General features: G+C 33.6%; 4 protein-coding genes across 4 annotated transcripts; 1 reads left to right on the forward strand and 3 right to left on the reverse strand.

The window, feature by feature from the left end:
* Nucleotides 1-9,207: 9,207 nt before the first annotated feature.
* Nucleotides 9,208-29,405, reverse strand: LOC145313381 (MAM and LDL-receptor class A domain-containing protein 1-like). Its single transcript, XM_080152744.1, has 25 exons — nt 29,318-29,405; nt 28,681-28,773; nt 28,280-28,386; nt 27,793-27,920; nt 27,560-27,650; nt 24,291-24,356; nt 21,962-22,013; nt 20,347-20,433; nt 18,435-18,524; nt 17,816-17,937; nt 17,571-17,636; nt 17,268-17,371; nt 16,690-16,742; nt 16,100-16,195; nt 15,432-15,556; nt 15,164-15,250; nt 14,635-14,775; nt 14,141-14,243; nt 13,923-13,998; nt 13,054-13,145; nt 12,671-12,789; nt 12,253-12,375; nt 11,639-11,765; nt 10,185-10,290; nt 9,208-9,787 (listed from the first exon to the last, which is right to left on the reverse strand). Exons 1-25 carry the CDS (start codon nt 29,402-29,404, stop codon nt 9,741-9,743), a joined length of 2,388 nt encoding a protein of 795 aa, XP_080008870.1. The 5' UTR covers nt 29,405; the 3' UTR covers nt 9,208-9,740.
* Nucleotides 29,406-37,294: 7,889 nt separating this feature from the next.
* LOC145313383 (microtubule-associated protein 1 light chain 3 beta-like) lies at nt 37,295-60,505 on the forward strand. Its single transcript, XM_080152746.1, has 7 exons — nt 37,295-37,369; nt 37,862-37,919; nt 55,646-55,692; nt 57,576-57,660; nt 58,482-58,511; nt 58,958-59,025; nt 60,215-60,505. The coding sequence occupies exons 1-7, from the start codon at nt 37,323-37,325 to the stop codon at nt 60,291-60,293; spliced, it is 414 nt and encodes a 137-aa protein (XP_080008872.1). The 5' UTR covers nt 37,295-37,322; the 3' UTR covers nt 60,294-60,505.
* Nucleotides 60,506-79,424, reverse strand: LOC145313382 (uncharacterized). Its single transcript, XM_080152745.1, has 16 exons — nt 79,366-79,424; nt 78,367-78,466; nt 78,072-78,157; nt 77,813-77,867; nt 70,135-70,201; nt 69,308-69,980; nt 68,903-69,039; nt 68,347-68,416; nt 67,706-67,857; nt 67,151-67,233; nt 66,544-66,678; nt 66,197-66,292; nt 65,536-65,766; nt 62,239-62,328; nt 61,511-61,598; nt 60,506-61,243 (listed from the first exon to the last, which is right to left on the reverse strand). Exons 1-16 carry the CDS (start codon nt 79,422-79,424, stop codon nt 60,981-60,983), a joined length of 2,385 nt encoding a protein of 794 aa, XP_080008871.1. The 3' UTR covers nt 60,506-60,980.
* Nucleotides 79,425-84,262: 4,838 nt separating this feature from the next.
* On the reverse strand, nt 84,263-94,374 carry LOC145314115 (uncharacterized). The gene is made up of 7 exons (XM_080153905.1): nt 94,294-94,374; nt 91,956-92,014; nt 86,740-86,788; nt 85,339-85,417; nt 84,685-84,790; nt 84,542-84,576; nt 84,263-84,289 (listed from the first exon to the last, which is right to left on the reverse strand). Exons 2-7 carry the CDS (start codon nt 91,978-91,980, stop codon nt 84,263-84,265), a joined length of 321 nt encoding a protein of 106 aa, XP_080010031.1. The 5' UTR covers nt 91,981-92,014; nt 94,294-94,374.
* Between the last annotated feature and the right edge of the window lie 21,754 nt (nt 94,375-116,128).

Raw genomic sequence — 116,128 nt, forward strand, 5'->3', positions numbered from 1 at the left:
ATTTGATCCAAACTAAAACATCTAAATTTCCAAAAAGAATGATCGCAGATGATGAGTTTTAGAACAGATGTTCAGTGGTCATAAAAAAGGAGAAAGAATGGTAGACAATTACCGATAGAGACAGACTTACGGATCAAGCCAATTATATACTGGAGGCTCATTTGTATAGGTAACCTTCACTAATTATATCAACGGTCTAATTTCTATAGGATCTGAGAAAATAACGTTACCAAAAAAATCAAAATAGACGGACAGGCAAATTGAATTATAAAGAAGTAAATAATAAGAACAAGTAAAAACACTTGAATATAAATACAATTTGACTGTGTTGACTAAAACAATTTCTCTGCCCAAGAAAATGTGTTGTAGAAGTTACATAATACAAATTTTGAAAATAAATCATGAGAAATACGACATTTTAGTTCTTAAAAATAGTATAAAAAGAATAGGTTGTTTGTATGTTTGCTTCAAGATAATCCAAAAATCTTGATACCCTCATTGACACACAGAAAACTGTCCCGAATTTGTATTAATTTTGAGGAACAAGACTCCAGTGACGTCATATTTTTCTTTCCCGAAAAAGGGAAGGGGGGAAGAAAATCTCTTCAATAGAGATGGGGGAAACCCCCTTTTCTCCCATCTCTTTTTTCTTCCCCCCTTCCCTTTTTTTCTTTCCCCCTTCCCTTTTTCGGGAAAGAAAAATATGAAGTAACTGGAGTCTTGTTCCTAAAAATTAATACAAATTCGGGACAGTTTTCGGGTATAGTCCTTTCCATGACATCGCTCCATATGGGGCGATGATTTTAATTGATCGCCTCTTATGACAAGGGGCGATGTATTGGCTCCTTGAAAGGAGCGATTTAATAGCCCCTTATAACAAGAGGCGATGTTATGACTCCTTGAAAGGAGCGATTTGATAGCCCCTTGCCCTAAGAGGCGATTAAATGATCCTTTATCGCTCCATAATCGCTCCTTCTAAAGAGGTAATGATATGTCCTCTTATCCCAAGGGGCTATTTAATAAAATATCGCCTCTTCATGGCCCCTTCACGATTTTATATATATATCTGAGTTCCTTGATGGCCCCTACATCGCTCCTTCATCTCTCCTTCTTGAAATTTATATTACATTGTACTTACTTTGATGGCCCCTACATCGCTCCTCCATCGCCCCTTCATCGCTCCTACATCGCTCCTTCATCTCTCCATCTTGAAATTTATACTACATTGTACTTTGATGGCCCCTACATCGCTCCTCCATCGCCCCTTCATCGCTCCTACATCGCTCCTTCATCTCTCCTTCTTGAAATTTTTATTACATGGTACTTTGATGGCCCCTACATCGCTCCTCCATCGCTCCTCCATCGCCCCTTCATCGCTCCTACATCGCTCCTTCATCTCTCCTTCTTGAAATTTACATTACATTGTACTTTGATGGCCCCTACATCGCTCCTCCATCGCCCCTTCATCGCTCCTCCATCGCCCCTACATCGCTCCTTCATCTCTCCTTCTTGAAATTTACATTACATTGTACTTTGATGGCCCCTACATCGCTCCTCCATCGCCCCTTCATCGCTCCTCCATCGCCCCTACATCGCTCCTCCATCGCCCCGTACATCGCTCCTTCATCGCCCCTTCATCGCTCCTACATCGCTCCTTCATCTCTCCTTCTTGAAATTTATATTACATTGTACTTTGATGGCCCCTACATCGCTCCTCCATCGCCCCTTCATCGCTCCTACATCGCCCCTACATCGCTCCTTCATCTCTCCTTCTTGAAATTTATATTACATTGTACTTTGATGACCCCTACATCGCTCCTCCATCGCCCCTACATCGCTCCTACATCGCCCCTACATCGCTCCTTCATCTCTCCTTCTTGAAATTTATATTACATTGTACTTACTTTGATGGCCCCTACATCGCTCCTCCATCGCCCCTACATCGCTCCTCCATCGCCCCTTCATCGCTCCTACATCGCCCCTACATCGCTCCTTCATCTCTCCTTCTTGAAATTTATATTACATTGTACTTTGATGACCCCTACATCGCTCCTCCATCGCCCCTACATCGCTCCTACATCGCCCCTACATCGCTCCTTCATCTCTCCTTCTTGAAATTTATATTACATTGTACTTTGATGGCCCCTACATCGCTCCTCCATCGCCCCTTCATCGCTCCTACATCGCCCCTACATCGCTCCTTCATCTCTCCTTCTTGAAATTTATATTACATTGTACTTTGATGGCCCCTACATCGCTCCTCCATCGCCCCTTCATCGCTCCTCCATCGCCCCTACATCGCTCCTTCATCTCTCCTTCTTGAAATTTATATTACATTGTACTTTGATGACCCCTACATCGCTCCTCCATCGCCCCTACATCGCTCCTACATCACCCCTTCATTGCTCCTCCATCGCCCCTTCATCGCTCCTACATCGCCCCTTCATCGCTCCTACATCGCCCCTACATCGCTCCTTCATCTCTCCTTCTTATAATTTATATTACATTGTACTTACTTTGATGGCCCCTACATCGCTCCTCCATCGCCCCTACATCGCTCCTACATCGCCCCTACATCGCCCCTACATCGCTCCTTCATCTCTCCTTCTTGAAATTTATATTACATTGTACTTTGATGGCCCCTACATCGCTCCTCCATCGCCCCTTCATCGCTCCTACATCGCCCCTACATCGCTCCTTCATCTCTCCTTCTTGAAATTTATATTACATTGTACTTACTTTGATGGCCCCTACATCGCTCCTCCATCGCCCCTTCATCGCTCCTACATCGCCCCTACATCGCTCCTCCATCGCCCCTTCATCGCTCCTACATCGCCCCTACATCGCTCCTCCATCGCCCCTACATCGCTCCTCCATCGCCCCTACATCGCTCCTCCATCGCCCCTACATCGCTCCTACATCGCCCCTATATCGCTCCTACATCGCCCCTACATCGCTCCTTCATCTCTCCTTCTTGAAATTTATATTACATTGTACTTTGATGGCCCCTACATCGCTCCTCCATCGCCCCTTCATCGCTCCTTCTCCAAATTTATATTACATTGTACTTTTATGGCCCCTACATCCCCTACATCGCTCCTCCATCGCCCCTTCATTGCTCCTCCAAATTTATATTACATTCCACTTAGATGACCCCTACATTGCCACTCAATCACCTCTCCATCGCCCCTCCATTGCTCCATCTCCAAATTTTTATTACATTGCAACTTGATGGCCCCTACATCGCTCCTCCATCACCCCTACATCGCTCCTTCTTCAAATTTCCATTTTAATGGTTTGTTAAGTAGTTAATATTTATTTTAGTTAGGTATATTTAAATCACTTCTTGGGGTTAGATTTTAAGGGATTTAATTTAGAATATCTACTTTACAACTAGGGTATTGCGTCAAAATCAACCACAAATTTAATGTTTTATAAGCAGGAGAGATCCAGTCAATTATATGAAATTTGGTATTTAATTATGTAAAAATAATAGTTATTTAAAGTCCACAAGATATTTAAAAGAAAAACAGTAAATTTTATTTTATTTACAAATTATGTTTATTCAAAGTAAAATTAGCAAAAAGAAAAATATTAAGTTGTCTATGGTCATAGAAATTAATCTAAAAATCGATGTATTATTTGTCTATGAAGTGTACACTTCGTTTAATTGTCGGGTCGGGTCGGCCGCTGCTAGCAGCTAGGAACTAAACTTTGAAGTAAACGTAAATTATAATCTGTGAAAAATCAACAAAAAACAACATAAATTAAAAAAAGTATTTTATTTTAAAATGTAATAAGAGAGGGTTCCGTAAAGGTTATGTGTTTTAAGTTAAAAACAGTAGTAGAACAATAAAAATTTATGTTAACTTTTTAAAAAAGATTTGTCTATAGTGATATCAATAAGAAATACACATAATTAGTGAATATTATCGTTCTACTACTATTTTTAAGCCTTAAAACAGACATCTTTACGGATTTTACCAAAAACCTACCCCTCTCATTAAAAATTTTGAAGTAAAGTGTATCAAAAACTTATATCTCCTAAAAGAATAAAGATCTATATATATATCTATTTCAGAATTGATAGTGAATTAGATGGTTACTCCAGAGGTGGATACTTAAAAACATTAAAAATACTTGAAGGCACGTTCAACGACTCAGTCTTCGACGACTCAAGGTTAGATTTTTACCTCTTCTTAAAAGTACTTGTAAGACCTCTTCAAGTGTCTTTAGAAAGGTTTAGTGATTTAGTATAATTCATCGTAATTTGCGTATTTTTGCGTTTAAATAACCCCTCCCTCCTTCCCTCCTCCCCTCTTCTTTTAAACATGAGTTAAGGTAACAAATATATATTTATTTTATTTGGTCGATTTTTCTTATATCATTTTTTTAGCTAAAATTTACTTTAAAATCTACTTTTTGTTATAGTTTTAAACTAAGGTTATCAACTAAGAACTTGCATTTTACATACATTTTTCAGTTCATTTTTGTTGTTTCTTTTTCTTAAAAAATAGAAAAAAATTCAAATGAAGTTCTAAAAAGTATATTTTTCTATCATTTTAGGCCATCTTGGACAACGAGCAAAGGAATCCATGTTGATGTTTGTGTCAATAGATAGATAGATAGATAGATAGATAGATAGATAGATAGATAGATAGATAGATAGATAGATAGATAGATAGATAGATAGATAGATAGATAGATAGATAGATAGATAGATAGATAGATAGATAGATAGATAGATAGATAGATAGATAGATAGATAGATAGATAGATAGATAGATAGATAGATAGATAGATAGATAGATAGATAGATAGATAGATAGATAGATAGATAGATAGATAGATAGATAGATAGATAGATAGATAGATAGATAGATAGATAGATAGATAGATAGATAGATAGATATATAGATAGATAGATATATAGATAGATATATAGATAGATAGATAGATAAATAGATAAATAGATAGATAGATAGATTGATAGATTGATAGATTGATAGATGGATAGACAGACAGATGGATAGATGGATAGATGGATAGACGGATAGATGGATAGATGAATAGATGGATAGATGGATAGACAGACAGACAGATAGACAGACAGACAGACAGACAGACAGATAGATAGATGGATAGACAGACAGATGGATAGAAGGATAGATGGATAGATGGATAGATGGATAGATGGATAGACAGACAGACAGATAGACAGACAGACAGACAGACAGACAGATAGATAGATGGATAGACAGACAAATGGATAGAAGGATAGATGGATAGATGGATAGATGGATAGATGGATAGATGGATAGATGAATAGATGAATAGATGAATAGATGAATAGATGAATAGATGGATAGATGGATAGACAGACTGACATTCTACCTTGTATTATAGCAGCTTCTCCTTGTATCTATGACCTCTATTTTAAATTGCAATGTTAGATTACTCATTTGAATAGATTACTTAATAAATATATTAAAAAAATATATTGAGTTTTTTATTTTGTTTTTTTTTATGTTTTTTTTCAGATAAGGTAAAATGATGTTTTATTTGTAGAAGGGGCATTGTAGGGGCCATATAAATATATTAAAAATATATTAAGTTTTTATTTTGTTTTCTTCTTAGTTACCATCTATGTATTGCAATGTATTGCAAATTTAAGGAAGGAGGGATGTAGGGGCGATGGAGGAGTGATGTAGGGGATATCAAGTTGCAATGTAATATAAATTTGGAGAAGGAGCAATGGAGTGGCGATGAAGGGGCGAAGTAGGGGCCATCAAAGTGCAATGTAATACTAATTTGGAGAAGGAGCGATGTAGGGGCCATCAAAGTACAAAGTAATATAAATTTGGAAAAGGATCGATGTAGGAGCCATCAAAGTAGAATGTAATATAAATTTGGAAAAGGAGCGATGTATGGGCCAGCAAAGTAAGTACAATGTAATATAAATTTCAAGAAGGAGAGATTTAGGGGCGATGAAGGAGCGATGTAGGGGCCATCAAAGTACAATGTAATATAAATTTCAAGAAGGAGAGATGAAGGAAAAATGTAGGGGCGATGAAGGAGCGATAAAGGGGCGATGGAGGAGCGATGTAGGGGCCATCAAAGTACAATGTAATATAAATTTCAAGAAGGAGAGATGAAGGAGCGATGTAGGGGCGATGGAGGAGCGATGTAGGGGCCATCAAAGTATGTACAATGTAATATAAATTTCAAGAAGGAGAGATGAAGGAGCGATGGAGGAGCGATGTAGGGGCCATCAAAGTACAATGTAATATAAATTTCAAGAAGGAGAGATGAAGGAGCGATGTAGGAGCGATGTAGGGGCGATGGAGGAGCGATGTAGGGGCCATCAAAGTAAGTACAATGTAATATAAATTTCAAGAAGGAGAGATGAAGGAGCGATGGAGGAGCGATGTAGGGGCCATCAAAGTAAGTACAATGTAATATAAATTTCAAGAAGGAGAGATGAAGGAGCGATGTAGGGGCGATGTAGGAGCGATATAGGGGCGATGGAGGAGCGATGTAGGGGCGATGGAGGAGCGATGTAGGGGCGATGGAGGAGCGATGTAGGGGCGATGGAGGAGCGATGTAGGGGCCATCAAAGTAAGTACAATGTAATATAAATTTCAAGAAGGAGAGATGAAGGAGCGATGTAGGGGCGATGTAGGAGCGATATAGGGGCGATGGAGGAGCGATGTAGGGGCCATCAAAGTAAGTACAATGTAATATAAATTTCAAGAAGGAGAGATGAAGGAGCGATGTAGGGGCGATGTAGGAGCGATATAGGGGCGATGGAGGAGCGATGTAGGGGCAATGGAGGAGCGATGTAGGGGCGATGGAGGAGCGATGTAGGGGCGATGGAGGAGCGATGTAGGGGCCATCAAAGTAAGTACAATGTAATATAAATTTCAAGAAGGAGAGATGAAGGAGCGATGTAGGGGCGATATAGGAGCGATATAGGGGCGATGTAGGGGCGTTGTAGGAGCGATGAAGGGGCGATGGAGGAGCGATGTAGGGGCCATCAAAGTACAATGTAATATAAATTTCAAGAAGGAGAGATGAAGGAGCGATGTAGGGGCGATGTAGGAGCGATGGAGGAGCGATGTAGGGGCGATGGAGGAGCAATGAAGGGGCGATGGAGGAGCGATGTAGGGGCCATCAAAGTAAGTACAATGTAATATAAATTTCAAGAAGGAAAGATGAAGGAGCGATGTAGGGGCGATGTAGGAGCGATATAGGGGCAATGGAGGAGCGATGTAGGGGCCATCAAAGTAAGTACAATGTAATATAAATTTCAAGAAGGAGAGATGAAGGAGCAATGTAGGGGCGATATAGGAGCGATATAGGGGCGATGTAGGGGCGTTGTAGGAGCGATGAAGGGGCGATGGAGGAGCGATGTAGGGGCCATCAAAGTACAATGTAATATAAATTTCAAGAAGGAGAGATGAAGGAGCGATGTAGGGGCGATGTAGGAGCGATGGAGGAGCGATGTAGGGGCGATGGAGGAGCAATGAAGGGGCGATGGAGGAGCGATGTAGGGGCCATCAAAGTAAGTACAATGTAATATAAATTTCAAGAAGGAAAGATGAAGGAGCGATGTAGGGGCGATGTAGGAGCGATATAGGGGCAATGGAGGAGCGATGTAGGGGCCATCAAAGTAAGTACAATGTAATATAAATTTCAAGAAGGAGAGATGAAGGAGCGATGTAGGGGCGATGTAGGAGCGATATAGGAGCGATGTAGGGGCGATGGAGGAGCGATGTAAGGGGATGGAGGAGCGATGTAGGGGCCATGGAGGAGCGATGTAGGGGCGATGGAGGAGCGATGTAGGGGCGATGGAGGAGCGATGAAGGGGCGATGGAGGAGCGATGTAAGGGCCATCAAAGTAAGTACAATGTAATATAAATTTCAAGAAGGAGAGATGAAGGAGCGATGTAGGGGCCATGGAGGAGCGATGTAGGGGCGATGGAGGAGCGATGTAGGGGCCATCAAAGTACAATGTAATATAAATATCAAGAAGGAGAGATGAAGGAGCGATGTAAGGGGATGGAGGAGCGATGTAGGGGCCATGGAGGAGCGATGTAGGGGCGATGGAGGAGCGATGTAGGGGCGATGGAGGAGCGATGCAGGGGCGATGGAGGAGCGATGTAAGGGCCATCAAAGTAAGTACAATGTAATATAAATTTCAAGAAGGAGAGATGAAGGAGCGATGTAGGGGCCATGGAGGAGCGATGTAGGGGCGATGGAGGAGCGATGTAGGGGCCATCAAAGTACAATGTAATATAAATATCAAGAAGGAGAGATGAAGGAGCGATGTAGGGGCGATGTAGGAGCGATGAAGGGGCGATGGAGGAGCGATGTAGGGGCCATCAAAGTACAATGTAATATAAATTTCAAGAAGGAGAGATGAAGGAGCGATGTAGGGGCGATGTAGGAGCGATGAAGGGGCCATGGAGGAGCGATGTAGGGGCCATCAAAGTACAATGTAATATAAATTTCAAGAAGGAGAGATGAAGGAGCGATGTAGGGGCGATGGAGGAGCGATGAAGGGGCGATGGAGGAGCGATGTAGGGGCCATCAAAGTACAATGTAATATAAATTTCAAGAAGGAGAGATGAAGGAGCGATGTAGGGGCGATGTATGAGCGATGTAGGGGCGATGGAGGAGCGATGTAGGGGCCATCAAAGTACAATGTAATATAAAATTCAAGAATTAGAGATGAAGGAGCGATGTAGGGGCGATGTAGGGGCGATGTAGGGGCCATCAAAGTACAATTTAATATAAATTTCAAGAAGGAGAGATGAAGGAGCGATGTAGGGGCGATGAAGGAGCGATGAAGGGGCACTGGAGGTAAAGGACTATGGAGGGGCGATGGAGAGGCTATGAAGGAGCCATCATGGGGCTATAGTATAGCCTCTTATCATAAGAGGCGATATTAACGCCCCTTCAAAGGAGCTATTAAGAGGCCATGAAGGAGCTATAGCATAGCCTCTTATCATAAGAGGCGATATGAACGCTCCTTAAAAGGGGCTATCACATCGCTCCATATGATAAGAGGCTATGCTATAGCTCCTTGAAGGAGCTATAGAAAATCATCGCCCCATATGGAGCGATGTCATGGAAAGGACTATACCCCAGTTTTCTGTCTGTCCCCTCATTGTACATTTATTTAAATCAAAAGATGCAATAGTAAAAAGTATCATTTATTTGATATAATAAGAAATATAATAATCAAAAAAGAAAGACATATTTTTACAATATACAACTACATTGAAAACAAAATACAATTATTTAGATATTATACAGATATTTAATTGATAATTATAAGAAAAGTTATTCAAAACTTCAGAATGCGACATTACTTTTGAATAAAAAGGTTTTCTTTAAATTGAAAGTTGTAAAATGTACAATAACAATATAAGAGGGGTCAAATCCAATAAAATGTCATAGGATAGCCCGAGAGGTAGGGTTTCATTCATATGTCTTATTTTTTTTTCTTTATACCTATGTAATGTAAGGAAACCCTAACTCCTAGCCTAAGAAAGTTTACGAGATTTGGCCCATTAAAATTTCATGATAGGATTGGAAAAATTCCACTTTGATGAATAATAATTGTGCTTAGTGCATTTGTACTATATAAGACTTTGGTAAAATTTCATAGGTTAATATTATTCAAGATATAGAAAATTGTTTAAAATTACATATAAAGAAATACATCATATGTTTTAACTTCTGGGCAGTTTCTTGCTAGGATCTGCAGTCTCTGGTCGAGCTAAAATGGTTTTAAGGTAAAATAAAGAAATTAAACAATAACAAAACATTAGCGAAAATATAATTAATGGCAGCAGAGAAAATTATATTTCTTCTGTGTTAGTTATAAAGTATAGAATATTTTCAAATCTTTCTTATATAGTAGAAGAGAAATATTTTTTTTCTGTATAGTTTCCTTCTCCACAGAAAGTTATTGACGGACGGATGGACCAAGTTAGTTATAAAGTAAATGGTTCTTTGGAAACCTTGAAAAGAAATTTTTGAAATTTATCTTTAACAAAAAACGTTGAAATGTAATATTAACAATTACAGACAGAAAGATAAAAAATTAACAGACATACAGTCGGACAGAAAGACACTAACACTTATAGAGAATGTTCGCTACTAAAAATACTTACTATTGCAATTTGCTTTATTAAGAGTGATCTGATCAATTGCAAAGCCTCCATTACTGGCTTGTCCAACTATGTACAGTCTCATGTTTTTTCTTCCGTCCACGGACACCTGAGTAAAATTCAATTAAATGGTTAATTTAATTTTGTAAAAATGATCAAATGAAAAGTTTGTATCCCAATTAAGTACTCATAAGGCATGTATCATATCAAAGATAGATGGATGATTATTACTGAGAAATGACACCATAACTGCAATTTATTTTGGCTTAATTACTCAATTTTTTTGCTATTGTGGCCATTGCAGATGTAGCTCATTATAGGGCCTTAAAAAATGACTACAATACAAATTACCAATGGTGGCAATAATAGACCAATACACAGACTAAATTGCAGGACAGTATACATATTAACTGACCAATGGTAGGCCAGTATGATGTCATTTTTATAGGCCCTTTAAAAAGCTTTATTGCAGATTTGTAAAATTTTGCTAATGTGGTATTTTCGGAATCATTCATTTACTGTCATAAAAGTTTTGCGGACATGATTTATAAGTATTGTACCTGAGCCAACTCCCAGTCAGGTCTGGCGGTATCCAGTTCAGCGGCATTCAGCTCCCAGATTTATAAATATTGTACCTGAGCTACCTCCCAGTCAGGTCTAGCGGTATCCAGTTCAGCGGCATTCAGCTCACAGATTTATAAATATTGTACCTGAGCCACCTCCCAGTCAGGTCTAGCGGTATCCAGTTCAGCGGCATTCAGCTCACAGATATATAAATATTGTTCCTGAGCCACCTCCCAGTCAGGTCTGGCGGTATCCAGTTCAGCGGCATTCAGCTCACAGATATATAAATATTGTACCTGAGACACCTCCAGTCAGGTCTGGCGGTATCCAGTTCAGCAGCATTCAGCTCCCAGATTTATAAATATTGTACCTGAGCCACCTCCCAGTCAGGTCTGGCGGTATCCAGTTCAGCGGCATTCAGCTCCCAGATTTATAAATATTGTACCTGAGCTACCTCCAGTCAGGTCTGGCGGTATCCAGTTCAGCGGCATTCAGCTCACAGATTTATAAATTTTGTACCTGAGCCACCTCCAGTCAGGTCTGGCGGTATCCAGTTCAGCAGCATTCAGCTCCCAGATTTATAAATATTGTACCTGAGCCACCTCCCAGTCAGGTCTGGCGGTATCCAGTTCAGCGGCATTCAGCTCCCAGATTTATAAATATTGTACCTGAGCCACCTCCCAGTCAGGTCTGGCGGTATCTAGTTCAGCAGCATTCAGCTCCTAGATTTATAAATATTGTACCTGAGCCACCTCCCAGTCAGGTCTGGCGGTATCTAGTTCAGCAGCATTCAGCTCCTAGATTTATAAATATTGTACCTGAGCCACCTCCCAGTCAGGTCTGGCGGTATCTAGTTCAGCAGCATTCAGCTCCTAGATTTATAAATTTTGTACCTGAGCCACCTCCCAGTCAGGTCTGGCGGTATCTAGTTCAGCGGCATTTAACTCCCAGATTGGTTGTTCTGCACTCTCATCAATCTTCTCGTTGATAGCATCCTCACTGAGTTTATCTGCATCTTTCCTACAATTAATCCTTGCATGAAAGTAACAGGATGCTTGTCTTTGTATCTGTAGCTTAATATTTCTCTAATTTGTGGAGATTCTTATAGGTCCAGGGAAGGTGTGTAGTTACTTACGGAGAGGGTACCTTTACCTCACAAGAGAAATCGCCCCTGGAAAAAATACTTCTGTCAAAAATATTTTGTACTTTTCCTTTTAAAACTAAAATTTAAGTTGAGAGTTGATTACCTACCCCTCCCTTTTATCTCAAGTGCCCCTTGCGTGTTCAGGGGTCAATATGTTTGCTAGGCATGTTAGATTGTAAATATATATTAAATTTTGAATCTTCAACATCAAATTCAGGAAAATTATTATCTTCAACATTAAATTTAGGTAAATCTGATCTTTAGAAATATCCTGACCCTATAGCAATTTAAAATTGTCTAACTATAATAAATTTGGATTATTCTATAATATTTCCTTTTTAGTACAAAAAAAAATTTTCTTACTTGTAAACTTTAAGAGTGGTAGATTCCCCAGCACCAAAAGCTGCAAACCAGAAAGAGAAGCAGAGCTTGTCCCCACCCCCAACACTCTTTATTTCAGGGGATACCAGGCGTACCTTGTCAGTTCTATAAAGTATTAGAATATTCAGATGTGTTAAGAATTGTATATTGCTAATATGATAGAATATTTTGAATGCATTCTTGTGCAACTATACTTACCTTAAACTTTCATCTGAAATCAATATGAATTAAGCTTCTCTGTAAAAAAAAGTATAAGCCAGAATAATTTTAACCTTAGTTAAACTTGTTATCTATTTTGTAATTAATCATAATCACACATAAAGTAATTGTGCTCCATTTTACCATCGCATATTATGACCCATTCTTGGCCAATAAAAAAAGATATTACTGCAACACTAACCTGCTACCAGAGTTGAAAATATCAAAGTAAGCATAGCCAATAGGAGCCCCATAGGTTTTATCTGGAAGATTTGCTGGACGCTTCGTTAAGGTGGCCATTCTCCAATCAAAGCTTTCGCCCTTTAAAACAGTATTATATCTCAATCTTTATATAATTGACAAGGATGAAAAATATTTACTTTTAGTTTAGTAATAAAGTCCAGTAAAAAATTGCTTCAATCATCAAGAAAAACCACCCTAAGACTAAAAATAGTCCAAACCACCTTAAAAGCTGTCTGAAGCTTCTTACTAGAAGAACTAAGTCAGTTTAGTAGCTACTAAAATCTTAAGTTTCAGACAAAAAACCTTACTACTTTGTATCGTAGATTACTACTAAATACTTACATTAGAGGTATTTCTCCAACCGCAAGAATCTCTATCAAATGTACACTCTCCCGTTACAATCTCTGCAGAGGCTGGTAGGTTAGCACATTCACCTGGAGAAAATTAATTTAATTTTAATGATTAGTTAAACTTTTGCCCTTAGCATTTAGTTGATCTAAAGGGTAAGAACGGGACAGAAAAAATCTAAAATCATCCTAAGACTTACATATAAAAGATAGCCTAAAACCATCCCGGGAGCTTTGTGAAGCTTTCATAAAAAGATAAACGAAATCACTTCAATGTTTTTTTTAATTCTTTAATCTAAAGCTTGAGATAAAAAGACCTTACAACTTTATAGAATGGGATAGGTTGAGCTCATTAACTTAAATCATTAAATGATTCATAAACTATTCACTTGGAGTATCATTTATCCAATTTGATGAGCTAGCTTAATTGGATTAACACATAAAAGTAACACAATGTAAAAATATCCAACCATAGTGTTTGAATATGTAAAAGTTTTGTAAGCCAGGTATAATTAAACAATTGAATATATACAGGGTGTTTTTTTTAATAGGACAAAAGTATATAAACCACTTGCCATTGACAGAAATTAATAATCTATATCTTAATTTCTTCATTGGGTTGGGGCAATTTGTATAAGAAAAAAATACTTGGTGGTTTTCAACAAATTATGCCTTAAAAACCGGTTTTTCCAAAGTACCTATTTTTGGAAGACTTTTGGATCATGACCAATTTAATGGGTGTGCTAAAATGCGTATATTTTTAAAATTCAAATTGCGCGGCTTGTGTTAATAGAAATTCCATCTTAGGTTTTGAGGTTTTTTTTTTGTGTCTGATTAACTATATTAATCTTTAAAAAATCTTACCTTCAAAAATAGTAACATCATCAACTGCGATAAATCCACTGGCCCTATTGTTACCCCAAACTCCTTCAACGATAACCTAGAAGAAAAAATATTAAAGTCAGCATTAAATGGTAGAAATCTAGATGGCCAATTTTGTTTTAACCAAAGATATTTATGGGCAAAAAGATTAAAATATTTAAATAGAAAACTAAATAATTAAAGTGTATATTAGTGTAAACCTGGAAGTCCGTCTCAGTGGTGATCTGTGCCTGTCCATAAGCCCATGAAGGACCATGTCCATTATGTAAACGCCAAACAGGAGTCATCAAGAGGTTGTCATCACTAGAATATCAGTAATTAAATTCATGGTGTTGAAAACTACTAAATAACTATATTGATTGATTAATCTGCTCATATTCTGTAAAGAAAACAAGCTCAATCAAATTCATTTGTTGGTTTACAAAACATAGGTACTTTTACTAAACCCAAATTGGTTGGTATGAACTATTAGTATTCATATCAAACTTCCAATCATTATAATTTATGCTACAGAACGGTTAAGTTTTTATCGTAATTGGAGATGCGCACCAATTTGTGATTCGATGTCTTTTTGCTTTCATATTATAAATATTTTGTAGTTCTGTCTTAAAACATCAAAGAATTTTTTAAAACTACTTTACCATCCTTGTTTATTGGGGAATTTAAATGACTCATTAATCAAGTATTTACTTACCCATCAATAGTTCTGGTCCAGATGGCCAGTTTCCCTAAGTTAGGTCCTACGGTGTCCACAATTGGTTCATACATAAAGTACCAGAAGGACATACATTTGGCTGTTCGGCTTCCATTCAGTTGACGGCTTACCAGGAATGCTCTGAAAATGAAACGATAAGCATAGAGGAAGAAGAAAAGATGTAAAAAAAACGTTAAGGTTAGGTAAGAATTTAGGATTTAATTATTAATTAAGCAGTTTTAAAGATTCCGCAGAGTTTCAAAAAAAGTTGTTGAAACACAGAAATGAGATTATAGATTGGCTACGAAATCAATAAAAAAAACCTGGATTAGAACTGGTTACCAGTTATACTGACAAATATTGCATAGCATCGTATTACAGACAATTTTCCACGAATATTAAAGTAAAAATTATAAAATTAATACAAGTTATGTTTGCCTGGGCCTTCAGTTTTGGTTTAATCTTAACATTTTTCATTTTAACATCCGCGAAAGCTGTCTATTATCAAATACCAAAATTGGAAGCATACCTGTCTCCTGCCTGCTGGACATTTTCCCTGGAGAGCTGCATGTAGAATCCAATATCTGAACCTGTAGTGTGATCTGTCAAGGGGAACCTGACAAACAAAATTCTATGTTTACAAATATATTTTTAAAATTGTTCAGTTCATCTAAATAGAATTTTTAAAATTCCTTGTTGTTGTAAATGTCTAAAAAAGTATTCACAAATTATGTCTGTCCTTAAAGATCCCGCTTATCGCTGGACTTATTGAATTATCAATTTGAGTATTTATTTACCTGTTACCATCAGTTGGAGTAGATCTATCCCAATTCAACTCATCAACTCCCTCGCGTCTCTCCGGATTATTCCAGCCACATTCATCATCCTCAAAGGCACAATCACCTGGCCCAGGAGCAGCAACCTGATTATTTATTGACTTAAAAATTTAGTGTGGCATCGATTAATAACAAATTGAAATAAAAATAATATTACAATCCTATTGAATGAAGAAGTAAGATTTATTTTGTCTGTAACTTAAGATTTTGATAACTGCTGAACCGATTGAGTTCTCAATTTTAGGAAAGCATCAGTTTGGTCCCAAAATGGTTTTAGTCTATTTTTTTCTAAAGATTTATAAAGATATTTTCCTAACCGACCCTATTCATTCAACTACAGAGCTCCTAAAAGCTAAGGATAGAACAATTCGTATAAAAAGCTCTAATAAACTATTAGTATTTTCAGCTTTTGCAACGGCCATAAAATTATGTAGATATTATAGTAATATAATTTTTTTCTATGCTGAAATGCAAATCTATCTATCTATTTCTTTGTAGAATCCTACAATTGAATGAGAATAAAACCGTAAGTCGAATGAAGTTTTTTTAAAAACCAGTGAAAGCTTTATCAATTATGAATTATTTTACCTATTAATCATTATTTATTAATCAATAAAATGTTATTTTACCTGTGGGGCTGTTGGACAAACTCCAGGAGTAATAGAAATATCATCAATAGCAATATTACCAAGACTGTTCCTACCAACTACGCCTTCAAACACAATCTGAATAATGTAGTGTTAGTTATCTGTAAAAATAAGTCTTTCAGGGGATCTTTAGGGGCTTCAGCTATTTTTTCCCCATAGGAAAACTCATTTCCAATGAGCTATTGACCTCCCTCTTATAGGTCCAATATTTTTCCTTACTAATATGGAGAGTCCTTTCCCTAAAAGTGCCTAGTTGATTACTCAAACCTCAACCACACCTTATTTTAAAAATCAATTTAGAATAAGAGAAGTAGCTTTTGTTTTTTAGGAAATGTTAGAGCCCCCGTAGTGGTTAGTTATAGGAATAAACTAAACTCCCCTTAAATTCAATTTTATTGAAATATGTGGAGGGGGGCTGTTATAGACCCTTTTGAGATCTTACAGAACAGATATAAATATAAGAACTTTTCAATATAAACATTTTGTGAAACATATAGATTTTTTGAATGACTTCAAGTTACTATTAGTGTTAAATTACGCATTATTTATTTTTGATTTATCAAAACTCCAACCTTAAAAGGTTCAATGGATGAAATAGGTGCTTGACCCATGTACCAGTTATTTCCTGAAACAAACAATAAAAATTATTTCAACAAATGTAAAACATTTCAACAATTTTGTTCTGTAATTTGAAAAATGTTAATCATTTACTTTTATTATAAAACATTTATTTTTAATTGACAGAGTCATTTATAATGTAACAAAGTATATATTTCTGTATAACTTACAATTTTATATTTTGAAAACTATGTATGGACGTCTAAGCACTTTTTAAGGTAAATGAAAGGTTTCAAAGGTTAGAGGTGGTTAATCTAATGTATTTTATTTTTTTCTGAGGATGACAAAATAGGGGGTTCAAAGTTTACACCTATTTACCATCCCCCCCCCCCCCCCTCCCATTGGACGTCTATACATAGTATACAAAACCTTTTTGTGTTTGTTTTTAGACAGAGAGAAGTTGAAATGAAAGAGTTTTAGGATAAAAAGGACATTTCTTAAAGTTACTCTTAAAGATATTCCAGATATATTTGCATTTTTTTACCAGTGCAAATTTCGCCGTTTGCTAATAATCCAGGTATAAAAAGTTTACCTGCATCTCCAGTAAGTGACCAGACCTTCCTGTCTCCAGAGTTGGAGCCTCGGATGTAAACATTCAGTGCTCCAATACCATTACCAAACATATGGGTCCAGAATCTAAAAATTCACTTATGGTATTATGAGAATACATGAAAAGTATATTTTGGAAGATTTTTGGTTTATTCAACAAAGGCTTGACTATAATACAATATGTCTTTCCTTATATCAAAACAATTTTTTTTGGTTTTTATAACTTTATATGTAAAAAGTCGACAATAATATTTCTATATATAAAAATGAAATATAAAATATTGACCTGAGACAAAGTGGTTCTTCATCCCCCTTGTCAGTGGCCTGCATTTGTACGCTTGAAAGTCTTGCCCTAGAAAAATCAATTTAAAATCATGATAAAAAAAATAAAAATTTTTTAAAAATATTTAAATGCCAAATAAAGTTGTAAAAAAATTAACTATTCTTTTCAAAAGAAGGAGAGGGTCGGTTTCTGTGCTTGACAAGGTACTTTGAGGGAAACCGCGATACTTTTTCTCTAGAACGTTTTACCTATCTCCAGGTTTCCTTGGATACCCAGCATCTATGTAAGCAAATGCTCCAGTGATTCTGTTGGTAGAGAAGCTGGAGTGATCTCTTTGTGGCCCGGTGTTGGGGTTGTTACTGCCACGCCCCTAGAAAGATAAAAACATTTGAGACTGACAGTTGCTGACTATGTGCTTGTTTGTTTTCAAAAATAACAAAAGTGTAAGTATTAAATATCACAAACAGACATAAAACCTCGAGTAAAAGCCAAATGGTATTACCTAGGTATTGAAAAAAAACGACTTATATGAGAATTCAAAATGATAACAAATTTCTTAAACAAATAAGCTTTAATGACCTATAAAAAATTTGGGGTTTCTGTTTAGTATACAATTAGTGGCTCCGGCCCTAAGGATAAGACTTGAGGGAAAGGAAAGGGGGTAAGTCTACTCTCAATTTTTTTATTTTAGTAAAAAGAAAGAAACAGATTTTTTTTGGTGGAGGATTCTTAAACTATCCTGAAACTATATGAAGCTTTACTGTAAAGAAGAACTTTGTCGAACCAGCGGCGGTTAGCGTTATCTTAAGCTATAGATACACATATAGAATGATCCTGTTAGTTTTACAAAAGGATTATATTTCTTACCACTTGCCAGCTAAACTCTCCTTCAGGTTCATTCTTGAAATTGCACAGACCAGAATCAAAGGTACAGTGACCACCACATTCATCTCCAGACTAAATGAAAAAAAAGTGATTGTACTATTTATTTATTGTGTAAAATAATCACGAAAATGTTCGTTCGCTGTATTTAAGACTGTATTTTAAACACAAAACACTAAAATCAGATTCCGGAGGAATCGAACCCAAACATACTAAGGGATATACATCCCTTATATCTCAAAAAACCAAAATCAGATTCCGTAGGAATCGCATATGACTCGTATTTATATACATAAGGATTCTCTGTATCCTTTCTCAAGAATAAAAATTCAGATTCCGTAGGAATCGAAACCATTGTCACCCTACTCCTTGTTCACCTAGGTGCTTACCTAGGTTTTTCATTCTTATCGTTTTTTATTTTTATCTTTGTTTATTTGTTTTTCCGTTTGGATTCCGGGGTTGGACCGCCGTTGTCGGAATATTTACCATTGCCCTGAAATTATTGGTGTGAAATTATCCTTAGACACGGACAGAATTTCACACTAAAATCAAACAATTTGTTATACAGGAACCAGTCAGGACAGGGTTGCCAAGGGATCACAACAGGAATAGCGACTTCTCACGAAGGCTTCGGTTCCCTAATTGTTCCGAACTTACGCTTGGAGGAGTTGCAACTAATAGTAGGAGGATGTCTGAATCACGCAGCAAGATATCGTATTTATCTATTGTTAAGATTTGTATTTGCACATATAACATTGTATCGGCTTGGCAAGCGTCAAAGTACACCAGTGGCTCCACAACCCTTAAAGGGTTATGCCAACTATCTGGTACAATGTTGCATGGAATTTTTCTTGTAAAATGATATTGTATTCTATATGAACTTGGCTTGGCAACTAGGTGGAGACGAAGTTCGGCCAATTCCATGCTAGGTACCTAAATAATTGTTATTATGCAGTTCGTTATACTATTTTTTGTCCAAACTCGAAACCAATAGAACCAAACCAGAAGAACCAAACCAATCAAAGCATAGTAACCTTTAAAATGCCATATATCAAATAAAAATATGTTGTACCTATGAGGAAAATAAATCTTATCTAATCTTATCTTATCTTATCTTAAGGTTATTTCCTTGCAAATTTTACAAATTTCATCATAGTTTTCTGTCTCTGAGGAGGTTCTCTTTACGTCCTCAATAGAGCTTATTGATTCATTGAAGGTTATCTATGTTAATGATTACAATATTTAAATTTATTTTTTTATGTAAAATTTTGTTAGCTTTTGGTGGCTTCGCTTCTTTGGGTTAGAATTGTCCTTTCCATATGAAAGTAATCATCTGCTTTTGAAAATTTTAATTAATATTTTTTTTAGATGCTTAATGTTTTAACAGTTTCGTTTAACGATAAAACCTAAATTTCTAAACAAACAAGGATGACAATATCCATAAAAGCGAAGCTCTAAAACGAAAATTAAGTCTTGTAGAGTAAAAAAAGTGAATATACAAAATAAAAATATATAAGTTTTGACAAAATTATGTTTAAGGACTTACTGTTATTTTTAGGAAATGCTTCGCTTATAATATTGTACTTTATTGTAATATGAATTAGCACTCCAAAAATCAGATCAATCGGAGAATACATAACAAAAAATTGTTGTTAAAAAAGATAAGAAATCAACATGTTCAAAATGGACGATTGGTAACGATTGTAGAGTTGCTACGCTTTCTAAGTCGTACCGAACTACTACAGGAATCATTATGCAAAGTTTGAGATTAATAGGACAATTCTAACATGCCTAAATTAACGAAAAAAGCTATCCGTTACGTACGGACGGACGTTCAGACCTACCCTAATTATAGAAAAGCATCGTTTTTAAAAAATATTTTGTAATAAAAGACTACCTTGAATTGAATATCATCAACAGCAATATAACCTCTGTATCTTCTTGCCTGGTTACTCTCGGACACAGGGATAGCTTCAATTATCAGCTAAATTAAAAAACATAATATTGAACTTAATATGCAAAACTAAAAAGTTCAATACTTTTAATCCTAAGCAGTTTGGTACATAGCTAGCTTACACATTGTAAGTTAGATAAAAACGTAGGCACAAAAACTTTGTTTACTTTTATTGAATTTTAATTTGTTGGTGACAATCTAGTAATGTCCAAACGGTTAAACCATTAACTTTTAATCTACAACAGGGTAATTTTGATAATCATCATTGGGAATGTATATCAATTTATCAATAGCATCATCCATTGTATTAGCCCTTAGAATTCTCCAAATTTTTTATATTTCTTACTGCTTTTATAATTTACCCTTTTGGCGTAACTTTATGAATTGTACATTTAAATTATTCAAAGAGGGCTTCAATTTTCATTTCCTGTTTAAGAAGAATAATTCTTGCCGGCCTATAAAGCATAAAACATAAAAAGTTGAGAAAGAAATATATGGAGGCCATTTACTGGGAAAGTAACCCTATTAATTATGTACAAGTATACAACTTTTACATACTTTAATATGTATACATACAAGAGTTGATTTAATTAACTTTTTTTATATGCAAAAAAATATACATTCATTTAGATTTCATATTTGATTAATTCTTTTTTAAAATCTTATAATGACTTTAATGTTTTTTTTTATAAATTTAAATATAAAAAAACTTTTTAAAAATCTTTTAAAAATTACTGCTGGTGTTCATTAGGCATCATTTTAATATTCTTTAATAATTTCTCTTTCATTTACTCCCTGCAGTAAAATCTTAAGAAAATGAAAAATATAAATTTGATTTGAAGATGAGATTAGATGGATATATATCCAGGGATCTAAAGGGATAAGACAATAGCTGATCAATTGATATAAATACACAATGATGGTACACAAAATTACCCTTTCTGTAGATAACAATTAGTGCTTGAATCGTTAGAACATCTAACTTAATGAACCAATCAATTAAAATTAGATAAAAGTCGACCAAAGTTTTTGAGCCAACGCATAAGAAAACGTTTTATTTTATAAAACTTTTGGGCCCAAGGTCTCCTCCCTCCCTGAATTTATCAGACAGAGTTGATTACAAGAATTGAATTAGAATACACAGGAAGAAGAAACATGAATTAGAAAATAGAAGATTTCTAATTTCTATTTGCATTTGCATTTTTGATTTAGAAAGATGTGGAAGGGACGTGGGGGGGGGGGGGTATATTATAAACTATTGATCTATCGCTCTATTTCTGGGGGGAAAAAATATTAGGCATAAACAAAATATTTCTTTCTGCAATCATCTTAGAAAGAAATAAAAATCTTGTTATGGTAGCACCTTTTTAAAGACAACTTAATATTCCAACCCTTTCATGATGTCCGATTTAAAAATTTTCAAAGTTGCGAGTCCAAGTTACATTTGCATCTAAAAGCTATTGATTATTTGTACATGAGAATTGGGGAGGGGGGGGGGGGGGCATTGGTTTTTACTTTGTTGTTCTACCCCTCAATCACAAAATACATTAATACTTACAGAATGATTTGCCGGAAAAGTGTACAGAACTTTGGCCTCTTTCCATTTTCCCCTAAAAAATGAGTTTATTTAAAGGACACATAATTTAATATTAAAAAAATTAAAACTTTTTGTTACTTCATTTTCTTTGTAGAACAATTTTGCATTTTCCTCCGGTTTCGCTCATTTTTCCTCAATTAAGAATATGGATCAAAAACACATTTCTAGAAAGGGACTTGAAAAGCCATTTTGACAAACTTATAATTGATCAAAGTTTTTTTTTTTTCATTTGGAAATATAGAATATACCCATATTATGCATATTGTAAATACTCCATAGAAAAATAATAATATTGAATAGAAAATAACTTATTTTTTAGTGTATATTATTTAGTGCAAATAAGCTAAACCCAAAAGACGTTATCAGTCATACTGCAAGTTATTACACTTTATACTCTTATATTTTTTAGATTTAAGTAATTAAACTCTTTAATTGCTTGTTCTTTATCCGAAAAACTTAACATTAGAGTAACACCTGTTTCTATTTTTTCTTATATTTTAAAAAAACAAGGATGACAACATCCGTAAAAGCGAAACTTGACAAATTTTAACAGCAGACAAACATAGTTTTTCAACGCAATTAATATTAAACATTAATTGAAGTTTGGGGTATAGTCCCTTTCGTTGAAAAATAATGATTACCGAGTCACGCTTTCTCTGTTACAGGAATCATTATGACAAATTTAAAATCGATAGGATGATTCTAACAAGCCTAAATTAACAATAACAGCTATCTGTTACATACATACGAACCTATCTTAATTATTGAAAAGCTTCGTTAAAAATATTAAACAACTTTAGGTGAGGCAAATAATATTGAATGAGTTATTTATTTTCAATCTTAAAAATTGTTAAAATTTTATTTAATATAATGTAATTGCACAGTACAATGAAAATCATTTTTCTCCCACTCAGTTCAAGATAAATATTTTTATAATTGCACAAAAAGAGAAATCTCCTGAGAAAAAAAACAAGGATGACAACATCCATAAATGGGAAGCTCTAAAACGGTAGGACAAACGAACATTAACAGTTGTAGAGTGTCAGAGCTGAATAATCAGAATATAAATAAGTTGAAACTAAATTTTAAATACATTTGTTGAAAAACTGCTTAAATATAGGATAATGTTTAAGGACATACTTACATTTTTAGGACTTAATTATAGAGATGCGTCGCTTATAACATTGTGCTTTGTTGTCTAAAAAATCAGTATACCAAAAGTCAGACCAATCGAATAATTATACCACTTAAAAATCAACATGTTTAAATGGACGTATGGATATTCTGGTAACGATTATAGAGTTGCTACGCTTTCTAAATCGTGCCTAACTACTACAGGAATCACCCTGCAAAGTTTGAAATCGATAGGACAATTCCAAAATACCTAAATTAACGAAAAGGGCTAACCGTTACGGACTGACGGACGGACGCTAATTATAGAAAAGCTTCGCTTTTAATAAGTGAAGTGAATTGCAGGGGGGGGGGGTTGAAGGGGATGCATTTATGCGCACATCAGTGCCAATTATTGATGAAAATAGGTATTGAAGTTGAGAGTTAACAAACTATATTCAGATTGCCAGCTAGAGAATAAACTTTGCGGATTGGATATCTTTTCTTGGCACTTTCCTTATTAGTATAGCATACCTACACAGTTATTTATCATAAAATCATGGTTTGATAATCTAAAACTCAATTAGATGAATTTAAAATCTAATTTTCAGTTAGGAATCTCATGAAATTACAATTTGATATTATAATAAATAATTATCCCAAAATCTATTAAAGCAAATGCCAGATTTCTTTGTGATGCAATTAATTGGAGATCCAATAAAAATAATATTTTTGGTATATTTAGTGTGAAATTAAAGAAACGTCACATTTATCTGTAATACAAAGTAGAATGGTGTCTGTCCGTCCGTCCGGCAGCACCAGAAATAATTCTTTTTTTTTTAAATTACCTCTTGTGGCAAGCCCCTAGGGGCGAAGCCGCTAATTGTAAATATAGTAGACTTAAATTAACTACCGCCACCCATGCGCCCCCCCCCCCCAAAAAAAAAGAAATATTACAAATATATATACCACAAAGTCTCCTCCCTTCCAATTTTTTTCTTTTTTAATTGAAAAAAGTAAAATTAAAAATGCCAGATAACTACACCTCAAAGTCAAATATTTTTTTTTGGTAATTGTTGTTAAAGGTTTTAAAAAGGTCAACCTGACTGTAACAATATAAACATTTTAGAATTATACCTAATAATATCTCCTTACTGACTTTACTATTGAGTTTTATTACCTTGTATTATCCAACAAGCTCTCTAGAACGACATCGTTGTTAAAACTAACTTCGCCATTGATTTCACTAAAAATAATTACTAAATTAATATCTTGAAAAAAAAGACTTCATTTTTTATTTCATTTATTGATTATAACATACTTAATCCTAAAAATCTTAAAAAAGATACTTGTAAATATAAGATTTAAATGGGATCAGTATTTATTGGTTTAGACATTCAAAAGTACCAATCATAATCAGTGTAAATTTGGTGTGGTTCTGTGTGATTGTGTGTGTAGGTATAGTTATTTTTGTGTGGATATGAATGTGTGTCTGTTTGGTATTTTTGTGTAAGTGTTTAAAAGTATTTGTGTGGTCTGTGAGTATGTGTGTGTGTAATTGTGTAGGTGTTTTGTGTGGGTCTGTGTGTGTAGGTATTTATTTGTGGATGTGGGTGGGTGTGCCAGTAATTATGTGGGTCTGTGTAGGTATTTCTTCGTGAATGTGTGTCTGTGTGTTTAGGTATTTTTGTGTAGGTGACTTGAGTGTTTTTGTGTAGGCCTGTTTGTGTGTGTAAAGGTATTTTATTTTTTTTTTGTGGGTGTATGTATGTAAAGGTATTTTTGTGTAAAATTGTGTGTATGTTTGTAGGTATTTTTGTGTGGGTGTGTGCGCTAATGATAATATTTTGTGTGAGTGTGAGTAGGTATTTATGTGTGTGTGTAGGTGGGTGTGAATACGATTGCATTCTTTCCTTGCAATCTAATCTCAGATTAGAACATGGTCTTGCGTAACATTTCTCAAGGGGGGAGAAAAATGGAAAAATTTTGCAAAACTTTTTTCATTAACAATGTTAGCATCTATCATAAACTAAAAAATATTTATTTGGGATCCTCTCTTTTGCTATCTGTTGGGGAAAGGTACATTAAAAGTTTTATTATTTATTCCTATCTTGTTAAGAAACAAAGGCCATAAAAGTCACAATTAAATAGGAAACCGAACCTTTACCTAAACATTTTATTCATAAATAGACTAAATATTTGTTGGTATTATTCTAGCATTAAAAAAACACGATATACAAAATTTCAGTCTATTTTAAAGGTTGATAAAAATAAATCAAAGAAAATATAAATTTCCTTATAGTTGTCAATAGTTAGTGTTAGGAGACAGAAATTGGGGGGGGGGGGGGGTGGAGTAGAAGTACCATCCCCCCCCCCCCACCATAATTTCTTACACTTAATTAAACAATTTAATACTCACCCCCCCCCCCCACCCAGTGGCGTGCGGTAGGGGGTGTCATAAGTCCCCTTAAAATTAATTTTTTTATCCACTTAAAGTTTTACGCCGTACACGGCAATGCTCCCCCATTACAACTTTTTTAAATTTTATATTTCAGGGGTGTGAAAATATTCTATCAAACCCTTAGAAACTAATGTATTTATTATGTGAATGAGACTAACAAGTTATAAAAAGTTATGATAACTGAAAGAAAAGAAAATAAAGAGTGGATGTGAAAACTTTGAGAGATAATATTTTCATTCCTCGATATTATATTTATACAATTCAGAAAGTACATATCAATTCTTACATTAATTTTGTAGCAAAGCTACTTTAGAACAACCAATGTATGTACGTCTGCTTTCCGTCTTTGTGTAAAATGGATTTCTCTCGTCTATTAAATAAGATAGACTTCTAAAATTTTAAAATGGGATTTACTCATCTTTTACATGAAATAGGCTTCTGAAATTTTTAAAGTGTGTAACTACTTTTCTCGTATTCATTCGAATCCGGTGGATAGGAACCGGTTCTCATCCATACGAAAAAACTATGTCTAGCATCGTATTATATCAGCTTTCTACGAATATAAAAATGTACAATCATAAGATTAAAACCAGCTTTTTTTTAGCCCGTGCCTACGGCACCTAGGGGCTAAAAAACTGGTTTTAATCTTATAATTGTACATTCTATATCCGCGGAAAGCCGTTTATAATACGATGCGAGAAATAACTATTCTACAACTTACTTTATTTGTCTAACTAGGTATATTTGTTTTAATTTCTATGCTTTCTTTTTTAATGTTTTTTCGCTTATTCATTCGAAACCGGTGGATTAAAACCGGTTTTCATCAATACGAAAAAACTATGTGTAGCATAGTATTATATCCAGTATTATATAAATATGTACAATAATAAGATAAAAACCAGTTTTTTAATCTTATAATTGTACATTTTATATCCGCGGAAAGCTGTTTATAATACGATGCGAGAATTAACTAATCTTTAGTTTTATGAAAAGATTTGACATTTCAGTTAATATGTTTTTCTTGCAGAAAACAATTACAAAACTATCTTCTATTTCATTTTAGTCTTATTTGAATTGAATATATTTACACAAGTTTTGTTCGAAAAAGTACCAGTATTTTTAAATATATAGAATAAGTGTGAAAAACAAATCATGTGAGAATTTGGAGTATGTTTGTTATAAATATCTTAAATAGTTTTTTTTATGAATGCAATTATTATGCTACTTATATACTTGATTCGCCCGCGACTGTGGCTCAACACTTAGCGCATTCGCTCGTCGTCGGGAAGGTGATAGGTTCGAATCTCGGGCCGTCACCGCGTAATAACTAAAGACGTTAAAAATGGTTCCTACTGCTGTTATGCCAGATGCGTGACATAAATAGTTAGAGTAGGGAGGAATGCCTTGGCCCAAAACAGGGGCAACTCGTTACCATGCACAGTTGGGACTTCTCAGACAAAGGTCGTGCATCACAGAGAGTTAGTTGGATGTTACTTAACCTAATATCCTTGGGTGTTTGGACATAGAAGGGTGCGTAACAGTCATCCTTAGTTCTCCTGTATTGCTGGACCAGGACCTGGACAGTACATCAAGTTGACTGCAATCCCGCCCGTACGAGGTAATTAAAGGTATATACTTGATTGTTAACAACTAAAGTTCTGTATCAAATTCTTTGTTTACATAACTTTTATCTGAAAGTCCTATCTGAACATGCTTGTAAGTCTACCTGAGGTGAATTCTTTAAAAAACTTTTGCCCCACTAGAATCAGTTTTTTATCACTAAAATTTTAGTGAGGCAAAATTATCCCCTCTAAACTTTTAGTTTGCCTCACTAATTTTAGTGGGGCAAAAGTTTTTTTTTAAAATTCACCTTTGATTGATGTTAAAATCTTGTCATAAAATAACACTTTAAAAGTCTTTTTTATGAGATGACTGATTCAGATTCAAACCCAACACCAATAAAAGCGGACGAGAAAAAAATATCTTACTTGGAATCGGATGGGTGTAGAAGAATTCTGAGCCTGTCCGCAGAAAGTCCGGAAATTGAAAAGCTGAAGCTTACACAATGACCCTTAGAACCTAAAATTTGAGTGAATAATAAAAATCTTGTACATATATTTCTCAATGAATATAGAATTTGTGGACATTATGTCAGGGAAAATTTTGTCGGAGATTTAGGTCGATACTATAGTCCTCATTTATTTACTAAAATATTATTCACCTGTGCTTGTCATAACCGGGCTTTGAATCATCGCTGACACCGTGTTCTCACCCTCAACTGTGTGGGGCAGGGTTGAGGTCTCAAAGAAAATATATCCTCCTTCCAGGTTTTTGTTATTGCTGTCAGACCTTAAAATGAATAAGTTTGAATAAGCTTCTCTGAAAAGTTTAACTAAATTATACATTAAAATATAATTTTAACAATATTTTAAAAGCTTCTAAGAGATTTCGGTGATTTCCCTTATAGTTCTTCGCGAGCACAGATCCTTCAAGCCCCTTAAATATTCTATGAATTTATGGGGGTAGGAGATCTTACGCCTAAATCCTGCCCTTACCCTAGGGGGCTATCTTGTACTCAATATAACCCAACCTGAACAGACTTAAAGTATAAAACAAACACACATTTTCAATTTGTGTTGATTATAAGGAGGAAGGTTTCTGTGCTCGATAAGGCACTTTGAGGGAAACAATCGAAAAATAAATCATACCTGGGACCTCCAATCCAGAAAGCATCCGAGCCTTTGCTGGCCAACCATTTGAGTACTGTTGTATTATCCAGGTTCTTCCATCCACACATGCCAACTTCATCTCCAGACTTTAGCAAATAAATTGTAAGTTAATTTTCTAAAAACATACCTACATATAGAACAGATCTTACAATTATTACCCGCATCGATTCGTACTAGAGACGTTATAAGCGTACCTACTGCTACTATATTTGGCACTTGAAACTAATGGCAAGAGCAAGGAGAATACCTTGCACATAAATAGGCGCAGATCACATATATATAGACCTAGAATTTCCAGACAATGGTCGTATAGTAAAGTGCTGTTGTCTATTGGAAGTTTATAAGTTGAAAAAATGTCCTAGAATAGTAATTAATCTTACCTGAAAATCACAGTTGGCAGAGTTAGAATCTGTTGGTCGAGGTCCTAAACTTGAGAGCTGACGCTTCTCTCTTGATTGTAAATCCACACTAACCTTTGGATTTTAAAATATGAATGTTAAACTTTTCTTACAATAGCTATTTTTAGTAATTAGGAAGATGATTAAAGTCTCTGAACGAACAGATTATGACGTCATACGATAAAATAACCAATGAGAGGCAAGCATAAATTTTATGATTGGTCAATTACAGTGTATACTGCCCTCTCATCGGCTATTCTATCGTATGACGTCATAATCTGTTGAGGGACTTCAATCATCTGAATTAGTTACAGAAAAGCCATTTTAAGGTAAGCTTAATGAGTTAATGTTTATCAAAGTTAAGATAACTCTTTAAAGGGAATAGGATATCGAATGGTTTCGTAGGGGCTAGGGCTTTGGGTACAGCTTGGGGTAAAATTCCAATGAAACTATTATAATGATGAGCAATCGCTCCATCATTTAATTCCTTGGGATGTAAATATTCATTTATGCTAAATTTTCTTTTGGTTATTTTCCTAAAATATAATTATAATCCCAAACTGACTGTCAAAACAAAACAAAAAAGTAGATTTATTTCTTGAGGCAAGTTATTAAATACCTGTTTTTCTAAGTTATCAATTCTATTTGGTAGAGCTAACAATTTAGAAAACATCAACACAGATATTAACAAATATCTCACAATCATTTTGTCTGAAATATTAATCACATTTTTTTCAATTTGATATACAACTTTTTACAAAGTTTATGTGTATTTTACAAGCTTAAGATCTCTTAAACCGCCTGGATCTACTCCTCAGGGAATATAGATACTGGTCCAGCGGTGGTTTTAAGATTTTTTTTAGCGTTGGCATGTTGATGATGTAAACACCCCTCCCCTTCCCAAAAAAACATACCCTTTGCAAATCTTGATGGTAAAAAACAAATACAAAAAAACATTATATTTGAATTAATAATTTAAGCCCCAATGTTGAGTAAGCACTTAATGTAAAATTATTGTTTTCAAACCTTCACAATTTACCAGACAAACAATTTTTCAACAAAATTTATTGATTTTTCTTGTCATAAAACACTTCACTGTAAAAAGTTTATTTTAAACCACGACATTTAAATTTTTTCTAAGGAAATTTTTATTCTTCATTTTATCAAAAAATCTTTTAAACATCCTGATAAAAATTTATAAAACCTAAACTTGTATAAAATTAATTGTATACCTACTTTTTTATTTGTAAAAGTTCTGGGCTCTCATGTGCTTGTAATTTTATAAATACTTTCAGTTCAATGAACTTGAGTCTGGATAAATTAAAAACCTATTTGGAAACTTTGCTTTTAAGTACTTTCCTTTACAGAGTAGAACAAAGGTCTGTTATTAACATTTTCTTAACTTTTATGTAGCATAAACTTTAGTAATAATATCAGTTTTAAATTTTATTTCATGATACTTTTAAATAAAAAATAATAAGAATAAATATTTAAAACACAAAAAGCGGAGATATTCAATTTTTAAAAATTATTCAATTCTTAATGGAATAGCAAGCTTGGTACTAAAATTAATACTACAAAAAGCAAATGAAAGAAAATGTAAATCCAATAAAAGTTAAATAACTTTCATTTATTGTAGAATCGTAATGTAAACATAAGTGTGAAAACAATTATTATTACACGCCTGACCTAGACCTCATTTCAATATAAATTATATGTACATAAATTTTAGAGAAAGGGGAATTCTAAATCCAATTTAGCAGACACATATAAATCCTTATTAACATAATATATGCATTACAAATTTAGTCCTTAAACACAATTTATATTCAAACAGAGTGAAATGTGTAATTTAAGATTGTTTTAACACGTAATAAAGGAAAAACTTGCGAATTAAATTGACACCTTTTTGAAATATTATCCTTAGAGTTGCAAAAACATCAAAAATATATACAGGGTGCGCCACATAAATCCGGACTTTTTCTTATTTTTAAAAAAATGAACATAAAATCGTCAATTTTAAAGATTTTATTGAATTTTAAAAACTGGGAAGCAAACTAGCTATATGACTATTAGATTATTCAATAAAATCGCCGCCAGCCTCAATCACCGCCTCTACCCGCCCCCTGAACCGCCCCCAGACCCTGGTCACCATGTCCCTGTCCAAGCTGGCGAAGTTCTCCTTCATAGTGGCAATGAGGGAGGTCTTTGTGGTATGGGCGCGTCTATTGGTTCATGCTTTAATGGCGCTCTAGGCCCAAAAGTCAATTGGATGAAGATCGGGGCTGCTGGGAGGCCATATCTCCTTAGGGACGTGAGTAACTGCAGGATCAAAATTCACCCATCTTTCAAGCTACTCTTCGACACGGCGGCTCTCATTTGGGCCACAATTAAGCTAGAACAACGTTCAATACTTTTTAGGAAATGGCATGAAGATTAAGCTAGGGTTATCATCGCAACACATAGTCTAAAACGAGTTTTAAGGTTACAAATGGGCCCATGTAGTCGAGAACCGAGAAATTTTCATGAATTTTCACGATTTTTGACGTTTTTGACATCTCAAAATCTGCCACGTTTCACTTTGATGGCGTACTACGGCCAAGCCATTTCAGATAGAGAGCTCTAGTCTTTTCTAGTGTCTTACTTGTGTATCTAACAGTATCCCCAGCAAGTTGCATAACTCTACCTCACCTACAGATGGGCTGAGGTCACATTTAGTGGGCCCTAGTCAAGAATCCAGTGTAAGCTATCTGCGCGTTTCGATTCTGCCATGTTGAACATAAGCGCTGCCAGCTCGGAGAACACGTCCTCCATCGTCTAAAAATTTGTATGGGCAAAAAGGTAATTACCCAAGCTTTTTATAGTGTGGTCAAACGTCATGATTGGTCAAGTAGTTTTGGTGCTATGGCCGTTTGAAAAAAGTCCGGATTTATGTGGCGCACCCTGTATATAATTTATGCACAATATGTGTTTGTTTGACTTTTACAAAGTGTTTGATGATATATTTGATTTTCCATCATTACATTTAACGATGGATGTAGAATATACGTGGATATTATAACAGGAGACAAGTTGTCGTCAATTTAAGTTGCTATATCCCCTCGCATCTATTGGTTTGGCCAGTAGGAGGAAAGATAAAGAGGATGAGGTAAATGAGGGGGATGGGGGATATCATTTTTTTTAGCCCACCACAGAGTTCACTTTTTTATAGAACATAAAAATCTGGTGTAAGATCCAAGTATTTATAAATCCATTAATTCAACTCATTAAGTTTTATGTTGAAACTTCTAATGCATATTCTATATATGAAGCAAAATATCTCGGATATGCCAATAAGCTTGTGCCTTTCAGGGAATGTGGACGCACGAAATATTTTTACATTTTCTAGAAAAAATGACTTATCAAATATACAATCCTTAGAGACTATGGGCGAAAAATTACAAAACTTCAAGAAGCTTAAGACAAAAAAGCCTTTTTTTATAAAGAAACTAGCGGCTACGCCCAAGTATCTAGGAGCTCTATATTCAAATATGTAAAAAAAAAAGGGACAGAAAATAGAAGAAACCCATACCTAGGCTTAAATCTATTGGTAAAATAACCTAAAACTATCCTGGGACCTATGGGAAGCTTCCCTTAATGGGTTCAGTAGTTATTGATATCTTAATCTTAAGACAAAAAAACCTTACTACTTTTCCAAAAGGATAATTCAACCAGTAATTTAAATTATAACCAGTAAAATGTTTCTATGTTCTATGTTTTTTTTTTATAAAAAAATAAAATGTTGCTTTAAATAAGTTGTTGTGGTCGTGGAACGTTATGCCTTACTGAAACTTAGCGTCTCGTGTTTTTAGTAATTCTTTCGAAAAAAACATATAAATATATTTTCAAAATATTTTTGTACGAGAAAACATTTATAGTTAAAATTCTCATTTTGTGAGAAAGAGTTAGAACATAGATTTTTATTGATTTTATGAGTATAAATACCCCTGTTATAATGTCAATGCTTTCTCTGTTTGGTGAAGTTAATATCTTTACAAAACCATTTTATTCAACTTTTTTAACACTTTTTAAGTATATTTCCATAAGAGATTATAAAAATGGCCAAGAAAAAAAGTTTCTTTTAACCAAATTTGAAAGATTTTATGTGTAATTTTGTAAATTTCTTAATATTATATTCCCTATGAAGTATTTAGAATGTCAATGTGTCGTCTAAGCTCCAACTTGAAATATGAATATCTTTTTTTTGGTTAAGCTAATTTTCCATTATGAATCCCAATCTTATCATTTCTTTGATGTCTGTAGACAAAAGAACCGACGGACCGACACTTCCAATTTTTTTTCAATCCGCAGACAACTGTCAATAAATGATGTCATAATCATATAATACTGCTACTTTTGAAGCTACTGTATAATTCCAAACAAATAAGCTATTTATATTAAAGATTGATTCTAAAAATTATTCTAAATTAAGATAACTATTAAGCTTTTCTCTATAACTTCTTTTGTCAAAAAAGAAAAATGAACCTTTAAAACCTTACTTGATAGTTAAAAGCATATAGCTAGATTATATATATTTGTATATGTATATATTTTAGCGAGGAAAGGAGTGAAAAGTAGGTCAACCAATTCTCCATTAATTTCATTTATGAAAAACTGCTTTCAACACCCCACTCCCCCTTCTGTTATGCCCCATACCTTCCCCTTACCTTCCTGTCTGGACAAATACTCCGGTAAAAATCAGGGATCTAAAGGGATTAGTCAACGGCCAATAAATGGATGTACATCTCATTCCCCAATGATGATACACAAAACTACAAATAGTTGTTGAAACGTTTGGTCACTCAATTAATGAACCAACTTAATCAAAATTCAAAGTCCCCAAAGTTGATGAACCAAAGAAAACATTGTTATTATAAAACTTTGGGGACAAGTGCAATATATAACCAATGTTCCCTCCCTCCCTGGATAAAAACACTGATGAATACTTGGACGTATTTACTAAGCGTAAATTATTTATTTCCCCCGAATAATGAGTATATTCTTTTTACACTAATTATGGCGGAAGTACTTTTTTTGTTGGTTTCAAATTTCAATTTAGATTCAATTTATTTATAATTTCGGTATTTCAGGAATTTCATGGAAATTCATTAATAAAGGCAAACCTTCCCATCAATTTATCTGCCCGAACTACCGATGTTCAAATGGGTAATTTAGTAAGTTTAGTTAAGTAAGCTTTAGCAAATTACTACGGCCATAGCCTCCAGGTGCCACTATGATCTGACTAAGAATTCAATTATTAAGTCATTATAAAGTGGAGAAAAAAAAGAAAAACCAAAACGAGTAATGTATTAATTGTCACTTAAAACTTACATAAAACTATTAATTTGTATTAGAACAGAAAAAACAGACATAATAAGGGACATGCATAGATGTCCAAGGGGGGGGGGGTAATGGGGCGATTACCCCCCCCCCCCCATTTAAATTTACCCCTACCCTGGGGGGGCCGTAGGCACCCCCAACCATTTAGGAGGGGGTATTAAATACCCCCCCAAAATAAAAAATCTCTAATAAAAAAAAATTTTGCGCGCTTCGCGCGCATTTTTAATACTATATATTTAATAAAATTTAAATTACCCCCCCAAAAAAATTTTACCCCTGGGGTAAATTTTTGGGGGGGGGGGGGGGGTAAACTAAATTTACCCCTGCCAACAGATTTCAGGGGGGGGGGGTAATTACCCCCCCCTAGATATACCACACTTTTCTGGGATCTTGCTGAGTCAAGTATCAACTGTTGGGAATATCAAAGGATGACTCCATGCAAAATTTGAGCCGGATCCGGCCAAAACCGGCCGTGAATTTTATGAAAAACCGGTTTTTTCCGGTTCTTAGGGGGTATCTGTAAATCGATTCAGCTGGAGCAAAACCAGTTAGAGGTACAAAAAATTTTACTTCACATGAAATTTAGCCAATGCAATTGCCTACAAAAATGTACTTCATCATCAACTTGATTGGACAACTCTTACCTCTCCTAAATGTCCATTAAAACCTCGGAAACGGCAAAAATCGCCAAAAATCACGCCTTCGGCGGCAAATAACGGCTAAACGGTAAGCCGGAGGCGAATGAAACATAAATAAAGAAATGTCTGCCTCAAAAAGTTGTTGAACATCAAAGAGATGCTTAAAGTCTCTAAAACGACTCCTTCCCCTCCTTTAAGGGGAAAAACTGAAAAAACGTGATTTTCAAAAGTATGCCCACTTTGTGGGTGTGGGGGGCACTGAACCTGTCACCCCAGGGTCACCAAATATAAAGTCTAGGCGGCCCACAATGCTGAATTTTCACCAAGTGAAAGTCTTGTGTCATTATCTCTTATAAGAAAAAAGTTATTAATTAATTAAAATTTCAAATTGTGATATTTTGATGGATTTCTTTGATGAAATGACAGGCCGGTCAATTTTTAGGCCATTTTTTGCGGTTTTTGGGCCGTCACGCCCAAACGGTTTGAGATAATCTCACGGGACCTTTTGCCCAACCTAAGTCTGGTTATTTGTAAGGTCTAAGAAAAAAAAATCCCGGATTGGATGAAGCACGACGTCGCTGCATGCCGTCAAAAATTGCTGGTCGGCTCATTTTGCCCCCTCAAACCCTCACCTCGTGCCATTTTTCTGTGTAAAGATTATAATTATGATCTTTTGCGTAAGTCTGTTTTTTTTTCCTAGACCTCACAAATAACCAGACTTAGGTTGGGCAAAAGGTCCCGTGAGATTATCTCAAACCGTTTGGGCATGACGGCCCAAAAACCGCAAAAAAATGGCCTAAAAATTGACCGGCCTGTCATTTCATCAAATCCGGCTCAAATTTTGCATGGAGTCATCCTTTGATATTCCCAACAGTTGATACTTGACTCAGCAAGATCCCAGAAAAGTGTGGTATATCTAGGGGGGGGTAATTACCCCCCCCCCCTGAAATCTGTTGGCAGGGGTAAATTTAGTTTACCCCCCCCCCCAAAAATTTTACCCCCGGGGTAAAAATTGTGAGGGGGGCAATTTTACCCCCCCCCCTTAAAAAATTTTTACCCCCCCCCCAAAAAAAAGCTTGGACGCCCCTGGGGACATGTATGACATATAGAGTAGCATCGCACAAGTGACAAAATTTGTGTTTTAAAAATTTTTCAAAAAGTTTATTTTATTAGTAATAATCTGAATATAATTCTTTATTTCTACTTTTCTTGTATGGTTATTGTATGTACTACATAAATCCTCAGGGACAAACAAATGGAAGATAAATTAGTCTTCACCTCATCTCAAAGTTCAACTATTAAGTTTCTGCTTTTTGTAGCTTGAAATATACTGTAAATATTCAGATTGATTCTGTTTGATTTCCCCCCTAGGTTATATAATTCTATAAATTTAACATTACAAGCTAACGTAGAAAAGAAAGTAATAATAATGATTAATCTTTCACACAAAGAGCATCAATAATTTGGTTTATAATACAAAGAGTTCATAGAAATTATTAATTTTCAAAAGTTCACAAAAATTAAAATAATTATAAATAATGACAAAAAACAATATTAAAACTTATTTGATATTTTGTCTATCTACTTCTTTAGAAGATTTACATAAAATGTATACTTGTATAACAGATATAATATAACATGAAATTGTGAGGGAATAATCCATCCGACCATGTTAGTGGTTACAAATTGTACATATTTTGTTAAAAAATGACAGTTTTTTTCAATTTAATGTGAAGCATATGACAAAATAATGGTTGAATTTCTTAAAAAATAAAATTATATCCAACGTTGTTTACCTCCTAAGATTTCCTTCTTTGATTTGACGGATTATGGGGCTAATTTGACCATCTAGATCTACTATATCTATTACATGTATAAATAATACAAACCAAATGAAATCAGCTGATGTAATTGGTAAACACCATTATTTTGAAGAATATTATTTTTTCTGCTTAAACTAGAAAAGAGTGATTATAGTTACTTTAAATTGGTTTAGGAAAATTGAGTAGGGAATTTTAATATTGTAATTTATTACATGAAAATCTTTGTATTTACGTTTTATTGTGTTTGATCTCATTTATTAAAAAAAGAAGCTTTGCTTTAATTATGGTCGTTTCGTCTGGCCGTCCATATAACGGATAGCTCTTGTTAATCTATACATATCGATTTCAAACTTTGAATTTCTGTAAATGTTAATTACTCTATTTAGATAGCATAGTAACTATATCATTGTTACAAGAAATTCAGTGCGTTCATTTAAAACATGCTATTTTTTCACTTATTTGACAGTCTCTTTCTGTGTTGCATGATTAAATTACCCAATAAATCAAATTTTTTGAATAATGATTTATATTACAACAAGGTACAATATAAGCAAAACATCTCTATAATAGAGTCCTAAACATGTGTAGGTATGTTCTTAAACAGCATCCTGTATTTAAGCAATGTTGCAACAAATTTATAAACAATCCATAAATTTATATTTTGCAGAAGTTCTGACACTCTAGAACTGTTAATGCTCGTTTGTCAGACGTTCAGATATTAGAGCTTCGCTTTTATGTATCGTTGTCATCCTTGATATTTCAGAATTTATGAGATCTAGTTAAAATGGAGGATCATCAAGAACCTTTAATCGACAACAATGACAACAAAAGGTAATTTGGGTAAATTTGTTATTTTGAAGAAGCAAGTTTTCAGAAACATACTTTACATTTTTACGGACCACGGAAATAATACAATACTATTGTATAAAGTAATAAATATTTTTGTTTGTTTAATTATAAAGATCTCGCTGACTGCTGAACTGATTTAATTCTCCACATTAGGGAAGGCGCGCATAGATCTAGGACTTGATGATATTATGGTATTTCATTTTTAAATTTAGGTCTTATGAACTTTTTCTACATATACAGAGCCCTTGGATGGCTGGGGGCGCAGCCACTAGACATAAGTATAAAGCAATTACTGTTTAGATTAGAACATGGAAGCACCACTAACAGACCTATTCAGTCTTAAGTAATATAGAGTAGATTCTCATTGGTTTTTGGAATTTTTGAGTACGGACAAATGTATATACATACATGATAACACATTAAAACATTCTTTACCCTGAAAATGAGATGTTCATTGTCTTAAAATTGTTTCAGGAAATCATTCAAAGCAAGTAGAAGTTTGAGCACCCGTATTGCTGAAGTTGAGAGTATCAGGAAATAATTAAATCCATATTAACTATTAAAAAGCAATTGACCTAGATTCCACACCAACCTAATGATGAATCATATGTGTCATTAACTTTATTAAAAACCCTCTCTGACTGGACTTTTTCTATAGCTGGAAATTTGGAGCTTTACTTTACACAAATAATACCTACGTAATACGTATATTTCGATTTTTCCTGACACCCATCAAACTAAATATACAAGTACACAGGGTACAATGGCTAGTATAGAAAAGATTGTATGTCAAGTCAATCTGGATGCACTTGTCGCTTATTTGTATAAAAACACACACAGACTATATATAAACCAAAAGGGTCGTTTTATAATTATAAGGACATAACAAATAGTTTAGCTTGGGTAACTGCAGCTCTTGAATATTTGATTCTTTGGGACGTGAACGTTCTTGTTCGTCTGTTAAACGTCTTTTTTTATATAGTAGATCTTTTATGCCTTTTTCAGATTTTAACGGTCAATTACAGATTTTTTTTTTGCCTCAAAGTGTAAAATGTTGATTTGTTATTAATGCATTGATAGACAATAGACATATTCTGTAAAAAGAGTGTAAACTACTCAAACACTGGTAAAAGCAAGACAATTGACGTAGTTTTATTTATTTATTATTTATGTTCTAAATAATATAGGAAGTATACTTAATACACTGCTAAGCTTTTAATTTTGATTGATTGTATAAAATAATTACTATCTACATAAATAGTTTCTGAACTTTGAATCAATATAAATGATTCTTTTATGCCATTTTAAATGTTAAATAATTCCTATCTAGAATTTTTTTTCAAACCTTTCATTGACACAGCTATAAATTAGTCCATTTTTGCCTTCTTAATTAAACTAACGATATGACAATAAATATGTAGGAAAATTATATTTGAGGGTGATGTACTATCATAATGTAACAAAATATTATTAAAATTTTATTTCTTGACTCAAAGAGAACGAGAGAAAATTTGAAAATTCACATTTAGAATTCATTTCTTTTGAAGATTTGTTCATGTATGCATGTTAGTGCGTATGTGTGAGTGGGTGTTAGTGTGTGTGTGTGTATGTGTCTGTTTGTGAGTGGCTGTTAGTGTGTGTGTGTTGTTGACGGGATGATGCCTGAATAAATATGAATAAATAGAGGAATATATTTCATTCTCTCAACTGTCCTTTCTTCTTCAGCTCTTTCTTCAACATATTTTAAAATTCATAAATGCATTAAATTTGAACAAAATTGAATTGCAGTGAATGTTTCTTTTTTTCTAAAGCCTCTTGAAATGTGTTCATTTAATATTCATATTCCATTTTAAGTTTTTTTTGTTGCAAAACTACTCTACATGTTTTATGCATTAGTTTGATAATGTTGGCTTGTACTATTGGCTAAGCCTTGCTAACCAATTAAATAAACGCACAAAACCTAGCCATAAAGACATAGACGTCTAAGCTTTGGGGTGTTTACCACCCTCAAAGTTTAAAAACCAGCTAATTAACCCCCTAAAATATTTTTAAAAATACATTAGATTACCACCCTCAAACCTTTACAACCCTCATATTACCCCCCTAAAAAAAAAGCTTGGACGTCCCTGCATTTAGACAAGATAGGGGTCAAGAGAAGGAAGAGTAAAATACTAATGCTTTGTTTCTAAAAAAAATTTAAGGGCAACTGTAAAAACAAATACTAAAAGGTTAAAGGGATTATTTGATTTACAGGCCCATTGGTGATAAACATAAATGATAATTATTCCTTCTGCAAATAAAAATCATGCACTGAAAGTTTGAACCAACAAATGAAGAATAACTAAAATTACTTTAAAATTTTTCACCAACAAATTAAAGAACATTTTATAATATTATTTACTGTATAATGTCCTCTCCCTCACAGAAAACTTGACATAATCGTTCTTGTTTCATTCAAAATGTTAATAGCTGCTTTTTATAGAAGGCTCTGAATTTTTTTTGTGGGGGGGGGGGAATTGATTTTTTGGGGGGGCGATTTCTCTTAAGAGGGTGGTGGTACCCTCCCACAAAATAGTTATAAACCTTCCTTGGACCTATAAGAAGCTACCCTGTAAATGAGAATCATATCGGTTCAGCGGTTGGCAAAATCCTTCGGTACAAACAGTCAGAAAAACTTTTTACTTTATTATAAGAAAAACTGCAAACAAGTTTTTTTTCTTACTTTAAATAGTTTAAATCTGAATTAGTATTTAAAATCTTATCTATCATTTCTTTGAAAATCTGTTAAAACTTCTTTCTAAATTTTCCTCAATCCGTCTCTGGAACTAGTGTATGTCAAATCAATCAAAAATTTTGATAAAATGATGTCCAAATTTGATGTATTCAAATCCATGTAATTTTACACTAGATTCAACACTATATACATGGGGAAAATTTGAAAAATTTCCTAAATATCTCAGTTTTGGGTCCTATAACCTACCTCTCAATATGTATTAACACAAAAGGTACACCGACAAACGTCCTACTACGAAAAACGTACTAATGCGGCAAACATCCTAATCCGACAAACCTCCTAAACGACAAACGTCCTAAGCGACAAACCTCCTAAACGACAAACCTCCAAATGCGACATCTCCTAAAAGTGATATCAAATTTATTGAAGTGTGAGGTAAGGGTCGATTTCTTAAATTTAAGGTTGTATCTGGTTCAAACAATGCCGTTGGGTAGCCAACACCGACTTTGGGAAAACTGTCGGACGGATTTTTAAATTTCACCCTGTGGACAAAGTTATTCAAGAAATAAATTTCGGTTTTAAATTTCGTCCTTGTGTGTTTTATCGCCATCTTGGATTGGATTTTTACATTGTTTTACTGTTAGTACGTAAATTTTGGAAGATTTAAAAAAAAATTTAGGAGGTTTTACTTAAGATATGTCGCATTAGGAGGTTTGTCGCATTAGGACGTTTGTCCCTTTAGGAGGTTTGTCCTTAAGGACGTTTGTCGCATTAGGACGTTTGTCCCTTTAGGATGTTTGTCGGTGTACCACACAAAAGAATTATTGATCTCGTTATCTTACTATCTAGTACATCTTAGAAACATCCTAAATTATAATAATTCAAATAAAAATGTTCCGTAAGTAACAAAATTTGTAAAAAAAAACTAATATTTTTTTGCTAAACAACTTTTATTAATTTCATAAATTTCTTAATCCTATTGTAGGTATTAAGTTTTTTCAGTGTTTTTTGTGTGTAAAGCTTTATATTTCAATAACTACTAAACTCATTGAGTTCTCCTTTCTTAAGAAAGATTCACATAGGCCCCTGGATGGTTTCTACCCACTTCTTATCTCTTTGAATACAAAGCCCCGGAATCTCAGGGGTGCAACTTCTAGTTAAGAATGAGTTATGTAAACTCTTGGAATTAATGTCTATTAACGATTTTGTTAATCTGTTTACAATTGAAAAGTCACGCAAGAGGAAGAACAATGAAAGCTTTCTAAATTGACCATTAAAGGGAAATTGGTTTTTATATGCTGTATCACCACAAGGGCAATACCTATTAACTAAAATAAAAAGTATAGATTAGATTAGATAAAAACAGGGGCTTTTCCAACATTTATGGATATTGTTTAGAAATTGGATAGAATATTGGAGGTGTGGGTTTACACGCCATACAGGAAAGGTTAAGTAAGAACATGGGCGCTGAATTGATTTTTACATAATAGATTTATCACACTAGATAATAAATCAGACCCAAAAGCCTGCATAACATAGAGTATGGGCTCTTTTTATAGTACAAAATTGTAAAATTAATAAAATAAATATTTGGTTGGATAGTTCAAAAACTGTTCAAAAGACTTGAAAATCGTACTTTTGAAACTATTCTATGAAAATAGCTGGCTTTTTTTCTCACAAAAACAGCATGATGACTAGTTTAGTGATGTCTAATAGTTTGATATTTTTTGTAATACGAAATTATATATGTTTGATGGCAGACTTTAACTTCTGCTTGAAATCATTTGTCTAAAATGCACTTCATGCAACTATCCCTTTCCGATTTCTAAAGCAGACAATTATTAGAAAATTATTTTTTTTAGATAAAAGAACTCATAAAAACATTTTTATGGAAAAATTTAAGAATGCTCTCAACACCGAATGATTTTGGTTATATCCAATTCTTGATTGCCTCTTGATAACTGTAGTATACTTTTGCTTTTATTTTTTTGTGACTTTAACTTTATGGTTAAAGGTAATATTTAAACCCTATGATACAATTTTTGCTTCTAATTCTGTCCTAACACATTTAAACATGTTTAAAGATTGAACTAAATAGGAAAAACTAAATAAAAGATGCATTGATCCAAATATTATCTTTTAATTAAAAATATATCCTTTAATTTAAAGTTTGCATTTTCATCTAAAATTATGGAATTCTTTTCTTTTATAATTTGTTCTCAAATTACAAATGCATCGATATCTCTGTTGATTGGATGTTAACAAGTTTTTTTGGGGCATTTTCCTTAGGATTACGCAAAAGTTTGAAACTCAACCCCTTTCCTTATTTTGCGAGGTTATTTTTTTATTTTGTTTGTATATGTGGTATCCGCCGAGGATCAATGGCAGACACCGGAGTTCAATTAGATTACGGCAGTGTGACAGACGTGGACACCTTACTATAGAGAAGCTACGCTTCTCTAGCTTTCACTAGATAATGATCAACATCTACTTTCAGTTGTCACTTTATTGAAGGGTTAAGAGATACTGGAGTTATATACAACAAACAATAATTACATGGATAGGAATAAATAATCATAACATAAAAGCATAAATAATACATATACAATGGTCAGTTTGGGCAATAATGATTCCCCCATCCCTGGAAAGGGTGGGGGAGAATTAAGAATACAGTTAACCATAATAAACATGACAGATTCAAATCATTAATTCTAAGCGTAGGGAGGGGGTCACTAGACCCCTTCCCCAGGACTCGGGGGAGGGCCATTGACCCTCCACCGAACCCCAGATCAGGGGTGCCATAGACATGGCTCACGGTTGCCGAATACCACAACTCTCCCCTCGGAAGGCTGGGAGATGGTTTCCCTACCAGACTTCCGACAGTGGTTGAGGCCTTCGGCCCGCTCCTTAGGGCTAAAATATATACAAACGATAATGATTCAATGGAATCCTAGTGGTGAGTATCTTCTTAGGGTTGATGGGCTCCCAATGTGGGATAGAAGGCAGAGGCTGACTTGGGTTGGATCCGTTGGTCAGCGCCGGCAGGCATCAGGTTTGCTGGTGGCACAGTTGTTGCTGGAACGGTCAGCAGTGGGGCCTGCGGGTTGTTGTTGGCAGCGGCTGGGGCACTGGCTGCCAGATTGATTGTCTGAGCAGCGGCCTGTCCTCCTGAGGGGCTGCGGGGTCTGCCAGAGGGCGGTCCTGGCCTACCTGGGCGGTCATGCCCGCTGTCCGTTGATTTCATAGACACCATTTCCTCGGCTGCTTCCCTGCCGATGGGAATGGCATCCCAGTCCACTGAAAAGTCCCGGGACTTGGCATGGTTGAGCCTGGCTCTAGCCATCGCCTTCTTATACAAGGCTGGGTGGTACAGGAACACTTGTGATATCGCATTCAGGGCTGCCCGGACTCCTCCTTGTGCTGCTGCCAGAGAAATGATGGTTAGGTCCCCCAGCAGTTTGAGGATCAGCAGCAGCAAGCACAGGATGGCGGCGCCATCTCCCCACTCGTGGATGGCTTGTCTAAATCCTGCCCAGACATCCAGGGCTGCCTCTCCTTCCTCCGCCAGTCGGTCAATGTTGTAGGACACTATCCCATGGTCTCCTGTGGCCGAACAGCTGCCTTGCTGAACGCAGGAGCCATAGGATAGGCCGGTCAGCATGGCACTCTTGTATGCTGGGAACGCCAGCAGTTGTTGCCAGTCGTTCAACTCAGCCTGTGAATACAAACCACCTGAACTGAAGTCATCTAAGGGGTCTGTCAACAACTGCTTAGGCGTATCCAGCGGGGGTGGCCTCTTCTTGGGAGCAGGGGTTAACTCTATCCAGCCTTCCTCCGCGTGCACAGTCAGGGGGTAGGTGGAGGAACAGGGAATCTTGGTGGCGTGCTCACTGTATACCCGCGTCACAGCGTCTACAAAACCTGTGGGCTCCACTGGCACTTTGTCCCAACACTCCTTGTGTTCGCGGACAACATACTTGTGCCTTTGGCAGGTCAGCTGCAGCAGGATGTCTCCCCTCAGTACCGAGAACGTGCTCCCCTGGACACGCACCGGGTGGGCCGGATCTAGTTGCTGGAGCTTCCAGCAGTTGGCCGCTACTTCTTCTGCTGCAGTGCTTCTCATGCGTGTTTCCAGGGTAAATCCAATATAACCTGCATGGATCTGTGCTTGAAGGGGAACGTCAACATCCCTGGCCGACACTCGGGGCAGCGCAGCCGCGGCTGGGTCAGCTGCCACAAACAACGCTGGATGGTTGGTGGCATGGGCCTCGAAGTCGCAGTTCACAATTGAAGTGGGGCTGGTCATGTTGATGAAAAACTGGGCCTGATGGTCAACCAGATATGCATCCCTCACCAGGCTGGGCTGGAGGCTGCGGATCAGCCTCAAGGGGCAATCTCTTCCCAGGTGGTCCCACACGTAGGTTGCTTCCCCAGTGATACAGGACAGCTCAGAATGGGGACAATCGAGGGTCAGGTGGTCAGACTGGGACTCCACTCGTCCATCCTCCACCACATAGGTCTCCTCCTTGACCAGCAGCCGCCGCTCCTGGAGCACTAATTCATTGCGGTAGAGCTGGCCCTCAAAGTGGACGTCCTCCCCCTCGCAACCCACCCCCTCGGGGCTGTTGACGAGGGCGCCCACCATATCAATGGTGAAGAACAGGGGGTGGTTCAGCTGGAACGTCAGTGGCTGGGTCTTGCCTGGCAACGTGTATACTCGGTTCCTGGCCAGGTCTCGGCACGCTTCTGGGTCTATCTTGGTTGGCCTCATGAGGGTGGGGACCGAGGTCACCTTGAGGTGACCCCATACCCCACACCTGAATGTCCACTGGGACACGGTGAGCTGACAGCTGAACCCAGTGGTTTCCCTCACCTTGACTTGCTGCAGGACGTGGATGTCATGGCCCAGGGGCACCTCCTGGTGTAGGGGCTCCGTGTCACACATCTTTTCTTTATTGTAAGACGTGACATGGGTGGGGTTGGCACAGTCCCACCCCACCAGGACGTAGCTGGTTGTAGGCCACACGGCTGCCAGCAGGAGGCCCCACAGGACCATCCACCAATGGGAGAGGCTTCCAGGTAACCATCTTCCTCGTGCACGCGGCTGGGGATCTCCGGCTCTGGTCACGGCTGCTTCTTGGGGCTGGACACGGCTGGGCTGCTCCTGGCTAGACACAAATTTCCATTGAGCGTTATCTGTATGCGGCCGAGGCACCCCGATACCCTCCCCAATGACAGACTGGCAAGCGACTGGCACTTGCCTGGGTGTCGGCTCCCCTAGCCCTAAATGCTCCCTTCCCTGGTCCAAGGCATGCCCAGTGGCATGGGGCTGAAGTGCATGTGGCACGGGCTCGCCCTTACTCAATGCCCTCCCCTGCCCTAGGAACTCAGGTGCATGTGGCACAGGCAAGTCCTTATTTTCCCAATTTTCAATCTCCCCAGCCTCAAGTGCAGGGGGCACAGGCAAGGCTGGGTGTTTACAAGGTTTTGGATTCAATACATTTAACAAATTCAACTTATCCTGATGGTGAGCCGCTGGGTTCCCTTGGCTGGTAGAGGGCTCTGGATGGCATGTAGCTGGACTCTCCCTGCAGGCTGGTGGCGCTGGCTGGCATGTAGCTGGGCTCTCCCTGCAGGCTGGTGGCGCTGGCTGGCTGGGGGTGACGGGTGTCACCCCTTCCTCTGGGACCGCTGGCTCGTTCCAGGACTCAGGTCTCTCGGTGGCGGCGACGGTTGTCGCCCCAGACATCAGGTTGGAGGCTGGCTCGTTCCAGGATCCAGGTATCTCGGTGGCGGCGACGGTTGTCGCCCCAGGCACAAGGTGGGAGGCACTGGATAGCACCCCCCCATCATCCCAGGTGGCGACGCCGGGTGGCGTCCCATACATCGATGCAGAGGTGCTGGCTAGCACCTCCTGCCTCTCTCGTTCAGCGGCTGCCAGGGCCTCCCCATACACCGTCTCAGGGACGCTGGGCAGCGCCCCTCCACTCTTGCTGGGTAGGCTCAGTCGGGCAGGTTCCATCACGTTGAGGCTGAAAGGCTGGGGCCTCAGCACCTCTGGCTCGGCTATGTTGTTGGGCTGTATCAGCTCTGGCCCCAGATGGTTAAGACTGAAGCCTAGGCCAACCCGGTTGGGCTCAGCCGCGCCGCCCAGTACGTTGATCCTAGCTGGGACAGTCCCGAACTGCGGCATCCCATCGGCTCGGTCCGCAGCTCTGGGGGCGACTGCTTGCGGTGGTGGTGCTGGGGGCGCGCTCCCTTCCATATGGGCCACTCTGCTGGGCTTCCCTGGAGGGGCACCTTTGTCGGCGGTGCGCCTGCGGCTGGCTACCTGGGCCCAGTCAGCTCTACACTCGGCCGCCGTGTGACCGTCATAGTGGCAACGCTCACACTTGGCAGAACGGTCACGGCGTGGCTGGGTGCGCCTCTCCTCTAGGCTAACTTCCACAGGCGTTGGACAGTCTCGAGCTCGGTGGCCTCTCCCCTGGCAGCGGTAGCAGCGGCCTGGAACCTTGTCATCTGGAGCGACCTTCCCCATCTGGTGGAGACCCGGAGCCAAGGAGCCAATCTCCATTGGCTCCGACTCGTCATATTGGGGCAACTGGATGCAGGCAGATCCAGTCAGCCCGTCGGTCGAGTCCACTAAGCACACACCTTCCTTCAGCTGCTTAGTAACCATGGTCACGGTGAACATGGCCTTGCGAGTGTACTCAGGTACACTCGCAATTTCATGGTTCATCATGAGGCGTTTTACATTGGCGTTACGAATTCCACGGTTTAATTCGTCCACCAACAATTCAAGATCCTCATGATTGTAGGCGTCCCTATACAAGGCGCACTTTGTTGATATGTACGCCTGTATAGGTTCTGTCGAGTGTTGCTTGTAATCCCTAAACGCTTGTTTAAGCGTTTGGGATTCAAAAGCAGGGCGAAATAGCAATTCACACTCGGTCTTGACCTGTTCGTAGGTCAAGGCTTGGCCTGCCTCGCCAAACAGATGGGACGCCATTTCCGCCGCTTGCCCTACCAATGACAGTAGTAGGGCGTTGCGGCGGTTGAGGGAATCATGAGGTGGCACGCGGTAAGCCGCCCATGACATCTCCAGTCGGCGGATATGTGCCGACCAGGACTGCTTGGGCGGCCCTCTAAACTCCGGCAGATTGCTCAGCATCAGCTTGCGGTACTCGGCTGGGGCCGGCTGAGGGTCATCCTGGAGCCATCCTGGGGCTTGGTCACCTCCTGGGACTTGATGCTGGTCCATTGGGTCAACGGTGAAACGGCGGGCACAAAGTTATACAGGACTACAATGAATGGGTTGTCACTTGAGGCTTCCTAGCCTAACAGCCAACACTGTTTGTATCACTAGGTTGGGAGTTTTAGTTGCAAAGATATAACTTAGCTGTACTTATCAATAGTTAGGTGTTGAGGTAGATAGATGTTGAGGGTCTGAACTGCTGTCAAGAACTGATTGGGTTTTCCCTTATCACACTAGAGCTAGGAGGAAAGAAACTTGCAATTCTTTATTTGCTAAAAATACCCCTGTTAGATGCTATGGAGTAGCTCCGCTCTGGTGTGAAAGTGTGTGTGTGTGTGTGTGTGTGTGTGTGTGTGCGTGGAATCTTCTGTCCTTGTAACGCGCGTTCGCGCCGTCAAATCCGCGCACACGGGGAAAACGCGCTCTCACCCCTCAGCTCGCTCCCTCATTGGTCCGCTTCGTCCGTTGGATTTATGATGTTTTCCGCACTTTGTTGCGCTACCCGTGAATGGCGCTCTGTGTATCCGATCGCTAGCTCCACACTACAGACGGACTTAGTCTAGTGTGGGTAGGAAGGGGGAAGCGCGTGAGGGGACGGGGGTAACTCCGTCCGTTCCCACTGTGAGGGAGGGGGGTAACTGTGTGCTGGTGTAATGGGGCCTTTGCTTCTTAATCTTAGGCTTATCTGTTATATAACCCTGATTGTATTTGCCTTCAAATGGAGAGGGGCCCCCTCCCCTTCCCTTGGAATAAGGGGTGTATTGTTTTTGTGCTGTGGGCTTGAGATTGTTTTGATTATATTACATCTAGCTTTTATTGCTGTCCTTATCACAATTGCATAACAGATTTGTTGACCAACTCTGTTCTATTTTTAGCTGTTATCACAATACACAGTAATCCAAGCCTGTTCTATTCTTAGATTTATCACAACACAACAATTTGTTTGCCAAGCTTTGCTCATAAATCTATTGTTTGGCCATCACATTAGGGTGGTAATCCCTGCAAATGTGATATAATATCTGTCTTCTAGATGGGTGGCTGCGTTGTAGCTTCTCAGGATACTCGGGGTTGACGTAGTTTTTTCTCTGTTCTGGTGCACTACACCCGTATGTTAGCTCGCAGCTTGCAGCTATGTGGCATGTTTCAGCCTATCGGCGGCAGGGAATGTCCCGTCCTGCTAGCGCCACTGGTTCGGATCCTGCTATTTCTTGCAGTAAAGTTGGCCTATTTTCAGCCGTCTACACGTATTTGGCTTGTTTCAGCCGGTCCGCAGGCCTGTTTCAGCCCTTTTGGCGCTCAATTCTCCGTTAGATATCAGCGCTGCTCGCGGTTATTCGTCAGATTTCGCTGTTTTGCTTCCACAACTGCCGGATGCAGAGTTAAACTTTGCTGTCCAGGGTGGGTAATTCAGGTTGCTTGCGTCAGTTTTGCCAGATTCACTGCTGGGAGTACCTTAGCCTCAGATGCGCGTCTGCTCTACACTTGTGGTTCGCCGTAATCTCACACAGCTGTCACCAAAGTTGTGGTATCCGCCGAGGATCAATGGCAGACACCGGAGTTCAATTAGATTACGGCAGTGTGACAGACGTGGACACCTTACTATAGAGAAGCTACGCTTCTCTAGCTTTCACTAGATAATGATCAACATCTACTTTCAGTTGTCACTTTATTGAAGGGTTAAGAGATACTGGAGTTATATACAACAAACAATAATTACATGGATAGGAATAAATAATCATAACATAAAAGCATAAATAATACATATACAATGGTCAGTTTGGGCAATAATGATTCCCCCATCCCTGGAAAGGGTGGGGGAGAATTAAGAATACAGTTAACCATAATAAACATGACAGATTCAAATCATTAATTCTAAGCGTAGGGAGGGGGTCACTCGACCCCTTCCCCAGGACTCGGGGGAGGGCCATTGACCCTCCACCGAACCCCAGATCAGGGGTGCCATAGACATGGCTCACGGTTGCCGAATACCACATATACACTTTTTTAAATAGATCATATACAAAATATTAGAGGAAAAAACTAGAGTGTCGGGAATATTAACACAGCCAAGTAGCAGAAAACAATTTACCAGCAGACGAAAAAGGCCCTTGGAGAAGGAGTCAGATATTTATCTGTATGGATCATGGAAAGAAAACAAAGTCATTCCTAATTAGGACAGAAGTCACTGGAAATTGGTCTAAGGAAGGCTACTTATGTCCTTCATCTAACAAAATCTAACTTAAGGGAGGTGACTTATGTCCTTTGTCTGACAAATTCTTACATTAGGAAGGCTGCTTATGTCCTTCATGTTGCAAAACTTAGCTTTTCTGTCCTTCACATAGCAAAACCTTACTAAACATAGCTTTTCTGTCCTTTACATAGCTAATTCTTGCAAAACATAGCAAATTCTTACAAAAAATAGCAAATTCTTGCAAAACATAGCAAATTCTGGCAAAACATAGCAAATTCTTGCAAAACATAGCAAATTCTTGCAAAACATAGCAAATTCTTGCAAAACATAGCAAATTCTTGGAAAACTTAGCTTTTCTGTCCTTCACATAGCTAATTCTTGCAAAACATAGCAAATTCTTGGAAAACTTAGCTTTTCTGTCCTTTACATAGCTAATTCTTGCAAAACATAGCAAATTCTTACAAAACATAGCAAATTCTTGCAAAACATAGCAAATTCTGGCAAAACATTGCAAATTCTTGGAAAACTTAGCTTTTCTGTCCTTCACATAGCTAATTCTTGCAAAACATAGCAAAATCTTACAAAACATAGCAAATTCTTGCAAAACATAGCAAATTCTGGCAAAACATAGCAAATTCTTGCAAAACATAGCAAATTCTTGCAAAACATAGCAAATTCTTGCAAAACATAGCAAATTCTTGCAAAACATAGCAAATTCTTGGAACACTTAGCTTTTCTGTCCTTCACATAGCTAATTCTTGCAAAACATAGCAAATTCTTAGAAAACTTAGCTTTTCTGTCCTTCACATAGCTAATTCTTGCAAAACATAGCAAATTCTTACAAAACATAGCAAATTCTTGCAAAACATTGCAAATTCTTGGAAAACTTAGCTTTTCTGTCCTTCACATAGCTAATTCTTGCAAAACATAGCAAAATCTTACAAAACATAGCAAAATCTTACAAAACATAGCAAATTCTTGCAAAACATAGCAAATTCTTGCAAAACATAGCAAATTCTGGCAAAACATAGCAAATTCTTGCAAAACATAGCAAATTCTTGCAAAACACAGCAAATTCTTGCAAAACATAGCAAATTCTTGGAAAACTTAGCATTTCTGTCCTTCACATAGCAAATTCTTGCAAAACATAGCATTTCTGTCCTTTCAATTTATGAGATCTTAAGCTACAGACAGAAAAACATTGCTTTTTTGTTTTCAATAAACCAGGATATCATAACACTAATGGAGTAACAATGTTGTTTGCAAAGTACAGTTGAAGCTTTCTGCCTGCCCTTGTACTATGTGTATTAGTGTCTGTGTATGTTCTCACAGCTTTAGTGGCCAGGTGGAAATATTGAGAGCCAAAATTATCAATTTAAAATTTAGAAATGTTGATTCCCTACAAAAATGTAGTCTCTTGATTTTTTTACTAGGCTCATTACATATTTTTTTGTATTTTTTAGAATATATATTTTTTTTTGGCCACCTACATTATTATCATTTCTCCCCTTTCCTGACTGTTACCCTCTCTCTAACTGGCTATCTATCTATCAAACTTATTTCATAATCCTTTACACTAGCCAACACATAAAATATTAGACCAAAAAGTATTTAATATGAATCTAATATTTCTACATATTTATTTTTGATTATTATATCAAACTATTTTTTTCTTCATAAAATATACCTATACAATTATAAATGCTTATATAAAAGAAATTGCCCAAGAAAAAAAAAATTAACTAACCCTCCCCAAAGATAAAAATTAGGTTTCTTTTTAAATAAAGTTGGACATTTGTATTTGATGAAAAGTACACACCTCTCTACATAGAGCATAGGCATATTAGTGTCATAGCTGTTAGTCTAATCTAATGCAATTCTCCATTTATCTGGTACAAACTCTAAAGATGGTTGACAACTTCATTTTCAGCGGTTCAAATAAATCAGCTGATAAATTATGTAATGATTGCAAGGGCTTACTTTGAATTTTTAGGAAAGCGGATAGAAAGTTAGATTTTTTTCTCCCCATAAATATTTAGAATTTTTTTATTTTTGTAATACAAAATAAAACTAATTTACCATTCCATGAAAAATCATCCCTGAAAAAAATACTTGGTTTAATTATTAGAGTAAACTGTTGTTTAATCTTTTATCTTTATACTAGCGGCTACGCCCCCTGAGGCCTCTAGTGGCACTTTGAATGTTTTTTTTTATTTAAAATATCTAATTACAGAAATAGTTGGTTTATGTTTTGTTCAAGTCTCTTTTTCGGGAGGGGTAATTTTTTTTAGGGGCGATTTCTCCTGAGAGGGTTGTGGTACCCTCCCCCAAAATAGTTATAAACCTTCCCGGGACTTATGAGAAGCTACCCTGTTAAGGAGAACCTGATCGGTTCAGCGGTAAGCGAGATCCTTCGGTACAAACACACAAACATACAAACACACACAGAGAAACACACAGACAAACACACAGACTGTTACTTTAGTATAAGGATAAACCCAGGGAGGGAAAGTACATTAGACTTTAAATAAGTAAAGTATTGAAAGGGGTATTTTAAATTAATTATACTGGGAATGTACACAAATTTACCGGCCATTATCCCTAGAGATCCCTGAGACTTCTGTTCAAAACGAAGCTTTTCTATAATTAGGTTGGATCTTTCTATATGTAACAGTTACCTCTTTTCGTAAATTTAGACATAATATAATTGTCTTATCAATTTCAAACTTTGCATGATGATTCCTATAACAGACCCTACTGATTTTAGAGCTACGCTTTTATGGATGTTGTCATCCTTGTTTAATTTTGTTTATACTTATACATGTTTGTATATAAATAATTTAAATTTAGATTATTCTAGATATAGAGTAGACATTGGTCTGTTTATTACACGTTAGTCCCCAAAGTTTTATAATAACGTTTTCTTATTCGTAAATTAACCAACTTTTGGAACGTTGATTTTTGAATTGGTTGGTTAGTTTAGTTACGTGTTTAAATGTTCAACCACTAATTTTGATCTCAGAAAGGATAATTTTGTGCATCATCATTGGGGATGTATACCAATTTTCGGCCATTTTCTTTCCCTTTAGATCCCTAATTAGATCATAAGATTATTCGGGAATAGTCCCTTTTGTGGCAACGCTTTAAGGGGCGATTCGTCGTATTTTTAAAATGGCGTTTTAGAGGTTATTTAGGTTAGGTTAAGTTATATTGGGTTAGGTGATTGCCCCACAGGATATATTATCTCCAATAATTTTATGATTCATCGTTCAGGAATATACGACGCATCGTATTATACTTAGCTTTCCGCGGCCATAAAAATGTACATTTATAAGATTAAAACTAGATTTTTAAAATAGGTTGTAATATTATGCTTTTTATAATTTTTCAGTATTGCTGAGAACCGGTTCTAATCCACTGCATATTGCTAGCAGACAATATTTAAATAATAGTAATTTATAATCGACGCAATTTATGTAATAGTACATTATTTATTAGCAAGAGGAAAGGGGGGAACGTTTAATTAAAACAGTGGAAAAAAAACATTGTAAAATAAAAAAAAATCAAATCAAAATTCTATATTTTCAATAATAGAAAAATGAGGAATAGTCCCTTTTGTGGCAACACCCCTTAAGGGGCGATTCGTCTTATATATTTTAAATGGCTTTTGATGGGTTATTTTAGTTTAGGTTGGGTTATATTGGTTAGTGATTGAAAAAAATAAAGAATCGCCCCTTAAGGAGCGTTGTCAGGAAAGGGACTATACCCCAAAAATTATTTTAAATTAAACTACTCCTTAAGATCTACCAATTGGAACTGTCACATGAAATATAATTAATCTTCTTAAATATATGACATAAATTCTTTAATTCAATGCTAGGACAATGGATTTAAATTTATCTTCCTCAGTGTTCCAGTTACATGAAATTGTGGAATAAAGATTTAATTTTATTGGTTATTTTAAATAAACACTGAATAAGATAATATAAAAATGTACTCTTTAAACCTTATTTACTATTGTTAGGTTAGTTCTTATCTCCTGTTAGATAGAAGTTTAAACAGTACATTACTTTCTGCCTTCTATACTGTTATGAAATTCCTAGGTGGCCAAAAAAATATATTTAAAAAAATAAAAAAAAAATATGTAATGAGCCTAGTAAAAAAATCAAGAGACAGAATCTACATTTCTAAATTTAAATTGATAATTTTGGCCCTCAATATTTCCACCTGGCCACTAAAGCTGTGAGAACATACACAGACACTAATACACATAGTACAAGGGCAGACAGAAAGCCTCAACTGTACTTTGCAAACAACATTGTTACTCCATTAGTGTTATGATATCCTGGTTTATTGAAAACAAAAAAGCAATGTTTTTCTGTCTGTAGCTTAAGATCTCATAAATTGAAAGGACAGAAATGCAATGTTTTGCAAGAATTTGCTATGTGAAGGACAGAAATGCTAAGTTTTCCAAGAATTTGCTATGTTTTGTAAGAATTTGCTATGTTTTGCCAGAATTTGCTATGTTTTGCAAGAATTTGCTATGTTTTGTAAGATTTTGCTATGTGAAGGACAGAAAAGCTAAGTTATCCAAGAATTTGCTATGTTTTGCAAGAATTAGCTATGTGAAGGACAGAAAAGCTAAGTTTTCCAAGAATTTGCTATGTTTTGCAAGAATTTGCTATGTTTTGCAAGAATTTGCTATGTTTTGCAAGAATTTGCTATGTTTTGTAAGAATTTGCTATGTTTTGCAAGAATTAGCTATGTGAAGGACAGAAAAGCTAAGTTTTCCAAGAATTTGCTATGTTTTGCAAGAATTAGCTATGTGTAGGACAGAAAAGCTAAGTTTTCCAAGAATTTGCTATGTTTTGCAAGAATTTGCTATGTTTTGCAAGAATTTGCTATGTTTTGCCAGAATTTGCTATGTTTTGCAAGAATTTGCTATGTTTTGTAAGAATTTGCTATGTTTTGCAAGAATTAGCTATGTGAAGGACAGAAAAGCTAAGTTTTCCAAGAATTTGCTATGTTTTGCAAGAATTTGGTATGTTTTGCAAGAATTTGCTATGTGAAGGACAGAAATGCTATGTTTTGCAAGAATTTGCAATGTTTTGCAAGAATTTGCAATGTTTTGCAAGAATTTGCTATGTTTTGCAAGAATTTGCTATGTAAAGGACAGAAATGCTATGTTTTGCAAGAATTTGCTATGTTTTGCAAGAATTTGGTATGTTTTGCAAGAATTAGCTATGTGAAGGACAGAAATGCTATGTTTTGCAAGAATTTGCTATGTTTTGCAAGAATTTGCTATGTTTTGCAAGAATTTGCTATGTTTTGCAAGAATTTGCTATGTTTTGCAAGAATTTGCTATGTTTTGCAAGAATTTGCTATGTTTTGCAAGAATTTGCTATGTTTTGCAAGAATTTGCTATGTTTTGCAAGAATTAGCTATGTGAAGGACAGAAATGCTATGTTTTGCAAGAATTTGCTAAGTTTTGCAAGAATTTGCTATGTTTTGCAAGAATTTGCTATGTGAAGGACAGATAAACTATTTTATGCAAGATTTTGCTATGTGAAGGACCAAAAAGCTAGGTTTTGTGTGGTGAAGGGAGGCTACTTATGTCCTTCATCTTGCAAAATCTTTGTTAAGGGAGACAAGTTATGCCCTTCATCTAACAAATTCTCACATAAGGGAAGCTACTTATGTCCTTCATAGGAAGGTGACTTCTGTCCTAATTAAGGAATGATTTTGTTTTCTTTCCATGATCCATCTGTATATATATCTATACTAAAATAGAACTGTTTACAAAAAAAAAGTTTTTCGATGGAAATGTGTCCTGTGATGAAAATTTCTCTCTCATTATCTTGCTAATACGCTTTATTTTTAATTTTCTATTCCTCTTTTTCTGTTTTCTCTCTTCTTTCTTCATATCCCTCTCCACCTCCCTCGTTTTCTTCCTTTTCTTGGCGTGTGTCATGCTATCATGAATGAAATTATAAGTAAAGAACTATAATTGGTTTCTAATGTTCTCTTGTCCCTGCTATATACATTATATATTAACTTGGATTTAAATATTGATTTTATAGAGAGAAGTTTCCAAGTAAAGTACCAATAATTGTAGAGAGATTCAAGTAAGAGTTTTGATAAAGTTCCATGTATGAGAAACTACTCTTTGTTACTTTACTTCTGTTGATAGTAAATTAAAATTTAACAAGGATGACAACATCCATAAAAGCGAAGCACTGAAACGGTAGGACAAACAGACATTAACACTTGTATAGTATCTGAACTGAATAATCAGAATTTTAAAGTTTAAGAGTCGAAGCAAAATTGTAAATAAATTAGTTGAAAAACTGCTTGAAGCAGGATAATGTTTATGGACATACTTACATTTTTGGACTTGATTATAGAGATGCTTCGCTTATAATATTGTTCTTTGTTGTCCCAGGAATCAATATACCAAAAATCAGATCAAACGGATAATTAGAACACTTGAAAATTTGTTGTTAAAAAAGTAGAAAAATCAACATGTTTAAAATGGACGTACGGACATTCTGGTAATGATTATAGAGTTGCTACGCTTTCTAAATCGTACCCAACTACTACAGGAATCATCATGCAAAGTTTGAAATCGATAGGACAATTCTAACATGCCTAAATTAACGAATAAAAGCTATCTATCTCGGACGGACGTACGGAAGGACGGACGGACGGACGTACGGACGGACGGACGGACCGACCCTAATTATAGAAAAGCTTCGCTTTTAAAAATATTGAAGGGCATCTTTTAAAATTTTCATATGAAAGCTACTTTAAAACACAATTTGTTGATCCGCCTGTCTGTCTGCATTTCCACATAACCTGAGAAAATGTGATTTTCATTTACTTATCTGCTAAAGCATATAAACTACAAGGATGACAACATCCATAAAAGCGAAGCACTGAAACGGTAGGACAAACGGACATTAATACTTGTATAGTGTCTGAACTGAATAATCAGAATATAAAAGTATAAGATTCGAAGCAAAATTGTAAGTAAATTTGTTGAAAAACTGCTTGATACAGGATAATGTTTATGGACATACTTACATCTTTAGGGCTTGATTATAGAGTTGCTTCGCTTAAAATATTGTTCTTTGTTGTCCCAGGAATCAATATACCAAATATCAGATCAAACGGATAATTAGATCATATAAAAATTTGTTGTTAAAAAAGTAGAAAAATCAACATGTTTAAAATGGACGTACGGACATTCTGGTAATGATTATAGAGTTGCTACGCTTTCTAAATCGTACCTAACTATTACAGGAATTACCATGCAAAATTTGAAATCGATAGGACAATTCTAACATGCCTAAATTAACGAAAAAAGCTATTTAAAAAAGTAAAAAAATCAACATGTTTAAAATGGACGTACGGACATTTTGGTAATGATTATAGAGTTGCTACGCTTTCTAAATCGTACCCAACTACTACAGAAATCACCATGCAAAGTTTGAAATCGATAGGACAATTCTAACATGCTTAAATTAACGAATAAAAGCTAACTATCTCGGACGGACGTACGGACGGACGGACGGACGGACGGACGGACGGACGGACGGACCGACCCTAATTATAGAAAAGCTTCGCTTTTAATAATAGTTTCTTAATTTACTTAGTAGCTATGCAGAAGATAGATCTCAGAGATTTAATAAAAAGAATCCTGATCAATAGACAAAAACTCTATTCACTTGTTTTTATCTATGTTAGTTTTTGATTCTGTGTTTTTAATTTCTGTATTTTGCCATTCTCGTTATTATTTAGCTATGTAGTAACTTTAAAGATTGTTTTTAATTTCAGTTATTGGTTTAGAAGGTGTTAAGATGTTTAAAAAGTGAATGAAAACTCAAATTATTTTGCTGTTTAAAATTCTTTTTAAAAATAGTCTTCAAATACGAATTTGAAGAAAAAACTTTCTTTTTCTGATTCAACCTTGTGCTAATGCAAATTTCCACATGTCTCATTATTTCAGGAAAGAGGAAGATTTGCCTCGGATTGACAAGTTCAAATTCCTGGTCCCCAAGGATCTAACCTTCTCTCAACTAGCAAACATCATCAGGAAATCAACATTTTAAAGAAAATACTTTTCAAATTTCAATATTTAACAATTGAACTTTTTTTCCTTCAAAGGAGACTGTGCACCAATGAGAGCTAGTGATTTTGAATATTTTTGGTAAATATACTAGATTTCTGTTTAATATAAATAAATAAATAGTAAGTTTTACAATGGTTTATATGAAAAGACTTAAATATGTTATGCAACTTTTGACAAAATATCTTTAAATATCATCTCAACTCGTTGTATAAAATACATTTTCAAAGTTTTTTTGCAAGACCATTGTAGACCGTAATTTTTTAAATATTAACTTTTAAATTCAATTAGCCCTATAGAACAGCAACAGAGTATATCAACAAATAAAAAAAAATGTTTTACTTTTCTGCCTGAAGGTGCTACATCACTTGCTCTTGTTCGTACATAGTCCCCTGTAGGTTTTTATAGGCATATAACATTATCAATTAATCTATTTTAATAGTTTTGTAGAAAGGTTTTTCAATACTTTTTAATGTTTTCCTGGCAGTGAACTTTTTTCTTTTTAAGTTTCATCATTTGATAAACATTATGAAAGCAGTTTACCCTCATAAAACCAATATATCCTATCTTTATGAAGGAGGTGAAATGGCCCATTCAGTTGGATGAAAAATGGCCTCAATCTTCATTTACTTGATTGATTCTTTTAAAATAAAACATAAAAACAAGGAAGATTAAACTAGAAGATGTATTCAATAATTTTTTTCTGAGACGGATTTATTACCCTTGATGGTCACATTTTGATAATTCTACCTAATAGAAAAGTAATTTAAAATGTTTATTTTATTTAGGGTGAGATTAAGAATCCGTCAAAACCAGGTATATTGATAATTTTTTTATATATATAAATTAAAACGAGATTTAGGTCGCTTATTTAGGGAATATATTACTGGTTCTGGCATGGTTTTAAGCTTTTTTTTGAGTTTGGACATCTCATTCTCCATCCCTATAAGATTTTGTGGTTTCCATCAAAATGCCTTGACGAGCAGGGAAAGCCAACCCCTGGGTAGCCATGCAGGTTTAGAACATCGCAGGTATAGTCCCCGTAAGGTTAGGTTTTAGACATAGGAAAAAAATACCCTCTTTTTTTCAATCAATTTCAAAGTGCTTGATAGGTTCCATTAACACATTCCTTAAAACAAACATTGATTGTGGGATTTTATCACTATCAACAATTGGGAGAGCTTCCCTGGAAGCTAGTGAAGCTCATTTTCCTGAGTATGTAACTTTTATGCATACAAGTTAACAAAGTTGCATTTTTCAAGGCATTTTTCCTCTTCGTATCCAATGGGGACATTCCTTCTCTTTCATCCACTGTTACAGAAGTTTACAGGTAAAAATTTTACCTTAAAGCAGTTAAGATTTGAAATCAAATAGGGATGGCACAATTTCTTTGTAAACATCACGGAACCTACCGAATTTACAAAATCTCGCGAAATTTCACTCACTGCCTAAGTTGAAGTACCCACCTTTTGAGATTTTTTACCACTTATCCTCTGTACCCAAAAAAAAATTACGCTCCCTGAAATGGGTAGATTTTTTGGGTAGTGCTTGTCAGAAAACTTCTTTCATACATCACTTCATTTTGACATTAATTAAGCTTTTTTTTTGCCTGTGCTTCATTTCATTTCATGCATTACATTGCATTACTTATTAGTATAAAGCAGATGTGCCCTCAGCCACTAGGGCCATAATTAAGGGGTGAATGGGTGCATTGTGATAAGCATAAAACAAGCCAAAGGCTAAATAAAAGCTTCTCTATAAAGCATAACTTAATCGACACAGAAATTTTGATACCCCTTAAGCTTTAAACAAAAATTTTATTTTAAAGGGAGGGGGCGGATGTGCCACTTTTTGAAACCAAAAGTAAAACGCGCAAGATCTCAGCCCATAAAAGAGTTACAGCTCTAAAATTCGGCACAGCAGTTGTGATTGTAGAGAACAATATGGAACTGTGAAGAAACGGCGGCGGAACCGCAGCTCCCGCCGAAAACCGCCGTTTCCCGCCGAATTTTTTTTTTACATTTTTTCGCCAAATTAGACACTTCTCAATTATCTGAGATAAACTTTTTTTCTCATAAAAATTTCCCTTATATTTTCACGTGACCCTTGTAATATTTCAAACATGTCAATATTAAAAAAAATTGCAAGTGTAAAATCTTACAAGTGTCAAGTGAAAATATAAGGGAAATTTTTATGAAAAAAAAGTTTATCTCAGATTATTGAAAATTGTCTATTAAGGTGAGAAAAGGTAATAAAAATCTCGGCGTGAAACGGCGGTTTTCGGCGGCAGCGGAAGCACCGCCGTTTCTTCACAGTTCCATATTGTTCTCCACAAAAACAACTGCTGTGCCAAATTTTAGAGCTGTAACTCTTTTATGGGCTGAGATCATGCACGTTTTACTTTTGGTTTCAAAAAGTAGCACATCCGCCTCCCCCCTTTTAAAATAAAAAAGGCTAGATCTTTCGCTACATAGAGAAGACAGACATCATATTACTTAACAAAATTTTTATTATTTCAGTCGGTACAAGGACAAGGATGGTTTTCTGTATGTAACCTATTCAAGCCATGAATCATTTGGAACAGTTTTACAAGTATGATTTCATTACAAAACTTTGCCAATGCAATGGAAAGATTTTGTTTTAAAAATCATGTACATCAACTTACCTTAAGACAATAATTCCAATATAATTTGTGATTTTTATCCTATTTGATTGAATTAAGACAGTAATTTTGTTTGTTAAAGATGACTTTTTATTTTATAACCTATTTAGATTATACGACCATGTTAAATTGTACAATAAAATTAACATAATATTTTAAGTTTATTTTTTATTATATTTTTAATTAGATATGTTTTTATTATTTTTTGAATAGATGCTTTATCCTTTATTTTAAGCATAAAATAAAGGTAAGCAAAAATATTTACAAATATATTAGGTCTTTCAGGTTTACATTTTTTTTCATGTAATAGATGAGATAACCTTATATCAGTTCCATTAAATTACAATAATGATTTTCTATTACTCAATCACATTTAGTTTTGAATTCAAACTACACTGTTAAAATTAAATTATTGTCAAAGATAAAGGTAAAAAGAAATATTATAAAAATGTTTAAAATCAAATTTGCAATATAAACTAAACTACAGTAAATATTAAGTATATAAAAACATTGAAATGTACATATGTAAATTTGTTGGTGAAAGAAATTACATTTCCTAATTATCGGAGTGAAATTATTTTTAAAATCATCAAAAATTTTCTCTGAAAATGAAGAAATTGTATTTAATATATACTAGGATTATTGCCTGCAGGTACCCATGGTGGTCTCCATCTATTTCTCTCCTCTTCCTTTTCTTCCTTCTCCCAATCTTCTTCAAACCTCTTATCAAGATTGTCCAGCCAAGACTCGTAAGCCTTGGTAGCTTCCTCAACATTGTTGGCATTCTCATCAAATTTTCTTTCCTCCTCTTGTTTCTTAGCAAGCTCTTCTTGCCTCTTCTTTTCTCTTTCTTTGCGCGCTTTTTCATCTTTTGTTCGCTTCCAACCTTAATAAAGTTTAATTATAGCATATTTATTAGCTAAGCTACTCTAGAAGCCTGTCAAGTTACTTGCCACATCTCGTCTGATAGCCTTAATTGTTCATATTTTAATTCAATGATGGAGAAAGAGAGAGGATAATGGAATGGAAATGGTCTCCCCTCCAAACTTAACTTTATAAATTCGTTCTGTCATTGGTTAGCTTAAACCTGTTTGGTGAAGATTAATAGTACAAATGTCCATTGAACTATAACTGAAAATGATAATACGTTTACCTTGAAATACAATGTCGGCTTCCTTTTTGTTTTCTAATTCATCCTCTTCCTTCTTTTTCAAAGCCTCTTTTTCTTTCAGGATTTGCTCCTTAATTATTTTATCCTATTAAAAAAGTAATAAAGATTTTTGTCTGTATCTGAAGATTTCGATAGCTACTGAAGTTTGATCCGAATAAGTTTCCCACTTTCCGAAACACTTTACTTATGTAGCGGGGTGGTTCCAGGTTATTAGATTAGATTAAAGTCTTGGGATGGATTTAGGCTATTTCTCTGCCTCTCACTGACCCTTCCAATACAGTGCTCCAGATGCTAGGGGCGGAGCCGCTAGTGAAGTAATTAAATATGCTACTGCATTTTAGGAAGTAGAGAATGTATTAAAAGGCATTTATTATTTTTTAAAATTTTTGTTTCTTCTTTTCATTCTTTTTGACTTAATCTTTCCTTACATTGTTTGATGAGCATTTTACCTAAAAGTTCAAATTTAATCACAGATTCCACCTTCTTTTTTAATGAATCGAAAATAAGGGAAAGGGGGGTTGGGCAGTTTTTCGGTTGTTCATGAATTTAAATTTAGTTACCTTGGTAATGGGTAGCTCTGAAGGATTTAAACTACCCCCTGAGCTCTCCATTATTTTCAATTTATTTCAAAATTACGGGGGGTTGGGAGTTAAGTGCTTGGACTGTTCTAGTTCAAGAGTTAATTTGAAATGGAGCAATTGTATAAATACCTGTAATTGCCGTATTTTTTCATTCTTCCAAGCAAGGTAAACTTTACTAGCCTCAGATCTTTTCTTCTCCTCTTCGATTTTATTCTTCTCCTAAAAAAAAGACATATTTATTTTAAAAGAATTTTTTCTCTCACTTTTTTCATACTCAATTTTATTTCAATTTGTTGTACAGATTCAATTTCTATTTTCAATAAAAAAAGAAAATCCAGTCTATACTAGACCAAGGGATACAAAGATAGGTCAATGAACAATAAATCAATCTCCATTTAAATTTTTAAAAAGTGAAAAATTATGTCTCAAATGATTAGGTAAATTTGATGATTTTTGTTTCACTTTATACTATCATAAAGTTATGGTCATTAATTTATGTTTTCAGCTTAATATATCCAGGACTTCAAAGGGATAAAACAATGGAAGATAAATTGATGTACATCCCCAATGAAGATAAACTAAACTCCACCTTTTGTAGATTATAACTATATAACGTTTGAACACTAAACTAAAAGAAGCAGCAATAAAAAAATATCATAAATTCTTTTATGCTAAAATATAAGAAAACTGTATTATAAAACTAGTGTAATTAACAGTCTAATGACCCCTACCTCCCTGCAATAAATCACGTTTGAATTAGTTAATCTCTCATAGACCTATCCCTGTTGTGCTGAACTAGACCAGACCTTGCCATAAACTTTCATTTGTTTTTATAATATTTTATACAATACAAAGTTTTTCAATACACTTAGAATATAAAATGGAAAGATTATATAAGAATTCCCAGCCGATTTATACATATATATTACACAGGGCGTGAGGCGACTTTGGACTATAAATTATACTGGTCCCCGAGTTTTATAGACACATTTATTTTCGTTGGGTAAAAATGTTGGTAACTTTTACTAGATTTTGATTGGGTTGTACAAGCTAGCATAAGCCAATCTTCCCAACAATAATTATATCTACAGAAGGAGTAATTGTGGGTACAAAAGCTAATTTATCTATTGTCTTATCCCTTAAGATACCTGACGATACATATACATATACAGCGTAGTTAATACTTTTGTTAATTTAATTTAAAAGTTGGAAGATATATAACATGGAAGATTACGCCCAAAAGTAACAAATCTAAATGAAATAATAAGCTCAATAATGGGGCAAACATTAAGAGATATAAAAACAGAAAGGGATAGGAAGAGAAATTGAAAGTAAGAAAAAGCAATAAAGAAACTTTTTTAGTATGTCACTCTAAAACATATGTTGATTAACTACACACGGTTGGACCCTCAGATGTCAAAACTTTATTTTAGTGTTTGGCCAAAATGACTTAGCAATTGTATCTGTAAGTACGTCTAATAACACCCTTTGCTATTTTTAAAATCCTAGAAAATTTTTTTTGCAAGAAAATTGCATAAATTCACAACCTTTTTTAGAACCACTACATAACTCGAGTTTTAAAACTTTTTATATAAAATCCTTTTTACAAAAAATATCAATAATTACTTAAAATTAAACCTGAAAGAAAAAAAATCTCATTACACGTGTTAATTTGCATGTTTTAGGTCTTTTTTTGAGGAAAGTATAACTTCCACATTTTTGACAATAATATATTTTTTTAACATTTCAAAGTAAAATATAATAAAACTTAAACAATTTTTCTTGAATTATCAGTTGAAAATTTCATCAAACATGCAATTTAAGTGATGAAAATTTAATAAAATCATTTTTTGAATGTTTAGAATTACCAATTTTCTACATTTAAAACAAAATGTTAACAAAATTTAAAAACATTCTAATATATAACTTTAAAAATCAATAACATTTTATAAAATGATGTTTTAAAAAATAAATCATTAAAAGGTATTAAAATGCATTTTAAGTTGCTTAAAATTAAAACGAGAATACCTTTTTACACTTTATTCTTTGTAATAGAGATTAATCGTTATTTGCTGAAAATGAAACATTTAATAAACTAATTGAATCTTTTTGTGACCATGTTTAAACTTTTTAATTTTTACACTAAGGTGTTTTTTAATGAAAATCTTTGTTGAATTTTCTTTTGCGACAAAAAAAGAAAGGGAATTTTTTACTATTTCTAGGTTATCTTATGTAATTTAAACTATATAATATGAAATAATTTTTAATTGTCTTTCTTTTGAGCCACAAAACACTGTAAAATGTAACATATATGCAAAAATAACAATTTTTTTCATGAATATTATAATATCCTTATATGACATTGCGTCAGAGCTTATTCTTTAGATCATATGTTCATGAAAAGTAGTCATAAACTTGGAGGGTTGCGCTATTTATTAGAATATTAAATAAACTTGAATGGTAAAAATATTAGCATAGCCTTTGTCAATTCAAATGCTTTAGGTATATTATTCGGAAAGTTAGTTAAAAAAGAGAGAATTTGCTGTGTATACTGTTGAAAGACTTTCAAAAATGTAAATTACAAAGCAATCCTAAAAGATCGGGTCGTAGGCGAGTCTTAGTCGGGGTTTTCTGATAGCAAATATTGCGTTATTGGTATACAATGTAAAAAAAAAAACATTTTAAAGAAATTCTTTAAATAAAACCCAACGTGTATTGGCAGTACAAACATCTTAATGCTAGCAGACATATGTTTATCAACATTTGCAGAAAACTATTTCCACAAGAAAAATTATTCAGGTTTCTACTTCACAATTTTAAATATTTCTTTCTGATAAAATGTTTGACATATATCGTATTATCATTTACCAAAAAAAATATTTTGATAATTTAGATCTCAGAGAAGATTAATCCTTTCAAAAAACTAAGACGACATTTTACATCTTCTGTCATGACATTTTAGAAAAAATACAAAAAAACAAAATTTAGTATGAAAACTATTTTCATCGATTTTTCTGAAGGTATTATCGTATTCTGTGGCTTTGTTATTATCATTTACTTATATCGAAAGTGCCAAACATTGTACCCTAACTTATTCATTTAATAAAAAACCAATCGTGTACACGATAGGCCAACACATTACATTTGTAGAGAATTACCGCTACTTGGTTCTTTGTCCTCTCAATATAGTTCCCTATTTTGAAATAATGATGGGGGGGGGGGGAATACTTTTTCGTTTGTTTGTATTAAAATTTATTGTTCAAATTATATTAGGTTATATTAGATACATGGACCATGGTAGCCCCGCAGGATTAGGGCAAAAGTCAGGCATAAAGGGAAAAAAATCTTCCTGATGTTCAAGTTATTCAAAAAATGAAGGGAAGGGGAATTTTATGCTCGCATGTCACTTTGATGGAAAGCACCTACCTCTTTCTTTTTCTTCCTCTCTTCCATCTTTTGTTTCTTCTTCTGTTCTTTCTTTTTTGCCTCCATCCACTCCTTTGTTTTCTTTTCTATCAACTTCTTATCAATAATCTTTTCCTCTTTAGTGACGACGACATTCAATTTCTTCTTAGCTTGCTCTTTCTTCTTTTTCTCCAGCCATTTCTTATATTCTATTTTACTAGACTCTTGTATTTCATGCTGTTTCTCTATTTCCTAATTTTTAAATGAAGGTTAATTGTTAATATATTGCACAGTGGTTAAGTAAAAAAGGCATAAGATTCAATTGTTCACGGACCTAATATACGGTTCAGTGTATCAAGATTTGGCGTTTGCAGGGTTAAAAAATTTACATTGTAACTTTTTATAAACTTTTAAGCAGAATTATGTAGACTCGAATATCCTCTAAAAGTCATTTTTTATGTACTTTAAAGCAAAGGATTTTTAGGAAATTAGGCCTGTACGTACATGGTATAGACATAATTCAAACTTATTTAAATGTTATCATGTAAGAAGGGCATTCTGAGCAATTAGTTGATTCTTCCACCGCACTGCAAGAAAATAAAACTAACTTATAGTACTGTCTTTGCCTCACTGTGTTGTGTTTATTAAAGGAAGGAGTTACAATATGTTGCCTTATATTTACCTGTTGCCTTTTTTCCTCAAGTTCTGCGTCTCTTTTAGCTTTAGCCTCTTTTACTTCTGTGTACTTCATAAAATACCATTGCTCAAATACTGCATCCTAAAAACACATTTTTTTGTCAAATTTAATCTTTACCTACCTCTTATGTTTAATTCAAGTGATTGTACACATACATACTTAAGTGTGTTTTGGATGTACATTTAAAGAAAAAAAGGATAGTTTAGTAGGAAAAAATATTTAAAAATCCGTGTTTACATTCCCTTATTTGCTAAGAGATACGTGAAATAATAACCCTTCTGTAATTTTAGACATTAACAGAAAAATATACCTATCAAATTTAAATTAGGTACCTTTAAGTCTTTTCTCATTGTATCAAACTCTTTCTTAGAGACACCCTTTTGTAATGTTTCTGTTAGTTGGCTGTAGGATTCTGATCTTTTCATTAGTCGAGTTTTTAATACTGGCTCTTTGGTTTCTACTTGCACCTAAACATGGATATAGGATATATGTATTGGATATATCGACAGGGGAAAATTTAGCTCTACTAAGATGATCCTCATTTAATGGTCAATTCGTCCATCCTGTAGGAGGAGAGAGGATGGATGGGGGATATCGTTATGTTAGCCAGCTGCAAGCATTACTTTATCGGAGTATAGGAAAATCTGGTGCAGCATCAAAGTAGTAATATATCGATTATCAAACTTTACAATAAATATAGAAAGTCTAGATCCTAAATCACTTAATTAGGCTAATTGGAAAACAGCGTAGGAACAATCAAAAGATATTATTTGACAGAAGATTTAATATTTTGGTACGAAAGCGCCGTTATTTTTTTTTATTTAATTGATATAATAAGTTAGCTATAAATAGTAAATCTCTTAGGACAAAGCTAGTTTTCGGGACCTTAACGGGCAAAAACAAATACTTCTTTATATAATAAGTTGATAAAAAACTTGCCATATGATGAGTCAATATTGTAGCTTGTTTTCTGTTGGATGGCACTTCAACTCCAAGTAATTTTAAACTTTTGCTATATTCACCTAAAAAGCAAAAATATTTGTTGATATTTTAATGTAAATAATTTATTGGAATTCTCTTTTAAAAACATTTAAGCCAATACCAACGTAAAGCTTGATATTATTTATAGAAGGTCTGAAGGCACCAGTGCAGACAACCCTTTGAGAAAATCTTTTCTTGGCATGGTAATCAGCTTGACTAATTTAAGATATTCTCTCTTTATTTACTCTCATTTCCTCGCATATAACATAGTAGTTTTAGGTACAACTTTTAATCTCTTCAATTTTTACCCGGTTTATGCTGGTACTTGAACATGTGACGTTACTCATCATTCATGGGTATTCTTCATATAACGAAATTAATTAGAAAAAAATCACGTGGTTTTAGCTGTCGTCGGGGGGCAACATTTAGCAAAAATGACGACCTCTCCATATGCCCCCCAAATATTAATTAAGATTTATTTCCATTGTTGGTTATAACTTATAGACCAATTACCTAAATTAGCTGGCGCATTTTTCTTGGCATCCTGTGCGGATTTTCTGCCTCCGCTGGGAGCACTTTGCGGCCGGCGGCGCAGGTTGTTTGGTCTGGGCTTGTATTCCTTCTTGTTGGAGGATTTACTCTCTGAATCATCCCCCTCAGACATTCTGAAATCAGAAATAATCAGATATCTGAAGAAAAAAACTGTATTCTTTTAAAAAGTTGAGAACTGTAATGTTTTGATATTAATTGAATTCCATATATGTAATTTCTAGCAGCTACGCCCTCTAGAAGCCTCTAGGGACACTTAAGGTAGCAGAGGGAAAAGTTGACCTCATCCCATTTTAAATTTGAGTTTCAAAAGAATAAAACAATATTTTTTTTGGTGGAGGGGGTTGAAGACACCCTACCCAAAAATAGTTTAAAACCTTCCCAGGACCTATAAGAAGCTTCACTGTAAAGTGAACAATATCACTTTAGCAGTTAGCGAGATCCTTCGGGACAGACAAAAAACGCTTACTGCTTTATATAATAGGATATTCAAACAAAAGCAAGGATGGCAACATCCAGAAGTAGTGAATCATAGAAATGAATAATCATGAAAACAAAAGGACAAACAGACGGATGGACGGATTAAAATATAATATTAATGTCACCTTGAAAGTTTATATTTCACTGTTTGACTTATCCATGATGTTCTCTTGGATGTCGCGTTCTCATTTCCACCTACAATTATTATTTTTTGTCTATAAAAATGTTCACAATATATCAAAGTAAAGAAATCTAACTTCTAAATAGCTTTAAATTGACTATTTTTAGTAGTCTGTCTGTCAGTCAGTCCGTGATTTTCTCGGCTGATATTGAAGATAGACAACATAAATTTTCAGATTTCTATCACATATATCTTCTATGCTTACATTGTTTTGCCCGTCTGTCTGTAGGTTTTAAAACCCATAAACCTTATCTTAAAGGTTTCGTGATTTTCTTTTAGTTTTAGCAAATTATTTCTCTTTCTTTTCTTTATTATGACAACTAAACATCTGCGCTATAATTCACTTTATCTGTTTGTCAATTTCCTTTTTTCTGTGTTTCACTAATTATGGATGTTGTCATCCTTGTATCTTTGTAGCTAAATTCCTTCTACCTGAATCTGTATTCTAAAACTAACTGAGTAAATAATACTCAAATAGGAATGTAAGTTAAAAAAGCAACCTTGTGATGAAACAGGCCTAGAAACTGTTGATGCTGGTGTTGTTGATCTTAAAGCTGTTGTTCTTGCTGCTGGCGTTGTTGATCTAGTTCCACTTGTTCTTGTTGCTGAACTTGGACGTGTTGTTGAAGATACTGGTCTGAAATAAAATCATAATACATAATTTGAAAAAAAAAACATAATAACGTTATTCAAAAGAGACGATTTATTCGATTTCAAAGCTCTCTAGTCACAAACTTTCGCTGGAGAAATTTATCTAGAAAATTTTTTAAAACTAATTATTTACACTCTCCTCTCTAATTTTTGTATACCACATTTCTCATGGAGGTGACGTATTCCCTTACGGGTGCTGACTCGCGGTTGCCGAGACCTGCATATTATCTTATTATTTGTCTTTGTGCTAGTACCTTGATGTTGTAGATCTTGATGTCAATGCTTCTGACCTTGCGGATCTTTGTGTTGATAATCCTGATACATTTGTAGATCTTCCTGTTGTTTGTGTTGGTGTTGATGGTGGACCTCGTGTTGACTTTGCTGACTGTGGCCTGCCCTTCATAGGTCCTGTTTTTGGAATATCTAGAGTTTTAGATTTTGATGCAAGTTTTGTTCTTTTGGGGGATTCTTCTTTTAATGATTTTGCTTTAATTTCAACATTAATTTCGGTGACAAGATCTTCAACAGATAAATCTTCTTCGATCTCGTTTTCATCCTCTGAGTATTCCTCCACCATAGCTTTAAATTTAGGACTAGAATTGTGGCTAGCATTTGATGATGATGACTCTTTGTTGGGTGACGTTTTGCTAGGGGATTGCTTTTGATCCTCAATTGAAGAGGACTTATGCCTGCTTAAGGATGATTGTGGACGTCCCATTGAGGACTGAGGTCGTTCTAAAGAGGATTGTGGTCGGTCCCGACCTGATAGTGATCCCTTTGGACTGTCTGAAGATGAGTTCTTTTTAGAGGAACTGGTTGATGTTCTGTTTTTGATTGGTGATTCCTTGCCCTGCAGATGCATTCTTTGAAGTGTTGACTGCTGATTATTTGAATGTGGTGTTTCTTTTTCTCCATCTTTGTTTTCACCTGAATATCATTTTATTAAAAAATACTGCCATAAGAAAAAAATCTATAGCTAGGTAAAAGATAAAAAGATTTAGAAATATATTTTATATTCACAGATCAAATGCTCTATTTCAAAAAAAAATTTTATACTAATTACTATTTTAAATGCCATTACCTGTGCCGGGACATTCCTCATCCTCCCAACAATTTTCTCTTGCAGATTTAACTTTTTCTGGTTGATCCTTAATTATATGATTAATTTCATTAGATGGTAAATCCGGTACCTTGATTTACCAATTTAAATAAGGCTTTTCTAGCAGGCAAAGGCTTTTGTTTTCTTTCCATGATCTGATCATACATATCATGCCAAATATTCAAACATAATAGATTTTTTCATCTATATGGAATCTATTGGGTATATATGAAAAGACTACACAAAACATTATAGCATGCTATATAGTATATATAGCATAAATATTATAAAAAAGAGAGGAAAAATTCCAGGAAATGTTTATACACCAACTCTTTATGTAAAAATAAAAACTAGAAAATATTTTGTGCATGAAATTACGGTGACCCCTAAAATGGTGGGTCCACGTATTACGTGCATGACAAATATCTCGAGTTTTTTCCGTCTTAATTTCTTACGACTTTTATACAGTTTTGTATTGTGGGAGGCGTAGTTAGACAAATTAGTTGGGGGGAAAGTACAAAGTTTATACTGAGTTAACACTTTAAGGACAACAGGGATGAAAAGTAGAAAATGTTATTTATGAAATAAAAAAATTATATTTGAATGTTGTATATTAAATAATGTATATCATAAATTAATTTTGAAATGGTTTATAGAAAAGTAAAATCTTTAAAGGTTTAAATATAGATGTAACAAACAATATGATTCAAACGGCAGATTTAAAAAACTTTCAAAATTTCAACAATTGGACATGAGGGAAGTTAAAGACTTGAAATCTGATTTCTTTTAAAGCTGAGTAATAATTATTTAACCCATCGTATTATAGACAGCTTTCCTCGGATATTAAAAATGAAAAATTATCAGATTAAAGCCCTGGAGGCCCTCCACAGTGCAGTGGTGAGGTAAAGTTTAGTAGCCCCGCTGAGTTAGGGCCCCCTGCACGGGTAAGGTTAGGTTAAACAAGGTAAGGGCTCTCCTCCACAGGGATTAGTTTAGGTAAAATTAAGTAGCTCCACAGGGTTAGGGCCTCCTCCAGAGATTGAGTTACGTTTAGTTAGGTTAGTTTAGATGAAATTGAGTAGCCCCATAGGGTCAGGGCCTCCCACAGGGTTTAGATTAGGTTAAACAAGGTTAAATTAAATTAGGTTAGGTTATATTGAGTTGTCCCGCTGAAATAGGGCCCTCCACATGGGTTGGGTTAGGTTAGGTTAGGCTATGTTAAGTTAGTTTAGGTAATGTTAAGTACCCTTGAAGGGTTAGCACATCCATAGGGGTTAGGTTATGATAGATTAAGTCAGATTAGGTTAGGCTAAGCTAGGCTAGGTTATGTTAGGTAATATTGAGTAGACCCGTTATGTTAGGGGTTAAGATAGAGTTAGGTAGGGTAGGTTTAGTAAGATAATCTTGGGTAACCCTGCAGGGTTAGAGCTGCCTCCAGGAGTCAGGCTATTTTAGATTCAATTAGGTAAGGTTAGGCTAGTTTAATTAATATTGAGTATCCCAAAAGGGTTAGGGTCCCCTGCATTGGTTAGTTTAGGTTAAGTTAGGTTTATTTAGATAGGAATAGATAATATAGAGTAGCTTCGCAGGATTAGGGCTCCCTGCAGGGTTTAGGTAAGGTTAGGTAAGGTCAGATAATATTGAGTAGCCTAATGGGTTTGAAACCTCCGCAGGGGTTAGATTCACTTTGGCTCAGTAAAATTAGGTTAGGTTAGGTTTAGTTATGTTAGTTATAACAGAAACCCTCCAGGATTTACCCCCCTTCCCAGGGGTTAGGTTAGGTTAGATTGAGTTAGATTAGTTTAGGAAATATTAAATAATCCTGACAGGGTTAAGGCCCTCCAGAGAGGTTAGGAACGGTTAATATTATTGGATATAAATTTGTGCATATACAGTAAATTATAATAACATTATGATTTTATGAAAACATTCATAAACAACATCTATAAATGCAAAGATCTGAAGTGGTAGGTCAAACGCACATCAACATTTGTAGAGTGTAAAACTGCTTAAATATAGGATACTGTTTAAGGACATACTTACATTTTTAGGACTTAATTATAGAGAAGCTTCGGCTAAAACACTGTACAATGTTGTCTTAGGAATCATTATTTCAATTATCGCCAACTATCGCAAAAAAAAATTTAAAATCAACATGTTTGAAATGGACATACAGAAATTCTAGTAACATTTACTTAACAGATGCTATGCTTCCTAAATCGTATTTGACTTATATAGGAATCAACATACAAAATTATTTAATTGATAAGAAAAAATGTCTAAATTAACAAAAAGAGCTAACCGTCACGGCCGGACAGACAGACTGACCGATCGACCATAATTATAGAGAAGCTTCACTTAAAAAATTTCCGAATTCATTATTTTCAATTTATTTGTAATTTAGAGTGTTTGCGGTGTTCTTTGCTCAACTAGTCCCTTTGAGGAAACCATAATTTTTCCATAAAAATTTAGCCATCTTTATTATATAGCAGTTAAAATCTTTAGCTTTTTCAAATACCAATTCTTACAGACGAACACATTAAAATTTTGAGTTATAGAGTAGTTCTTCTACTAAAAAAATCATTTGGTACAACTAATTTGTCTTAACTAAAGCATTTGTTAAAAGTCAAAAATATATAACAACATTCATTTTGTATGTTTACTCACTGAGAACTATCGCCAAAATTTCAAAATATTTAATTAAACGAAAAAATCTAAAAATTATTATTGATTAATATAATCTCGAACGGTTGTTATTAAATTATCTTTTAAAATTAAATTTCTTTTTTCTTTTAAAAAATCAATACAACAATGTACCTAATAACATTGTGTACTATTATCAATTTGAATGTAGAATAATAGAGGCGTTTCAAGGGGGGCGTACCAAAAAGTGGTTAATTCACCACCATTAATTAAACAGTTTTGAGAATAAAAATATAAAAAATATTGATTTTTTATACATGTATCATATTTTATTTCTGATTATCTTTCATTTCAACAGTAACGGGTGACTTTAGCTTAGGCGTCAATTTATTCGCAGAATATAAAATGTGTTCACTTTAAAGTAAAACGAGGATGACAACATCCATAAAATCAAAGCTCTAAAATCAGAAGGAAGAACAGTCAAACAATAAATTACGAACATTAATTTCCAAGTCTAAACAAAATTGTACATACATTTTTTGTAAAATTGCATAAATATAGGAATCAGTAAAAGGACATACTTTCATATTTAGGATTTGATTATAGAGATGCCTTGCTTATAATACTTTAACTTATTTTCCTAGGAATCATTATTCCAAAAACCAGATAAAAAGGATAAACAGCATCTTTTAATGGAGTTACTGACTTTCTGATAGATAATATAGAGTTGCTACGCTTTCTTATTCGTACAAAACTGTTCTAAATTGTGCCTAACTGTCATAGGAATCATTATGAAAAATTCGAAATTGATATGACAATTCTAAAATGTCGATTTTAATTATTATTTCATACAAAAAATGTTGTCAAAAAAGTTACAAATCAGCATGTTTTAACCCTTAACAGTCGGGCCCCTTGCCGCACCTTAATCAGTCGGGGGGGGGGGGGGGGGGGGCGTTCAACGCCCCTCCTTATTATCTCAGTTCCTATTAGAGCTAGAGGGCTAATTTTTTTTGTGCAAGTCCCCTGTGTTATGATGAATTTCCGACCTTAAGTAAGTCAAAGTCAATTTTTGCTTCCTTCACCCTTTTATTTAACAACCTTTGTTTTTAGGTCCTTTTTTACTTAAAAATTTTAAACGGCTGTAATTTTTTTATTTTTGAAGCTAGAAGAAAATTTTTTTGCAGAAAATGTTTATTTTTATGTAAATTTTATATTTGAAATATCAAAACATAAATTTCAGCGGCAGCAGCTATATTTGGCAGCTGCCAGCCGCCGCAGTCGGCGGTCGGCGGGAAAACGGCGGCGGATCTTTATGAAATTTTAATACATTATGTAGACATATAACAAAAGCTTAAGTTTAAAGTTTGAAGTCTCTAAGTCAAAAATTGCGGCCACAGGAGCCTTTTAAAGATTTCTGGAGACCTGGAGGATCAGGACCTGCAGGATCATACCTGGAACCTGAAATTGACTTGAACACCTGTATTTAATATGAGGATGTACTACTAAAGGATATTTTAGTATTTTGGTAAGATAAAATGCTTTGTTTAATTAAAAAAATATTTTTGTTCTTTACCTGGATGACTCTGCCAGGTTTGCTGGCATCCTGTGCCCGCCAGGATGGAGATATTCAAAAAATTCCAACTCTCAGTTATGTGTCATACCCACACTTAAAAAGTCAAGCAGTTTGGGCTCTTTATCTTTCACACACAGAAAATGAGATAGAAAAAACCGGATGGGGGGGCGTTCAACGCCCCCCCCCTCTCCGACCGTTAAGGGTTAATTGAACGTACAGACTTTCTTGGTAGAGTTGCTACACTTTCTAATTCGTATGGACGGACGTACGGGCGGGGGGACCGATCAAAATTATAGAAAGGCTTTTTTTAAAATGTTTGCAGGAACAAATTGAGCTGAAAAATGAATCTTTTATTTGTTTGCAATTTACTCTATAATTTAAAATGTCTTTTAGTCCGTCTAAAAGAGTGTTTGTTTTATAAAGAATTTCTGTATTTCCTACCCTTTTACTTTAGTATCGAAGCTACTCTATAATTCAAAATGTCCGTATTTCGGTTGGAGACAAAGTGGGGGGAACGTGATTTTCTCGGCTCCTATGACAGATATAAGGCTGAAACTTTTTGTCAACATTCCCAACACTAACGAGCATAATTAACTTTAACACATTCATAGCGGTCGGACTGCTTTTTAGCAGGTTTTAGGCTATATTTGTATTTTTCAAATTTTTCACCATAACTTTGGTGTTTATGGTCCGATTTTCAAATCTTTTTTAGTTATTGATATCTAAATTAAATCCAGCATATAATTTACTTTGGCCGTTGGTATGTCAATCATTATAGAAAATAAAATAAGGTTTTGTGTTTATTTTTTCCAGTGAATCTTTTCTTGATTTTAAAGATTACTCTTTCATTCTATTTGTATGTATTCCCATCCACGATTTTTGTGCCACGCTACTTATGGATGTTGTCATCCTTGTTAGGCCCTTTTTAAAGATTTTAAGCTGCTGTAGTTTTCTTTATTTTTGAGGGTAGAAGAGCAATTTTTCCAAAAAAAAAGTTTATTTTGTATTAGAATTCTCAAAATATAAACTTCAGTGGTGTACTTGGAAGCTGTCTGCCACTGCAGTTAGCGGTTGGTGGGAAAATAGCGGCAGATTTTTATGACATTTTAATATGTCATGTTAACATGTTAGTTTAAGCTTGGAGTTTAAAAATAAAATTATCTTAGTCTAAAAGTGCTTTCATAGGAGCCATTTAAAGTTTTATGCAGGACATACCCAAAACCTGAAAATGACTTTAAACCCTATATTTTAAATTGATATGGACTACTATAGGATCTTTTAATATATTGGTAATGTAAAAAGCTTTGTTTAAGTAAAAAAAAATATTTTTGTTCTTCACCTGCATAATCCTGCCTTGTTTGTTCGCATCCTGTAACCCCAAGGATGGAGATGTGGACTCTCACACATAAAATTAGATAGAAAACATCTGAGGAACTCTAGAACAATGGTTTCCTAATAGTTTATTTGTTTGTTTTATCAAGGTAACGACTTACGGTCGGAAATTTTTTAACAACCAGGGAATATGCACACAACCTTCTTGCTGTAATAGAGGATGATATAAAAGGTTAAAGGAAGCGTTCAATGCCCGTCCCCCTCCTCCCCACTCAAAAACGGAAGGGGTAAAGCTACCTACAACTGCCATTGTTTTCAAAAATGATTATATGAATGGTGTCAAGAAGTTTCAGGTGTCTATCTTGAATAGTAGCTGAGAAAATCACCTTTCCCCTACTCCATTTATGACAAAGTTAAGTATAGATGGACATTTTGGAAATAGAGTAGCTTCGCTACTAAGAAAAAGTGTCATGACATCCTAGAAGTAACTCGAATTTTTACATTAGTTTCATACGAAGTTGTCTGCGATGTCATCGCTAATTTTTAAAATCAAATTGATATTTTTGTTATACAAAATTAAATTTCTTGATAATTTTAATTGCTTTTTAATACAGAATGTATATATTCTAAATATAAATTAATTTTGTTTCTACTAAGGCGTTGCAAAATTTTAAGTTCGCCAAAATTGAGATATGCCAGAGAGCCGGACCCACCATTTTAGGATTCACCGAAATTACAACATACATAACACAAAAATTGGATCAAGTCGATAAAAAAGAAAGATCTTTTTTAAAACTTTGCTCTTGGGAAATTTGATGATCTAACAGCTTAGGTTCGCACATCATTAGCAAAACCTATCAAAAAATCTGAAATAGCCCTAAAATGAAGACTTTCATTTTTGACGACCTTAGCAAAACATTTGATAAAAATCCCAGGATCTACTGCAGTTCACGGTAAAATATTGCTGGTAAGCAATATTTCCAAACATCTATGAATTTTAAAGGCTGCTAGCGGCCAAACGGCTGAACGTACAGATTATGCCCGCACACTGTTTTAAGCGGCATAAGAAGGCCTACAAATAATCTGGAATAGCCATAAATCAATAATGCATAACTATCTCGCAGTGCAGAGAAAGGCGCGAAAAAGACCTATTTTACTCGTTTTTTCTTCAGTGAAGCTTTCCCTGTGCATAATTGGATCTTGGCTATTCCAGATTATTCGTAGGCCTTCTTATTCCGCTTAAAATGGTGTGCGGGTATGATCTGTACGTTCAGCCGTTTGGCAGCCTTTAAAATTCATAGATTTTTGGAAATATTGCTTACCAGCAATATTTTACCGTGAACTGCAGTAGATCCAAATCCCATAAGAGAATGTAAACATATAAAAAAAAATGTCAACTATCACACTCCTAAAACAAAGTTGTTTGAAATCTACAAGCAAGTGTAAAAAAAACTTTTAAAAAAATTTTTGGAGCTAGGAATATTTTTTATTCTCTCAAGAAGGATAATTTTTTAGGTTTCATGGCTTAAAAGTTATAAAAAGAATACGTTTTTTCGTATATTCGACTTGATCCAAAATATTTTATATATTGACAACATACATATGTCCAAATTGTTTTGTAGGAAAACATCATTTTAAAAAAATGGGATAAAATGTACAATCTTTTAGGGTGGAAATAACTTACAAATGAAATCAAATTTGTCTAGAATCATATTTCATAAATAAAGATTTAATAAATATAATTTATTTAATAAGGTTTATGTATAATTATATTTTATTGTAATTAATTTTATGAGTAAGATTTTTGAAGAAATGAACATTTGATTGCTATAAAATGCGAAGAATATTTTATTTTTTTTGTATTATAGACAGCTTTCCGCGGATAGTGATATTAAAAATGATAGGATTCATTTCATTTTTTTTGGCTCCGAGAGGCTGAAGGCCAGTGCAAACAAACACAACTAGTATTAATTCCATTGTTTTTATTTTAGTTTTTAAAGAAAATTGTCTGTAATATGATGCTTGACTTGATTTCTTAAGTTATATTCCAGCGGATTTTAATTGGCTTTGAAGCCATACTGTAAAAAACGTTTAATTAACAAAATGCTTCACCTGTGAAGATTGACTTTCCAAAGAGTTGGATTTTGAAGCTGATTTTAAGACACTCCTAACAAAAATAATGACATCAAAATTTTAAAGGTCTATGTTATTATTAAACTATGTTGTCACATATCCCCTTGGAAGTTCGCCTGTTTAATTAAACATACAAAGTTTAAAATAGAATATATACATAGATGCTGCCTAATTTCAAATTTTTGGCAGTGATGTAATAATATTTAGATACACGAAGTTAAACTGACAGTTTTCTTACCTAACAGGACTTGGCGAAGATGACACAGTCCTGGGTCTTGGAGGTCGTCTTCTCATTTCTGTGCTACTCTGCTTTCTTGGTGCATCCTGGTCAGAGATATTAAAGACCATTATGGATGAAACAATTAGAAAAGAAAATAATGTATTCTTATAACATATTAAAAATTTTGGTGGAAAAATCTAAAAAGTTACTTTAGCAACCTAAGCAAGATTCATTATCGAAGGTTTTTAAGATGTAACTTTTACAGAATCAGTTTTGGAAAATAAGATAAAAATAAAGAAGAACAAATCTATACCTTAGATTCATTACTATCAGACTTATTACTCTCTACACTTTGTGATCTTGTTGTTGATGGACCTGGTCTTCGAGATACACCAGGACTAGAAACTGGACTCCTAAATAATAAATTAGAAATATCTTGATGTTGATGGACCTGGTCTTCGAGTTACTCCAGGACTAGAAACTGGACTCCTAAATAATAAAATAAAAACATCTTGTTTTTGATGGACCTGGTCTTCAAGATACTCCAGGACTAGAAACTGGACTCCATAATAATAAATTATAAATATCTTGATGTTGATGCACCTGGTTTTCGAGATACTCCAGGACTAGAAACTGGACTCCTTAATAATAAATTATAAATATCTTGTTGTTGATGGACCTGGTCTTCGAGATACACCAGGACTAGAAACTGGACTCCTTAATAATAAATTATAAACATCTTAATGTTGATGGACCTGGTCTTCGAGATACTCCAGGACTAGAAACTGGAATCCTTAATAATAAGATATAAATATCTTGTTGTTGATGGACCTGGTCTTCGAGATACTCCAGGACTAGAAACTGGACTCCTAAATAATAAGATATAAATATCTTGTTGTTGATTGACCTAGTCTTTGAGATACTCGATGACTAGAAACTGGACTCCTTAATAATAAATTATAAATATCTGTAGTTGATTGACCTAGTCTTTGAGATACTCCATGACTAGAAACTGGACTTCTTAATAATAAAATATGAATAAATTGTCGTCAATTTAGGTTGCTAATATGGACATCTTTTATTGGTCAGTTCTTTCATTCATGTGATTAAGAGGGTGGATGGGAGGAAACGTTATTTTAGCTAGCAACGAGTTTCATTAGAGTAAATGATAATCTGGTGAAAGATCCAAGAAATAATAAATCCATTGCATTACCATAGATGAATATAATGTATCTGTCAATCAAATGCGGCTTTCATATCAAATGCTCTGCCAATGTCAAAGTTACATTAACTCGACCTAAATTTGAATTACCTCGTTGCTGCTAAAACTTCTGATGTTATTTTCTTCACAAATGGAGAATTAGGTCGCATGGCCTACAAAAAAAAATATGCTATTATTTAAAGTTAAAATTATCTGTCTTTTAAGATCTCACAAACCATTGACCTGATTTAATTTTCAATTCTAGAAAGGATCATACAGTTCCCAGGATGGTTTTAGACCATTTCTTTTAAAAATGAAGTCTTGTCTTTTCTTTCCTCTATCTGCCCCTCAAATACCCAGCTTCTGGATGCCAGAGGCGAAGCCACTAGTTATTGATAAAATAATATTTATTGATTTTATAGCAATTCTGCAGAATTTATCGAAATTCTTACTTGATAAATTGTTAAAAATATGCGAACAACAGATAAACGTGATTCTTACAAAACTTATTTCTATTGTAATTTCAAATTGTAATCTAAATAATTATGTTTTTCATTATCTTATACAACTAAATTTGTTTTGTTTTTTCCAGCCAAGTGAAATGACAATTCGGTGCTTTCCCACAAGTGGCTGGTTGAACACTGATAACCCCCCTCCCACCCCCTATTAATTATGAAAAAAAATAATAAGTGTAGTTTTTTCCCTATGCCTAATCACTGCAGGGGCCACTAACATTATCCAATATAACCTAACCTAACCTGACTTTAAGTAATAAACAATCATACAAAGAACTACCCCCCCCCCTTGTTTTCAATTTATTCTAAATTAAGGGATTGTGGTATCATTGCTCAAGAGAGTACTTTATGTAGTAGCACCTAAATTCTTACTTGAATTTTATGATGAGGAGATGATGAATCTCTATTGCTAGATGTTGTGCCTCCTTGATCACTTGAGGGCGTTCCACATATCTTAACAGAAATTCAAATATTACTAAAAATTATCGATATACAGAAGAAGAGCTGTTTGTCTGTCAGTTTATCTGTCTGTGTGTACTTAAGGATCACGTTAACTACTAAACCAATATGGTTTTTGTGTACAGTGAAGGTTCAGTCCCCTAAAGAATTGGCCCAAGAAACCCCCCCATACAAGAGCTTTAGACCTGCCTATAGAAGCTTTACTTATTAAATTTTTATATACACAAATAAAAGCTTTGTTTGTATGACAGATTGCCCGCCGTTAAAAAGTCTTTTTCTTGCAGACTAAAAATAGCCTAAAACTAGCAAGATATACTTAAAAAGAATAGTTCTACTTCTCAATTATGGATAATGTTATACAAATGAACATACATAAAAACATTTTATTTGAACTATCCCATTTACTATATGCTGTAGGAATATACTTTATATGAATAATGGAATATTATTTCTTTTATTTTACTGTTTTCCTTAAATTTATGCAATTAGTCAAATACTCTGTGATGAATTCATAACTTTGGTAATTAACCAAAATTAATTCTCCAACATGTTTAAAATTTGGCAGAATATGTATTTAAGAAATTGAGATTAATGGATGATAGATTCTAATTTGTAATTCTATTAAATTTAAAATGAAATATGGTGTCTTTTTCACAAGTGAAAGGTGTCAGCTTGCTATTTGATATATTTAGCTTGGAAAATTAATTTCTTCAAGCAGTTAATTTTAACTGAATTTTAATTAACTGTAGGGGAGGAATCCATGGAGATAGTGGATAAAAATACAGAGGAAAATATTCTTATTTGGAAAGACGTCCAAGATTTTTATTTTGAGGAGGTGGGGGTAAAATAAGGGTTTCAAAGTTTGAAAAATAAAACCCCTTTACCCACTACCTTAGACGTTTATTCTAAGTTATTTAAACTTTTAAGTAAAACCTGTATATTTTTTAACTTTTATTGCTCAATGTGATAAACAGAATTTCAGGGTAGATATGTAAAATACTTTTAAACATAAAAAACATAAAAAACATTTATTCAGTGACAGTTTATATTTATATATTTTATAACAATATTGGCTATAATGCCACCGTAAAAATCAGTGTGTTTATTACTTTTGCCGGCAATGACAACTATTAAAAATACAATTTAGTCTAAATGCATTCTTAAAAACTTTATTGACTTTTAATTTACTTGTAAAACTTTTGTAACATTAGTCCATGTCCAAAATGAATCTTTATTTTACCTAATTTAAGATTTATTTAAGTTAAAATCCAGAAATTCTAACTTCAGGGAATTATAGCTTTTGGACTTAATAGTTAAAATTGCAAAATTAATGAGAGAAAAACAGCTTTGTGTGACTGAGGTGAGGGCTTGGCAGCCGCCCTTTAGTCAGTTGTAAATCGCAACAAATAAAAATTGTAAATCAGCTGAATGTCTAGACCTAAACCTAATACAGCAATCTATCTTTATAGTAAATTGTATGTCAAAAAGTGCGGCTTCCAAGCCCTACCTAAAATGTAAAACTAATGCAAATTCACGCGGCTCACTTCATTAACCTTTATAAAACTTTGAAATGTGAAATGTAGCCTTGGAGTTTAATTAATTTAGAAATGTAATCAAGATTAGAATTTAGTGAAACACTTGTTAAATTCGTAATTACTTAACATCTAAAATTAGATTTTCTAAAATTCTCTACTTTTTATAGAAACTTAATTGTAAGGTTATTTGGAAATCATCAATGCGATGTCCATTGTCTGATAAAAACAACAGAAATTTATCTTTTAATTGTTGCAAATAATATATATGATGAAATAATCTTAAATCAAAATGAAGCAAACAACCTATTCTTTCAGTACAACAATCCTTATTTAATAGTAAGAGGACGAATATCTTTGTGTCGGGGATAGTTAGATTTGAGATTTGGTTCTCCTTTGCAGTGAAGTCCAGGTATGGTTCTTATCTTATTTTACTGTTTACAAGAGAAAAAATATACCACTCCCCAAAATAAATTGGAAATGAGAGGTTCGATATACCCCCTTAGGCCTCTAGTAGTCTATATTTTAAGAATTGTTTGCAAGGTCTAGAAAAAGTTTCCAACAAAAATTCCTCCAAAAGAAAATACAGATCAAAAGGCTTTAAACTTTACCTGTTGTCTAACTGTAGATGCAGATTTTCTTTGTCCAGAAGCCGGGGTCTGTCTGCTAGAATCAATACTACTTCGACCTGTATCTAAACAATAAAAATAATTTCATTATTGATTTTATCAAATCTAACATATTCGAAAATAAATTGGCATATTAATTATCGGGATGTTCGTATGTTTCTGGTTTATGCCGAGCCCAGATATTTACTCTTAAAATTCTTTAATTCCTAAATTCTTGGTAACATATAAATTAATATCTTCATTCAAAATACAGAAAATATCAAATATTGATTAAATTTCATTTCAGTTTATTAAATATCATAAAAGATTTTGAATTATAATGTAAAATATTCAGGCTTATCCGGAATTATCCACACAGTTTCATATTTCTTGTACAAGAACCCACCTCAGGTCTTTTCATTCTTAAGTTCCTTAAATTTAAATAAATAATAATGTTTTTTTTGCACTGGGTAGGTTTGAGGCTATTTGGAAGGATAAAGTTACTCCCCCTAAGGATGGATTTGTTTGTTTATTACTTTAGGTCATATTAGGTTGGGTTATATTTGGTACTTGGTATTCCGACAGGGTTTGGGTTAGGCATTGGAAAAAAGCTATCCCCAATTATAGCAACTATTTTTCAAAAAGTTGCGGATTGATTTTAGGCTATTTCCGGCATTCCTCTCTTATTGGGGACCCTTTCTGCACAGGGAACAGCCGCTAGTCAGTATAAAAAATATAATTTTCCCAAAGTACCTCTCTAAACATACTAAATGCAGAACATACATATGTATGTAAGTATAAATGTACTCCAAACTTATTCTGTCAAAATATAACATTTTCCTCAACTTTTAATTAAGTTTTCACATTTTGCAATTCACATATAAAGGAAACCCTTTACTACATTATATCAAGTTTTGATATATCTAAGTATTAAAGTTAGTACCATAAAAGATGTAAATGTGCATGTTATGTACATTAGAAATTCTAAGAAATTGGATAAGTTTAAAGATATTGCTTACATAAATTTTAATAAGTTTAAGCATATATATAGGTAGCTTTTATGCAGGATTTCTACATATTTTAGAATATTATACAATAAAAACCGACATTAAATGTTATTTATGCTAATGGTACCGAAAACTTTTTGCATTCATAATATTTTATTCCTTTTAAAAATTAATTTCTTACCTCCCCCAAAATCTGAATGTCTAGATGAAGGGACGACATCTGAAATAAAGAAAAATCAAAATTAAAATCCATTATTTTTTCAGTAGTCTCAACCCCCCCCCCCCTCCCTCAACCCTAATTTGAATTTATAGAAAATGTAATTGTGTGTGATGTTTCAAATGGCGAGTAAAACAATTCATTAGGAAAAGGAGAGGGGGGGGGGTGGAATGAATCCATTAGGGAGTGAAAAGGGGAAGTCAGGTTTTCACAACCCCCTACACTACACCCCCCTGGATGTTTCATTTTGGGTTAAATTGGGTTAAAACTTTGGGGAATCTAGTGAATTTTGATTGGTTGATTCACTAAGCTGAGCGTTCAAACGTTACAACCACTAATTTTAATATACACAAGGAGTAATTTTGTGTATCATCATTGAGGATGTACATCAATTTATCGGCAATTGTCTTATCCCTTTAGATCCCTGGGTCTATTGCTTATAATCGGGTTGTTTTTCCACAGTGGAAAACAGCTGAACCATAGGGATTATAGATACTTTTTATTTACCTTATAAAGTTATTCTGTTTAGTTAATCCACAGTTGGTTACAGCTGGATTTTATTAAAAGTATATAATTGATATACATATACCTGATATAGTTAGTCCACAGTGAGATGCAGCTGGACTTACAAGATTATTAGGAGTATAATTACTATATATACCTGATATAGTTAGTCCACAGTGGGATGCAGCAGGACCTACAAGATTATTAGGAGTATAATTACTATATATACCTGATATAGTTAGTCCACAGTGGGATGCAGCAGGACCTACAAGATTATTAGGTGTATAATTACTATATATACCTGATATAGTTAGTCCACAGTGGGATGCAGCAGGACCTACAAGATTATTAGGAGTATAATTACTATATATACCTGATATAGTTAGTCCACAGTGGGATGCAGCAGGACCTACAAGATTATTAGGAGTATAATTACTATATATACCTGATTAGTTAGTCCACAGTGGGATGCAGCAGGACCTACAAGATTATTAGGAGTATAATTACTATATATACCTGATATAGTTAGTCCACAGTGGGATGCAGCAGGACCAACAAGATTATGAGGAGTACAACTACTATATATACCTGATATAGTTAGTCCACAGTGGGATGCAGCTGGACCTACAAGATTATTAGGAGGGGCGTGATTACTACTTCCAGTACTTCTCCATGATAAATTTAACCGAGGAACCTAGATATATAAAAAAAACTGTCATTTTAACTTAAATAAGAAGAAAATAAATTCTTTTTATATTTGACCAACATAAATTGTAAAAATGTAGATTTTCTATTTCATGGAAATATGCCCAGCGACCGCCTGGCCCAGACTTTTTTCATTTTATTTTACATATTTGAATAATATCATCTTTAAATAAAAAAATGCCCAATAGAAGATATATAATAAATCTAAAATATAGATGTAACTATATAGTTTAATATTCCTTAAACAAAACCTACTTTATTATAAATCTCTTTTCTAACTTGAGCATAGCTGCAAAGAATTAATGGTAGTTTAATTCAAAATTTATATAATTTTTAAATATTTTCTAAATGAGTTTATCTATTATTCTATACAAAAAAGAGGTTTTAAAACCGATTATAAATTTTTAACAGCAGCATTTCAATGGTTATTTGCCCTTGTTATTGTTTACCTTGCGCACACTCTCGGAAACTCTGTAGAAATGAATTATGATATTTATATTTATAAGAGCTTAATATTTAAATCAAATTTATACTTACAACAGGTTTAGATGGATTTCCTTTTTGTCCACTACTGTAACCAACACTTCGACCTCGTTTAAATGATGCAGACCCATAACTAAAAAGTTTTTTTTTTAAATGTTGTTTGACTCAAATTCATCTGATAGATCTAAATTGTAGATCCCCAATCCATTAACTTAGCTAACAAGAACACAATGTAATAACAATCCCCCCATATTATTGGTTAGACAATGTACACAAAGCTTTCTTGGGCGAATTTTTATCGTCCAAAATTGATTCTCTGTTAAGTCATATGTGACTAAATATAAACAACAAATCTGCGTCAACAATTTCTTTTAAAGTTGGACGGAAAAATGTGTTTGATTGATCATCTGAGGTTTAATATTATCCTAAATCAGATAAAATGAAGTTATAGAGTAGCTTCTCTCATAATGAAGATTAAGATAGCGACATTAACGAGAAAAGTAATATATAGTAACTGACACATTTATGAAGATAGAAACCAATCCTTAAAGAACAAGCAATGCGTGTTAAAATGAAAATTGGATAATGCATATGTCCGTGATAATACCACTTTGGACAAACATTTTAAGAGTTTTTATTCAAATGTAAAGTAAAATATGCAAATTCTATAAAAGGGAGTTATAGTCTTACAATTCTCCTCTGCTTCATATCTTATATTATTTACATAACAAGGACAAATATGTAAATAAATAACGCAGCAATATTAAGCTGGTTGACAACTCTTAATAAAAGGATTTGTTTGTCTGTCTGTCTTAAGACCTTGTAAACCGCTGGACTGATATAGTTCTACTTTATATTGAAGCCTCTAATATGTTCAGGGAAGGTTTTATAACTGTTTTTTTTTCGGGAGGGGGATAGGTGCATTTTCCCTTAATAAAAATAACCTACCCCTAAATTTAACACTAAAATCATACGTGGAGGGTCGACTGAAGACTTTGGTCAATAATTGGTATGAGGAAAGCACCATATCAAACAAACAGCTTATTTATTATAAAGTAGTTGCGATGCTACAAAATACATATAGTATGACAAAAATAGATGAAGGAATCGTATTAAAAATTAATCAATCTCATGAATATTTGTCATTAAGATCAGGGTTAATTTTCATTAACTATTTGGCGCATTATTGTAGTGTCCTCTAACAAAATCAATCATGTATTCTGTTCTAAAGATGAATTATAGTTATTTATCGCATCGTATTATAGACAGTTTTCCGCGAATATTAGAATTTAAAATGTTTAGATTAAAGCCTGTTTTATGATTTTTTTATTTAATATTGGTGGAAAATTGTCTCTACTACTATGCTATAGAATATTTTTCAGCATGGCTGAGAACCGGTTATAATCCAGTGGATATTAATCGGTTTTGAAGCCATACTAGACAGTTTTTTCTTACCTTGTATCTGAGTATTTTTCTGCTGTCTCTATTAGTCTTGCAAAGTCCTCTAAAAAATAACATTTATTAGATAAAACTTTTATAAAATAATTTATTTTATATTGATTTACATAGGATTAAATCTAAATTTAGAATTTTATTTCAAGAATAAATCAAACTTTTGATTATAAAATTTATTTAAATCATTTAGCTTTTCCAACAATTTATATTCAGACTGTTTTAAAAAGGAAAACAAACAGGAATGAAAACTATGAATTGTAGCTTCTACAATAATAAATTCTAAGAGATCATCTTTCATAATCAACGATGTAGGGAGAAATACATAAATCAAGTGATTCATTGAAAAGCTACGTATCTTTTAGACAGGCCAAAATTAAACAAAAAATAAGGATGACAACATCCATAAAAGCGAAACACTGAAACAGTAGGACAAACAGACATAACACGGTTAAAAAAAATCAACATGTTTAAAATGGATGTATTGACATTCTGGTAATGATCATAGAGTTGCTACGCTTTCTAAATCGTACCTAACTACTACAGGAATCACCATGCAAAGTTTGAAATCGATAGGACAATTCTAACATGCCTAAATTAACGAAAAAAGCTATCTGTTACAGATGGACGGACCGACCCTAATTATAGAAAAGCTTCGCTTTTAAAAAGAAAGTATCAATCACTTACTTAAAGGAAATTTTTGCTGCAAATCTATCTCAACATAGCTTGAATATACATTCGAAAACATTATAATAGATTGATTTTATCATATTTAAAAGTTGATACTTGATGTCAAAATATCTGGTAAATCAACATATTTTAAATGGACGTGCCGCCTTTTTTTTGTAAAGATTATAGAGTTGCCTCGGTTTCTGAATTGTACATGATTGCAGAAAGAATCATCTTCTATATTACAATTCTAAATTAGGATCATGGAAAGAAAACAAAGTCATTCCTAATTAGGACAGAAGTTACTGGAAATTGATCTAAGGAAGGCTACTTATGTCCTTCATCTGACAAAATCTAACTTAAGGGAGGTGACTTATGTCCTTTGTCTGACAAATTCTTACATTAGGAAGGCTGCTTATGTCCTTCATCTTGCAAAACATAGCAAATTCTTGCAAAACATAGCAAATTCTTACAAAACATAGCAAATTCTTGCAAAACATAGCAAATTCTTGCAAAACATAGCAAATTCTTGCAAAACATAGCAAATTCTTGGAAAACTTAGCTTTTCTGTCCTTCACATAGCTAATTCTTGCAAAACATAGCAAATTCTTGCAAAACATAGCAAATTCTTGCAAAACATAGCAAATTCTTGCAAAACATAGCAAATTCTTGCAAAACATAGCAAATTCTTGGAAAACTTAGCTTTTCTGTCCTTCACATAGCTAATTCTTGCAAAACATAGCAAATTCTTGCAAAACATAGCAAATTCTTGCAAAACATAGCAAATTCTTGGAAAACTTAGCTTTTCTGTCCTTCACATAGCTAATTCTTGCAAAACATAGCAAATTCTTACAAAACATAGCAAATTTATGCAAAACATTGCAAATTCTTACAAAACATAGCAAATTCTTACAAAACATAGCAAATTCTTGCAAAACATTGCAAATTCTTACAAAACATAGCAAATTCTTGCAAAACATAGCAAATTCTTACAAAACATAGCAAATTCTTGCAAAACATAGCAAATTCTTACAAAACATAGCAAATTCTTGGAAAACTTAGCTTTTCGGTCCTTCACATAGCTAATTCTTGCAAAACATAGCAAATTCTTACAAAACATAGCAAATTTTTGCAAAACCTTGCAAATTCTTACAAAACATAGCAAATTCTTGCAAAACATAGCAAATTCTAACAAAACATAGCAAATTCTTGCAAAACATAGCAAATTCTTGCAAAACATAGCAAATTCTTGCAAAACATAGCAAATTCTTGCAAAACTTAGCTTTTCTGTCCTTCACATAGCTAATTCTTGCAAAACATAGCAAATTCTTACAAAACATAGCAAATTCTTGCAAAACATAGCAAATTCTTGCAAAACATAGCAAATTCTTACAAAACATAGCAAATTCTTGCAAAACATAGCAAATTCTTAAAAACATAGCAAATTCTTGCAAAACATTGCAAATTCTTACAAAACATAGCAAATTCTTAGAAAACTTAGCTTTTTTGTCCTTCACATAGCAAATTCTTGCAAACATAGCAAATTCTTGCAAAACATAGCAAATTCTTACAAAACATAGCAAATTCTTACAAAACATAGCAAATTCTTGCAAAACATAGCAAATTCTTGCAATAAGGGTCCCAAACTCAAAAACGAATTTTCAGCGCGATCCGACCACCGGTTCTTGAGATACGGTGACCTGGTGTCCTTGGTACTGACTGTAAGATTTGGGAAATGGTTCGAATCCTTAGTAAATTTGGCTAAGTCCAAAAATATTTTGACACAAATATTTTTGGACTTTACTAAGGATTCGAACCATTTCCCAAATCTTACCATCGGTACCAAAGACACCAGGTCACTGTATCTCAAGAACCAGTGGTCGGATCGCGCTGAAAATTTGTTTTTGAGTTTGGGACCCTCATTGTATGAATTTGCTATGTTTTGCAAGAATTTGCTATGTTTTGTAAGAATTTGCTATTTTTAGTAAGAATTTGCTATGTTTTGCAAGAATTAGCAATGTGAAGGGCAGAAAAGCTAAGTTTTCCAAGAATTTGCTATGTTTTGTAAGAATTTGCAATGTTTTGCAAGAATTTGCTATGATTTGCAAGAATTAGCTATGTGAAGGACAGAAAAGCTAAGTTTTATAAGAATTTGCCATGTTTTGCAAGAATTTGCTATGTTTTGCAAGAATTTGCTATGTTTTGTAAGAATTTGCTATGTTTTGCAAGAATTTGCTATGTTTTGTAAGAATTTGCTATGTTTTGCAAGAATTAGCTATGTGAAGGACAGAAAAGCCAAGTTTTTCAAGAATTTGCTATGTTTTGCAAGAATTTGCTATGTGAAGGACAAAAAAGCTAAGTTTTCTAAGAATTTGCTATGTTTTGCAAGAATTTGCTATGTTTTGCAAGAATTTGCTATGTTTTGCAAGAATTTGCTATGTTTTGCAAGAATTTGCTATGTTTTGCAAGAATTTGCTATGTTTTGCAAGAATTTGCTATGTTTTGCAAGAATTTGCTATGTTGTGCAAGAATTTGCTATGTTTTGCAAGAATTTGCTATGTTTTGCAAGAATTTGCTATGTTCTGCAAGAATTTGCTATGTTTTGCAAGAATTTGCTATGTTTTGCAAGAATTTGCTATGTTTTGCAAGAATTTGCTATGTTTTGCAAGAATTTGCTGTGTGAAAGACAGAAAAGCTAAGTTTTGCTATGTTTGTTATGCAAGAATTTGCTATGTTTTGCAAGAATTTGCTATGTTTTGCAAGAATTTGCTATGTTCTGCAAGAATTTGCTATGTTTTGCAAGAATTTGCTATGTTTTGTAAGAATTTGCTATGTTTTGCAAGAATTTGCTATGTTTTGTAGGAATTTGATATGATTTGCAAGAATTTGCTATGTTTTGTAAGAATTTGCTATGTTTTGCAAGAATTAGCTATGTGAAGGACAGAAAAGCTAAGTTTTCCAAGAATTTGCTATGTTTTGCAAGAATTTGCTATGTTTTGTAAGAATTTGCTATGTTTTGCAAGAATTAGCTATGTGAAGGACAGAAAAGCCAAGTTTTTCAAGAATTTGCTATGTTTTGCAAGAATTTGCTATGTGAAGGACAAAAAAGCTAAGTTTTCTAAGAATTTGCTATGTTTTGCAAGAATTTGCTATGTTTTGCAAGAATTTGCTATGTTTTGCAAGAATTTGCTATGTTTTGCAAGAATTTGCTATGTTTTGCAAGAATTTGCTATGTTTTGCAAGAATTTGCTATGTTTTGCAAGAATTTGCTATGTTGTGCAAGAATTTGCTATGTTTTGCAAGAATTTGCTATGTTTTGCAAGAATTTGCTATGTTCTGCAAGAATTTGCTATGTTTTGCAAGAATTTGCTATGTTTTGCAAGAATTTGCTATGTTTTGCAAGAATTTGCTATGTTTTGCAAGAATTTGCTGTGTGAAAGACAGAAAAGCTAAGTTTTGCTATGTTTGTTATGCAAGAATTTGCTATGTTTTGCAAGAATTTGCTATGTTTTGCAAGAATTTGCTATGTTCTGCAAGAATTTGCTATGTTTTGCAAGAATTTGCTATGTTTTGTAAGAATTTGCTATGTTTTGCAAGAATTTGCTATGTTTTGTAGGAATTTGATATGATTTGCAAGAATTTGCTATGTTTTGTAAGAATTTGCTATGTTTTGCAAGAATTAGCTATGTGAAGGACAGAAAAGCTAAGTTTTCCAAGAATTTGCTATGTTTTGCAAGAATTTGCTATGTTTTGTAAGAATTTGCTATGTTTTGCAAGAATTTGCTATATTTTGTAAGAATTTGCTATTTTTTGCAAGAATTTGCTATGTTTTGCAAGAATTAGCTATGTGAAGGACAGAAAAGCTAAGTTTTCCAATATTTTGCTATGTGATGGACCAAAAACCAATTTTATGCAAGGTTTTGCTATGTGAAGGATCAAAAAGCTAGGTTTTGTGAGGTGAAGGGAGGCTACTTATGTCCTCAATCTTGCAAATCTTTGTTAAGGGAGGCATGTTATGCCCTTCATCTAACAAATTCTCACTTAAGGAAGGCTACTTATGTCCTTCCTAGGAAGGTGACTTCTGTCCTAATTTAGGAATGACTTTGTTTTCTTTCCATGATCCCTAAATTGAACTCTATATATAAAAACTAGCGGCTTCGCCCCTAGCCTCTAGGGGCTTTGCCCCATGAGGTAGTTTTAAAAAAATAAAAAATAAAAATTTCCGGTGCTGCGAAGCATACTCTCCCCCCCAATTTTTTTTGAGGGAGGGGAAATTTCATTTTTGAGGGGGTTGGGGGTGTCCCACCCCCAATGAAAATAGCTTAAAACCACCACAGGACCAATAGGTATATACCCTGAAGAGTAGAATCCGATCGGTTCAGTGGTTACCGAGATCTTAAGCTTCGGACAGACGGACAGACATCAAGCTACTTTGTATTATAGATGATTCTCTTTTAACTATACTAGAAATGATGTTTGCTTCTAAAACATATGAGTACTTATCTGAGAAATAAAATTTCCATTGATTGTGGAATGATAAATGTACTCACCTAGTTTTCTGGGGCCGAGCACCATTTTTCAACAAATCTTATCCACTTCCATAAAAGCTCTAAAACATTGAGAGGGAAATACAGATCATCCATTCAATAATACTAAAACTTGTTTAACTTTTATAGCGCTGCTTCTCTTTTATGATTAGTTCTGACTGTTTGAAATATATTTAGTTAATTATTTGGAAAGATTAAACAACACTTAGACTACTCTATGTATATTTAAAAATTAAAAACCCTATCCTAAACTTTAATACTATTGCATGAAAGGCCTTAATTGTTACTTAATTGATATAAATTATATGATTTTGGGTTGTACGTTAAGATCTTGCCAACGACTTAATCAATAGAGTTTTTCGTGTCAAAAAAGCTTTATGTTAAGCTATTCTTTTCCCTAAAATTCAATATGTCTATCGATGCTAGGGGCACAACCGACACGTGCAATATACAATAACAAATATTTTAAAATTTATATAGTTATATTCTTTAGGTAAGCTATAATTTTTTCCCCTGTTTTAAATGGACATGATAAAAAACTTGAATAGGTTGGGATGGTCATTTGTTCTACTACACATTCATGAAAACCAATAGATTTATTAACATTCATATTTACTACCCTTTCACCATGCAAAGATTAACGATTTCATATCAATAGTCAAGAAAAATCGCGAAGGTAGGATCTTTTGACAGTAAATTACACTGGTACCCACAGTTTTGAAACATGTTATCTTATTTTTTGGCCCAAAAATTTTGGCTACCTTTTTTAATAATTGATTTGCTAAAACTTTTTAACCAATAATCATAATTACAAAGAAAAGGTAATTTTGTTTATCATAATTTGGGATTATATCATGCAATCTAACTTCCATTGTCTTATCCCTTAAGATCCCTGATTAAAATGTACAAATAGTAATTACATTTAAAGGTAAAAATGAGCCATTTTTAAAAAAGATGAAAAAAATGGAATTCCGTACAAATTTAAAATTTTCACCTTCAAAATTTGAAACTTGTAAAATTCTGATCATTTAAAACATTCTTTGATAATATTTATAATGAAAATTTTAAGTTGCTGCTATTTTGAACCATAAAACTTAAGTGTAAAGGGTAATGTCCTTTTAAGATCAGTAAGGGAGGGGACATTAGACTGTAATAGTTATTTCTCGTATCGTATTATAAACGGCTTTCCGCGGATATAGAATGTACAATTATAAGATTAAAACTAGTTTTTTTAGCCCCGTGGTGCCGAAGGCACCGGCTAAAAAAACTAGTTTTAATCTTATGATTGTACATTTCTATATTCGTAGAAAACTGAATATAATACGATGCTAGACATAGTTTTTTCGTATGGATGAGAACCGGTTCCTATCCACCGGATTCGAATTAATACGAGAAAATATATTAGTAATCAAAGTATTTAAAGCATATTTTTTTTATTTAAATACTTTTATTAAATCTTTTTAGGCTAAAACAAATCCTGTCGTTCGTCGGCTTAAAATCTTTGGAAAATTTAAAAGATCTTGATGGATTCTAACTAGCAATTTTCAAACTTTTCAACACATAATTTTAATATAGAGAAGTGATAAATTTTTCTATCTTCAATAGAGATGTACATGAATTTACCATCCATTGTCTAGTCCCTTAAGATCCCTGTGATAAGTCTGCAAGTATGTGTATATATACTGTATAAAAGTATTGAACACAGTATGTCTATTGTGTACCCGCCTATTCCCAATGCTTTTTGTGATCATTCTCTGCCAAGCAAAAAGAATCCTTTGGAACGTTTCACTAGAATATCTGAAGAAGGTATTAACACTTTCTAAGGACTAGGTTATCCTCATGCATTAAATATGTGTCTGTACATTCAATTAATTATTTTTTTTATCTAAAACCATTCATGAGATTTATCTAATAAATTAGATATTGCAGTTTTTTTTTATCTTGATGACTTGCATTTATATTCAAAAATCATAACAATTAAATTCCTTTTTAAATTTGAAATTCGAGTAGGTCAGATAATTTTATATTGGTTACTGGCTAGCCACGCAGGTTTATGGCCCCGCGCAGGGGCTAGGCAAGGCATAAGGAGATAAACCATATATTCCAACTTAATAGTGGGACAAAAATCATCCATGTGACGTCATAAAATTGTTGATAATGAGTTGGATAATCCCTCATTTTTATGACGTCACCTTGCTGATTTTCCAGACACTTTATCACACTACTCCTACTTATTTAAATTTTTTTGAAAATAAGGTGGGGTTTCAATGCTCCATGGGCACATTGAGGAAAGCACCAACATAGCCTTTGTCTCTTAACGTTCCTGTGAATTTTACTTTACCTTTCTAGACAAACTTTGAAAAGTTGATTTGTGTGTGTATTACAGACTCGTATACATTATCATTTTCTTTGTCATAACTCTGAAATAATATTTACACATGATTTATTATTTACTAAATTACTTTTCCTTTTCTTAAATTTACTTTTTTTTACAAATTGTAATTTACAAAATATTTGAAATTAAAAGCTTTATGATAAAATAGGAAAAAGAAAAGATGTACAGTGCACTATCAAAATGGGGATATATGTCACTGCTTTTGGCCTACCTATTCTATTGACGTCAGGAAATACCCTATACTCCATCTCTTTTATAGGGTTTTTTTCCCCCTTCCCTTTCTCTTTCCCTGTCCTATGACGCGCGCCAAAAGAATATAGGTAGGCCAAAATCTGTGACATCTATCCCAATTTTCCTATTTTCCAATTTTTACAAATACCCAATCAAACCCCTTTCAGTGGAACGCCTCTAAAAACAGGGTGATTAGGTTCAAACAATGACAGTAAAGTAGAACACCATGGGAAGTTACCAATCATTCCAATGCAAAAATTATCAACATATTAAAGTTTAGTACTAGTCCAGGGTAGGCCGGTTGTAGGCTATTAGGAGGAAAGTCACTCAGAAATAAATTAAGCCTTACAAAATATTTTCAAGTATAACTTTTTTCCAAGATCCAAAAGAATTGGAATTTAAATATATTTTAAAGTACATAAAAAAGAATAAAAAAAGATGGAGAGAGAGAGAGTATTGAATGTTAATATATTGGGAGGTATGCAGGGATATCAGGGGATAAGACAATGGACGAAAAATTTAGGAAAAAATTACCCCATTATGTAAATTATGATTGGTTTGAATTTTGGTCACTGTTACAATACACAATTAAACCAAAATTCAATCTTATCCCCTATTTGTTAAGAAGACAGCAAATAGTAGAACGAGTTAATATATTTTGGAGGAAGTGAAATCTAATTCAATTGTCCCCTCCCTTCCTGAAGGTATGGGAAAATATTCAGAATATTTCAATAATAATATTTTTACAAGATTTTATACTTGAATGGAAAGTAGACAGTTATTGGTATATTATATCTAACCAAAAGGATGATAATATCTATGAATGAGAAGTTCAACAAAACAAACGTTAACTGTATAGCTTTTTAGATATCAAAGGATGCGTGTGGTATATCTACATTTTAAACTTGGTTCAAACAGCATTATAAAAATAAACTCAATGGGTAAAAACATTCGCTTAAAAAGCAAAATATTTAAAATTGACGAAATTTTTTTATCAATAATCATAGAGTTACTGTACTTAATATTTATCTAAAATTACTAAAAAAGCTATTCGTAAATAAAGAAAAAAAAGCATCACATAAAAAAATTAGGGTAGCCTCATGGAAATATAGACAGATCAACAGGGGGAAAAAATTAATCAACCCGCAAATCTAATTTATTAATTAGAAAATGTTTTGGTAAACAATATTTTAGAAAAGACTTAGTTTCTTAACCTTGAGTCTTACAACATGTATAAATACTAGGGTTGGGCCGGATATCCGGTTTGGCCGGTTATCCGGCCGGATATCCGGCCCTTTTCAATATCCAGCCGGATACCGGATATTAAAACTATCCGGTTACAGGATATCCGGCTGATTTTTGACGACGGATATCCGGTAATTTGCCGGATATCGAACGTTGGCCAGATATCCGGCCGGAACCGGATATACAGCATTAGAAATAAGCCGGATATCCGGTATCCGGCCAAAAAAGTATCCGGCCCAACCCTAATAAATACTTGCTAATTTAAATTTATAAACTACACAATTTTCCTTCATTAAAAATAAAAAAAATAAAAGAGTTTAATTAATATTATATCTTCACTTTATTTTTAATTTTGCTCTCAAATTAAATGATAAAGATTTATATGAAGATATTGATTTGTTAAAGATAAAAATATTTTCATAGATTTGGGAGAATAATAATTTTAATGGAAATTTTGATATTGATTTTTGTTTATTAAAAATTCTTAAATAATTTGCTCTATTATATTTCACAACTTAAAAAATGATTTTGGAATTTTAAAGAATCTTACAGATAGAGATTTTAAGCGTTTTGAAACAAGTCCAATTCTGTATGTTCTGGCGAAGATGAACAATGGCTTTAAAGGCTTTTTGTACCTTTTTCTTTTTGTAAGCATATACTATTAACGAACACAGTAATAGTGTCTGACTGATTATGACGTAACAAAAAAAATTAGCCAATGAGAGGCCACTATAAATTTTACCATTGGTCAATAACGGCCTCTCATTGGCTAATTTTATTTTTTTGTTACGTCATAATCAGTCAGACACTATTACTGTGTTCACTATTAACCGTTCTGTTCATGTTATTGTAGTGGCCACAGGCTGTATTTAGGCTAGTTGCGCTACTTTGCAAATGTCTTATTCTTGATGTTAAATATGTTGTATATATTATGAATTTATTATTGAGTAAGATATGATTCCTTGCTCAAATACAAACCACAAGGAATCTACATGTTTAAGCCTGCTTAACCCACCCTATCCAGGGATAGGGTGGGTTAAGGGGCAAGGTAGCCCCATCCCCAACTGATTATATTGGAAACTAAACAAATCTTTTAGAGAATCATTAAACGATTAGTCCTAACGACAAAACTTTTAGAGTATCTGTGCTGGTAAACCTTGGAATTTGAAGATTATGCAAAGATTGTGTTAGAAATGATGTTTGAATGATGATTATACCTGTCACCAGGTTGTCACAACCAAATCAAATCTTGTGGGGGGAGCAAGTAATCTAATATTTCCAACAAGATAGGCAATAATCATATCTTACATTACCAATCAGAGGGCAAAAATAAAACTTCTATGCCGCAAGACTTCAGACATCTTTGTAGCTGAACGCTCAAGCCGTCTTTTGATCAACAATTGCCGCTATGATTTGAATCTTTAAAGTTTACCCATGTGGAAAAACAAACTTTTAATGTTTAGACCTTAAGATAGAAATGTTAGATTTTATCTTTCTGTCTCATCCCCCCCCCCCCTCTCTCTCTCTCCCCGTCTCTGTCTTTCTCTGTCTCTCTTTCTCTCTCTCCCTCTCTCTGTCTCTCTTTCTCTTTCTCTCTCTCTCTCTCTCTCTCTCTCTCTCTCTGTCTCTCTCTCTCTCTCTCTCTCTCTGTCTCTTTCTCTCTCTCTCTCTCTCTCTCTCTCTCTCTCTCACTCTTTCTCTCTCTCTCTCTCTCTCTCTCTCTCTCTCTCTCTCTCTCTCTCTCTCTCTCTCTCTCTCTCTCTCTCTCTCTCTCTCTCTCTCTCTCTCTGGTTGTCTATCTCCTTTAATCAAGAAAATTTAGTGTGATATTTGGAACATTCCTTTGCACACTCTGAATATTTATAAACAAACTATGTTTGTGCTTCCAATCAGATAATTCATCATAAAAGTTTTCATGTAAAATCTACTCTTCAAGACATTCATGTTTGTCTATATGTCTGTTTTCATCCTTGTTTAATTTTTTCCTTAATTTTTTTCCCTTAGGTACCTTTTCTTTTTATTCTTCTTAATTGAATAAATAAGATTTTACTTCTTACGAAAGATACACCAATATAACTGTACTTTTAAGTTTTTCTTATTATGTACTTTTTTTATACATGCTACTTATTTCTACGCTCATATATTATTCTTGCACACGGAGAAAAAAAAAACAATTACATAAATGTACCGTTTACCTATAAACCATTAGATACATTATTTTCTATATTTTATATAATCCATTGCATCCATCTAAATGATATCAATCTTATTTAGCGGAAATGTAACCATCCAACAAAACTCTTTCTCTAATTGTTTTTTCCTCCTTAAGGTACAGATCAGGCCAGATAGAATGATGTGTTCTACATTTTTCAGAAGCGAATCTATAGTATAACTCGTTTTGTTTGGGATTAATCTAACTTTTATTGTCCGTTGGTCTGTTAAAAACTATATGTGAGGTAATGATTTCACAGAAGAAAAAGGTTATTTACATGAGTGTTTCTAAAGATAGAAGGTTAAAATTTGTTAAAAGGATTCTTCAGACCATTAAGGGGGGTGCTGCCACTTTTACCACTAGCAAAAGTACAGCAACTGTGTTTTTGACAAAAATTGGATGTGTTTTTTGTCAATTTCGTTCTAAGCTGTATTTTTGGCAATATTTTTTTATCCACTGTCAAAATTACACCTTTCCGCTGCCATAAACACAGTTTTACTGTCAAGTTCACACCCATGAAATTCAAATATGCTGTCAAATTCACAGTTTTGATGACAAAAATACACCTACTTTTAAATCAATATTAATTGTAAATATTTTGACCAAGTTGTTAAAGTTGCACACTGTATTTTAAATTTTGCATGACTATAAATTTTGCTGGATAGTGAACCCATACTTCTCAAGTAATTCTAAGGTCAATATTTCCTGAATCAAGTTTTTTCCTTAGACTCGACCTAACTTTCATTACAGATTTAGCTTTGGCTCTATGAACAATGGATATTTTGCCCTCCAGTGCTTGTGAGCATTTCAGTAGGCTGTTATCCAACTCTCCTTTTAATACTACTAAAAGTCAATACACTGATGGATGACTAGAATAATATAAAAAAATTTTTTTTATATATGTAAACATATTTTATTTCTTAATATCTTTTATTTCAACAGTTACAAATGATAAAGCAAGGATGGCAACATCCATAAAAGCAAAGCTCTGAAACGGTATGACAGACGAACAATAATTCTTGTAGAATGTCAGAATGTCTGAATAAACAAAAAATTAATATATGAGTTTTGACAAAATTATACGTAGGTATAAATTTAATAGATGTATATTTGTCAATATGTAGGTGTATAATTGACAAATTATAAATTTAATAGATGTATTTTTGTCAAAATGTAGGTGTATAATTGACAGCAAAACTGTGAATATGCCAGTGCAGTAACTGTATTTTTGTCATACCCCCTAAAAACGCGGGTGTGAATTTGACAGTAAAACTGTGTTTATGACAGCAAATCACTGTGTTTATGCCAGTAATATCACTGTATTTTTGCTAGTGGTAAATCTGCCATGTACCCCATTAAGGGTTTATTAAAATCTCACTTTGTTCAACTGGCCTTTTATAATGCTATAGATGCTATGATTATAATCTATTCTATAACTTACTATGCTTCGCTAACTAGTTATTGTTATCTTTGTTATACATTCCAGATAGCTTTTATGTTATTAGTTTTTTGTCAAGTATTTGGCAAAAAATATTTCCTTTGTACCAATTGTGATTTTTCTTTTATTTTCCTACTGATATCTTGCATTGGAGTGATAGACTTTTAAAGTATACATATTCAAAAAAAAGTTTTGCAAACTGTTCTTGGAAATATGCAAACATTTTGTTGAGGTCTTTCCGCGGTTATATGTTAGTTTTTTTCGCAATAAAGTAAGAATGATTTACTAAATATTATCCTTCCTATATTTTTTAAAATAAAGGGGCCCCAGTGTTCAACTAGGCTCTTTAAGGATGACACCATATAGCTAGGTCATTGAATCAAACATTTTGTTTAGGTCTAACTGTAAATAAATATTTTAACTGCATTACCATGTAAATTGCGTGATACTACTAATGCCAAAGCAAACAAAAGTATGCAATAATATCTACACCATACAAATATACAACCATAATAAAAGAGATAATTTATTTATTTACTACCTCTCCTCAAATCATTTTACCTTAATATCCCCAAGATTAAAGCACTTCTTTAGTTTATATAACTTGATTTTTAGTTGTCTTTAAAAAATGTGAGTAAGTAAAAAAGAGTATAGTTTAAAATCTTTTGTTAAAGATAAGTTTTGAATCAAGTATCTAAATAATTTTGGAATTTCATGTTTAATTCAATATTAACGCAATATTCATAATACTAAGTAACTAAATACTAAGTAGTTGTTATCTAAATAAATGACACTTTTGTGTGTTCTTAAAGATCATTCTAACCACTAAACAAATAGACAACTGAATGTCAGGATTGCAGGTGATTAAAATTAGTTAGTATGAATTAAAATGCTCCTTTAGTTTAGGGGTTAGCCGTTTGTCTATATCATGAAGTAGCAAAAATGGGATATTGGACCAAATCTGACGTGCGTTCAAAAGATGTTTTCAATGTCCTTACGATAATGTTAAAAGAGTTTAAATTAGTTTTTTTTATATATTAGTAGATATTTGTATAGTTATTTAGCTTAGATTTTTACAAAATCGAAAGAATTTTTATTAAATACAGTTTTCCCTGGCTTTGATTGTTACTTGTTAAGATGAATATTCAGTTGGAAAGGTTGATAAATTCCCCTGAGAAAAGGTGGCCATGTCAAAACAAAATTGGCTTATCTTTAACTTTATTGTTTACATTTTATATTTTACACAAGTCATTGAAATATTTATTATTCCTGTTAAATCAAAGTGTTTATAATGCTTAAATTGGGGAAATTATATAAATAAATGTAGAACTATTATTAACCTGTTGTCCTACCAATTTTCCCTTTCACTTACTAAATTATATTTATGTCATACAAAGTGACAAATTAATAAAGTTTACATCAAATTGAGCAACATATAAATATTTTGTTAAGGCCAGTAAATAAAAGGAATTTTAATTGTTTTAAAATAAACTAGTATGATGCAATTAGAGAGACAATATTCTATTTGAATTAAATTCTTTTATTTTATTTTGCAAAGTTGCAGAATATCTTCTCTTAAAACTATTTATCTAAAGCAAATATTATTTCTTTGAATATCTAGCTCTTTATTTCATGTAAATTAAAGCAATTTTTATTTTTAGTAACAAAGTTACTTTATAATTCACTATGTCTGTAAGTCGTAGCGCAATGGGAGAAATGGGATTAAAGCTAGACCACTTATTTTTATTATTCATTCCTCATCCAAAATATTAAAATATATGACTTCCATGACAGTCCGACTCCTTTACAACAGCTTTTTAGCTGCTTTTCTATTTTCCTCATATCTAGCTTTGGTGTTCTATTCCTTCTACTCTTTTCATTATGGCCACTTAACATTTACTGTTAAATTTCACGGTCTCTTTGTCAATCAGTAATTTTTTGTGCTTCGCTGATTACAAATGTTGTCATCCTTGTTTAACTTGATATCTACAAGAGGTAGCACATTATCTTTTTCTGGTTTACATTACCCTACAACAAAAAATAAATTTAATGTCTTGAAAAGAACCTGAGAACCCATTTAAACACTAAACCTTTACAAACATTATTCTTTTTTTTAAATCTTAGAAGCATCTGAAAATTCATGCCTCTTTTATTAAATCTATAATTTTAGCATTGCTGCAATTATGATCTTAAAAATTAACACTTGTATTACAATGTAATTCTTTTTCTAAAATTGATTAAAAGTAAGCATCATATCAAAAGGGGGAAAATTGAATATAAAAGATATCATGTATGACTACATCCTAAAGTGTGCTATGTTATGAATATAGAATGTTTTAATGTACAGGAAAGGGACATTTACTGGCTTTAGTTATGAATAATATATTGTGCTTATACACTTACATCTATTCCTACATGTGTATTTTGCATATCTACCTCAATTTATCTCAAATTAAAAGCGAAACTTTTCTATAATTAGGGTCGGTCCGTCCGTCCGTACGTCCGTAAAGGATAGCTTTTTTCGTTAATTTAGGCATGATAGAATTGTCCTATAGATTTCATTTTTTTATTACCAAAATGTCCGTACGTCCATTTTAAACATGTTGATTTTTTAAAACTTTTTTAACAACAAATTTTTATGTGATATAATCATCCGATTGATCTGATTTTTGGTATATCGATTCCGGGGACAACAAAGTATACTGTTATTAGCGAAGCAACTCTATAATCAATACCTAAAAGTGTAAGTATGTCCATAAACATAATCCTGTATAAAGCAGTTTTTCAACAAATTTGCTTACTGCTTCGACTCTTATTTATTTATATTCTGATTATTCAGTTCTGACACTTTATTTTTTACTTTTTTAACAACAAATTTTTTTGTGATATAATCATCCGATTGATCTGATTTTTGGTATATCGATTCCTGGGACAACAAAGTATAATGTAATAAGCGAAGCAACTCTATAGTCAAGTCCCAAAAATGTAAGTATGTTCATAAACATTATCCTGAATCAAGCAGTTTTTCAACAAATTTACTTACAATTTTGCTTTGACTCTTATACATATATATTATGATTATTCAGTTCTGACACTATACTAATGTAAAGTGTTAATGTCCGTTTGTCCTACTGTTTCAGTGCTTCGCTTTAATGGATGTTGTCATCCTTGTTTTAGTAGAAAGTATTGGAACTTTATTGTTTATTTTATCATATGTAATTTACCACAGATATTCCAAAATAATTTTTCAGTACGTCTAAAATCATTTATCTTTGACAACAGCTGAGAAAAAAACACTTCTGGAAATATTATGTTCGCCTGAGCATTACAGAAATATCGACAAATCAAATAAGTTGTAGAGGAGATACTCAGTGATGAAAAGATTCTTCTGAAACAATTTCAGCCTTTTATCTTAAATGGCAGTCAAGTAAATGGCATTTATCCAAAAATATTTCAAACGTAGCAGTACCGATAAACCGATGGACCAAGTAGGTCTTACACTGGATGCTCATTAGTTATGAAATCTTCACCAAAAAATCAGCCTTATATCTTGAATACTAGTCCATAAATTTGTTTTTCAAATTATAGATTAGACTGCTCTATCAAATATTTTTCAAAATACAATATTAATTTCTTTCTGTTTTTCTTGATTGGAAAAATTTAGCTAAATATATTTTTAAAAGCGAAGCTTTTCTATAATTAGGGTCGGTCCGTCCGTCCGTCCGTCCGAGATAGTTAGCTTTTATTCGTTAATTTAGGCATGTTAAAATTGTCCTATCGATTTCAAACTTTGCATGGTGATTCCTGTAGTAGTTAGGTACGACTTAGAAAGCGTAGCAACTCTATATTCGTTATCAGAATGTCCGTACGTCCATTTTAAACATGTTGATTTTTGTACTTTTTTAATCACAATTTTTTATGTGATAAAATCATCCGATCGATCTGATTTTTTGATTACTGATTCCTATTACGATAAGGTACAATATTATGAGCGAAGCATCTCTATAATCAAGTATCAAAAATGTCAGTATGTCCTTAAACAGAATTCTGTATTTAAGAAGTTTTGCAACAAATTTACGTATAATTTTGTCAAACCTTTTATTTTCATATTTTGCATATTCAGTTCTGACATTCAACAAAAGTTAATGTTCGTCTGTCATATCGTTTCAGAGCTTCGCTTTTATGGATGTTGTCATCCTTGTTTTTAGACTAACATAATGAAGCAGAAATATTTAAAGATATGATCCTGCCATTCTATCTTCTTACAATATATATTTGGCACACTAACAAGTTTGGGATATATTCCTAATCCTTATAAAAGCAACATGATGATTGTCTGTCTTGTGTTAGTCTGTACAAAAGGATCTCGTTAACCACTGAACCGATCGAGATATTTTATACGATGTAACTTCTTTTAGGTCCTGGGTAGATTTTTTTTTATTTTAGCTCAAAGTACAACCACCCTCAAAAAGAAAAAATTTCCCTCCCCAAAAAAATATAAAAAAATATTCTGCTTTTTCTTGATAAAATTAAAATTTAAATTGGGGGGTTAAGTCGACTTTCTTTCCACCCTCCTCCAACCTTAATTTAGAAATTCAAGGGCAGTTAATGAATATGACCTAAGGGTTCTAATATATTTAATAAAAGTTTGTGCTGTGTTGTGCCAAGGAAGAAGGAGTAACTTCTTAATTTTGTCTCGGAGAGAACAGGCGCATAATTTAATAGAAAACCAGCGGCTGCGCCATTAGCATCTAGGCCTGTGAAATCAAATTGCTTAAACTATGAATACGACTTGTACAAAGCTTTCCTGAAATTAGCGATGTGTTTTAGGACAGATAAAACAAAGCCTACTTCTATACATTATACTAGTTGCTTCGCTTCTAGCCTCTAGAGGAGGGCGGTGGAGTTCAGGAAAATAGCCTAAAACCACCCAATTCAGAGATATTTAGCTTCTGACAAAAAAACTTACTAATTTATACTAAAGGTTTGATTATTGATACAAATCTAAGCAGCAGCAATTTAATCGCCCATCTAAAAACTTTAAACAGCAAACAAACATAATTAAAACCATTTTTTACATAATTGCTTGCTTATAAGCAAAATGTGAAACGTACACGTAACTTTATTATATTAATAGTTATTTCTCACATCGTATTATAAACAGCTTTCCGCGAATATAGAATGTACAATTAGAAGATAAAAAACAGTTTTTTTAGCCCCAGGTGCCGAAGACACGGGGTAAAAAACTGGTTTTAATTTTATGATTGTACATTTTTATATTCGTAGAAAGCTGGATATAATACGAAGCTAGACATAGTTTTTTCGATTCCTATCCACTGGATTCGAAGGAATACGAGAATAGTTATTTCTCGCATCGTATTATAAACGGCTTTCCGCGGATATAGAAAGTACAATTATGAGATTAAAACTAGTTTTTTTAGCCCCGAGGTGCCGTAGGCACCGACTAAAAAACTGGTTTTAATCTTATGATCGTACATTTCTATATTCGTAGAAAGCTGGATATAATTCGATGCTAGACATAGTTTTTTCGTATGGATGAGAACCGGTTCCTATCCACCGGATTCGAATGAATACGAGAATAGTTATTTCTCGTATCGTATTATAAACGGCTTTCCGCGGATATAGAATGTACAATTATAAGATTAAAACTAGTTTTTTTAGCCCCGTGGTGCCGAAGGCACCGGCTAAAAAAACTAGTTTTAATCTTGTGATTGTACATTTCTATACTCGTAGAAAACTGGATATAATACGATGCTAGACATAGTTTTTTCGTATGGATGAGAACCGGTTCCTATCCACCGAATTCGAATGAATACGAGAAATATTGTTATTTTATCTATACAAAATCTAAGAAATTACATGCGTAAAAATATCTTATTTTTCTTCAACCAAAATATTTTGTCATACATTATAAATATTTTTGTTCCTTATTTTTTTTCTCATAAATTATATGATTTGCAATGATTTGGTATTTTTTATTTTTCCTTGTTTATAAATAGCAGACGTTTTATCAGTAATACAGTTGTTTTTCTATAAATCAACATCTATAAAACCAAGTATAAAATTTTGAAGCATAGATTGCAATTTCTTAAAAATAAAAAAAAGATTTCTAAAAACGCAAGGAGGACGGAGGGAACATTGGGCTGTTTATTGCACTAGTCCCCAGTGTCTTATAATAACGTTTTCTTATTCGTTTGGTCAACAACTTTGAGGACCTTTATTAAATACTAAGGGGTTGGTTAATAAGCTTTTGTCTTTAAACGTTTCAGCCACTAATCATAATCTACAGAAAGACAATTTTTGTGTTTCATTATTTATTAGGGATGTAAATAAATTTATCGGCCATTGTCTTATCCATTAAGATCCCTACAAAAATGTGTCAATTAAAGTATTTAAAGTATTTATTATGTGTCAAATGTTTCAAAATATTCTTTTGCGGATTTTTTCTTGAAATTTTTGAAGATTTTCTTTATTTTCGTACATTGTTTTTTAATGTACATGTTGGAAGGGGGGGGGGGTAAATGTGTGAGAAATGAAAGTGGGATTGAACCCAAATTAGATTACCTGGATTAAATAAGAATCTATACAGATTAATATCCAATGAGTATTTCATACATATATGTATGTACGAGCAGACAAAGAACAGGGATTTTAAGGTATAAGACAACAGATGATTAATAGATGTACATGGCCATTGATTATAAACAAATTAAACCTTCTGTAAATTAAAATTATTGGTTGAAAAGTTGGAAAATGATCAATCAAAATTCGATGAAAGTACCAAACGGTTTTGAGTCTACAAATAAGATAAAGTGGAACTTTGGAAACCTGTAAAATTTAAAGTCTAATTATCCCTCCTCCTCCATGGGTAAAGACATTCATGTATATTGTATAATTATATCATGATTTAGTCTTATCTAGACGTAGGATTTGTACTTTTAATCATCTAATAATAGTGTTTTTAAAACGAAGCTTTTCTATAAATAGGGTCGGTCCGTCCTTCCGGAACGGATAGCTCTTTTCGTTAATTTAGGTTAGAGTTGTCCTATCGATTTTAAATTTTGCATGGTGATTCCTGTAGTAGTTACAATTTAGAAAGCTTGGCAACTCTATAATCAATAACCGTTTCAGAGCTTCGCTTTTATGGATGTTGTAATCCTTGTTATTGAATGAGTAGGTTGAAATTTTACAAGATATGAAATGTTATCTTGTAAAATTTGTACTAAATAGTTAATAAACGCACTTTACGAAAGACAGAATTCCGCAGAAAGTAAAAAAAAAATAGGATTAATTCCAGTTTTGTAACCCCTAAAGAACCAATTTTACGGTTTTTATTTTATCTTTAATACGATGCATGACTTTTCAGTATGACTCAAACCCGGTTTTATTCCAACAGAATTCGAATTCAGAGAAATTTATCACTATCAATAAAATCACAAAATTTTAATGTATCACTTTAAGTATTGAAACAGAACTAGAATATAAAATTGAAGCTCCTTTCCTTTTTTCTATGTCTAGTGTTGTCTGCACCAAATATTATTATGGAATTTATTTACCTTTAAATAGGAAAAGCAATATATAGATGGTTAACCCTGCAACCCTTAAACTTTCCCTTTAGTTCTCTACCTCTCACTTTCCCCCATTCCCTTTCCCCTTTTACTGTAGTTTCTCTGGGAGAATTGTTCCTACCTCCTTTCCACCCTTTACATAAAAAAATATAATATACAATATATAAATGATTATTATAGGACAGAATTTTTGCTTTAATAGGCTTTATATTACGCACTTGATTCATAGATACAATATAAATAGATCGGAATTTTAGACCAATACATATCAAAGTAGGTTTTTATTTGATCTTGCAAATTGCTGGTATTATAAGTTAAATTTTTAACCCCTTCATCATCAGAAGCAAGTCTGTAAAGGCAAGAGAAGGCTTAAACATAATCTAATATTGATAACAAATAAAATTTATGTCCAAAAGTTGGTCTGTGACAAAGCATTGTATTAAAATTGTGTCAAAAATGATCTATGTGACGGAATAAAAATGAGAGATTATCCATCTCTTTTTTAGGGGTTTTCTTTCCCAATTCTCCTCTCATCTTTCACATTTTATTACGTCACATGGATCACTTTTGACACAATTTTAACACAATTTGGGCATTGTCTGGTCTGTTGGTGTGTACTAGGACACAAGTCTTGTAAATACTCTCACAAAATCTAAATCTGTGTTAAATTCCTTTTAAATAATCTTAAAATTTTTCATTATTATAGTTACACAAAATTATATTTTGTCTATGACAGCTACCCACTTTTGTATTTGTAATTACAGGCTGAAGTTGACACGAAGATAATTTATTATCCTAAATGACAACAACCCTTTCTTTCATATATACTTTCTTTCTCTCTCCATCTCTCTCTCTCTCTCTTATCACCACCCTCCACTCTTTTTGTCTCTCTATCTCTTTTTAAAAGCGAAGCTTTTCTATAATTAGGGTCGGTCCGTCCGTCCGTCCGTCCGTCCGTCCGTAACGGATAGCTTTTTCCGTTAATTTAGGCATGTTAGAATTGTCCTATCGATTTCAAATTTTGCATGGTGATTCCTTTAGTAATTAGGTACGATTTAGAAAGCGTAGCAACTCTATAATCATTACCAAAATGTCCGTACGTCCATTTTAAACATGTTGATTTTTTCACTTTTTTAACAACAAATTTTTATGTGATCTAATCATCGGATTGATCTGATTTTTGGTATATTGATTCCTAGGACAACAAAGTATAATGTATTAAGCGAAGCAACTCTATAATCAAGTCCTAAAAATGTAAGTATGTCCATAAAAATTTTCCTGTATCAAGCAGTTTTTCAACAAATTTACTTACAATTTTGCTTTGACTCTTATAAATTTATATTATGATAATTAAGTTCTAACACTATACAAGTGTTAATGTCCGTTTGTCCTACCGTTTCAGTGCTTCGCTTTTATGGATGTTGTCATCCTTGTTTATTTTACTTTTTTCCCATTTCTCAGGACTGAAAATAAACTTATTTATTATAACAGAATGTCTGTCGGCTATATGTATGTATGGATTTTCATCAATTAGCATGGACCTGTTCAGGAAATTCTTCCATTGGTCTAGGAAATATTTTGGGCTATTGGGCATGACTGGCAGCGGGGAGGGTGTACTCCAGAATAATTTTGCTCATGTAGAAATAAATCACCTAAAAAATTCTTAAAATTTCTCAGTTTGAAATAGTTTTCATTCTTTTTTCATAGCAAAATAAATAGTAAATACATAGTAATAGTTTTGCTGTTATTTTACTGCAGATGGGTTATTCTAGGAAAATAAGAGAAAAATATTTTTCTTAAATAAAGTTTCATTCTTATTTTGGGGGAGTAAATTTGTTGTAATAATCATATTGCGCTATTTCAAAACTTTAGGGTTGCTTAAGATTAAGTACAGGTATAAAAAGGATAGTTAATTTAAACAAGCCACAATGAGAGGAACAAGGAGGGAGGGAACAATTGACTGCAAGTTTTACTGGTACTGTTTAATTGATGATAAACAAAAATACCCTTGTGTAGATTAAAATCATTTGTTGAAATGTTTGGAACCAACAAATTAAGATTTAACAAAAGTTCCCAAAAGTCATTTTCATTGACATTTGAATCTATTTGAATTTAATTAAATTTAATTTAAATATTTGAATTCAATTTTGATTATTTACATTTACATAAAAATTATAAGTCTCCATAGAAAAGCATTCAAGCATTTCTATAAAGATTTTAAAATATAGTTAATATTTGATATTAGCAAAGCTAATGGGTAAAACATCAACACAATTAATTTTATATTTGTATGAAGAATATTTACATTAGAAAAGGTTAAGTACATGCACATGTATGTATGTATTGTGTATTATGTTGTATAGTTAGCTTAACAACAACATCTATAAGTGTATAACCTTTAGACCTATTCAAAATATTCAAAAAGTCAATTAAGTTTTCTAAGAATAACGGTTGCTTACTGAATAATTTTCATTTTAAAATTGTTTTGTAATGTCTTATAATGTCTTGTATAGTTAAGGGGAAAGCGAAAATGTCCACTAATCCATATTAAAACAAGGATGACAACATCCATAAAAGCGAAGCACTGAAACGGTAGGACAAACGGACATTAACACTTGTATAGTATCAGAACTGAATAATCATAATATATATGTATAAGAGTCAAAGCAAAATTGTAAGTAAATTTGTTGAAAAACTGCTTGATTCAGGATAATGTTTATGGACATACTTACATTTTTAGGACTTGACTATAGAGTTGCTTCGCTTATTACATTATACTTTGTTGTCACAGGAATCAATATACAAAAAATCAGATCAATCGGATGATTAGATCAAATAAAATTTGTTGTTAAAAAAGTAAAAAAATCAACATGTTTAAAATGGACGTACGGACGTTTTGGTGATGATTATAGAGTTGCTACGCTTTCTAAATCGTACCTAACTATTAAAGGAATCACCATGCAAAATTTGAAATCGATAGGACAATTCTAACATGCCTAAATTAACGAAAAAAGCTATCCGTTACGGACGGACGGACGGACGGACGGACCGACCCTAATTATAGAAAAGCTTCGCTTTTAAAAATTGTTCATGCGCCGTTTGCGCATAGTATCAGGCTTTCAGAAAATCATTTAAGCTAAAATTATAGACTTAATTAATAAATAAATATTCCCTCTTCATTATAATTTTCGATTAGCGATTGCAGTCTCCCGTCAAAAAATAGTTTTATTATTTACTAAGTATATTTGCGATTACTTTTATTTAATGAAATCTTCCAATTTTTAACATTTACAAAACAGCCTGCTTTATTGCATCAAGATCCATGACAGATCTATATAGGAAATAAATGTCTATATATGAGCTCAAGTCTTCCAAGAGATAAATGTTTAAAACTCATAGTGCTCCAATAATCCATAATAAACTCTCATTGCCCAGAACGATAAGACCCAATATTTTACTTTATTAAGAATAAATTCATCTTTTTTATTTCATGTTGCTATTTACATAATGTTGAAGCATTTAATTACTATTCTTAAAACAGAAAATTTAAATTCATAATATAGTAAATTTAAGAAAACTTAGTTTTAAAACAAATTGATTCTAGCGCCACTTTTAATGTGTTCAGATTTACAAACAAAAATTAAAAACATTTTAACCCTTTCGGGATGGTTATATAAAAAAATATATATTGGAAAATAAATTCCTTAATTCAAATTTCATTTTTGAAAGAATGAAAAAAGCATTATTATAAATACGTACCTGAAGATCAAATAAAGAAATCAAAAGAAAAATGGAAGAAGAAGCAAGTGTGAGAGAGAGGTTTTTAAAAAAAGAAAACGCTAAGGCAGAATGTTATTAGGTTCATAGTATCAAAGGCTTTTATTATAAAATAAATAACTGAAATCAGCCAGACAGAAATTCTAACGTAAGTAGTTGAACTTGAAGTAATCTTTATGTGCAAGTTAATATATTTATATTTATTTTCTAATATTTCCCCTGTGAATATACAGTGAACCCCCCGGCCCCCCCCCCCCCCCCAAAGAAAAACAGGCATAGAATTGTCAGGGAAATTTTAACAAAATCCATATTTCTAATTCTGAATAAAAGAATGCATACCTAGCGGATGCGTACCTAGCATCCAGGGGCTCTGTAATTAAAGGGGCAGAAACAGGCTAGAAAAAATAGCTTAAAACCATCTAAAAATGAAATAACCTAATGCCCCCATGGGACCTATTTGAAGCTTACCTAAAACTGAGAACCCAATTGCTTTAGTAGTTATTGAGATTTTAACCTTCAGACAAAAAAACTTTATATATTATTAGCGTTTGCCCCTTTATCATCTACGGACTAGAAAAAAAGCTTAAACCCATCCCAGGACTTAAATCTAAAAATTAAATAGCCTAAAACCATCACGGGACCGATGTTAAGTTTATATAAAATAGAGAACCCAATCAGTTAAGTAGATTAGATATTAAGAATGAGACATTGAAATCAAATTGACAATGTATTTACAAATAAAAATATTTTTATTAGTTATTTATTGTTGTATGTTGTAAATCATACAAAACTTGAATAGAAGATAAGATAAGATAATAAAGTCTTCCCTGGAAATACTAAAAACTATACTGACAGACCGACGGCATATGAAGTGGAAAATTACATTTTTAATTTATAATTAAAGCCGTCTATCTTTAATAGCAGATGAAGAATTATGTTTTACCCTCAGACGGACATTTCTAATTATAGAGGTGCTTCGTGTAAAAAATATATTTAATAATAATTAAGCAAGTGATGTTTAGGGTGCTTTCCCATATCGAGTACATATCAAGCATTGAAAATACACTTCCATATTTTATAAACTAGCGGCTTCGCCCCAAGAGGTGTAATCAAACCAATTTTTTGTATTTTTTTTTTTGGGGGGGGGTAGTTGAGATCACTATTTTAATTTTAGTTTTAAAAAGAAAAAAAAATATATTTTTTTTTTTTTGGGGGGGGGGGGTATTTTACATTTTTTGGGGGAGTTGGGGGTGTCCCACCCCCCAAGAAAATAGATATAAACCTTCCCGGGACCTATGAGAAGCTACCCTGTAAAACCCCGATCGGTTCAGCGGTTAGCAAGATCCTTTGCTACAAACAGACAGACATCGTTCTACTTTGTATTATAGACTTTGTATTATAGATAAACTAGCAGCGGCTATGCCCCTAGAGCATTCAGGGAACCTTGGGTTAGGGGGGAGTCAAACCACCTCTTTCAAGTACAGTTTTTTAAAGAAAAAAAAGTAAAAAAAAATTTGAGAGGGGTTTATTATTTTCTAGGGGTGATTTCTCCTAGGGCCGTTGTGGTACTCTCCCCTAAAATAGTTATAAACCTTACCAGTTCCTATGAGAAGCTACAATGTAAAGGAGAACCATATCGTTTCAGTGGTCAGTGAGATCCCTTAGTACACACAGACACATGTAGAATGTATATCCTGTTACTTTATTATAAAGATTGTAAATTAGAAGGGATAGGTTTTTCCCATAAGCCTAATTCTTGCAAGGGGCCCTAACCCACCGAGGTTTACACTTGATGTGCCTTTACTCTTGATAGGATAAGGATAAGAATTTCTAAGAAATTTTAAAGCTTAACAAGGATACCATTATTTATAAGTCTTTAGTAAAGCTAAAAAACATGGAAAGGTTAACAATAGATTTATACAAAATCTTTGATAGTAGATGCATATCAAAGCTTTCCTACAGACGGACGGACAAAGTAAGTTATATACTGGATGTTCATCAGTATGAAGATGTTTTTTTTTAATTCCAGTCATTTATCTTTAATAACTGAAGAGAAATTCACAATTACTCCTTTACGGTTTCTTACTGACAGACAGACATTTCCATAAACTTAGTGAACTTAATAAAAATCTAAAAAGATAGACAATGTGGTTAAAACATTAGATTTCAATAGAAATATATACAGTAAACTTTAAACATACATCTCTAAAACCATAAAATCTAATTACTAAAACTTTAGCATAATGGACGGACTGACTGACAAAGATAATTGAATATATGATGCTTTTTAGTCAGCGAAATCTTCACAGACAAATTTGCTTTCTATTTTTATTTTAAAGTAAATCATAATTCTGATTGTGGACCAGACAGACATATAAAGTTCATGTAAGATTTTCTGCTAAAATATTTTTTAGTAGAGAAGCTACTCTATAATTTGAAATGTCCCTCTGTTTTTTTCTAATAACTCGGACCCTAAGGCGGCCTAAGGCCGCTTAGTCACTAGTGGCAATATATGAAAGTATGTAGTTTTACTTTCGATAGTTCGATTTAATCTTAGCCCAGACCACTTTTAATAAAAGGCACATCACCGACGTAAATATTGTAAAAATTAATTAAAAAGATCATGTATAAATTATGTCAGCCACGACCTCTTTTTAAAAAGCTATATAGTAAAAATAAACGGTCTTGAAAGAAGTAGAATATCAACAGTTTTTATATGGTCCATTTAATAGTTTTGCATTTCGAACCATGCTATTTGATGTACATGAAACCATCAACTTCCGCCTATTAGTTGGATGTAAGTTGAGCAGTTCTAGTACCTTTAACAACAACATCAAAGTATTTTAATTTCATAGTTTTGTGCTTTAAATATAAACTTCTGTCATTCAAAGAGTATATTTGGACATTAAAATTATTTAAATAGAAATTACACTATAAAAAATTATATTACGAAACTAATTGAATTAAAATCTATTTGTGAATAAAGAATAGTCATTAAAAGCGTTAATTGATTTTACTTGAAGGTATTCCAATAATAAAGCACTTCAGACTAAAATGCGGAGGGCCATAACCTGCGTTGCACTATACTTGCAGTGACTTAACTTTCGGGGCTACCCAGTACTAACTTATCCTGTCCTAAAGTAATAATCAAAGAAACGAAAATCTTAACCCCTTCCTATTTTCAATTCATTTTAATAATAAGGGGGTGGTACACGTTTTTGTAAAGGTGCGACACCTTAATTATCATAATGATTGAAAATTTTAGAAAAAAATAAGAAATTTTTTCATCCAGTTTTTTTATGCATTACAGTACAAAGTGGCAAGGCAAGTGCGTGTATGGTTTTTTTTCAGTTGGGTGAACAGTGAATGAGATATAAATTAGGCACTTAACATTCAATAATGCATTTATTTTACAGTACACACAAACTATCAAACACCATAAAAAAATTTGAAGGTAAAGGCGAAAAATAGTTGAAGCGAAACAAAAAAAGTAATATATCAATAAAATTTCAAAGATTTAACAAGGTTGTATTTACTTAATTGGATAAATTTTTATGACTTTGATTATTATCCTAAAAGTATTAAATTTGAATATTTACAAGATAAAAGGACCAGTAGGTATATTCCTTTAAAAGCAGAACCCAATCTGTTCATTAAATAAAGATATTGAGTTCTTAAGGGGAATATATACATCATTATAATTTTTATAATGTATTTTTTTTTGTAAAAATCATTAAATGTTTTAGTAAGGTCAAACTGTCAAAAATATTCAAAAAAAAAAATTATAGAATACTAATTGTATTATTCTTTTATTAAAGTAATAGGATATCTTTCTGTCAATCTGTTATTATTTACCTTGAAATCTAAACGCTGAACCAAAAGGGCTCTTAAACAATTAGGGAAAGTTTATAACTATTTTGTCGCCCCTAAAAAAAAAATCTAGAACTTTCTTTCTAAATTAAAAGTGAGGGTAGATTAGTTCTTCCCTCACTTCACACAAGTGATAGCTTAGGGGATTTAGCCGCTAGTGTATTATTAAGCGACTAGCGGCTACGCTCCTAGGGGCACTTCAGGAGGAGAAAGTCGAATTTAATAATTCAACTTCTTATTTTAGATTTTATAAGAAAAAGTAAAAAAAGAATTTGGGGGGGGGCGAAAAAAATTTTTTTTGGGGGGGGTTGTGCCCCCCCTCATTTTAAATTTTAGTTAAAAAATTTAAAAAAAAAATTTAGGGGGGGATTTTTTTTTGGGGGGGGGATTGGGGGTGTCCCACCACCAAGAAAATATTTATTCCCGGGACCTATGAGAAGCTACCCTGTTAAGGAGAACCCGATCGGTTCAGCGGTTAGCGAGATCCTTCGGTACAAACAAACACACAAACACACAAACACACATCCTGTTACTTTATTATAAGGATACACAAAGAAAAATACGATAAATCATTTTCAATAAATCAGCCAATGTGTGTTTATTGTACTTCAAATATCTTGGAAGGTTCATCTATCCTTTTTCTCCCAAAGATATTAACTTAAGCATGGAAGTTTGCAATTTAGTTTTTTCCATAAAAGCAATGTACAAAATATTTTACAAACATCATCAAATAAACTTGAAATAAATAGTAAGATTTTAATGTTTGACCGTTGAGGTATCTTATTATTTCACAGTTGAAAAGAATATTTAATTTTTTTCTACCCGTTGCTTTCCCTTTTAAAGTCCTTAGAAATTACGGACAAAGCCGCTAGTAATTAATAGTGAATTAATTATGTGCATAAAATTCCGAACAAATATTCTTTTTAATCTGTGTAAAGTTGCCTAAACCTGAAAGAAACCTTATTGTAGACGTACTTACATTTAGACATTATATGCTCTTAACATTGTTCCCAATCATTCTTGAAATCATGATATCATAATAGATTTGATCATGTAACAAAAGTGCAACAAAAACCTTAAAGATCTAGATGTTTTAAATGGGTAAATCATTATGGTACTAGTTGCTAAACTTTATTTATTGGACCCAGATGTTAAAGGACTCACCATCAAGGTTTGAAATCAATGCAACTATTCCAATATACCAAAATTTACAAATAAAAAACTAACGAACCTAATCAAAATGTAGAAAAGTTTTGCTTTTAATAAAGTCAATGGCCTAGTTTACTAAATAGAACATACTTTACTGCCTCCTATAACATACAAACAGTACAAATATGTTTACTCCTTTCAAAACAATAATAAACTTTGATTGGTTTCCTTAGTTATATATACCTTTATATCTATGATATCATTTTACAA

Source organism: Acartia tonsa, chromosome 3 (assembly GCF_053477335.1).
Source record: "Acartia tonsa isolate MP-2025a chromosome 3, ASM5347733v1, whole genome shotgun sequence".
NCBI lineage: Eukaryota > Metazoa > Arthropoda > Copepoda > Calanoida > Acartiidae > Acartia > Acartia tonsa.

Coding starts and splice junctions, on each gene's coding strand:
- LOC145313381 (XM_080152744.1), bottom strand. CDS start 29,404: ATGATTGTGAGATATTTGTTAATATCTGTGTTGATGTTTTCTAAATTG. Junction 22,014..24,290: donor AGCTTGTTGGATAATACAAG/GTAATAAAACTC, acceptor CTCATTTTTTAG/GGGAAAATGGAAAGAGGCCA. Junction 15,251..15,431: donor ACTCCAACTGATGGTAACAG/GTAAATAAATAC, acceptor TTTGTTTGTCAG/GTTCCCCTTGACAGATCACA.
- LOC145313383 (XM_080152746.1), top strand. CDS start 37,323: ATGGAGGATCATCAAGAACCTTTAATCGACAACAATGACAACAAAAG. Junction 37,370..37,861: donor GACAACAATGACAACAAAAG/GTAATTTGGGTA, acceptor AAATTGTTTCAG/GAAATCATTCAAAGCAAGTA. Junction 57,661..58,481: donor CTCAACTAGCAAACATCATC/AGGAAATCAACA, acceptor TTTATTTTATTT/AGGGTGAGATTAAGAATCCG.
- LOC145313382 (XM_080152745.1), bottom strand. CDS start 79,424: ATGCGACCTAATTCTCCATTTGTGAAGAAAATAACATCAGAAGTTTTA. Junction 70,202..77,812: donor TGGAAAGTCAATCTTCACAG/GTGAAGCATTTT, acceptor CATATAATTAAG/GATCAACCAGAAAAAGTTAA. Junction 67,234..67,705: donor AAATGCGCCAGCTAATTTAG/GTAATTGGTCTA, acceptor TTTGCTTTTTAG/GTGAATATAGCAAAAGTTTA.
- LOC145314115 (XM_080153905.1), bottom strand. CDS start 91,980: ATGGTGCTCGGCCCCAGAAAACTAG. Junction 86,789..91,955: donor GCTCGGCCCCAGAAAACTAG/GTGAGTACATTT, acceptor GTTATTTTTTAG/AGGACTTTGCAAGACTAATA. Junction 84,791..85,338: donor GAAATCCATCTAAACCTGTT/GTAAGTATAAAT, acceptor TTATATATCTAG/GTTCCTCGGTTAAATTTATC.